Source organism: Monodelphis domestica, chromosome 8 (assembly GCF_027887165.1).
Source record: "Monodelphis domestica isolate mMonDom1 chromosome 8, mMonDom1.pri, whole genome shotgun sequence".
NCBI lineage: Eukaryota > Metazoa > Chordata > Mammalia > Didelphimorphia > Didelphidae > Monodelphis > Monodelphis domestica.
In genome coordinates, this window is record NC_077234.1 from 196,535,593 (window position 1) to 196,657,488 (window position 121,896).

The 121,896-nt window shown below is 35.8% G+C and overlaps 1 protein-coding gene across 1 annotated transcript; it reads right to left on the reverse strand.

Moving 5' to 3' along the window:
• Nucleotides 1–32,510: 32,510 nt before the first annotated feature.
• On the reverse strand, nt 32,511–121,692 carry TMEM182 (transmembrane protein 182). Its single transcript, XM_001371414.4, has 5 exons — nt 121,327–121,692; nt 120,966–121,065; nt 118,115–118,213; nt 85,000–85,137; nt 32,511–34,780 (listed from the first exon to the last, which is right to left on the reverse strand). The coding sequence occupies exons 1-5, from the start codon at nt 121,456–121,458 to the stop codon at nt 34,560–34,562; spliced, it is 690 nt and encodes a 229-aa protein (XP_001371451.1). The 5' UTR covers nt 121,459–121,692; the 3' UTR covers nt 32,511–34,559.
• Nucleotides 121,693–121,896: the final 204 nt, after the last annotated feature.

Sequence of the window (121,896 nt, forward strand, 5' to 3'; positions counted from 1 at the left end):
AGGAAAAGTAACTGCCTGACTACAGCGGTTGAGGGGACATGACAGAGGAGAGACTCTAAACGAACATTCTAATGCAAATATTAACAATATGGGAATGGGTTCGAATCAAGAACACATGTGATACCCAGTGGAATCACGCGCCGGCTACAGTGGGTGGGTGGGGGGGGGAAGAAAATGATCTTTGTCTTTAATGAATAATGCATGGAAATGATCAAATAAAATACTATAAAATTAAAAAAAATAAAATTAAATAAATGAATGAATGAATGAATAAAACAAAAAGGAGGCAGCTAGGTGACTCAATGGACTAAGAGTCAGGCCTAGAGATTCGGGGTTCTGGTTTCAAATTTGACCTCAGATTCTTCCTAGCTGTATGATTCTGGGTAAGTTTATTTATCCCCATTGCTTAGCCCTTACTGTTCTTCTGCCTTGGAACCAAAACACAATATTAATTCTAAGATGGAAATCAATGGTTTAAAATAAAAAATTAATAAATAAAATAGATCAATAACCAGTACTGCTTTGGTATACTCAGTTATTAAAAGAATTAGAAGAAGGTCAACTGGAATTGAGGTATATAGATTCTTTAACATTTATAGAAAGATACATGAAACAACTTCACTGAAGGCTAATCAGGACTAGGTTGGTAGAGTAAAAAGAAAGCAAAGAACCTCACATCCCCCATGAAGATCTAGAAAATGCACAAGATTAAGTCCTAAACTAAAAAACAAAGAAGAAAAAAATCAAAGTATGTCATTTTCCCAGTGTAGGTGAGCCCAACAAAACAAAGAAGTCTGTTGACACTAAGGATAAGATGTAGCAAGGAATGGCCAGACATGACTATATTGGCACAAGGAGAATCCATGTACAAGGGCAACAAGAATTGCCAATTCCAACAAAGAAAGAACTAAATGTATGTACTGCACAAGAATAGCTACCCACTGGCAATTTCTGTTGCTTGTTACTTAGTTCCATGTCACAGATTCACTATGAACTAAGGAACTTATGCCTGGGATAAGGTGTGATCAAGATGTAAAGAATAAGTAACCAAGCAAGAAGCAAGATGAGAACCAAGCAGTAATTGCAGCTTGGACATCAAGAGAAAAAAAAACAGATTAGGAGTCTCTATTACAACTTTCAGCCCTATCTGAAATTTATAGCAGGATAACCAGGGAATAAATCCCAAACCAATGGGGAGCCTGTAGTTGAGTCATCCTATATTGCAGTGCTTTCCACTTGCCTAATGATGGCTGTGGGCTGTAGCAGTCTACTAGAACTCCAATCAGGAAAAGTCCATCGATCTATTGCTCAGAGACAAACTTGGATCAGGAACTTACAGAGTTCAGACAGGAAAGAAAGCAGTCAAATTTTGATCTCTACAGAGGGAAATAGGAGAGAAATGAGAGAGGGTAAATAAAAAAGAAGGTAGATTAAGGAACATATTAGGCCTAAGCACAATAAACTTAAATGATGTACAACAATATTTATAGCAGCCATTTTATCAAATAATTTGAAATTGAGGGAGTGTCTATAAAGTAGGAAATGGCTAAACAAGTTATTATATGTAAAGGTGATGGGAAAATGTTGTGTTATAGGAATTAATAAAAAGGATGGTTTCTGAGAAACCTGAGAAGACTTGTGTGAACTTATACAATGCAGAGTAAAACCAGGGAAACAACCATCACAAAAGCAATCATAATAATAATATAAAGGCAGACACCTTTATTAATTTATTTTTAATTAATTTATTTAGTCAATTTAGAACATTATTCCTTGGTTAAAATAATCACAGTATTTCCTTCCCTCCCCTCCACTCACCCTTCCCGCAGCTGATGCACAATTCCATTGGGTATTACTTGTGACCTTGATCAGAACCTATTTCCATGCTGTTGATTTTTACACTAGGATATTAATTTAGAGTCTATATCCCCAGTCATTTCCCCTCGAACCATATATTCAAGCAGTTGTTTCTCTTCGATGTTTCTATTCCCACAGTGTTTCCTCTGGATGTGGATAGTGGTTTTTCTCATAGATGCCTCAAAGTTGTTCAGGATCACTGCATTGCTACTAATGGAGAAGTCCATTACATTTGATTATATCAGAGTGTATCAGTCTCTGTGTACAATGTTCTACTATTTCTGCTCCTCTCACTCTGTATCAATTCCTGGAGGTTGTTCCAGTCTCCATGGAATTCCTGAAGTTTATTATTCCTTTGAGCATAATAGTATCCCATCACCAACATATACCACAATTTGTTCAGCCATTACCCAATTGAAGGGCATCCCCTCATTTTCCAATTTTTTACCACCACAAAGAGCGCAGCTATGAATATTCTTGTACATGTCTTTTTCCTTATTATCTTCTTGGGGGTACAAACCCAGCAGTGCTATGGCTGGATCAAAGGGCAAACAGACTTTTAGTGCCCTTTAGGCATAGTTCCAAATTGCCCTCCAGAATGGTTGGATCAGTTCACAACTCTACCAGCAATGCATTAATGACCCAACTTTGCCACATCCCCTCCAGCATTCCTTTGCTGTCATGTTAGCCAATCTCCTAGGTGTGAGGTGATACCTCAGAGTTATTTTGATTTGAATTTCTCTGATTATAAGACATTTAGAGCACTTTTCATGTGCTTATTAATAGTTTTGACTTCTTTAACTGAAATTTGCCTATTCATGTCCCTTGCCCATTTATCAATTGGATAATGGCTTGAGTTTTTTGTACAACTGGTTTAGCTTTTTATAAATTTGAGTAATTAGACATTTGTCAGAGGTTTTTGTAATGAAGATTGTTTCCCAACTTGTTGCTTCCCTTCTAATTTTGGATGCATTAGTTTTGTTTGTACAAAAACTCTTTAATTTGATGTAATCAAAATTATTAATTTTATATTTTGTAATTTTTTCTATCTCTTGCTTGGTTTTAAAGTCTTTCTTTTCCAAAGATCTAACAGCTATACTATTCTGTGTTCACCTAATTTGATTATAGTTTCCTTCTTTATATTCAGGTCATTCACCTATTCTGAGTTTATCTTGGTGTAGGCTGTGAGATGTTGATCCAAACTTAATCTCTCCCATATTGTCTTCCAATTTCCCAGCAGTTTTTATTAAATAATAGGTTTTGGTCCCCAAAGCTGGGATCTTTGGGTTTATCATAGACTGTCTTGCTGAGGTCATTTAATCAAAGTCTATTCAACTGATCCTCCTTTCTATTTCTTAGCCAGTGCCAAATTGTTTTGATGACCACTGCTTTATAGTATAATTTGAGATCTGGGACTTCAAGGTGAACTTCCTTTGCATATTTTTTCATGATTGCCCTAGATATCCTTGACCTTTTGTTCTCCCAAATGAACCTTGTTATTTTTTTTTCTGAGTAATTAAGTTTTTGGTAGTTCAATGGGCATGGCACTAAATAAATAAATTAATTTGGGTAGGATTGTCATTTTTATTATGTTAGCTTGTCCTACCCATGAGCAATCAACATTTTTCCAATTCTTTAAATCTAGTCTTAATTGTGTGGAGAATGTTTTGTAGTTGTGTTCATATAGTTCCTGTGTTTGTCTCAGCAGATAGATTCCTAAGTATTTTATATTGTCTAGGGTGATTTTAAATGGAATTTCTCTTTCTAATTCTTGCTGCTGAGATGTGTGGGAGATATATAGAAATGCTTATAACTTATGTGTGTTTATTTTGTATCCTGCAACTTTGCTAAAGTTGTTGATTATTTTGACTAACTTTTTGATTGATTCTTTAGGACTCTAAGTAGACCATCATACCATCTGCAAACAGTGATAGTTTGGTCTCCTAATTGCCTATTTTAATACCTTCAATTTCTTTTTTCTTCTCTAATTACTACAGCTAGTGTTTCTAGCACAATGTTAAATAATAGAGGTAATAATGAGCATTCTTGTTTCACTCCTGATCTTATTGGGAAGGCTTCTAGTTTATCCCCATTGCAGATGATGTTTTCTGATGGTTTTAGATATATATTGTTTATTATTTTTAGGAATGGCCCTTCTATTCCTATACTTTCTAGTGTTTTCAATAGGAATGAGTGTTATATTTTGTCAAAGGCTTTTTCTGCTTCTATTGAGATGATAATGTGATTTTTGTTGGGTTTCTTGTTAATATGGTCAATTATGTGGTTTTCCTAATATTGGGTTTTCCTAATATTGAGCTATCCTTGCATTCCTGGTATGCATCCTACGTGGTCATAGTGAATAACCCGTGTGATGACTTGCTGGAGTCTTTTTGCTAATATCCTATTTAAGATTTTTTCATCTATATTCATTAAGGAGATTGGTCTATAGTTTTCTTTCTGTTTTTGACCTGCCTGTCTTTGGAATCAGTACCATATTTGTGTCATAAAAGGAATTTTGTAGAACTCCCTCTTTGCTTATTCTGTCAAATAGTTTGTATAGTACTGGGATTAACTGTTCTCTGAATGTTTGATAGAATTCATTTGTGAATCCATCTGGACTTGGGGATTTTTTCTTAGGGAATTCTTTGATGGCTTGTTCAATTTCTTTTTCTGATATGGGGTTGTTTAGGTAATCTATTTCTTCCCCTGTTAGTCTAGGCAATTTCTATTTTTGTAAATATTCATCCATATCACCTAGATTGCCATATTTGTTGCTGTATAGCTGGGCATAATATTTTAATGATTGCCTTAATTTCCTCTTCATTAGAGGTGAGGTCTCCCTTTTCATCTTGGATACTGTGAATTTGGTTTTCTTCTTTCCTTTTTTTAGTTAGATTGACCAGTACTTTGTCTATTTTATTTGTTTTTTCAAAGTGCCAGCTTCTAGTCTTATTTATTAAATCAATAGTTCTTTGACTTTCAATTGTATTAATTTCTCATTTGTTTTTTAGGATCTCTAATTTAGTCTTCATCTGAGGATTTTTAATTTGTTCACTTTTTAGTTTTTTAATTTGCATGCCCAATTCATTGACCTCTGCACTCTTTAGTTTGTTAATATATGAACTCAAGGATATAAATTTCTCCCTGACTACTGCTTTGGCTGAATCCCACAGGTTTTGAAAGGATATCTCATCATTGTCATTTACTTCAATGAAATTATTAATTGTTTCTATGATTTGTTCTTTAACCAATTCTGGAGAATGGTATTGTTTAATTTCCAATAAAATTTTTATTTACCTTTCCATGTAAACTTACTAATTATTATTTTCATTGCTTTGTGATCTGAGAAGGTTGCATTTATTATTTCTGATCTCTTGCACTCATTTGTAATGTTTTTATGCCCTAATAAATGATCAATTTTTGTGAATGTACCATGTGCTGATGAAAAGGTATATTCCTTTTTGTCCCTATTTATTTTTCTCCACATATCTATTAACTCTAATTTTTCTAAGATTTCATTCACTTCTCTTACCTCTTTCTTATTTATTTTTTGGTTTGATTTGTCTAGTTCAGATAGAGGACGGTTCAGGTCTCCCAGTAGTATAGTTTTTCAATCTATTTCCTCCTTGTGCTCCACTAGTTTCTCCTTTAGAAATTTGGATGCTATGCCATTTGGTGCATACATGTAGAGTACTGATATTTCCTCATTGTCTATACTGTCTGCTATCAGATGTAATTATCTTCCCTATCTCTTTTAACTAGATTTATTTTTACTTTGGCTTTGTCAGATAGATTGCTACTCCTGCCATCTTTTTACCAGTTGATGTCCAATAGATTTGGCTCCATCCTCTTACTTTCACCCTATGGGTATCTACCTTCCTCATGTGTGTTTCTTGTCGATAGCATATGGTAGGGTTTTGGATTCTAATCCACTCTGCTATTTACCCTCTCCCTCCCTTTTACTTCTTCCCTCCCCACCAGTCCATTTGTTACTCTTCTACTTCTCTATAGAGCACAAATTTATTCTCTTCCCCAATTGATTAGATTGTTTTTCCCTCTTTGGGTCAATTTCAATGCATGTAAGAGTTGAGTATTTCCTATCTCCAAACTCTTTACCCTTCCATTGTATTGATGTTCTCCCCCCCTCCCACCATGAGCTTCCTTGTGACATATAAATTTACCCCCTTTGGTTTCTTTTCCTGTTTCTTTTAGTATTAACTTCTTTTTAGCTCTATTTGTATATATATATATATATTTTATATTTGTTTGTTTGTTTGTTTATTTATTTATTTATTTATACACACATATATATGTATTTATGCATACATATATCTATGTTCATATCTATGTCTTGTCATTTCATCCTATAAAGTTTGTCACTGTTCCCTCTAATTGTAATTCTTCTAGTTGCCCAGGTGATAATAGCAATTTTTAAGAGTTACCAATGATCTCTTTTCTTAGGGATACATATCATTTTAACTTATTGGGTCTCTTAAAAAAAGTTGGTTCTTTTTGTTTATTTTGTTTTGTTTTTCTTTTTTCCCTCTTTTTAAATTGCCTTTTGGTGATTCTCTTGAGTTCTATGCTTGGACATCAAATTTTCTATTCATTTCTGGTCTTTTCTTTATGAATTCTTGGAATTCTTCTATTTTGTTGAATGGCCATACTTTCCCCTGTAAGAATATAGTCAGTTTTGCTGGGTAGTCAATTCTTGGTTGTAGGCCTAGTTCCCTTGCTTTCCAGAATATCATATTCCATGCCTTTTGGTCCTTCAGTGTCCATGCAGCCAGATCCTGTGCTATCCTCACTGTGGTTCCATGGTATCTGAATGACTTCTTCTTGGCAGCTTGTAATATTTTTTCCTTGGTCTTATAGTTCTTGAAGTTGACTATAAAATCCCTGGGTGTTGTCAGTTTTTAAGTGCAGCAGGTGATCTGTGGATTCTTTCAATCTCCACTTTTCCCTCTTGTTCTAAAATATTGGAGCAATTTTCTTGGATAACTTGCTGTACTCTTATGTCCAGGCTTTTTCTTTTGTCATGGTCTTCTGGTAGACCAATGATCATTAAGTAGTCTCCTCCAATGATTTTATAAATCTTCTGTTTTGTGAATAAGATGCTTCATATTTTCCTCCATTCTTTCATTTTTTTGTTTTGTTTTATAGTGTCCTGCTGCCTTGTGAGGTCATTTAATTCTAGTTGTTGTATTCTGGTTCTTAAAGACTGGATTTCATCCCTGGCTTTTTGGTCATCCTTCTCCTTCTGGTCTGATTTTCTTTGGGGGTCATCTTTCATTCTCTTTACCTCATCTCTCATTTCCATTTCCTCATCTTTCATCCTCTTTACTTCATCTTTCATCCCCTTTGCCTCATTTTCAAGCTGGTTGATTTTGCTTTCAAGACACTAATTTCTGTTTCCAGATGACTTATCTTAGTTTCTAAGTTCTTTTCCCAGTTGTCTTCAGCCTATCTTAATTGTGTTTTGAATTGTATTTTGAGTTCTTCCAAAGCCTGTGTCCAATTTGCTGGAGTTTCTTTGTTTTTGCTTGGCGTTCCTTGATCCTTCTCTGTTCCATTTACTCTTTGTTCATTGACTGAATAGAAGCTATTGATTGTAATTTCTTTTTTCTTTTTCTGTTGTTTGCTCACATTTACCCCTTTTTTATTCCCCAAACTTATCTGTGCTCTTGCTCCTCTCATTTTTTTTTTGGTTTTGGGTACTTCTGTCTGTCTCCCATCTTGGAGCTTTGTCAGGAGATCTCTCAGTTCCGTCTGTGGGGGAGGGGTGTTGGAGCTTGAGCTTCACTGACATCTGAAGACTTTTGATGGTATTAAGTTCAACTGGGTTGGACTGGATGTGCTCTGGTGCCAAAACCTTCTGGAAGGCGGGAGCAATATAGAGGGTCTCCACGCTGTGACCAGGCTGCTTCTCTGTGCTCCCTTTCCCACTCCTTTCCCACCACCTGTGTTCAACGCTCTCAGCCTGGCACAGCCCTGCCTGCAAGGTACTCCCTCAAGACCAGCGCCTTCACCCACCCAGAGGTTCCTGCTGCTGCTGGAAGCTTAGTGTTCTAGGTGGGTTTTGTTAGGTTTAATTTTCAGTCCCCTAGGAGAATTCAGTTTGTAATCAGTAAGGAAGGTTTTTCAGAGGTCTGAACTTTTGTTGCCCTACACCGCCATCTTCAAGGCAGACAACTTTAAATGACTTAGGAATTTTGATAAACAAAATGACAAACCGCCATTACAGAGGACCATTTATTAGAAAGAAAAGGAGAATTGGTGCCATGGAATCTCCATTCACATTTAAGGTATGCAATTTGCTAACTCTATAACTTTGGGCAAATAATTTAACTGATAAATTTCAAGTTTCCTATTTGCAAAATGACAAGGTTGAACTGGTGATCACTTAAGACCCTCTTAACTCTAAACCCTATGACCTATAATCAATCCTAATTATGAGTGCTAATAAAGATTGAGATTAAAAGAGAATATTAAAAAAACAAAATATGATAGATCTTTGAAAATTATTGAATGAAAATATTAAAGAATATAACTATTTTCATCTCTGCATAGCAACTTCATAGAAATTAAATATGCCCTAAGGCACAAAGAACTCACAGAACCAGGCTAGAAGAAAAGTGATGCAAAAGAAGATGGAATATTTATAAAAGGATTAAATACAATATAGCTTATCTTTAGCACAATTTTAGATACAAAGCAATAATAAATAAATAACAATCAACAAATGCATGTGAAGTAACTGATTGATTCCATTGATAATCTCTCAATAAGTTGTTTGCAATTCAAACATAATTCATTTGTACCTTCATCTATTAAGTTTAAAGTAAACATAAGGACTTAATCTGTTAAACTGACACTGGAAGTTGTTTTTTTTTTTAATTGGGCTTCCCTTGCCCCTTTTCCATTCTCCTTTAAAGGTCCACTTAATTCAGAAAGCTCAAATACATTGACAGTATTAACCTTGGCAAAATCAGAGTCAAGTAGCAGACAAGAAATTGACTGCTATTCTACCTTAAAATCTCCACAGTTGGAAATATTAGGAAATTTAGTAAGCTCCTGGGAAAAGAAGTCTTGCCTACCTTTAACCCCATTAGTCACATAGCAAGTACCTGTCCCAGGTGCACAAGCAAGCACATATACAAAAAATCATGCTATACTCCCTCTCTAAGCAGGGGTCCCCAAACTTTTTACACAGGGGGCCAGTTCGCTGTCCCTCAGACTATTGGAGGGTTGGACTATAAAAAAAAACTATGAACAAACCCCTTTGCACACTGCACATATCGTATTTTAAAGTAAAAATAAAAATGGGAACAAATACAATATTTAAAATAAAGAACAAGTAAATTTAAACAAACAAAAAAAACTGACCAGTATTTCAATGGGAACTATGGGCCTCCTTTTGCCTAATGAGATTGTCGATGTCCAGTTCCATATTTGTCACTGCTAGCCGTAACAAGTGATGCAAGTGTGCCTCAGTTAGTCTAGATCTGGTTGGAGGTTTCAGATATTTAATTCTGGAAAAAGTCTGTTCACAGACATAAGTGTTGCCAAAGATGGTTGCCATTTTGAGTGCATGGTTCCTGAGATTAGGATATGTCTCAGAGTGGAGAGATGCATAGAAATTAGGCAAACTGCTTGACTTAAATGTGTCTTTCAGAGAGTCACAATTCTGCAGTTCAGCCAATTCCATTTGGTAAATTGTATCCACATTTTCAATGTCAGTAGGAAATTGGTAATGAAAAAGTTGTATGTCCTTCACCATGGAGGTGAAGCTCTTTAAATCTGAATTGGAACTCCTTTTGCAACTTTTCCAGTGAATCCACACGTTTCTTTTGGGAATGCAATCAAGGGTTTTTTCTCCTTCACTCATTTGATAAGGAAGCCTAATTTTACTTTAAATGCTTTCACATGTGATTGCATATCACAGATGAGTTTCCCTTTTCCTTAAAGTTGCACACTGAAACTGTTGCGTAGCTCTGTTACATCTATCAGAAAGGCGAGGTGCCATTTCCATTCTGCATCATTGATCTCTGGTACTTCTTTGTTTTTTGAAAGCATAAAAGCTGTAATTTGTGGAAATAAGTCATAGAAATGTCTCAAAACTCTACCTCAACTCAGCCAATGGACTTCTGTGTGGTATAGAATATCTTCATAGGCAACGTTTAGCTCAGACAGAAATTCCTGAAGTTGTCTGTGGTTTAGTGCATTACCTCTAATGAAGTTAACACAGGATACCACAATTTTCATAACAGAGTTCCACTTCAGTGATTTACTACATAGCAGCGCTTGTTAGTGGATGAGGCAATGTATGGTTATTGGATGAGAATGGTTACGCTTGTCCATCTTTTAGTTAATGTGAGCAATTACTCCTTTCTTAGATCCCACAATGCTATGAGCACCATCAGTTGTCACACTGGCTAGTTTAGCCCAGTCCAGCTCCAAATCCTTCACAATTTGGGAAACCTTTTCATAGATATCATCTCCTGTAATTGTTCCTTTGATGCTTTGCAGTGCAGCAAGCTCTTCTGTGACTTTGAAATTGTTATTAGTCCCACAAATAAAAATTAGAACTTGTGCAGAACATCATTGCTCTCATCATGTGCCAAGGAAAATTTAGGAAATAGGAAAGTTTTCTTGCGGAGTTTTGCAAATGCTGATTCAAATTATCTCCCATTTCTTCAATTCTTCATGTAATTGTAGATCCTGAAAGACTAACTGTACTAAATAAGTCTACTTTTTCTGTACACATCTCTTTGGCAACAGAAAGAGTCACTCTTTAATTCTCCCTTTACGAATGGTCTGCCAGTGCATGCTATTAGCTTGGCAACTTGAAAACTTGCTCACAGTAATGAAATATTTAGTTGCTTCTGCTTCACAAAAGTATTTTGCTGAGTTGTCAATATATTTTTTCAGTTTTAATATTTTATCTTTTCTCATATTTCCAACCAAACAATCATCTTTATCTTTATGGTGAATTTATAGTATCAATGCAAATTGTATTCTTTGAACACAGACACTATATTCTGGCATATCAAATACACAGCTCTTTCCTTGTATTGCATGAAAAAGTAATCATAAATCCACTGTTCTTTGAATATCCTACACTCTGAGTCAATTTTTCTCTTTTTTGATGTCATTGTTTCCTAAGGATTCCAAATTGCTATTAGTAAAATACCAATAGATAGATATATAATATATATAGCCCTACAAAAACAATGATACTAACAATAATTTTTCCCACACAGAGGCATACAGACTGCACTGCCCATCAATACAGTCTGATCTGTGTCCATCAATGCAGCCTTCCCAGTCCACATCATTTCAACTTCACCAATGGCCATATTGGTGGAATTCCACTTTTACCTCAGGCTCACACTGGTTCGGTACGGGAACCAGCATGATTACAGAACTGGTTCCTCCAGCACCTTTCCAGTTCACACTACCCTGTGTGAACCACACTGAAATCTGTGAACTCACACAGGAATCTGGATCATTCTACATCAGGAAAAAAGAAGGCATGACACTAATGTATGTCCTCTTGTGGTCCGTATTTATGGAGCTGTAATTATAGACTGTAATATGAAAAACACATGCCTAACTTCCCCCACATAGTATAACGGCATCCATACTCCCCCAGATGTACAACATAATGGCCCCTATTTATGTTTTGCATCTAGGGGAGTATGGGGGCCATTGTACTACCACATTTTCCCCAAAATAAGGCACTGTCTTATATTAATTTTATTCCCCCAAAACAGGGAGTGTCTTATAAAACACCCCGTGTCAGTGGTGGGTTTCTCACAGTTGAGGTCCACCACTGATGTCACAGGCCAGATCACTGCTATCTGATGCCTATATACAGTACTGGAGGTGGTGCTGTGTACCGTGACAGGTGTACACTGTATATTGCTGTCTGAGATAGTGGAGGCTGCAGCGTTGGCTGTGATGGGCCTGTCACACCTTGCACAGGTCCATCACTGCCACCACTATACCAGGCAGCAGTATACACAGTGCAGAATCCCCTCCCCCAGATCACAGCTCACCATTCTGATGTTTTCCATTGTGCAGCCACATTATCCTTTGCGTGGTGCCTCGTTCTCGTTCAGTTACTCTCAGAACAAGACGCCATGCAAAGGATGATGTAACCAAAAGTAGTACTATGTGTGAGAGCCGCCACACTTTAAGATGCCGCCACACACAGAGCTCCTCTCACTGATCACCAATGAAAGAGGTGCCCCTTCTGGAAGTGCAGTGGGGGCCAGATAAATGGTCTCAGGGGGCCGCATGTGGTCTGAGGGTCATAGTTTGGGGACTCCTGGTCTAATGACTTGATATGCATATGCCTTTTCCTACAAATTATATCCAAATGTATCAGGTCACTAGGCTTTATACAGGTGCCTTGATAACACATCAACATTTTACATAAATTTACACATCCCATAGAAATGTTTCAATCTATTCAATATTAATCTATTCAATATTAATTCTAACATATATCCTGAGAAGGCTTATCCAGGCCATAATTTGAGGAGGCAACATGGCATGGTGAGGGGGTAAAGGGAAGGAATAGAGCCAAAGCAGGAATGGTGGTCAGGAAACTGTTTTTAGAAAGAGTATAGCATAATACTTAATGTTGATGTTGTTTAGTTGTTCAATTAGGTTCAAATCTATGTGTTTCCATTGAGTTTAGCATGCCAAGATCAAGCCCTTCCATCTTCCACTATCTCTCAAAGTCTGTCTCAGTTCATGTCTGCTGTTTCTATAACACTATCTATTCATCTCAACCTCTGACATCCCTTTCCCCTTTTGCCTTCAATCTTTCCCAGCATCAGGTTCTTTTCCATTGAGCCCTGTCTTCCCATTATGTGATCAAGGTCTTTAAGGTTAAGTGTCAGTAGTTGACCTTCCAGTGAATAGTCTGAATTAATCTCTTCAAATGTTATACATATTAACAACCAACACCAAAATCATTTCACTAGAAAATACATTAAAAATATATGAAAAACCACAAGCTCCACATATAAGTTATATATGTAAGTTAATATAGACATCTCCTTTTTGAGTTCCCTTTGGATTTCTTTTTTCTCTTGATTTTGTGGCTACTTTTTCAATGTAATCATGGTATTTATTATTCTTATTCCCTTTTCTTTTTTCATTTCTTCAATTTCCATTATTTTCTTTATATTTCCAATATTTGTTCTTTCTAATAACATAATACAATTCATTATATTCAAACATCATAAGCTATGCAGCCATTTTTCCCTTTCATTGCACTTGTTATTTTCTAATTATTTTGGCAGAACAAAAAAAGCCTCCATGAATATTTTCATACATTAACAGCTTCTTAACTTCTTAATAATGTTCTTAGGGCCTAACCTGAGTAATGGGTTCTCTAGGTCAATGAGCATGAACATGTTTACAGCTTTTAATGTATATTTTATCATGTTTTTAAAAAAATCACAGCTGCTATAGCAATGCATTATTAGATCTATTTGTTCATGGTCCTACTAACATTTAATTTAATTACTTTAGCCCATCCGATTCTCAGTTAACATATGTGATCAGGACCATATTTTGTTAAATTGAACCTTAGCAGACACAACAAGCAGACGTTGCCAGGACCATACTCTTTCTAAAACAAGTCTTTCCAGCTTGGTCATACCCAGTGAAACTTTTGTACCAATGCCCCAACCTCTCAGGAATGAAAGATAACCTCCATAGCATTGGATGAGTATTGAAGTAAGGATTTTGCAGAATATTTATTCTTGCTAAGCCATTTTTGGCCTAACAGAAACTATGTTTGGATTATGTGTATGCTCTGGCTTAAATCTCTAAATATCTATCTTATTTAAGGTTCTATTCATCTCTTTACCTTCTTTCTTATTTATGTTTGCTTACACTTACCTAGTTCAGAGAGGGGAAAATTAAAAGTTCAATTAATACTGTGTGATCTACTCTCATCTGTATCTCATTTAGTTTTTCATTTAAAAGCTGGGTGCTATAATACTTTGTACATACAGGTCTAATGTTGATAATGCTTCGTTATCCAAAATACCCCCCTAACATAATATAGTCACACTGTTCATCCCTTTCAATCATATCCATTTAGCTCCAACTGTGTCAGAGAACATGACTACTATCCCTGCCTTCTCTAGGTCAGTTGAGGCATAGTATATTCTGCTCTAACCTGTATGTTTGTCTCTTATTTTCAGTGTGTTTCTTGAATATTGGCTGTTTGATCTCCTTGCTGTCTAAGGGACTCTCAAAAATGTTATTGTCCCTAATAGTCATCTTACCCCAAATCCTGCAAAATTATTTCCAAATCTTCTTGACTCCAAAAAGAGATGGTCAGTCTTCATCAGTAAACTGTTGCTTATGCTTTTTCAAGATGCCTAAATGATCTTATTTCATGGATTGAGTAAATAAGTGACAGAACAGGGAAATGGCTTTCCCAAGAGTCCTAGAATTGTATAAGTGGAAACTAAGAGTAGAAATCAAAACTCCTTACTCCCCCTCCCCCAATTGTGCTCCTCTCTATATCATGTAAAACATCACCTTTCTTTCCATAAATATTCACGTTTCCAATTAAGTTTGTCCTATTAAGAGTAAAATTGTTTATGCTTCATGGGATACATTTAATGGCTGTAGTACTCATGCCCCTCCCATACAGCCCAAGGGACAAGCACAACCCAGGGTATTGAGAAAAGGTGAAGCAGAGAGATTTTTAAAAGAAATCAATGATAACATGAGGAGAGAGGAGAAAAAAAAATACTGATCAAGCTTTCGAGATCCCATGGAGCTGATAGCCAAGCAGCTTATATCCCATGAAGGAACATATTTAAGCTCAGTTTTAATGGCCTCCTAGTTGGTCTCCTGGCCTCAAGTCTTTCTTTACTTTGAGCTATCTGCTAAATACCTACTAAAGTGGTTTTCCTTAAATTCTGATCTGATCTAACTCATTTAAACTACAAGTGGTTACTGGTTGCTTCAAAATAAAATATAATTTATCTGTTGAGATTTGAAAACAATTTTCCACCTGGCCCCAGCCTAACCTTCCATCTTGTTATGTATCATTCCTCTTCTCATACCTAGAATGCATTTGCTCTTCACCTGGCTCAAAGAATCCACCTCTTCCTTCAATATACAGTTCAATCATTACTTTCTACACTCATTCCTTCTCTCTGTTTCTGTCTCTATCTTCACACAATAAACATACCTTGATTGTTGATTGCTGCCTGTTGCAAGTACCTGATAAAATCCTAGCTGGAAGAAAGGGAGAGCTGAGTTGTCAGGCTTTTGCTCTTCTTGGGAATGATAATAACTTTCTCTTACTTATTTCCACCATTCTCTGCAAAGCTTTTATAGAATAAGCCATTGTAGGGAAATAAGAACTAGACCTATGACTTCATTAGTATTGAAAAATCCCTGGTAAAGAAATCCCCTCTAGCATTCAGGGTGGCACTTTTTTATTTTAGAAAATTTTATTTAGTCAATTTAGAACATTATTCCTGTTACAAAAATCACATTATTTCCCTCCCTCCCCTGCCTCCACCCCTGCCCATAGCCAATGTGCAATTCCACTGGGTATTGCATGTGTCCTTGATCAGAACCTATTTCCATATTGTTGTTCTTTGCACTAGGATGTTCATTTAGAGTCTACATCCCCAGCCATTTCCCCTTGACCCATGTGATCAAGCAGTTGTTTTTCTTCTGTGTTTCTGCTCCCTCAGTTTTTGCTCTGAATGTGAATAGTGTTCTTTCTTGTAGATCCATCCAGGTTGTTCAGGATCACTGCATTTCAAAGTGTCACCTTTTCTTAAATAATTTTTCATCTTCAAAATTTTATTTTGACCACTAAGAGTTTACTTAGCTTGACCAAGTTCTGTTATATGGCTGTTATATGTCAGGAACTGGACTTGAAACTTGAATGTGAACCTTGAACATAGTTTTCCCCTCTCTGAGGTAGCCCTCTAGACACTATGCCATACCACCTGTTGGTCTTCCATAGGACACTGATTAAATGTGGAAGAGAACATGGAAGGCATTTTAATTCAATCTTCTCATTTATAGATAAGGAATGTGACGATCAGGGAATGCATGCCTTTCCCAAGATCACGTATGTTATTTAAGTGTTACAGTATGAATTTGACCCAGGAGATTTTAGAAAAAAACAGACTTTGGTAAGGGATAAATACGAATGGTTAAGTAGTTGGGGAGTGATGCAAATAAGGCAGGAATTTTCACTGGAAGATCCAGAAGATTAAGGATCACCTGACTCTTGGTAAAGAAATGCCATCAGGCACTACTGTAAATTTTACTTTCAGATCCAGATAGCTAAACTTTCTGTAAAGACTTGTTCTTTCAAGAATTTCTGGAGATGCTTAACTGACACAAAAACCAATCACCAGTCATGAAAGGGTAGAGCCAAAAGATGAAAGGCTGCAAGCTACTCTAAGAATCATAGAAATACAGAGAGCAAAGAAGCTACTCCGAAGGTCACTCTAGGGTTGGATAATACCCATTACAAGAGTGGAGAATGTAAGGGTAGAAATCCAAAACTCTATCTTTCACTCAGCTTCACAATGAATTATGTACAACATCACCTTTCCATAAATATGTACATTTTAATTAAGTTTGTTCAATTAGGAGTAAAGGTGTTACATGCTTTGCAACCAATGCTTAATGACTTTTGGCCATTCATAACTCAGCAATTTGATTTATTTTCTATAATTAGCAGTTATAAAAAGCAAGGCTGTCATAATCATGCAGTATCCAGAAAATTTTATTCTATGCTGCTGGGACCACAATTCCACTGTGATTTAAAATACATATGTTAATTTTTGGAAGTTTCTCATTTTAGCTTTATTAAAAATTCTGTGAAATTCAAGCCTGGATCATAGTATAATGACCTTTTCTTTGGCACAGCCCTGTATTTTTACTGGTAGGAGGAATTCCATGTGTGGAAACACCTTCCCTTCATTGATAGAAATCAACAATCTGTCTGTAACTTAGAATTCTTTTAAACCGTTACCTTCTGTCTTAGAATTGATACAAAGTGTTGTTTCCAAAACAGAAGAACAGTAAGGGCTAAGCAATTGGAGTTATGTGACTTGTCTAGGGTCACACAGTTAGGAAGTATCTGATATCAGATTTGATCAGAACTTCCCATATCCAGTCCTGGATTCTCCATCCACTGAGCTACCTAACTGCTGTGTAATTAGAATTTTGAACCCCAGGACCCTCTCCCCTAGCATTCTATTTTCCTTCTCATGTTACATGCTTCCATACTTAGGATATATTTTGATGTGACCTCAAACTTCTTGATCTTTTCATGGGAATGTGGTTTGAGGAAGTTGAGTGAGTGCCAGGCAGGAGAATTTTACTCACATGTTATTTTCTTAGGCTTTCATACTTTTGTTCTTTTATTTCTTCTACTTCAAGTATTTATTAATAAATCTTATAAAATATAATACTTGAAGTTATTGGATATTAATTTTAATCTTACACTGTCCCTATAACTTAAGATCTTAAAGAACATACTAAGGAAATAACAGTTTGAATGACCTAACTATGGGCATATAATTTGCAAAAATAGTTGAAACATATGACTCTGATAGAATACTACAGAGTAGCAAGTAATGACCAAGAGCATAGTTAGGTAGTTCTGTGGATAGAGAAGTCAACCTAAAGATGGCATCAGACACTCCTACCTATGTTACCCAGGGCAAATCACTTAACCCTAATTTTCTAGCTCTTATCACTCTTCTGCTTATTTATTCTAAGAGAGATGATAAGGGTTAAAAAAAGAAAATGAAATAAAAAGCAGATTATTTTCTTAAATATAAAAAACCTACATGAAATTATGAATAATGAAATGAGCAGAACCAAGAGAACATTATATATAGCAACAGAAATATTGTTTAAAGAATAACTTTTACATGTCAAGTTCCAGAGAAAGAAATGATAAATATAAACAAGCAAGACATAGTTTTATATATACATGTATCTTTTTGTCAAATAATGCCTTCTCTAGTACAGGAAGGGGAAGGAAAGGTGTGATAGAAACATGAAGAGAGAGAGGTTTTGCAGGACTTGTAGATCAAGATGCAAGAACCAGGATTCCAACGGAATGTTCCCAGGAGTGGTAGTTGGGGGCTTTTGCTGGCCACACTGAGAAGAGAAACTGGGCTTTTGGACTTGGTCTCTGTTTCTCTGGCTCTGAGCAGTGGAAGCTGATCAGGGGAGAAGCTTTTGAGTTGGTGGTCTATTTGAGAGTTGAGCTGGCCAGGAGAAAAGGAGAGATTTAGAACTCAAAAGTTTCTTTCTGGGGTTAAGCTGAGAGACCTGGCTGAATTGTGAAGAAGAAAGAAGATTTTGAACTGCTGTTGTTCTCCTTCTCCCTAACTGTCTCAGAGTCACAGTTTGTGATGAATACTCCCACAAACCTTCCTAAAATCATCCCCATATTTTAGGGAAATCCTCATCCCTCTTACCTCAGTGTCCCATCTGGTTATCCCAATAAACCCCTTGACTGAGGAAGCAACTGGAGTATATAGTTCACTCAGGAGGGAGGGAAGAAGTAAAGGCTTCAAGAAGATCTGGGAGGTGAGGGAGGCAAAAGGGAAAGGTTGGTTAAGGGAGGGAGTGAGGGAGGAAGGAGGTTAGGAAGTAGATTGATCCATCAGCAATCAGTAGGGATCAGAGTAAATCCCAGAGCAGTCCTCAGTGTACCAGCATTCCTGTGTGGTGGCATCCTTCAACATTTATCATTTCTACCTCCATTACAAATAAGCAGCCTCAGGTTCCTATAGCAGCTCTCTAGTCAGCCAGAGAACAGTTTACTTCTCTATTTCAAGAATAAACAGTTTTCACCCAGCTTACTTTTTTTTTATTTCAAAGAGGAAGACAGTTAAAAATTTTAATGTAACAAACAAATAAATATATATTTTTTTTAAACTAGTTTGCAGGGCACTGTGCCTTTTTTCTACATTAGAGAAGATATTACAGGTGAGATTCTAATCTGTTTTTCAGCTACTGCTCACTCACTTGTGTTTCTAAATCTAGTCCTTGGTTTCACTGACAAAGACAAAATGGTTTTCTTTCAAGGAACATACTTCAAAAACCCTTGCTGCTCAAAGTACATTAGTTGGAAGGGCTGGTCTTAAGGGCAAAAAGTAAAGGGGAAAAGAAACTAGGCTTTAAGACAGAAGAGAAACTCATGCCAAATGAAGATTTTTTAAAGTAATTCACAAGTACTATATCTACCCTTGACAGGTCATTTTATTCTATTTAGTACTTTTTATTCTCTGTGGTTTATAAACTCATAAGCAAATGTAAAAGGACAGAGAAGCTTATATAGCTGATAATGCTCTATACCAGATTGGTGGCCTAGTTAAACTTCCCCTTTGACATTGACAAAGCACTGTTCCAAAAAAAAAAAAATTTAGCACAGGAAGAAGATGAAGAAAGAGGAGGAGGAGGAGGAGGATGTAGAAGAGGAGGAGAAGGAGGAGGAGGAAGAGGAAGAGGAAGAGGAAGAAGGAGGAGAAGAAAGAAGAAGAAGAAGAAGAAGAAGAAGAAGAAGAAGAAGAAGAAGAAGAAGAAGAGAAGAAGAAGAAGAAGAAGAAGAAGAAGAAGAAGAAGAAGAAGAAGAAGAAGAAAGAAGGAGGAGGAGGAGGAGAAGAATGAGAACAAGAGTAGAAGAAAGAAAGAAAGAAAGAAAGAAAGAAAGAAAGAAAGAAAGAAAGAAAGAAAGAAAGAAAGAAAGAAAGAAAGAAAGAAAGAAAGAAAGAAAGAAAGAAAGAAAGAAAGAAAGAAAGAAAGAAAGAAAGAAAGAAAGAAAGAAAGAAAGAAAGAAAGAGGAAGAAGGAAGGAAGGAAGGAAGGAAGGAAGGAAGGAAGGAAGGAAGGAAGGAAGGAAGGAAGGAAGGAAGGAAGGAAGGAAGGAAGGAAGGAAGGAAGGAAGGAAGGAAGGAAGAAGGGAAGGAGGGAGGAAGGGAGGGAGGGAGGGAGGGAAGGAAGGAGGGAGGAAGGGAGGGAGGGAGGGAGGGAAGGAGGGAGGAAGGGAGGAAGGAAGAAAAACTCACAGGGATTGTGCTATCAAATGCAATTTCAGGGAATAAAACCTGAAGCTGATTTCTGTTTAGATCTGTTGTGTACCAGTTGGAATATGAGTGCCTAACAGTGAGACAGAGTAATATGATCCATGCTTTAAATAGCTGCCAAATAACCATGCCGGGCTGGCAGCATCATACGTGTTGCAATGAAAGTGATCTCTTTCAAAATAAAGCCACATTCACAGAGCCTATGTAGTGGGAAAACCGGTTTTCATTATCTCTATGTTTTCCCTTTTTTATATTTAAATCATTTCTCTATTATAAAAGGATGCTAATTTAATTTGGATATTTTTCTTGGCTTGCCTGTATTTCAGAACCCACCCAACATATTTCTGAGGAGACTTGTGTTCCTAGGTGGTCTGTTCTTGTTAAAGTGGGCATAAAGTATATAGCTATGCTCCCCCACTCGTGTATTTTCTTCAAGGTCTTGAAGCATGTAGCAGAAAATGCCTTAACCCTAATCTTTCTAATTACTCTAGACTTTCTAATATGTAGGGAATGCTAGAGTAATAATAGTAACTCAAATGTATCTGGTGCATTATGGCTATATAATGTTTTTACGTATCCTATCTTGTTGTCCCATAAAGTAGGTCATGCAAATCTAATTTTGCAGCTAGAGAAATTGAAGTTTATAGAGGTTAATGATCACTAGAACAAGGTGACAAAGCTCTAGTAATAGAAGTGGAATATGAACTCAATGCTCCTAACTCCTAGAGCACTCTGTTTTTCCCAAATGCCATATTTCTGCTCTTCAAAATCGTATAATTGATAGGAGACAATGTGATGTCTTCCATTTTTGTATGGAAGCGGAAACAATAAGAAAAATGCTACTGCAACGCTTTATCTTCTTGCTTTTAAAAGAATTAACAGGGGGCGGCTGGGAGGCTCAGTGGATTGAGAGCCAGGCCTAGAGATGGGAGTTCTGGGTTCAAATATGACCTCAGACACTTCCCAGCTGTGTGACCCTGGGCAAGTCACTTGACCCCCATTGCCTAACCCTTACCACTCTTCTGCCTTGGAACCAATACACAGTATTAACTCCAAGACTGAAGATGATGGTTTAAAAAAAAAAAGAAGAAGTAACAGTTAAGAAATCCAAAAAAAAGAAAAAAGAAAAAAAGAAATTTATTTGACAGAAAAAAAGATCATAGCTCTTTTAAGCTATAATGATTATCATTGAGATGTGCCCAGCCACCCACCATAAATACTGTGAAGGAGTGATTTCCAAAAAAAAAATGAAAGATTACAAAAAAATGTTTAATTTCTTTAAAAAGGAAATATCCATTTTTCCCCTGAATTGAATTATAGGATAATAGAGTTAGAGCTGGTAGGAACCATGTCATCTAAAGCTCTCATTTTACCAATGAAAAAAAATAGGACCAAGATTTAATGACTTGCTCAAGGTCATGCAGGTATTGTTAGTGGCGGATTTTGAAATCAGTAACTCTGACTTGATCGTTTTAGATGCATTTTGCTACAATATCATAGACAATGACCAAAGAAGAATGAGGAGCCCTTTTGTTTTGAAAAGTTGGGATTTTACCTTGTGAATGCAATGCTAACCAACATATCAGGATTTCTTTATGTTCCAGTCAAGTGTTCAAAATATTTTTTTTTCCTTTACTATTATGCTTTGCTGAGTGTTTAAATGTCATTTGAAATTTTTCCACTAAACCTTCCAAGCACCAAAAATGCTTTGTCCTTATATCAGAGTGTAGGTCAAACCGGATAAAAGGAAATGATATTTCCATTCCTACAAGGCTCGGCTCACTTACCACTTCCTGTAACATGAGGTTTTCCCTAATCCAAGCTGGTAATATCTCCCCTCTAAAAAACTTCTTCCTATTTATTTATAATATGTACTTTCATAAAACTGGGTTGTACATTTCATCTCTTCTAAAAGAATACAAGTCTTTGTATCTTTTGAACATAGCTATAAACACATAGTAGGTACTACACAAATGTATATTAACTGATTGACAGTGCAAAATCGGTTATTATTGACACTCCTTTTAAAAGCTGTAAACAATGATGAATATAATCACTCAGTACATGAAAAACCTGAGAGTAGAGTTTGGCCTTTCTTTTAAAAACCCCTTATCTTCAGTCTTAGGATCAATAATGTATATTGGTCCCAAGGCAGAAGAGTAGTAAAGGCTAGGGAGCAGGAGTTAAGTGACTTATCCAGCTAGGAAACAGACTTTAGTCTATGGTGGCACAGTTATATTACCCTTTGAGCTGTGCTATGATATTTTGACTATCAGCATGAAAAACCAGCTGAGAATGTAGAATTTGAGAAAAAATAAAGAACAGGGAAGCTGGAAGGAGCCTTGAAAACCATGCAGTCTGGTCCTTATCTAAATTACCTCAAATTTCACACCTAAAGAAGCTCATACCAAGGGAGGTTAATGGATTTCCCCAGTGTCAGAAAGCAAGATCCTTCCCTCCCTACTCCACTCCTTTTTTGTTGTTTTTCTGTTGCCTCTTTCTGAGGATGGAAAGAGACAACCTTGAAGCATAAGGTCTAAATTTCTTTTTCTATAAATTTAGAGGGTTGGATTAGATATTCTCCATGGTCTCCTTGACTTGTAGACTTCTCATCCAATGAATCTATCATTCAACTAGGAAACCAGGAGGTTTTGTTAGGTAATGTCATAAAATAATGACAGATTATATTTATGTTAAGTAATTTATGTTTTATGGACTTCTTCCCACAGTCATCCTATGAGGAACAGAGTTCAAATATCATTACTCCCATTTTACAAATGAGTTTCTTATGGTCAAGAAAATTAATATCATAGAATCATAGCATTTCAACTTTAGAAGGAATAATCAACAAACTTATTTGTTGAACCCTGAACATAGAATTTTTCAGCATAACTTCATTCTTATATCCACAAGGAAGAGAAACTTCTCTAAGCACACAAGGGTGAATATTTTCATACTCTTCAAAGGAAAAAAACAACAACAACAAAGGATCATGGACAAAATTAATGGATATAATTACAAGATAGAATCATTGATGTCCAGAAGAAGGTCAGGTTAACTGGAATGTTCTGAAGAAGAGATAAAATATTTGTAGTAATGGATTATAGTAAGTAGCACAAATGGTTCCATTGTTCTTAAGAAACCAAGGTTCTCCATGGAAAAGCCTATTCACAGAGTTCTTCAAGACAGCAATATATAATCTACTCACACCTTCTGCAGCAATGTAAAGCTTCTAGAACCACAATATTAAAATAGTAGACTGAGGATTTATTATTCCTAGAATCCCATTTCCTTATTCCAGAAGAATTTCTTTATTTTACAGATGGGAAAGTTGAAGATTAGAGAGATGAAGTGACTCAACCATAGATACACAGTGAGTTATCATCTTTGTTTCAAATCTATTTGATCCGGAGATGAGAAGTAATTGCCTGGAAGAAGTGTTTGACAGGTAGATTAATTTTAAACTGTGGTTTTTATTACCTTTGAATGTATTTTATTTTATTAAGACATCAAATTAAATTAATAGTAAGGTGATGCTTCCCTTGAAATTTTGAAAGTGTTAGATCTATTTAGGGAAGGAAGATATCTTCTATCAAAAATTATTTACAAGTTAGCTATTATATGCCAAGTACTATAGAAAGAGCAGTACCTAGGCTAGGAAACTGGCATTTTGTCATGAGTTATCAAATCAAAAAGGCTAATAGCAGAGTATTTCCCTCAGAATGTCTACTAGGTTCCTTGTTTGTCCTCCATGAAGCTGGTTCTTGGATTCTCTGTCTCATCAGGATCATGTATTCTATAAGGTCTTAATTTGCCTAAAAAGATGATTTAGCATCACTTTTCAAGTTTTTTGGCCCAGGTTTTCTGGTTATATGCCCCATATTGCTGGTTAGTGCTCTTATTATAAGAATCAATCAAATGATTGATCCGCAAAATATATATATATATGTATATATATATATATATGTGAGTGTGTGTGTGTGTGTGTGTGTGTGTGTGAGGTACTATGCTAAGCACTGCAAATACAAAAAATACAAAAATAGACAAAAGACAGCCCCTACTCTTGAGGAATTTACAGTTAATGAGGTGTTACAATCTAAAGGGAATTATCAAAGTGCCTATCCTTTATGAGCTTATGCACTACCAGCAATTTGCTACTTTACAAAGTTTATGCTATGATTTGGCCAACATTAGATAACCAACTAGTCAAGTAATAGATGTTATTTTGCTTTTTGTCTAAGAAAAAATATTTTCATAATTTTTATTAATATTATAATAATAAACACCTAAAGATCTCTAAGAAGTCCAAGTCCCAGAGTAATCCAGTAAAGATTTTTATCCCTCTTTTTATCAATTATACTTAGCCTTCAACTTAAGTTTCTTCTAATATCAAATCTGGTAAATCAAAATAACAGTCATAGGTCAAGAGATGGAAGCTAACTAGTTTTCCTGAGATATGTTTAATTGAGCATATCAAAGGTGTCAAATATGTGTCTTATAGTTCTAGAAACATCCTTAAGTGCCACAGAATCAGATTAAAATGTGATAGGGAAATATTTAATAAAATAAAAACAAAATTGAATATAGATAATGTTAACATGTATTTTTCCAAGTTAATATATGACCTAAAGGGATTCTTATGTACTTAGTGGATCCATTTCTGTATGTTTGACACCATTTATATCATCTTTATCTTGTGTTCTCAGTGTGACATGGTAACTTGAAATAGAATAAGTATACAACAAGTATTTGTTGAATTAAACTTCCATGTTTCTATCTCCCATTGGCAGAGCTAAACATTCCACTAGATACTATCTGATTTTGTAACAATCCCAATTCCTCTTCCTACTGAGGAAGAGGTACAAAAATTAAAAAAAAAAACACCTAGAAATTAAAAAACACAATGGCACCTCAGTTTTTCATCTGGGAAATAGGAATAATACCTATACGAATTACCCATAATAATATCTGTAAAATTGGTGTGTCGCCTCATTCCATTTTTCTTTGGAAGCTCTTTTTGTTAGGAAGTTCTTCCCTATATTCAACTGAAACCTGCTTTTTTATATTTCCACCTATTAACCTTAATTATTATGAATAATGAAATATGGACTTTCTGAATTAACAGTAACATATTGATCAATTCCTTTACAATGATATTGACATATGTTATCACTGGGGATGAACAGAATATATTGAATCCCTCTTGTGCATGATAAGTAACCTTCCAGATATTTGGAGACAGCAACCTGATTTCTTCTTGGTATATATTCTTCTCCAAATAAGTATCAGTAAATTTTTTCAAACATTTCAACCAAGTTCTCATTTGACATTTCTTTAAGTCTTAACACCACTCTGGCCATATCTTTCTTCTTTGCCCCCTCCCACATTATTATTATTATCATCATTAGAATATTTCTCCATGGCTACATAATTCTTCCCCTCTTTCTTCCCCCTTCCTGGAGCTGACAAGTAATTTCACTGGTACACATGTCTTATTATTCAAAACCAATTTCCATATTATTCATATTTGTAATAGAGTAATCTTTTAAAAACCACAACTCCAAATCATATACCCATATAACCTAGTGATGTCATCTGTTTTTCTTTTGCATTTCTACTCCCATAATTCTTTCTCTAGGTGTGGATAGCAATCTTTTTCATAAGTTCCATGGGATTATTCTTGATCATTGCATTGCTATTAGTAGCAGTCTATTACATTTGATCATTCCACAACGTTTCACTTTCTATATTCAATGTTCTCCTGGTTCTGTTCATTTCACACTACATCGGTTCATGGAGATCTTTTCAGTTCATATAGAAATCAAGCAATTCATCATTTATAGAACAATAGTATTGCATAACCATTGTATATCATAATTTGTTTAGTCATTCCCAATAGAGGGACACCCACTCATTTTCCCATTTTTATCACTACAAAAAGGCCAGGTATAAATATTTTTGTACAAATATTTTTTTATCTCTTTGGGGTACAAACCCAATAGTGGTATTCCTAGATCACAAGACATGCAGTCTTTTAAAACCCTTTGGGCATAATTCCAAATTGCCTTCCAGAAGGCTTGGATCAGTTCACAACTCTACCAGCAATGCATTAGTGTCCCAATTTTCTGGCCATACCTTTCTAAATGCATCTGAACTAATGAATATTCTGCCTAAAATTTGGCACCAAAAATTGAAAACACTCTAGTTATGTTCTGAGGGACAATATAGTGGGACTATCATCTCCATTTGCTCTGTTCAATATATGAAGACTTTATTTCAAAAGATGGTAATGTCCATAGCAACTTAGTGTTCCATAAACCAAAGATCCAAGTGTTGGGAGAAAGAATTTGCTATTTGACAAAAACTGTCGTGAAAACTGGGAAATAGTATGGCAGAAATTAGGCATAGAGTAACATCTCACACCATACACCAGAATAAAGTCAAAATGGATAATTGATCTACAAATAAAAGGGTAGTACCATAGACAAAGTAGGAGAACATGGAAATGGTTACCTTTCAGATTTACAAATAAGGGAATAATTCAAACATGAAATAGAGGACATTATGAAAAATGAAATGGATAATTTTGATTATATTAAATTTAAAAGTTTTTCTACAAAGAAAACCAATGCAACCAAGATTAGCAGGGAAACAATAAATTTTGGGAGAAACTTTATAGCAAGTCATCTCTGATGAAGGCCTCATTTATCAAATATACAAAAAATTGAGATGAATTTATAAGAATACAAAGCATTCCCCAATTGAAAAGTGGTCAAAGGAGATGAATAGGCAATTCTCAAAGGAAGAAATTAAAACTATTTTAGTCGCATGAAAAAATGCTCCAAATCACTATGAATTAGAGAAATGCAAAATAAAACAATTCTGAGATACTACTTCATGCCTATCAGATTGACTATCATGATCACAAAGGAAAATAAGGATATGGGAAAACTGGGATACTAATACACTGCTAGTGGAACTATGAACTGATAAAACCATTGTGGAGAGCAATATGAACCAGGCTCAAAGGGCTGTAACACTATTCATTCCCTTTGATCCAGCAATACAACTACTGGGTCTGTATTCCAACGAGGTTGAAGATAATGTAAAAGGACCTGTGTGTATCCAAATATTTTTAGTGGTTCTTTTTGTAGAGGCAAAGAGTTGGAAACTGAGAGGGTGTCCTTCACTTGGAGAATGGATGAATAAGTTGTGGCATATGGTTGTAATAAAATACTATTGCACCATAAAAAATGAGGAACAGGATGAGTTCAGAAAAACCTGGAAAGATTTATATGAACTGTTGCAAAATAAAGTAAGCAGAACCAGGAGAACAATGTATAGAGTAACTAAAATGACTTAAACTATTATCAGCATAGCAAGTTCCCAAGCTATCCACAGTAGAAGAAAGAACTGTTGGAGTCTCATTGCAGGTCAAAACATATATCTTCCTCTTTATTTTTTTCATGAGTTTTTATTGTATGTGTGATAAATGTCTTCTGTCATTGGCATGAGCAATATTGGAAATATGTATTGCATGAAGGCACTGATATACTTTATATTAGATTATTTGCCACCTTGGGGAGGAATGGAAGGAAGGGAAAGAGATAATCTGAATCTTAAAATATCAGAAAACAATTATCAAAAATTGTTTCAATATGTAACTGAAAAAATAAATATTTTAAAAAGACTTTATTGATCACCCAATTGCTAATACATATCCCATCTTATATTGGACAGCTTTATATATAGTTGCATTAATTGACTTTATGTTTATTCTTTGGATATTTTATATATGAAAATATGTGTGTGCATATATATCTGCATATGCTATGTATTTGTTATTGCCCCCATTAGAATATAAGCTCATTGTAAGTAGTTTTCATACTTGGTATTTTATGACCTAAACCCAGAACCATGTTGTGTGTCCCTGGATAAATCATTTAACCCCAACTGACTAGCTCTTACTACTCTTCTGCCTTAAAATGGATATTTTGGATCCATTGGGACTTGGGAGATGTCCAGGGTCTCTGTCATTGGCTCTAGTTCTCCATCTAACCATTTAACAGTGGGATTATGTTTTACAAAGGTATACTGATCCCCCCTTCTCAATACTTGGGAGTACATCCCCTACCCCTTCCTTCTGAAGAGGAGGTTACATTTACAGCTTAGCTTTATTTCTATATAATGTAGTGTCAAGTTCCAAAATCTAAAGTCTGAATCCTCTCCTTGGGCACAAATCATAAGACTCTAGTAAGTAAATACCAGATAATTTCAAGAGACAGAACACTTATATTTGGGGAATAGCAACAAAGTCTTCACTTAGGAGTTGACACCTGAGTTGAACCTTTAATTCTAAGAAGTATAAGTAAAGAGTGAGTAGAATACTGCCTTGGGAAATGCCTGGCATTGGGTAAAAGTGCAAAGGCAGATAACAACAAATTTTCTGAACCTGAGTCTAGGGAGCTAGCCATTTTGGCAGCATAGTAATGTAGACTAAAAACAAACAAACAAAACTTTCCCTTAGGTAATTATTATTATTAATGATAGTTTCTGCAAATGATGAATGTTCTACATTAGCAGAAGCCCATTTTTAACAGCAATAAAAGAAAAGCTAAGGAAAAATAGAAGAGGAGAAATTGGAACATTAATGGAGAGATGGCTACATCTTCAGTAAATGATATTGCAGTAATTATTGTAAACCTACTTAGTGAGGATATATAGACTGTTCTGTGGCACATGGACTATATTTAGATGATAAGTATTTTGTTCTTTTATATATTACCAGTGTATCATTCACCATTTTTCCAAATATGAGTTATTCCAACTGTTCTATCACCAAACAGCAAATTTAGAGAATTACTGTCACCTACATAAAGTATTCAAATCATCATTAGATGGTTTATAGAATTAATGATTTTAGAATAATGATTATGAATTATAGAATTCATAATCTCTTATAGAAACAGGAAAATGTGAATAATAATTTACATGAAAATGTGTAAAGACATAAAATTAAACTAATATATGGTGATTAAAGATAATATATAGTCTTTGCAAGTGGAGAACCCTCCAAAGACAAGTCTGCTTTTCATGATATAGTCATTGCTGTTCGAATGAAAATAAAGGCATAGCAGATCACCAAGTCCATCTCCATAGCTATTTGGGGTTGTTCCCTCACGTACTTCTCTACCTGATGACACTGTTCAGGCTAATTTTAGATGGTCCAAGGAATGGATCTTCTCTTGCATGCACAAGTTCTCTATTTCAGAAACCATAAACTCTAACAGGATGTTTTTACTGTGATTCAAACTAAATGTTCCTTTCTTAGTTTCATCATCTTGATATACTCTGGACTATGTTAAATATTTCCCCTCCCTCTCTAGTGCTTAACATTTTTCACATTCTGTATTAGAAAATTTTGTCAGGTCTCTCTCCTCCTCTCCTTCTTAGACTTAATCATCACTCAGTCATGCCCCTAATATATTTAGCACCTTCACTCACTCATCAGAAATTAAGTCCCTAATTTCCTCATCTTTGACCTTTTTATTCTTACATAGGGACCTACACTGTAGATAAGATTTAAAGGGTCTAACCAAGGTCAAATAAATGAAGGTATTTCCTGTTCTTCCTGTTCCTTTGAAATGAGATTATTTTAGAAGGAGTTAAGAATTGGGTTTGCATTCAATTAAATGACATTTTTTTTTCATTTCAATCCTGTATCATACTGCAAATTTCATATCTAGATTTGATTTGTGACCATTCATAGATTCTTTAGACATCAGACTGTAGGTCATGCTTAAGCAGCTGGTCAGTTTGGTAAATTCAGCAAAAGTATCAGGTAAATCTTGAACCTAACTGAACAAGACTAATGCCCTCTTTCATATCATAGTCTTTCAAAAACTTAAAATTCAAAATTTTAAAAGCTTTAAACATATTAGGTCCATTTATAGAAGTTCTGTTACTACTACATCTTGGTAGGCAGCCTTGGTGGTACAGTAGATAGAGTACTGGACTTAGAGCCAGGAAGACCTATATTTAAATCCAGTCTCAGACACTGTAAGAAGTTACAGAAGGAAAGAAAAAATCAGGTCCAGCAATGCAAAGGCACAGCTCAAGTGGTGGAAGGGCAAGGAAGACTCAAGATTCCAGGAAGGAACAGAATAGCTGGGAGAATTCAAAAAAAACTGCCAGTTTACTTCTGGTCAACTCTCTCCTAGAGTGGACCATCTGAGAGGAGGACCTCTGAGATGGAGGATCCCTCTGGACACTGACTACCTTCCAATGAACCCCTAAATCTCTCTGGTTCCAGCTGAAGACAAAAGTAGACTGGGACTTTATAGAAATCCGTCTACTGAGAAGATCTTTTTCCCCAAATTGTCCTGAACTTCAACTCATAGACAGATTAGTTTAGCAGGAAGGACAAACCCAACAATTGACCAAAAGGAGGGTCAGGCAGACAACCTGAAACCCTCAGGATTTGGGGGGAAGGTCAGTTGCTAATTAATAGGGATTCCTATCTCCCACCTTCCTCACCCAACACCCTCACTCTCCCTGCCCTGTGTGTTCTCAAAAATAAAGTGTTACCATTTATATAAGGTCTGCCTGCTTGCTGATATCAAAGAAGGAGACTGAAGATTTGGGGAGAATCATACCATTCCCCCAACGGGAGAACTAGTTCAAGACCAGGGCTGAGGAGTGAACTAAGTTTCAAAGGGAAAGGTGCTAATTGGGATATTGCGAGGATACAGAGGCAGGAAATTTACTTGCCCCTCAGCAACAGCTAAGATCAAGAAGGGAGGCAGTGGGTCATTTTTCTAAGACTTTCTCCTCCAGTCCTTAACCTCTATCTTCCAAACCCAGTCTCTGAGGAGACATATTCTGTCCCTCTGGAAGATAAGTTGTACTATCTTCCCCAAGGGGAAGAGAAGGGAGGTTCAATCTCTTCCCTCTCTCCTTTTCTTCAGTTCTCTCATGCTTTCTCTCCAGTTCCCCAGTGTGTGTGTGTGTGTGTGTGTGTGTGTGTGTGTGTGTGTGTGTGTGTGTGTGTGAGACCTCCTTCTGGTCATATATTACAACATGTAGTAGCTGTGTGAGCCTGGACAAGTCATTTCAGCCCTTTTGGCCTTAGTTTCCTCAACTGTAAAATGAGGGAAAATAATAGCATTATATCATAGGACTGCTGTGAGGATTAGATGAGATATTTGTATTGTTCTTTATAAATATTAAAGTATGATATAAATGCCTGTTATTATTATTAATATACCATTATAACTTTGTATTAAATGTTGTCCAATGTTAATAATTTATTTTTATGCTAATAATTTTTGAAAATGCTTAAGAGCAAAGCTAATGCTAGTTTCTACCGTATTTTTTTTCCAAATATATTCCTCCTAATACGGAACGTACAGTAGATAGAGAGTGTGCTTTGGGGCAAGGAAGAACAGAATTCAAATTCATACTCTGAATATAGCTGACTTTGTAACCTCCGGCAAGTTATTTACCCTCTTAATGCTTTAGACAACTCTAAACTATAAATCTTAGAAATTGTTGCTGTTTAGTCATTTTCAATCATTTCTGACTCTTCAAGACCACTTTTGGTGAAGATGCTTGCTAGAGTGGGTTGTCTTTTTCTTCTCCAGCTCATTTTGCAGATGAGGAAACTGAGGCAAGCAAGGTCAAGTAACTTTCCCAGAGTCAACCAGCTAATAAATGTCTGAGACTGGATTTGAACTCAAGAAGATGAGTTTTCCTGATTCCAGGCCCACCAATCTATTCACCATGCCACCTAGCTGCCCCAAATTATAGGGATACCAACTAGCACTTGTGTGGAGTTTCCTCTCCAAAAAATCTCCTACACCAGTGAATCACAGGTATTATCTGCCCCTCAGTCTTTCCCATTCCCTTCGATATTCATACCTGAAGGTGGTGTTGTTGTTTCCCAATAATTTGTAATCTGTATAATTGCTCATGGCCAAATAGAATTAAACCAATTGTTTGTGCAAACATCAGGAGAGATGGAGGAAAAGCTTCACCAAGGACAATGAATGGATTTGCTACACTTTATATACTATTTGGTGTAAGTATTGGAGAAAGGTCTAACTTATTCAACTAAAAGTTCGTAGCCTAAGAATAACCTCCCCTGAATTTACTGGGAATTTCAGCACTCTTCTTGGAGGCCAAACATAGATAATTTCATTTGGTTAGATGAAGGCCATTCTGAAATAGGTATAATGCTCCAGGAACGAGCTGCAGGATGGAGCCAACTGAAGTTGATTGAACTAACTAGGGGAAAATATGGCAGCATTTATTCATTTACTTAGCAAAGGTTACTTACCATTGCTTCTTCTGGGCATTGCCACTAGATTAGGAAATGTGTTTGAAATTAATGTGATTGATGCATTACAACTGTAAAATATTTCCAAAGTGTGGGCCTGTGGGAAAGTGTCATACATATCAAACATTCAGCCAATTGCTTTGAAATGAATGTATGGTACCAGCATAAGTGTTCTAGAAAGTGAGGATAACCATCTGAAAGTTATAAATATTCAAACCTTTACTAAAAGCAGATTGTAGATGAGATTTAAATGACATACACTACATCAGAGCAAGGCTAGATTCCAGAGTTCTACAAAAAGAAATTGTATTTACAGATGACGTATCCTAATCAAATGCATCTAGCAATGTCTGGAAGACTTAATAGCACGGCGTAACTTAATATTGCAGTCAATATGTATAGCAGAACCTATAATTAATTTTCTAATAACCATGTCAAAAGTCAAGAAGGAAATAAAACAGTAAGAAAATTAAAAGAAAAAATCCAGAACTCTCAAAAAAAACCCCCAACATTTATCAACATAATTGAAATGACTTGAGAGACCTTTTAAGCCACTGAGACTTCTTTGATTGTGGGCATGCCCTTTAGCTGTCACTAAAATGCTCTCATGATCTGCTCGCTATCTCAAACTCTTGTTATTCTTCCCTACCCTTTTCACACTGAACTGCAGAAATCGGCCTTAATGGAAAAGTAAATGAGTAGCAGAGAAGGCCCTGGCAGTCTTTCAATTACAAAAGCAGTTGGACGGGAAGCAACCTTCAACCTACCCCACTGCATCTTCTAGGTGGTCACCCTTTCCTTGTCTCTTAGCAATCAATGCCTTTAGTATTTATAACAGCTGTGGAATGAAGCACTTTGAATTGAACAAAGCCAACAGCATGTCTCTGTTTTCCCCTCTCTAATACTCCACTACTCCATGATGGCTTTCCATATGCAAATGGTACCTATGCATCTCAGATGGATTTGATTTTCATCTAAACTGGGGCCAAATGAAACTAATCTCTAGGATATTAGAAATGCCCAGACTGCTAAATCACAGACTGACGTTCCCTGAGGGTCCTTTCCCCCTCGGGGTGTCAAAGGTGATTAAAAACATGAAAATGTGAAAAAGCCCGTTTTCCAGACCGAGAAACTGAAGTACCATAATGAAAGGATTCCCAGTGCTGGGAAGGAGTTCAAGGGCACATAAGGACATGGGAAAGGTAATTTATTACCAGATTTAACAAAGCCACCCTGGTCTGATACTCAGATAGAGTTATTTTGAATGTTTATGGCTTTTGAATATTAAAAGCATACTCCATAAGTAAATCTTTCACACTGAGAAGCATCAGAGCAATATACTTTTAAAATGGAAATTTTAAAATATTAAATAGAATTATACCCCAAGCTAAGGCTTTTGACTTCCGTGAAATTTTAAACTTCTTTACATGGAATATTTTATTGATTTGATTCTGTATTCGTTTTTGTAAATTCATTCAACATTGGATACATTCATTTTGGCATTTGCCTTTACTATCTCTTAGTATGCATTAAGGTTTACATGAACATGCAAAATTTGAATAAAGATAACGAGGTTCATAAAAATTAATACATGTGCCATTCCAAGCTGTATATGTACACATTAGCACCGTCCCTGCTTCCTGTTACATTTACTGGTGAATTTTTATGGCCAGCACACTAGGAACAACTGGTGTCTATTTTTAAACAATAAAGAATTTGTTCATTGGATCCAATGAACATGTATGCAGATATGTATGCCTGTGGTGGGAGAGATGGATTGAGTTACTCTATCAACATTTGTTTGCCATTCTTAAGCATTCTCCAAAGACCTTTTTCTTTTCTAACAGCAAAAAAAAAAAATGCCAAGAGGCAGTTTAAACAACCACAAAAAATCCTTATTTGACCCATGTGATGTTTGGTTGTTATCAGTTCCCCAGAATTGACATGAGACCCAACACTCTCCCAGTGCTATTAAAAAAAGAGACCCACGAGAGAGAACGATCCTAAAAGAACTGAAAATCCGTAATTGTATCTGGATAAGATTGAGAGGTCTTTACTTTCAGGAGGGATCTGGGTGCCTTCTTGTCAGAAGGAAATTACAAATAAAATGATTCATTTAAAACACCTCTAGAGTTACACCAAACAACCCAACACTGGGATAATTGAAACACCATGTAAAGATTACATTCCACTTAAAACATTTCAGCAAAATTGTGATATCCCCCATTGGTGGCCGAAAGACGACTAGGAGTGTATGTGAATATGTCTCCCCACAAGGAGAAACAGTAATCCAGACAACAGAGAGAAAAAGATCCCGGCTGGGGCCAGCAGAAATGACCAGCCATACACCACGTAGGGTGTAAATTCTGAGCAATCTTTCCTCTTCATGTTCGTGTAGCTTTCCATGTCTGCCACAGCCTGGACCCAGATGACATATAACACCACCACCAAGGAGAACAGGATACCTAAAAAAGACACATTAGAGCGGCTTTACACATTTTGGAAGCACAGTAATTCTACAAACATCACACTGATAACCAGAAACTAATATTCAAAAGGTGCAGGTAGAGGGTTTTAGAGGGCCTATCCTAGGTTAAAATCTGCCCTCAGACACTAGTTCAGATACTGGGCAAGTCACCTGACCTCATTTGCCTCAGTTTCCTCACCTGTAAAATGAGCTGGAGAAAAAAAAATGGCAACCCACTCCAGTATCTTTGCAAAGAAAACCCCAAACAGGGTCAAAGGAGTCAGACATGACTGAAAATGACTGAAACATGACAAATTTGTAGGTTGAGACATAATCAACCAATGATGGTATTTAATTTGAAGAAAGAAAAACAAGAAGAAAATACAATCATGGAAGCAAAGACTTGGGGCTAGAAGAAGCTTCAGCAGCCATCTAATCCAAACATCTCCTTTAACATATGAAGAAACTGAGATTAATTGACTTGCCCAAGGTAATACAGGTAAGATGGGCATAAAAAGATAACACTGAGATTTCATGATGCCCTCTAATGCTTCCCCTGCTCCCAAGAAGAATATTAAAGATTTCATTAAGAAAAGACAAAAGGACATAAACATATTTTGAAAACTAATATTCTAAAAATAAATACTTCGAGTATCTATCATTTTTTCCATGAGGGTACTCTCCCCACACATACAGATCACCAGCCCCTGCAGAAGCAGTTTCATGGCATGCTGCAGAATAAAAAATAAAGTGGTATACAAACATATAGTAATATAGTAATGATACTTTGTCCCTAGCTATACTGATCATAGAGAATTTCAGCACAGATTCAATTCCATTCAGTTCAGTAGGAAAGCAGTATGTCTCATGGCAAAGGAGGGTTTGAACAAGGACAGGGGACCTGGTTTTAAATCTCAGCTCTGCAACTTAGATTTTCACTGTTTCAAGAAATATCCCTTTGAAAGTACAAATCCAGGTGCATTTGGACTGATAATCTACTTTTTCACTTTAATCATTGCTTATCAGCTACCTTCCTAGAATTCTTTAATGATAAGATGTAAAATATCTTGAAGGCAAGGACTCATTTTTTTCTTTGTATTCTTTCTACCTAGACCTGGGATGAAGATGTTGTTGTTCACTCCTTGTTTGCAAAGAGGACCAGTGACATTAGGGATGATGTCCTGACTTGCTCATGAACTTGATTTAAACGAAGCAGAATTTCAGTCATCAGTCTCACTCTTTCTTCCAGAGACATCCAGAGACTCTCTTCCAGACTTCCAGAGACAAGACAAAGATGCAGTAAATGACCTTGGTTTCTTAGATGTCTAATCAAGATCTAAGTATGCCACAGTGCCTGCTTCAGCTGCCTTCATGGCACTGGAACAAACTGTTCTATCTGCCCATTCTACCAAGAGAAGTCTACACATGCTTGGGGCAGACAACCCTCTAACTCCCCAATGGGGCTCGAGATCTGTCTGTCCTTCTCCATTTGGTTTATCGCAGTGTGACTGCTACATGCTACAACTTCTTGAAGCCACAAATGAGTTGGGAGGAAGGTAAATACCAAAGGTGGATGAGCCTTATAAAGGGCTCTGCTAGCCCTCACACCAGAGATGCTAATATTTCCGGAACACGCCCCAAAGTAGGCACTTAATAAATCATCAGTGAATGATTGATTGCTATTCCCAATTTCCCAAAATCTAATTCCTGGCTATGAGGGTGATCTGACTGCAACATTTATCACGCCATTGATCATCAGGGTTGATTCAGCTGATCTGGCAGGCTAGGTGGGTGTCCCCTTTCTAACTCACCACTCCATTGTGCATCCCTCCCGAAGCTGCTTGATCGGTCAAAGAAGATGACCTTTCCTGATAGAGGTGTACAGATCTTCTGTCAAGGGTATACGAGTAGCTAAAAGCTAACTCCTCTTCATTACTCACTGTCCTATTTCTCTATTCCTAACCATATAGCACTGGATATTATTGGAGAATAAAATTAAATTGAGCTGATTAAACCTGATGCCAATTTTTAGAGTGCAACCTTAGCCAGGTCCACACCCTTCTTTGGCAAACCATCTTTGCTACTAAATAATCCTCTATCTCATTTTCCAAAGAAAGTATTAAATATTTTTCTTCATTTTCAAATTCAAAATTAGAATACCCCCACCCACATTCAGAAAATGGCTTGGCCTTCTACTTCATCGAATAAACTGAGCTTATACCAAAGGAGTTCCTCAAACTCCACTCTTGATTTCCCAAAACATCTCAGTATAATTATCTATCCTCTTCCTCTTCCCTTTTGTCTTTGTATCCCTATAACTGCTCAAATTAATCCCTTCATCTGTTCTTTCTTCAGTTCCAGATATTCCTCCAGCAACTACCCCCCCTCAAGTATCTGAAATCTCTTCCTTGCCACTTTCTTTCCATTTGCCAAAAAATGTTTCAATCTCTATGTCTAAACACCTTTTACCCACCTTTAGGGTAAATGGGACACTTTTATCAAGCTTAACTAAGTATCATTTAGATAAGCCAGTGTAGGATGACTGTTAACATAGCTTTCACCATCACTTACTTCTCTAGTTCTAGAATAAAACATGGTACCAGACAGAATCAGCACTGAAGTTCCAGAATCCTAGCAAAAGACAATTATTAGTGTTAGTTACCCTCTCTTGGTCCCAGCTGTTTTGTCCATAAATTCAGAGAACCGGATTAGATAGCTTCCAAGGTCCAAAAGCCCTGGGTGGGATATTAGATTCTAGACTTGGAAGTCAGGAAGAGTTGAGTTTGAATCTTATTTCAGCCACTTATTAGCTATGTGACTAGGCAAGTCACTTAACCTGTCTCAATTTCAATTTCCTCATCAAAATGGTACCAATAATAGTTATCAGCCTCAAGAATAGCTGTGAGGATCAAATAAAATGTGGTGATATATGTAAAGTGCTTGAAAATTCTAAAAATCTATATAAATATGGAGCATCTAGGTGGCTCAGGGGATAGAGAGCCAGGTCTAGAGATCAGAGGTCCTGAGTTCAAATCTGACCTCAGACACTTCCTAGCTAGGTGATTTAACTCTGATTACCTAGTCCTTGCCACTCTTCTGCTTTGGAACCAATATTTAGTATTGATCTGAAGGCAGAAGTTAGTTTTTTTTTTTAATTTCTATAAATATGATGATATTCTGTATGGGTTTAGGAACCAGTTAACAATTTGTATTTACCATATGCTAAGTTTTATACTAAATGCTAAAGATACAAAGAAATGAAAAAACACAGACCTTGACCTAAAGAAGCTCACATTTTAATAAGTGACACAACATTGTTGTTGTTTGTCCTTCATTTTCAAAGAGAACCAATGACATCAGAGGGTAATGTCTTGACTTCCTCATGAATGGGATTTAAGTGAAAAAGAGAAGCACAAAGTCACCAATCTCACTCTCTTTCAGGGTCATCCCTGTCTAGTAGCAGGATAAAAATCAAGATGACTGACAATGACCCAGGATTCCGTGGATGACCCTGGCATTTTCAATATCTGCCCAAGCTCTCAGAACTCCACATGGCTGTATTAACTACCTTCATGGCCTTTGGAACAAATTATTCTCATCTACCCATTTAGCAGAGGGGGGAGTCTTCACATGCCTGGTTTGAGGCTTGTTGGTTACCCTCAGACTGGTTCAGTCCATCTGCCATCTACAGTTTCTTGGAATCACAGGTGAAAGCTGGGGGACAAGTAGACCCGAAAAGTAGATGAGCAGTCCTGAAAAGGGCTCTTTAAGTCCTTACATCAGAGGGGCTATTTCTCTCTGAATTTCTCATACTATACCCAAGGACCCAATATAAAAATAATTAAATGCATAAAATAGTTGCACAGTATAAATGGAAAATAGTCTTAAAGGGGGGGTTAGGGGGGGAGAGTCAATGTGAAAAAACTTGAAAGTCTTCTTGTAGGTGGAGGAAGAATTTGAGATTGATCTTGAAGGAAGCTAGGAACACAAGTCAGAGATGAGGAAGGATAGCATTCCAGGCATGAGGGACAGTTTGTAAAAAATCAAGGTCAGGAGCTAGGAAGGGACCATGCTGTGTAGGGCTTTAAATACCAAACAGAGAAGTTTACATTGATTCTAGAGGCAATAGTGAGTCACTGAAATGTATTACTTAGGATCAGACTTGCCTTTTAAGAAAATTACTTTGTCAGGTGAACAAAAGATGGACTAGAGAGGGGAAAGTCCTGAGATTATAGGCAGCAAGATCCATGACTTCAAACCGACACACATCCACATCTACCATGGTGAAGATAACAGGGGAATTTGGGGTAAACAGTTGGAGAACAGTCTGGTTCCTTTCCCATGGCCATGACAAGAAGCATCCTATCAGAATAGTTGCCAGGCAAAACCATCCCTTCCCCTTCTTCTGATGTCTGGCCTTCTCTGAACCTTCTTCCTTGGACTTTTTTCTTTCCTGTCCTTTTCTTTGAGGATTGGGTTAATATAGGGTATAATCTGCTCATTCTCTCTGCCTCTTCCTAACTTCACAGCTTTACCAATAAAGGTCATTAAATAGTTTCTGCACCTCTGCTCCCCAGTTGTGCTGAGCTTCATCTGAGATGAAAGCCTAAAATTAAAGATCCTATTAACCCAAGCTACCCAAATACCTTCTTATCCTCATCACTGCCTGCAACAATCAATTAATCAGTTAACGAGCATTTATTAAGTATCTTTTCTATGCCAGAAACTATACTGTTGAGGATACAAAGGCAAAATAAAACACTTGCCCACAAAGAATTTATAATCTAACTATTTTTTTTGGTAGCCAGGAGTCATGCTTGTATTCTCCTACATTAAGAACCTCTTCTCAGTCCCTACAACTTCTGTTGTTACCATGGAATTATACTCTTGCTACAACAGTAGAATTGTAGGAAAGGTCTCAAACTCACCTTGCTCCCTCTGATTCAGTTTCTCTCTCTGCCTCTCTGTATCTGTGTTTGTCTCTCTGCCTCTATTTCTATTTCTCTATTCCTCTGTTTTTCTCTTATTCTCTCTTCTTTCTCTCTGTCTCAGAAAAGATTAATTGCCTTGTTCTCCCCACCTCACTAGTATAGTATCTGGTTCCATTGGCCTAGGAATCCCAGGCTGCTGCTTTAAAAATATGAGCCTAGCAGGCCCAGTATGGACATCCCAAAGACAAAGGAGAAAGTATGGACTGAGATTTTCAGCTAATTTCTACTGGATTCCTTCCAAGTCTTTCTTGAACTCAGGTCTTCCTGATTTGAAGTCATCAACTGCCTCAAAGAAATTACTTTGTAATACAGTTACAAATAAACAATATAACATTACATGTAATGTAAAAATAATTATAAAAAATTCGATGAAAGGTAATTTCTAAGGGAAAGCATTAATAGCCAGGGGGATTGAGAAAAGCTTATAAAAGAAGATAAGATTTCAGCTGAGTTCCAGGTAAAACAAATGAGCCAGGAGAAACAAGAAGCAAGAGGTTTCCAAACATGGGGGCTAGTCAGAATAGAGCAATGGAGTGATGTGCAAGGAATAGTGAGTAAGTCAGGGAAACTAAATCATTGAGCATGTGGTAGGTAGATAACTGATTGCATGGAACTGAGTTAAGTTTAAAACTAGAAAGGTAGGAATTGACCAGGTTGCTAAGACCTTAAATGGGAACCAGAAGACATCATCTGATTCTGAAGGTATCAGGGGGCCTCTGGAGTTTACTGAATAGGGGATGGGGAAAGGAAAGGGGGGTCGTCCAGGGGAAGAATGAGCAATAAATTCACACCCTGACAGATATGTAGCATCAAAATCACATCATGTGTAAGTAAATCATGCCTGATTTATTATAAAGTAACCAAGCCTAATCCAGAACCCTGCCTCAAAACAATGTTAGACCCTCAGGAAAGGGCTTCACCACCCCCTTTCCATGATTTGCCTCCCATGAGAAGTCTTCCCAGCAGAAGTCAATTAAAATAACCACAACTTACTTTAGCATTTCACTGTAGCCTTTGAGGCAGAAATACCTCAGGAGAATACGCCATCAATAACTTTAGATGTTTTCTGCATCTTTCACTACCAGCCCCATGGTGTTCCATTTTCCCCTCAACTGACAACTAAATGTGCTCGTCTTCTTGAGTGTAAACTGGAAAATTTTCAGCAATCTTTTATCCAATCTAGCTATTTTCCTTCTTCTACCTCTCCTATTTATGGCTAACTTCTCAGAAGGGTGAAAGAGCTATATACACTTTATACTTTTACTCTTTTGTTTAAATTATCTATTGAAAAAGCCCCCTCAAAAGTTACCTTTGCCAATTTAATATTAAAGCAGTAAGATAACACAGTGGATCAAAAAAAAAAAAAAACAGGTCTAGAGTCTGGAGGACCTGGGTTCAAGTTTGACCTCAGACACTTACTATCTGAGTGACCCTAATTAACTCAATTTGCCTAATCTTTGCCCCCTCTTCTGTCTTAGAATTGATACTAAGACAGAAGTTAAGAGTTTCAAAACAAACAAAACAAAAAAAAAAGAAAAAGAAATCGGTAGCCTATTTTTAGTCTTCATTCTCCTTGATCTCTTTGCAGCTTTTGACACTTCTGAACACTCCTCCCTTCTGGTGACTCACTCCTTCCTGTATTTTGAAATACCTAACTCTCCTGTTTCTCATATTGCATGCCTAATTGTTCCTTCTCTGTCTTGTTTTCTGTCTGTTCATCCTCCTCCTGTCAACTGGGGCATTCTCCAAGGTTCCCTCTGGACTTTCTTTTCTTTCTTTGTCTTTTCCCCTGGCAATACCATTCATAACTACAGCCTCAATTTTTCACTTCTACACTACCAGTATTCAATCCTAGTTATTGTCAGAGCTCTAATTTCATATATCTACTCGTTTATAGCACCACTCTACCTAGGATCATGGGAATATAGATTTAAAGCTAGAAGAGACCTCAGAGATCATTCTGGATTTGCAAATTGAGAACCAGAGAGGCATTTGCCTTGTTAAGGTCCATCCACATGGATGTAAGCATCAGAGATAAGATATACTAATCCAAGCTCAACTTGTCTAAAACCATTTTTTACTACTTTTATTCCAAAATATATTTTTCTCTAGTTTCACTGCCACTATTGGCCAAACCACCATTCACTTAGTCATGTCAGCTTCAACACTTCCCTCTTTGTGGATCTCATATATCCAATCAGTGGCCAAATCCTGCTAATTCCAGAATGTGGTTACATGCTCCAATTTCTTAGAATCACAGGTGAAAGCTGGGAAACAGGTGAACACCAAAGGTAGATGAGCAGCCCTGAAGATGGCTCTTCAAGCCCTGTACAGCAGAGGTGCTAGTCTTTCCGGAACTCCTCAATACTGTATACTGGGATGCACCCCCAAAAATAACCAAATGCATTGCACAGTATAATTGGAAAATAAGGGGGAAAGGAGTCATTGTGAATAATCTTCAAATTCCTTTTGTACAAGGAGGTAGAATTTGAGCTTGGTCAAGAAGCCAGAGATGAGGACCTTCATCTCTATTCTGTACCCTCTAATTGCCATCAATCAAGTAGAAATCATGATTTGCACTCAACTGAACTATTGTTATAATCCCTAACATTTTTTCTATCTTTCCTTCCTCTTCCTTCAAACGAGTCCTCCACATTCATATCAAATGAATCTTTGCATTTCATGAGTAAAACATTTTTCTATTACAACTTTGTGTCCCTCCCCACGTGAAGAAGAGATGCCACCTTCTCTGTCTTGGTTCATGAATTTCCTGATGGATAGAAAAGAAAAATAACAAATGAAGCTGATTAAAACTTGCCAATTCATATACCCATGATAGAGATGAAGAAGCAAGATAGAATAAATATAGTCACCTTACTAATAAAAAATATTACCCTCTATCATTTCATGTAAATGCAAATTGTCATTTCAGGAACCAACCACCAGCACTCAGAAGAGAACAATGCAAACCGGCAAGCAATAGTTCTATCACAAAGAAATAGCAAAGCCATAGCTGAAGAACAAACCCTTCACAAAGCCATACCTCAGAGGGTGACAACAATATGGCAACGCCACGTGTTGTACAGCCAGGCTCTGCATTTAAATCTATGTGGCAAATATATGGGCAGTGTTGCTCTGCTAGTATAAAGGCCATACTTAGAAATTTACATAATATCATTTACTTCATACAAACACCTTGCAAAGCCTTTGCTTTGCTGATAATGGTTCTAATCTTTTTTGCTGAAAATAAACATAGAGTCCTTTCAGACTATTTATGACAAAAAAATGCCTTTGTAAATAATCAATAGGCTTCTATTCATCACTTATTTTCCAAAATTTGCAGAAACCCATTACTTTCCTAAAATATATTTGAAATAAGGATCACAGTCCATGATACTAGTGTGACCAGGACCATAAATCATGTTCCCAGTTGTCTTCTTAATACCACAGTGGCATGTAACATTATCCATGATAAAATAATCTCTGATGTAAATATTAGCACTATTTAAGGAGGAATTATTTCCTGAGAGAACTCCATTAGGGATATGTTTGCCATCCCCATGACAACATTTAACTTGTTTATCTACTGGGGATATAATCATTCAGTAGCATTGGCCTTAATGGATTAGAAGTCAGAAGGTCTGGGTTTGAATCCTAGGTATGTCATTTACTAGCTTGTTATACGACTAACAGCAAGTCACTCTTCTGTACCTCAGAAACTTTTCAGGTATAACATCAGACTGTCAGCCTAAGTGATTTTTATTTAAAAAAAAAAAAACCCTTATCTTCTGCCTTAGAATCAATGCTGTGTATTGCTTCCAAGGCAAAACAGCAATAAGGGCTAGGCAATAGAGGTTAAATGACTTACTCAGGGTCACACAACAAGGAAGTGTCTGAGGCCAGACTTGAACCTGGGATCTCCCATTTCCAAGCCTGGCTCTCAATCCACTGAGTCACCTAGCTGCCCTTGACTACTATTTCTTTCTGTTTTCTAGCTCTAAATCTTATGATGCTACAATCACTAGGATTGATTCCAGGTCTAACATTTAGAGGTTCAGTATTGGGGCAGCTAGGTGGCTCAGTGGATGGAGAGTCAGGAATAGACACAGGATTAGTCCTGGGTTCAAACTTGACTTCAGATACTTCTTAGCTGAGTGACCCTGGGCAAGTCACTTAACCCCAACTGCCTAGCTTTACCACTCTTCTGCCTTGGAACTGATTCAGTAGATAAGGGCTTAAAAAAAAAGGTTTCATGTTGAAAGATACTTCAAAAGTCACTCTGTCATACCCATCTGAAGCATAAACCCCTATGACCCTCCTAACACACGGTCCATCTTCTGCTAAGGACTTCTTGGCATAATGGTTTCCCAAGCTGTGGATGTGGCCTGCCCCTAAAGGGTATGTGATGACCTGTTTGAAGATGAGTCACATACTATCCTTCCAAAAATATTTGTTTTTGAACATTGTCACATATGCCCTTATTCTCCAAAATTGTCCCCTTCTTCCACAAATTTCTAATGTCCTCCCTCTTGCGTTAGGCAAGGAAATAACCTAAACAAGAGTTAAGAGCTTTCAAAAGGATATTTTACCTTGAGCTTCCTCTCTCTTACATTTAATACATGAAGTCTACTTTATAGATAATGATGAAACCAAGGAGACTAAAGGGTCATTATCTCACCAAATAGCACCCCTAAAACAGTGCTTTCTATCTCACAGAAACCTTGAGGCCATCTCAGTACTCATCCCTCCATTGCAACATGCTCTCTTAGGTCATGTCTTCATAGTGTGAATATTTATTTATGGCCCTATTTATGGGGTATAGTATCATAGATTATAAGCTGCATGGAGACCTCAGATGTCTCATGATCCAGCTCCCTCATTTTACAAAAGAGAAAACTGACCCCCCCCCCAAAAAAAAAACTGTCCAAAGGCTTGCAGAGAGTAAATGACAGACCTAGGATTCACACCCAGTTCTTTCCTTTTTGCAGCCTTTGGTGAGATGGCAGGCACAGTCACTGAGATATAACACTCCAGCCCAGCTTCCAAGGCAATGTTCTGGTAAGCTGTTCACTGAAATGTTTCCTGAAGACGTTTGTACAGCTGTTAGTAAGGTTCATAAGACCTTGAGACAGAAGGGGCTTTTGAGACTATCCAGGACTTTAGTCAGGCTGTCTCTAAGGGAGTTAGACTATCTTACTTCAGCCTGGTACTATTTAAAGTTTTAATCAGGGACATGGATAATAGCAGAACTGGCATACTTATCAAATTTGCAGATGACACAAAGCTAGGGATAGCTGATACCATTCACTGGCAGGGTCAGGATCCAAAAATGCATTGACAAGTTAGAATATTGGTCCAAATCTAGCGAGATGGAACCTAATAGGATAAAAGTAAAAATTGTATGTATGTATTACAGAAATGAACTTGGGAAGTAGAATATGGGGAGGGGTGGTTAGATCAGGGCGTCCTTAACTTGGAATCCACAAACTTTTTTTTCTAAATGACATTTTGATAGCATATATTTTTGATCATTTTTGATAATTTGTATTTTGGTATAATTGGTTCTTTGTAATTTCTATATAATTTATTTTGGGCATTTAAAAATATTTTTCTGAGAAAATATCCATAGACTTTACCAGATTGCCAAAAGATTCCATGACCCAAAGGGGAAAAAATAAGTAAGAATGCCTCAGTAAGACAGAAGAAGAATAAAATGGGCAGAATCTGGAAAGTAATTTCTAGAATAAAAACTATACAGAATAGCAACTATAAAGACAAACAACTTTGAAAGCTGTGAGTATTATGGTCAATGAAAGGATCATCCATATTACTAGAAAACTGATGATGAAATATGTCATCTATCCCCTGACAGAGATACAATGGATTTTAGTACAGAATAAGAAATATGTATTTTAGTCTTCAGTTATTGAAAAAAAATCGTTTTGCTTTAATATGCTTTCTTATTGTGACACTTGTTTTTGTTTTATTTTTAGTGGGGTAAGGAAAAGGAGGGAGAGAAAAATATATTTGTTACTTTTTAATATATATGGAGTGCTACAGATGCAAAATGTGGTAAGTTCTAGTTGATTTAACAGAACATAAGCTCAATAGGAGTTATTTGTATAACATCACAGCCAAAAAACTACTAGGCCCTTAGCCTGTGCTAAGAAACTTTGTAACCAGGACTACTGAGATGTAAATCCCACTATAGTGTGTCCTGATCAGACCATCCTTGGAATACTCAATTCTAAAGTGTATATTTGAGAAGGAACATTGATAAATAAGTTGATGAAAGTATGGTGGCCAGGATAGTGAAGTGCCACAAGAACATGTCATATAAGAGATGCTTGAAGAAACTAAAGATCATTAGATCCTATAGATTTCAGGTCGTCCTCAAATATTTGAAAAGCTACCATTTGGAGAAAAATTTAAGAGTTGCTCTGCTAGGCCCCAAAATCAAAACTAGGGCTTAGTCAAGGGTTGCAAAAAGACAAATTTGGAAAATGTATTAACTTTTAGAGATATTCTGAGTGCAATGAGCTATTTCAGGAGGTAGCAAGTTTCACTTTTGGGTGGTTTTCTAGTAAAGGCTGAATTATTTCTTGGCCAGGGTGCTAAAAGGGGGATTCTTATTCCACATATGGGTTTAACTAATTCACCTGGCTTAATTTACTTGTTGATTAAAGTTATGAACAGAAGACTTTGAAATTCATCAAAAATAAGCTAAAAGTGGATAACCTAAGAAAGGATCAAAGCAAGACTCAGAATCCTTGAGATTTTGTACAATTTTCATCAGACTGAATTCCCTTCCAACTCTGAGAGTCTATGATCCTACAAGTTGGAATTTAATAATTATTTCTTACCCTAGGATGACTGACATTCCTCTAGAGATGAATTAAAAGACACTTAATTTTGTTACTAGTTATATCTGGAAGCAGGAAGTTTATAACCTCCCTTGTAAAAGCACAATGCATTAATTTTTTTATAAATTATGTATATATAAGTTCATATTGTCTTCCCTGTAAAATATAAGCTCCTTAAAGATGTAAATTATTTCATTTTTTTTTTAATTTTTGTATACCCATCACTTAGCAGAGTACTGGGCCAACACTAGGTATTTAATAAATGCTAGTTAATTAATTTATTGAGTAAAGTTGAGAGCAATAGATTTTGAAACCCATCAAAAAGAAGCTACAAGGGGATAACTCAAGATACAATCAAACAAGGTTCAGAATCCCTGAGATTTTTTTGTGATTTCAATCAGTATGAATAAAAGGCAGCTGAATATCACAATGTGTGACAGGACTCTGTGTTACCTATGGGTGGGAAATTCATCCAGACTCCCAGTCTTACGAGTACTTGGTATTCTCACATAACACCAAACCTTGAACTCCAAATAATGCAGATTCAATTTCAAAAGCATTTTGCCTGAAACAAATGTCACATAAAGTTTTATCTGCATTTAGTCACAAAAATGTCATTAGGTAGCCAATTACTAATAATATTGAAACAATAGCAAATAAAAGGATCATCCCAGGGGCAGATAAACATACTGAGAAATCAAATTGCAAGTTCTCGATAGCCCACTGAAATGCAATTGAAAGATAGTCTTTAAAAAGTTAGATGTAACCTTCTTTAGTGCTCGGAGAAAAACTGGATTGAAATTTTTTTGGAGCAAACATTTGTCTTGGAAATAAAAACCTTTTCTCAAAAACTGATCTGAACTTAAATAGTCTAGCTGAGGAAAATATTTATATGAATTTGAAAATGCACACTAAAATTCTGAAGCATATTTAGAGTAACTTGTTGGCTTCAGTTAACTCAGTAATTTAGGGAAGGCTCTCTTAAATTTTAAGATTATTTGAAGGCATCTTTAGTTCCAAATCATCTTTTGAACCAATTCCTTTGGCCCTCCTTGGAGGGCCTTTGGATGTAGGGAAACTTCACAGCTGTCTATCCTTAAAGAAGTGAATAGATCAAAGTAAAAATGAAATATGAATTGTATATTCCTTAGAAATCTGGTTGTTTTGCCTCCTACAGGAGTTCACACATTCTAGATCAGAAAGATATAGCAGCAGCTGCCAGGGGCACCAGAAATAAGCCTGGAAAAAGAAAATTAATTGCAAATGGACTCCTAGTCCTGGAATTCCACAAGAACTAGCACTATAGAGGCAACTATATAGAATAAAAGGAAACCTGGATTTGTAGGAAAGGTACAAGAAAAAATATGACATAGCTTGGTGATTTTTTTTTGTTTTGTTTTGTTTTGTTTTTCTATATGATTTGATAGATTGGGATGAAATCCAAATATGCCATAGCAATTATCTGTCACTTGGAATCAATTGCTTGAAGAGTTAAGTTATTTACCCTGGTCTCACAATTAGTATATGTCAAAAGCAACATTCAAACTCAGATCTTCCAGGTTTTTGGTACTCTTCTCACCTGGCCACACCAAGCTCAGCTGGTACCAGTTAGAGACAGAATTCTAAGATGGTTTTGAACATAACTTTAATCATCAGTTGACTCTGTATGCTGGAATACACTTTGTGTGGGCTCTGAAGTCCACAGACTCACATACACCACAGTGAAATGTTTCCATATTTATATCATATTTAAAAAATACTTTTCTCACAAAACCCCTTTTTAATGTAAACTCTCATAATTAGAAGGAACCTCAGAGACCTAATCTAGGCCAACCTTTAGCTCAAGAGGAATTCTCTCTAAAGGATTCCAAAGAAGTTATCCAGCCTCTACCTGCAAACCTCCAACTATTTAAGAAGTTCTCCCACAAATAAATCCCATCTCTTTTTAAAAAATTTCCCTGTCTGTAAATTCCACATATTTTTTTTCTAGTTCTGCTCTCTGGTACCAAGCAAAACAAACTAATCTCTCTTTTACGACAGTGCTTATGACAGGCAATATGGATAATATTATCCCCATTTTATAGTTAAAGAAACTAAAGATGAATGAATTCCCTTAGCCCTAGGCACCAATAATGCTTTTCTTTATTTAACCTTATATTCAGTAACTTAGACTTGGAAATTGAATAAAGGAAGGCTAAGAGCACCATAGATATTTTAATTTTAATAATTAACATTCAGACTAGACTTAAAACTAGAAAACTGGTTTACATCTAAAAATTTCATCTAAATTATTTGGTATACTTCAATTCAGCCAGAATTTATTGTGTCTACTATATGCCAGGTAATAGAAATATAAAGTTAAAAGGAAAGAACTCTTGCCCTATAAAGGAGCCCTACATTCTCGAATAAAAACGACATAGAAGATTAATGAATAAATATCAAATATAGATGCATTCTCAGAGTCAATAATGTCCTCCCATAGAGACTATTGATAGTGTTATTGTATTTTTTTAAAAAAACATATTTTTATTTATTCTTTGTTTTTATATCACCTACATTTACAATTTTATCCTTCTTCCTACCCAAAGAGTTATCCCTTGTAATAAAGAAAATTTTAAAGGAAGAAAAACAATTTCCACAAAAGGGGGATATTATATGAATATAGATAAGATAATAAGATTTATATGAAGTCTTCCATATCATGATCCCCTACCTCTACAAAAAAGTAGCAAGAGATGTCTTCTCATTTCTTTTTTTGGGACAAGCTGGCTCATTTTAATTCTATATTTGATTTTGATTGACTTGTTGCTATTGGTTTTCTCATTTACATCTTTGTTGTTATTGTATACCTTACTTTCCAGGTTCTGAATACTTCATTTCTTCATGTCTTTCCATTTTTCTCTGCAATTATCATACTTATTATTTCTTGTAGAACAATAATATTTCATTAATTCCTATACATCATTTTATTTAACCATTCCCCCAGTGGGAATCTACTTTGGTTCTAGTTCTTTGCTTCCACAAAAGTACTGCTATAAATATTTTGATATAGGTGGAGCCTTTCTTTTTATCATCAACCTTTTGGGGGTATAACTCTAGCAGTAGAAACTCTGGGACAAGTCCATTTTAGTAACCTCTTCACATTTTTCCAAATTGCTTTCCAGAGTGGCTAGAGCAGTTGACATCTCTGCCAACAAGGCAAGAGTGCTGATATATTTTTAAGAGGCAATAAGTCTAAGGAGAGATGAAGTTTAATTGCCATTTAGAAAAAGCTATCTGTCATGACAGTAGACAGACTGAGGTGCAGAGAGAAAGGACTAAGTGAACTTCTTTCCTGAGGGACTGAGGGTACTAAATGTCATCTTTGAGAAAGACATAAGAGACATCCTAAGAGAACTTAGTATATAAATCTTATGTTGTAGATAAGGTATTACAAAGATATTTCTTAAGAGACTGCCATCCTGAGAGACTTAGATAGTGGAACTATTCCAGAAATTAAGAGGCCAGCAATTGCACTTGTTGGTAGTGACATTGGCTATGAATTTTCTCACCAAGAACCAGTGGTGAAATATGTAAATATTTCTTTATTACATATAACACTGTTAGTAAATTATGAATTCAAAAACATAGATATTTAAGACTGGGAGACTTGAGGAAAAAGAAATTCAGTAAAAAAAAGATTCTCAGATTTTTTTTAAAAACTAGGATGAGGTCTCAGAGTAAAATGATTACTTGATGGAAAAGAGGATTCATTCCTATTAGTTTATTAGGAAATATCAAGGCATATCTCTCGAATGTCTTAGAATCTGGGATAAAAATTAATAAGGACATGAGGAAGAAGCTATTAAAATGAGACTTAACCGCCTCACTTGGGCTATGTATAGAGTCAGTCAATTTTCATACCTTATTATATATACAAAGTAATTTTGGAGGGAGGGGGCACAGAGCTCAAATAAATGGCAATTTGTTAGTAATAAAGCATGAGTAATAGATTCTAAAAGTCATAGATTTTGAGTTAGAAGTCACCAGAGTCCAACTCAGGCCTGGAGATGGGAGCTCCTAGGTTCAAATCTGACCTCAGACAACTTCCTAGCTGTGTGATCCCAATCGAGTCACATAATCCCAATTGCCTATACCTTACTATTCTTCTGCCTTGTTATACAACCAATTACAACCAATATTCAGTATTGGTTCTGAGATAGATGGTAATGGTTTAAAATAAAAGAAAGAATTAAGTGACTTTTCCAGGTTGTCAGTGTGGGGAGCAGAATTTGAACTCTAGTGTACCTGATTTCAATTCCAGCTCTTTTTCCATTGTGTCACCTATCAGCCCACTCTACCCATTATCCCTCCAAAAGGCACTTTTACAAAGACCAGATAATTTTTTTCCATTCTCTCTATGGAAGAAAACACTGCCAATATTCAGTTTTATGAATTTACGTTTACTTTAAAAATGATAAATGGGAACCCCTTCTAATTTTCTACTAAATAAAGTACTAAACTTTGTATTATGAATTTTAGATTTACTCCACTCTGCTTAGTCTTTAGAATTTTAGCAACCAAGGACTGTCTACACCCCCACTTAAGGATTAACTGTAAGGGAGGATGGCCTACGACTGGCATGTGCTAGCAAGTGACAAATCAGAAACAACTGACTGACCCTCTGGGCTGTCCTAAGCCAAGCTTAAGCCACCATTGATACAAGTGAGACACAGGAAGTGATGTAAAGAACTGCCTTTATATTTTTGCGTCATTTCCTGTGATCACTCAGTGGTGCTGGGAGCTCTTGGCAGCATTTGGTGGGCCTGAGGCTTGGCAGACTTGGCAATGAGTTATACTGGGAGTAATTCTGTAAGCATGGTTTAGGTTTAGGCGTCTTCCCTGAATCAGCCTTGGTGAGCGATAAGGCTGACTCCCCCTTTCCTTGACCTCCTGAAGGCACTATCCTTTGAGGAGGTCTCTCATCTTGGAGAAGGTCTTGTGGCTCGAAGCCAAACTAGATTTAATCTTCTGAGAAGGCCCCTTGGCCTTCTGAACTGCCCTTGGCTGAAGGAAGGCTGGAGAAAATCTTATACCCTTTCCCTTTTCTCCTTCTTAATTTCTTCCTTCTATTGTAATTAAGCCACCATAAAATCCCAAACTGACTTGAGTATTTCATTGGGATTGAATTTTAATCCCTGGCGACCACTAATATAATATATTCAGGCAACAACCCTAAATTTTACCTTAACAATATTCCAAGCCCTCCAAGCCCTGGCTTAAACCTGCCTTTCCAGTCTTATTTTACATGACTTCTCTTCACTATGTTCTGGACTATTCACTCTTCCATGCTCTTATGTTGCCTTCTCTTACTTCTAGGAATTTACATGTCATCCTTTCACCTTCAACCACATTCTGTCATGTCTCTGCCTGTTGTCATCTTTTTCTTCCCTCAAAAACTGGTTCAAGGTCAAGCTCCATGAAATTTGTCTTGGATTCCTTCCTTTATCTCTCCATCTGATCTCCTCAAACTTGAATCTCTAAGGCCCCCTCTTTGACCTCTCATAATCTCAGAATATTTAGAAGTAGAAAGAACCTTAGAAGTTAAATCCAAATAACTCCTTTTATACCCGAGGAACTTGTGGCTCAACAAGATAAGTTTTGTTTAAAGTCAAATTTATTGTCAAAAGTTCCTATATATTCTAAAATATTTTTAGCAGTTCTTTTTGTAGTGACAAAGAACTGGAAATTGAAGGGATGCCTCCATCACTTGGGGCATGGCTGAGTAAGTTGTGGCATATGATTCTGATGGGTTAATAATGTGCCATAAGAAATGAGAAGCAGATTAGGTTTTGTTTTTTTTTAAGAAAAACATGGGAAGGGGAAAAAACATGGAAAGACCTACATGAAATTATGAAGAGTAAAATGAGCAAAACCAAGAGAACATTATATATAGCAATGGAAATATTGTTTGAAGAATGACTTGTGTATATCTACCTCTTGAGAAAGAAGAGATAAATAGAAATAAGCAAGAATAGGTTTTATTATAAGAAATAAGCAAATAAGTTTTACATATACATATATCTTGTTGTCAAATGATGCCTTCTCTAATGTAGGGTGGGCAGCAAAAGAGGGAGTTGCCTGGGAACTTTAATGTAATGAACAAATAAATGAATATATATATATATATTTAAATTTAAATTTAAAAAGAAAGAAAGAACAAAATCTTTCATAGAAGATGTGCCCCGGAATGAATGGAGGAGTGATTATATCATTTCTGGACTTCTCCTTGCCTTCTGTAAAGTGATTTTCACTGGCTAATTCCCTCACCCTAAACTGGAACATTGTTCTTTCTCAAATTTCAGATCCTATAAAATTTCTAGCAATAATAAAATTCACTATAATTTAGTTGCTAGGAGATTTTATCTATATAATAGTCATGTCCATCATTTTAATATTTTTAACCAAAGTGCCAACTAAATCTTATAGATAATTCTTGCTATAAAATATAGCTCTAATTTCTAATCTAAGTTAATGGGAAAGTAATATTTGATATGCAGCCAACTTTTTAAAATACAATTATTTAGCCTAACAAATATTTTATTAATTACCTATTTTAGGAATGGAATTTACTAAGCCATAGAGATACATAAATATGATAAACAACAGTCCCTGCCCTTAACAAGATGATAGTTTAATAGGGAGAAAATGCATGTACACAAATAACACTGACACAAAATTAGAAGGTGATAAATGCATGAAAAAGAGAATGTGATGTGCCTGCATAATCTGGGGCAAGATATTTCCATTTTCTCTCGTTTCTGAGTTTCTTCATCAGAAAAAGGATGGTCTTTCCTGTTCCTCTGAGGTCATTTTGTACTATGTTCATTTAAAGTCTGTTATCCATTTAAAGAGTTTCTGAGCCATGTAGCTTACAAATTTTGCTTCTAATGTGATAAGTTCTCACAGATTTGAGTAGTAATAGTTTCTAATTAGTGCTGGCTAGTAAATATGCAAAATACATTTTATAGTTAATGGTCCAAAGTAGATTTTTAAAATATTTATTTGAACTTCTGTTTGGTGCCTTTTCCATAGATACAGACTCACGGTGTAGAGATAAAAAATCAGGACTTGTTTTCTTTAACTAGACTTTAGTTTTTTCTGAGAAACTTAAAATTTGTAGATTGTGATAGTCTTAAAAGAAGAAAAAGAAGTTACAACAAAAAATAAGTATATATCTCTGGATCTCTCCAGAGAGGAAAGGAGAGGGAGAAAGAGAAACAGAGAACCAGAAAGAGTGAGATAGAGAGAGAATCAGAGACAGAGAGAAGAAAGAGAGAAGACAGAGAGAGACAGAGAAAGAAGAGAGAGGAGAGAGGAGAGAAAGGAAAGGGAGGGGAGGGGAGGAGAGGAGAGAAGAGAATTAATGGAGTTGGTTTTATCTCACAGTCCAAAGGAAGCAAGAAACAACATAACCGGGCAGCTGGTTATCTCATCGTACAGTACAGTACTGAAAAGCATCTACAAAAAAGATTACTAGGTAAAACAATGGAGTTTTTGCATCAACTTCTGTTGGAAAATATGAAGAAATAGAGAAACCCAACAAACAATCCAATAAGACTTTTCAAGTTGAATCAACATATACTTCATTTTATTTTTTAAAACCCTTACCATCTGTCAGAATTGATGCCAAGTATCAGTTCAAAGGCAGGAGAGCAGTAAAGTCTAAGAATTTGCAGATAAGGGACTTGCCCAGAGTCACACAACTAGAAAGTAAATTAGGTCAGATTTGAACTTAGGACCATTTGTCTCCATCCACTGAGCTAATTAGCTGCCCATCAACATATAGTTTAATACTAGATAGCTTCAAAGCAAAGTTGAAGAGAAGTAGATGGGCAAAAAAAGTGTTGGAAAATATAGCTCAAGAGTACAAAACTAGAGAAATCAAAGACACAAAAAATGCCATTCATATGTATCATGAATATTTTCTGGAAAACTTGTGAAGAGTGAGCATCGAATAATAACACAAAAATGCAAACAGAATGGCTGGAAATTTTTAGTTATAAAGTGGAAATCATTTCTAAATTAACTATCTTTGAATAGCAAACTTTGGTCTTATTACAGCAAAGATAAAAATTAATGCCAAATTATGAGAAAGAATAAAAGTTAGGAGAAATGGTATGCAATAAAATTGTTTCAATTTTATTACTTACACAATTATTGATGCCAAAAAAGGAAACAAAAAGAAATCAAATCAAATTATCATCAACTCTAAGTGCTATAAATCTGTCACCAGAATGATCATGAGTCTAGAAAACATCTTATCCAGCAAAAAAAAATTTATTCTGTTGATAAATGGGGAAGGGGGAAATGACATTTAAGGATAACATCAGTTTATAATATAACCTCATTTGTAAAAAACATGAAAAAGAGCAAGGTGGAAGATTAAATACAGTATCATGTCATTAAAAATATCCAGAATCACTGAAAGGGAAATTAAAGTCAGTGAAAGATTGTGAGCACCAGTTTCCGCAGCATTCTGAGTAAATTATAGGATAAATCTGGAAGGAGAATCAATAGACGAAAAATAGAAAGGGAAAAAAAGCGTAAAGATATCTATAACAAACTCTTTCTGTCATCAATTTCAATGAGGTCACTGCATTAAGATTCTAACACTATAGTATCCTTTGTAGGTCATGTGAAAGTGAAAATATAATTCAAGAAAACAAAGATGGAAAGTACTTCTAGACTAGATAAGGTATATAGAGTTTGGTGGTACTATAGAGTGGTGGGCCTGGAGTGAGGAAGACTCATTTTCCTGAGTTCAATTCAAGCTTCAAACACTTACTACTTATGTAAGTTGCCTACTGGTTTGGCTCAATTTCCTCTTCTTGCCTACCCCTGTTTAGCTCAATTTCCTCTTCCATAAAATGAGCTAGAGAACAAAATAGCAAACCACTCTAGTACCTTTGCGAGAAAATGCCAAATGGGGTCTTGAAGACTCAGACAAAACTGAAAGTAACTGAACAATAACAACAAAATACTTGGAAGTGTTCTGTCCCAGAAGCAACATACTTATTTTGAAAATGTCTTTTTTCTTTTTTGTATCTGCAAGACAAGAAGTAATCAAAGTTGACATTGGGGAAAGAAACTCATAATATTTACCAAAAATAGTAGACCAAGGAAATTATATATATATATATATATATATATATATATATATATATATATCCATTAATTCATATGGTAGTTATACATCTATAGAACTGAAAATTTCTATAGAATTTTGATAAGAAAATCTACACACATATTAAAGGTATCTTTGAGGGAGTTATGAATTAGGTACTAGTAAAGTTTTACAAAGTAAGCTAATTAGCAGAGCAAAGAAAACACTAATTTTAAAGACAGGAAGGTCTGAATTTGAATTCTGTTTTAGATAATTACTAGATATGTGACTCTGGGTAAGTCATTTAACCTCATTCATCCTCAACAAACTCTTCTATAAAATAGGAGTAATAATAATATCTACCTTACAGGGTTATTGTGAAGATCAGTTGCGATAATGTGTTAATTGCTTTGTAAAAAATATTACTTAAATCATGTATCATTATTAAATGATATGATTCAGCAGGCTACATTTTTAAAGTCACAGGATTAAAAAAATTTTGAAATACAAAATCCTATTGTTCTCATTGTTTGTTGGCTGTAACAATAATAATATTAGATCTGGGGGGGGGGGGAATTACCTTAAAATTTATCTTCCAAGTAAACATTTGTTAGGTCCTATGTCAAAATAATGCAAAATTCCTTAAAAGATATAACAATGAATTATTTGATGACCCTCTGAATTATTATCGATTGAGACATAAAACAGTCAGTTATGCATCTATCAAACATGTTTGTCATTGTCATAGACAATGTTTAATAAGGAATCCAAATGGAAAAGGGATTGTCTAAAGAAAATCCAAATGGAAAAGGGATTATCTAAAGAAGGCGAGATCCTCCAGATGTTCCTACTTATGAATAACATTGTCCTAATTTGTATCAAGATCTGGAACACTAGAGACTCTCTTAAATGAGAACCATGATCAATCAAAAGGATTCAGCCTGACTATCAACACTTGAAGACCAAGTGGATGAATCAATGCTGATCATCCAGTCTATTCTGTGCAATTGAATGTTCAGTCCATAGAGCTGATCCATCAATCCATATACTTGAACATATATTGATGAAGGTAGTCTCAATTACCTTTAAGAATTTGTATGATGATATTAATGATCCCAAGTATGTTTATTGTCAACTTTCTTATAAGATATTTTATTACTACGAGTCATAGAATACCACAATCTCTGAAGAATTAAAGTTGTGAATCACTCAGAGGTCAATTCAGTATGTGTGGACATAGGAAAAGTAGAAAATATTAGCAGTAAAGAACTTCACAGTAAAAGAACCTCAAGGAATATCATTAGAGAAATATAGCACTAGAAAAGATGAGCGAGTGAGAACAAAGTGAGAATCTATGCACATCCTACATATTCCATTGGTATCCAAGTAGATCTAGCAATCAAGGGGAAGGGCCACAAAATATTGGGTAGATTATCAATAACAAATTTGCAGAAGTACCTGAACAAAGATGGGAAGGGAAGAATGAGTTGCAATCTGCCTTGTTAAGGAAATATATCTGTGAGATAATGGGTCTGTTGAAGGAATAGTTTTAATTTAATGTTAAAGATTGCTTTAGTAACCGTTTTAAATGTTTCTCATTAGAATGAAAAAATAAATACCCTTAATTCTTAAACTTCAATAGCACATAGTACCATTTTTAAAACTAAAAAAAAATGGCTTTTAAAGTAAGTACATTTAAAAACTTAAAATTAATATTTTTTCTGAGTAATCTACACTCTTAAAATGGAATATAAATGTATGATAATTCCATCTTCCTTCTCCATGCCTGGGGTTGCCCCCACGCATGGAATATACTATCATCACTTCTGCCTCTTGGAATTCTTAGCTATTTTCAAAGCCTACTTCAAATGCTACTTCCCATATAATCCTTTTCTTGATCTTCCTAGCTGCTTGTGCCTTTCCCCCACCAAAAGAGAACATATTTATCTTGTATATATTTATTTTATAAATACAAATATGTGTACATATTTTCTCTTCCTTTAAATCAAAGACTCATCCATTTTTGATTTTGTATTCCCTCTGCCTGGCATATTGTTGTTGTTCATTCTTCGTTTTCAAAGAGGACCAATAACGTCACAGGCTGATATCTTCATGTGCTCATAAAATGGATTTAAGTGAGGCAGAGTTACACAAATTCGTTAGTCTTACTCTTTTCCCCAGTTATCAAAGACCAGGGATAGGATAAAACTCAGAACAACTGGCTGTGGTCTGGGATGCAATGGATGAACTTGGCATCTTAGATGTCTAACTAAGCTTTAAGTATTCACCTTCTGCCTTCATGAACACTGGGACAAATTGTTCTCATGCCATGAACTGTCTTCACGTGCAAGTGGCACTTTACCCTCAACCATGATTTAGTCCCCTCACAATGTTATTTAGTCTGTCTGCTAAGATAGTTTTACCAGAGTGTAGCCATTGCATGTTACAGCTTTTTAGAACCCCAGGTAAGAGTTGAGTAAAAGGCAGACACCAAAGGTGGATGAGTGGTTCTGAAAAGGGGTTGGCAAGCCCTCACCCTGGAGGTGCTGGTCCTACTTGAAAGTCTCATACAATCTGCCTGGCACATAGCAAGTGCTTAATAAATATCTGCTTATAGTGTGATTCTGAAAGGCTCCTTTAAGATAACAATTCATTATATTAAAAAAAAAAAACTTACTGTGGCCTCTAGATTGAAAATTTAAAGCTTTAGTCTTGTGGATCATCCATTACTTTAGATTCTTCATGCTTCAAAAGTCCATCATGACCCAGCCTAAATAGCTGGCAATACTTCATTTCTATAGTGAATGTTGGCAATGAGCTAACTTGAAATTGCTAATGCATTAATTCTCATTTGTAACCTTCTGTCAGACTAGATAGATGATAGGATTTAGAGCGAGAAAGGACCTTAACTATAATTTAGCCCAATCCCCTTCGATTATAGATGAATAAAATATCTCTCAGAGATTGTGGGAGGAGTTGGATGTAGAACCAAAAAGACCTTAGTTCAAATCTTTCCTTGGTTGCTTAGTAACTATTTCTCTTAACCTTAATTTTTGCATTTATAAAAAGTGTCAGCAATAGCATCTACCTCCTAGTATTGTGAGAATTAAATGAGATCACATCTCAAACTTTAAGGTGCTAAATAAATGTGAGCCGATATTATCACTGGGGAAGCTAGAACAGTGGACAGAGTAGGAAGCTTGGAGTCAGGAAGACTCCTTCCTGAATTCAAATTTGGCCCCAGACACTGGCTAGCTAGGTGACACTGGGCAAGTCACCTAACCCAATTTGCCATAGTTTCCTCATTTGTAAAATGAAATGGAGAAGGAAATGGCAAACAACTCCAGTATTTTGCCAAGAAAATCCCAAATAAAGTCACAAAGAGTTGGACACAACTGAAACAACTAAACAAAATCATGATTATTGTATTCAAGGTCACAGAGATAGGAAGTATTAGGACTAAAATTTGAACCTGCGCTTTTAGATTCCCCTCCCATTCCCAGTTTCATTTATACAACACTTGGAACTGCAGAGCTATGCCAAAGAGGGATTTTGAGAGGGATACTGGGAAAGTATAATTAAATGATAATAGCAATTGTATTTTATTGCCCTTTTGGTTGAAAACTTAGAAAGCTAGTGATGCACTCTCAACTAGAGAATTAAAGAGATATGATGGATGGAGAGCTGACCCTCAAGCCATGAAGACTTCTGTGCCAGAGGATCCTACACTTATAGAAACAATAATGTCCTTACTTTAAAGCTCCCTATATCAATGGATTCAGGATCACAGGTCTAGTACCTACCCTATACTCTCACGTGTCTGTAGTGACAGCTGCCAATTTGATCTCAAAGACTATACCACTATTGGCTAGACCAACCAGGATGCACACTGGAGAAGAGTGATTTTCCGTTTGATCATGCTCTCATGAAAGAGTTCCATACCTCCCTACTTCTGTCTTAATCACTAAATTTTCTTGAGTGAAGTATATTCTGTCCCTGGTAGCCATTTTTATGCCTGTGGTACTAAAACTTAAAACTCAACGAAAGATCATTCTTCCCCTAAGGCTGAATGGAATTATGAAATTAAATAGGGTGTGAAATTTCTGTACTATAGATGTCTATTGAAATGTTTCAACTTGACCATTTTCTCTATATCTAGTAATGGCCTAGACACTGAACACTATGTTGCTAATGCTTTGTCATTTTCCTAGTGAGGATTGGTTTTGCAAATGGAGAGTTTCCGTTTAAAGAAATATTACTAAACATATAGAAAGGCATGTTCTTCCCTGAGGTAGTCATTCTGAGATAAAATGGTAGGGACTCAGTAAAAAAGGGATTTTTATTAGCTTTTTTTTCCTCACCAAGAAGGCCTGGTCATGGCCTAGATGGAAACTACATACTTGGACCATTTTATGCACCATAAGTTCCTCTGACAAGTTCTCTACCGTGATAAATGTACAAAGGCTGATCAGAAGGCTTCCTCAAGACTATGAAATGATATTACTCTCTAACTTTTCAAATTCTGTGGATGTCATACTGAAAACTGAAGCCACGGACTCATGCAACCAGGCTTATTTTGGCTTCACAAGTCTTTTCTTGGTGTATTATAAAACACCACCACCAATACAACCATCCTTAAATTTTTAGGTAAAAGGAAAAGACTTCCCTATGCGCATATTTTCCAGACAATAATACCCTATAGTTATATATCAACAATTTTATTCTCAAAATGATTTTATATCTCTTACCTCATTTCATTTTTAATATAAAATATTTCCTTCAGATGACAGATGAATTGGGAATTCTTAAGAAAAACATTTTAAATGTCAGTGTTTGTAATAATCTACTCATTTCTCACTACATTACCAAGTCATTATTTTTCCTTTCAACAAAATGCCAAGTTCTGTATATACATATACTTTAGTAACTGTTATCTATAAAAGTATAATCTTCAAGATAATTATTTCTACTTTCACTCCATGTTTTATTTCCAGGTCATTATTCTCCTCTAGACATTTTCTTCATTCTCTGAATTTCTCTTCCACGCTATTAGGGGGGCACCTCCCACTCCACCCCTACCTTTACAGCTCTCTTTTATGTACTGTCTTCATCATTAGACTATAAGCTCCTTAGGAGCATCTAGGTGGCTCAGTGGATAGCCTGAGACCAGAAGCCTTATGTTCAAATTTGATCTCAGATATTTCCTAGCCATTTGACCCTGAACAAATGACTTAGCCCTAATTACCTAATCTTTACCACACTTCTGCCTTGGAACCAATACTTGGTATCACTTTTAAGACAGAAGGTAAAGGTTTTTCAAAAAAAGAACCATAAGCTCCTTGAAAACAGGACTATCTTTTTTTATAATTTCTTAATAAATGCCTGTTGAGTTTTTCTTCCACATTCTTACATTTTTTCTCTTTTTCTTTAATATTCTTAATTCCACAATTGATTAAAAAAACAAATATTTAATTAATTTTCTCTTATTTAAGATATTCAGTCTTTCACATGTATCATATTACTTTAATTCTGCAAATATTCATCCCTTCTCCTTTTCCCCCTTAATTTTAATTACCATAGTTTTTCCTTATACACAATTTCTCTTTATACCAAGAAATCTTAATCTAGGGCCTCCAAATCATTAGGGAGGTCTATGGATTTGGATTGGAGGGAAGTTACATCACTTTTCAAAATAATTCATTTCTTTTGAAATTCTATATATTTTATTCATTCAACAACAACAAACAGTTAATCTGATAAAGGATCTGTAAGATTTACTAGGTTTCTAAAGGAATCCCTGGCACACATGTAAAGGTTAGGAACTTCTGTTCCTTTTGTCTATGTCCTTCATTGGATGAGTATCCAATATTTTTACTTTTTTATATCTCTACTGTATTTCTATTCTCAACACTAAAATTTACATTTTATATAATATGGCCATCAGGCATTAGCCATCTCTACTGAAAGGAAAAGTGATTGTGGTTTCAGAGTAAAGAATAATGATTTAGATTAAACTTTTATTTTCCTGAGAGCAATAACTCCTCCTTTTAATGGGTTCCTGATAGGGGCTGGTCTCTAAAGTTTTCTAAAATCATATAGACTCTCATGTGGCTTCACTTTTGTCACAGAATGTAAGGGGAAGAGAACAGCTGGCTTTTCGATGTCATGTCTAGCCCTAAATTCTAGGAAAGAAATGGGATTTAGGGGTGGAAACTATGCTGGTGGTTTGGCATGTTTAAGTTTATTTATTTCTAGTGAGTCTTTATTGGTGTCATCCACAAGGTGGCATCAGCAATCTTATATTTATATTATTGAACATTTGGGAAGGGATCAAATTAAGAATCCCTTAATCTGTTGAACCATCATGCTGAAGGATATTTTCACATTTTAATGTTTTGTCCAAGCTATACTGATGTGGAAAATGCATGAGAAAGGTAGATTATATATAACATCTATTTAGCATAAGCAATTGAATCATTTTAATACATTTTCTTTGCTTTTCTTTCCATGAATTGAAACACAAAATATCAGAATTATACAGCCTATATTTGAACCTATGGCCTCAGTATCATATTTAACAATCGACAATTTCCCTTTTCTTGAAGATGTCCAATAGAGGTGAACCATTGCTTCTTGAGGTCATATTATGGAAAGTTCTAAATGTAAGAGAAATTTTCCTAACAGCAAGACTAAATGTGCCTCTCTGCAACTTCCAGTCATTTCTCCTAGCTCTGCTCTCTGATGCCAAGCAAAACAAATTGCTTGAAGACAGCTGCCATTCTTACTCTAAACTTTATCTTCTCCAAGCAAAGCATCTCTCCAATTGGTCTTTACCATCCTTGACATCACTCTTCTCTCTATTTTCCATCTGCAGCTTTGCTTGGTTTCCCGTCTAGGAAACATCAGGCTTCCCCCAGGAGAAGTTGATCACCAGAAATCTCATCACCATGCAGATTGACTCAGCTTTGTTGCCATTTCAGCTCCCTCAATTACTCTATCCCTATCATTGGAGGGTGGGAGGGCAGAGCAATACTCCTTCCTAAACCTTCCTTTATAAAGGGCTTAGAATTCTCCAGGTAATTCTCCATTTTCCATCCACAACTCTACTTTTATCTCCCTGAACATCATTTCCCTAGGCCAGGGAACCCCTGGCTTCCCTCCCTCCCTTTTTATTGGCTTTCTTTTGTGCATTAACTTCTCTTAGTAGATTGAATTTTCCTTGAGGGCAGGAAGACCTTTTTCCTTCTTTTTCTTATTTGTATCTCCAGAATTTAGCACAGTGTTTGGAACATAGTAGGCACTTAATAAATAATAATTGAATTCAATTCAATTGGACATCTTTCATCTTATCAATGTCTTTCCTGAATTATGGTGCTGAGAACTGAATACCATCTTCTGCACCTGGATTTCTGACCAGGGCAAAACAAAGTATGACTATCAATTCTCTGTTCCTAGCCACTAGGTTTCATTTATTCTAAACTCATATTAGCTTTTTTTTTTTTGGCTACCCTATCTTTGGACTGATTTGGCAATAAACAAAAATCCCAGATCTTTTTATACGAACTGCTGCTTAGCCATGTTTTCCCCCATCTACATTTTCCAAAAAAAGGAGGGAGGAGGGACACACATCATTTAGTAGAAAATTAATATTTTAGCCCATTGATTTATTTTTTAACAATTGAAAAACTTTATGGTTTAGGGCAGAAGAGTTTTATCTCTCTTACAAAATCACAATATCCCCAGGAGTAGTTTATACTTATTGTAATCTTTATAGTACTATGCATATAGTAGCTCCTCAAGAAGTATTTTTAAATGAATAAATGAATGGAGCCAAAGTAATTGCTAGACAGACATTGTGCTAGTGGTTCTTTTGAAAAGGCCAAGACAAATGTATTTACATAATTGAATATATATTTTCAAGGTAGAGATTTTTTCCTCTCGTGTCCAAATTTATGTGACCCTATGGACCATACTTTCCTTGGGGTTTTCTTAGCAAAGATCCTGGAGTAGTTTGCTATTCCCTTCTACAGTGGATTAAGGGACTTTTAGAGAATTAATAAAAATATTGCCTATCAATAAAAATGATTAAGCTAATTTGTCACCTGGTCCTGTCCCATTTAGAAGTCAACCAAGAAGTATTTATTAATCACCTACAAGAAAAATCAATGTTCACAGTGGATGAGATTATTTAAATGAGAAAGGAAATCCTATCCTTAATAAATAATTATTTCTGTCATAAACTCTTTAAGATGAAGGAAGAAAACACAATCTCTTGGACAGTGCAATGGATTCATATGCAAGAGAAGAATAGTTTCAATAAGGGCTTAACCACTTATTTGCTGTGGTCTCCTATAAATACAACTCGATATTCTGTTTCCTAAGTAATTTACTGCTTTGGGAAGAAAACACTATCTGTTTCAACTAAAAATAATTAGGAGGGGAGACATTCAAATGCTTATTTAATTAAGGCAATAAAAATAGTGCAACAGTATAAAATATATCAGAATATATTTGTAAAATATATTGTAAAATATATCGAAAAAGAGCGATAGAAAGATTTTTGACAGGTCTTCTCATCACTTAAACAATCAGAAGGAATCTCTTCAAGCTATTTAGTAAGTGTTACTACCTCCCTACAGACATGTTTTCTAGCCAGACCTAAAACACAAGAAACAGAGCCTAGGACAATTGACAAAGTCAAGGACTTTAGAAACAAGACTGACTAGATCTTATAATGCCTCTTAGAATGTGGGTCCAAGTGTTATAGACATTTTAAGAGGCATGACAGGGAGAAATAAAAATACTCTCCTATAGAGCACAAAAGGTGAAAAACTAATTTTCCAATATGAAATGTATCTGGTGACCAATAAAAAATACTCTTAGTATTCTTCTTCTTTATTCCCTGCTCCCTGCCCCTCAAGAACCTCAGTCTATTCCAGGGTCTTGTGCAAAATGATAAGACATGTATTTTCCTAAGGTCACTCTCTTCTGCATTGAGCAATTATTCTTTTGAATTCCTCTCAAATGCCTGCCTCTTGAATATTGAAAAAAGAATGTAGGACCTTTAAAAATGCCTCTAAATTCATAAAGCAGGCTACAAGCCTTTCAAGTCATATTCTTCCCAGCCGGCAGTGCCTTTCACTTGTCAATTGTGGATGGCTGTTTATAGTCTGAATCTTTCACCATGCAGACATGAAGACAGCAGGTGCAGAAGAGTGATGTGAGCCTTGTGTGGGTGTGTGGGGGTGCGTGCCTGTAAGTTTAGAATGACTGAGCTCTGCACATAGTAAGTGCTTAATAAATGTTTGTTTCCTTCCATCAAGTCATCAACTCTTCCATAAGTCCTCACTTTGTTTAGATCCCTCTATTTTTTCCATATATTCTTCTTATACTCTTACCACTCTCAGAGGTTACTTTATCTAAAAGAGGATGAGGAGAGTACCAGAAATTGAGAACAGCTACCTCTTTAGAAGTGTGTGCCTCCTTGAACAAAGAAAAGCAATTGCGAGACATGCCCTTTAGTTCTCATGATACTTTTTTCTAGTTTTAATGAAATGAATTTAACCTGTGTGAAAATATCCTTCTACCTAAAACCCCATGGGTAGAAGTCATGTGTTATTAACCAACAACTCCTTATAGGATCAATTCATGACAGAAAATCAATTCTGCCTACTCTTGCTTGCATCTTCAAGAAAAAGGATATGGAAATCACTTCTGAAATCCCTTTTATTTCTAACTCATGTATTTATTATTTGATAATTATGTGGATTTTTGGATCATTTTCCTTTGCTCTTCTAGCTTACACAGAAGTGGATTGGAGTATCTTATCCTTCAAATGCATAGACACTGTCAATGGAGTATTGCCAATAGAGTTTTTTTATTCTAGAAGCAATAATGTATTTATGCTGTTTCAAACCACAACATTCCTCCTGATTCCCAGATTCCTGATTCAAATGCATTATCAATAGCATGCATTTACAAGAATTGTACACAATTAAGAGAATAGTGGAAAAAGCAAAGTTAACTAGCCCTTTCAGTGATGTAATCCCTAACCTTCACCTCATTAGCTCCATGTTCTAACAAGTGGGAAAATGATAAAATTACACTGAAAAACCTAAATAGGTTTGCTAACACCAGCATGTAACAAGGAAAACAAAATGACACACCACATCTACTAAACATTTACATGATACTAGATTTGAACTGTTAACAACAGAAGCCACATCTACTCAGGCTGGATCCACTGAGAAAAAAATGATTATCCAATTAAGATCAATATTTATTTTATTTATACAAATATAATTCTGACTTCATTTTCAAGAAAAAAGCTGATTTCATACACAGTTGGATAATAATGTTGAAAAATATACATTTAAATTGTCTACTTTAAGAAATAATTCAGAATATTGACTTTTTTTTACCATAACCAGAATCATAGAATCTGAATTGGAAGGAACTTCAGAAGCTATATGATCCAATGCCATATAATCTAAAACTATGTAATCTAAAACAGATTAAGAATTAACTCATTGCCAAAAAGAGTTCACTTAGTCTTGGCTTAAAGATCTATAGTGAGAAAGAACCCTTACCTTACTGAGGAAGCCCATCCAAACTTTAAAAAACTCTAAGAATTATAAATTGTTACATTAATATTATTAGTCTAAAGTTGACATTCTGCAACTTTTCCTCAAGATTCCAAGTTCTAATATCAAGAGCCAAATAGAAAAGTGTAATTTTTCTACATGCCATTCCTTGAGAAGACACATTCATATTCTCCCTGTATCTTTTCCAGATTAAATATTTCCAATTCTTTCAACCAGTCTTTATATAGAATCATCTGGAGGTCTCTTCCCAGTTTTCTTGCTTATGGATATCCTCTGGACATCCTCTAGCTTATCAAAATCCTTCCCAAAAAAAGATCCTTCCCTGATCTGAAAGCAATATCTCACATATGACGTTCTAATAAAGGCAGCATAGAGGATTATCACCTCTGTAGTTCTAGACATGATACTTCTCTTTGTGCAGTCTAAAATCAGATTTACTATATAATTGCCACACCATACTGTTAGCTGTTTACATTTGGCTGTGTCCTAGCCTGTTGAGATCTTTTTGGATCCTGATTCTATCCTCTATCCATTTGGCATTTAGTTCCCTCATAAGATGGCACCAACTTCTTTACAGATTTATTTTACATTCTTCTCCTAGCCAAACTGGTCTACTTGTTGTTCCCTATGCATGACAGTCTGTCTCCCACATCTATCCTTTAACACAAGCTGTCTGTCCCCAATGCCTAGAATGTTTTCCTTTCTCACCTTCCTCTTGAAATCCCTAGTTCCATTCAAGGTTTAGCTCAACTGCTACTCTTCTATGATAATATTCCTGATGCCCGTATCCAAAATAATGGTAATAGTTGATGATGATGATGATGAAGATGATGATGGTGATGATGATAAGATGATGTTAATGATGATAATAAAAATAATAATGATGACATAATGATAATGATGAACATTTCTATTGTGCCTACTATGTGCCAGGCACTATGTTAAGTGCTTTACAAATATCATCTCATTTTTTCCCATGTACTTGTTCTTCCCCCAAAAGTAACCACTTCTTAAAAAAATAAATTATACTTATTAGTCTCCCAGTAGTATATATGTCCTTTGGGGGCTCATTTTTGTCTTTGCATTGCTAAAACCTACCATCATATATAGTACATAGTAGGAACTTTTAAATGTTTGGTGAATCAAACTGAATCCAAAGTATAAACCATTCCTTCTAGTTTTCTGTCATCTGCAAATCTGATAAGCATAATATCTGTAGTTTTTTTTTCATTGACAAAAAACACAAAATCAGATTTCTAGAGCACTCCATTAGAAGTCTCTTTCTGCAAAGGTGGAGACCTTTCCTCTGCAGAGGAACTCCTAGCAAATCATGTTGTAGCTATTCTTTGGTTCTAGCCATTCATTTAATTCTGAAACCATCTAACTTACACACATCATAGCATCTTGCTAAAAAAAAGATAGCATACAAGATAATAAATAATATACTTTGCTGAAACCTAGATTAACCACATCTACAGTATTTCCCTGTTCTAGCTGATTAGTTAATAACATAAGCAAAAAGGAAAATAATATTGATCTGGAATGACCTCTTCTTGTTGAAACCCTTTTAGGTCTTTGTGATCCCTGCTTCCTTCTCTAGATATTTACTAATCATACCTTTAATAACAGAGAATTTTATCCAGCTTCAAAGTCAATTTCACTGATATTTAATTTTCAGATCCCTCTTTTTTAAAACTTTTTTGATTCTTCAAAAACTTGTTTTTTCTCCAGTTCTGTTGTACATCCCTATTCTCTATGTTCTGTCATAGATGATTGGCCCTCTGTTAAAAATTACAACTGCCTTTTCTTTATGAAATTGGGAATGTAATTACTTTGGGTCTAAAGAAAGAAATCTAGATCCCTGTTTGTCTTGGGTTTCAGTGTCAGTGTCCCTATTAATATTTTTATTCATCTCCTTCCAATGCAAAGAACATTGTCCTTGATAGAGAAAATAGAAGTAGAACAAAAGTTGAGCAGCTCTGCCATTATTTTCATCCCACTGACCAAGTCCAACAGTCTTACATCTTATTTGCTCCTCCTTTATCCTTTAAATCTAATATTTAAGAAAGTTCATCTCATTTCTCACCAGCATCAGTCTGTTCTCTCTTCCCACTATTCTTGAAGGACTATTTCATTTTTTCTAGTCATCTTTCATTACTTGCCTTTGATTCCATCTTTTGCATAACTGATGTTAAAATTTTGAGTTGCTTGATGAATTTCTGAGGCATCTATCTGTGTCAGTTTCTGGAGACAACTACTCTTTGTTTCTTCAGAATTTCATTTTTGAAAGCTTCCTCCTCTTGAATTAGTTGTCCCTGTAGACCCTCAGGTAATAAGTTACTGTAATTTTTTTTTCTCTGAGCTCTATAAATCTGATGTTGCAAAAATTGATGGTACACCTGTACTAGAGTTGGCTTTCTCCTCTTCTTTTCTATCATGAATTCTAAAATGGAGTGGTTACTTCCTTCCAAGGTGTTCACTATTCTTATATCAGCAGCATTTTCTCCTGGTGGGAAGTGACTCAGAAGATCTATTCCCTTTATGAATATGTTCCCTCTATCTTTTGAATAATAAAATCATCATGAAAGCAAGCCAAGAAGTTCTTAGCTGCTCTGTTTTTGAAATGGAGAGAATTATTGTAGATTTACGGATTATTGAAATCCCTTTCATTACTACATAATGCCTCAATAACAGATCTTCTCTCGAATATTCCCTACCATGCTTCCCCACTTTGGGTTTTGTATTTATTTACATAAATATACATATATATATATATATATAAATATATATATACACACAACACTAATTTCTACCACTCTGTACTCCCACCAACGACCCCCCTTTACCCAAGTTAATTTTCAGGTATTACTCTCCAGAGGTAGGCAGCATGATATTGCAGATAGACAGCTAGCCTCAAAGCCTGGAAGATAAATAATGACTGTGTGACCCTGGACAAAACATTTAATTTCTTAAGACGCAGAGAAGGAGTCAAAGTGCATTGCTTAAGGGAGTTTCCTATAATGAGTAAACCTCAAGTCCAGTACCTATCTCCATTCCCTTCCAGAACCATATTCTAATCATGGATCATGTCCCACCAAGTTATGGTGCTATGAGACAAAATTAGGCTTCCTTGCATTAAGCTCTTTGGATTACCTTGCTTATTATTTACACGTTATACATTTTTATACAGAGAGACGTGGTGTCATAGGTTTATTTTTAAAACTACTTTCATTCGTTTCATTAAATATTTCCCAACTGCATATAAAAAATTTTAACAATCATTTTTCAAACTTTTGACTTCCAAATTCTCTCCCTCCATCTCATCCTAGTCCACTTCTTGAAAAGGCAAGTATTTTTATTTTAATTATAAATATGAGATCATGCAAAATATATTTCTGTATTGGACATTTTACAAAAGAAAATATAAACAATGAAAAAATTAAAATTAAAGAATGGGGAATGGCTCTTATTTGTATAAGTTTGGCTCAGGTTTGTTTTTATTTTCATTCTTCTCTTGAGTCTTATATTTGAAAGTCAAATACTCCACTTTTCTCTGCTCTCTTCATCAGGAATTCTTGAAGGTCCTCTATTTAATTAAATATCCATTTTCCTCATAAAGGATTATACTCAGTTTTGCTGACTAGGTGACTCTTGATTGTGATTGTTAGCTCCTTTGCCCTTTAGAATTTCATGTTCCAAGCCCTCCATTCCTTTAACATGGTAGCTTCTGAACCACATATATCAATAAATTCTTATATCTCTTTTTCCATTTGTACAATTCTATTTTTAAGATGTTATTTTCTTTGTGTTTTTGGTGGCTCTTTTACCAAGTAGCTAATTGTCTTTTCATAATTTTCTTCTGTAGGTTCATTTTATTTACCTAATTTATCTCAACCACTCTTATTTGATTTAGGAAATAACTTTTTAGCTCTTCTGGAATTTTTGTTGGGGTTATGTCCAGTTCCAAATTTTCTCTAAGACTTTGCCTGTAGCTCTTTTGACTTAATTATCTTCTTTTGAGTTTTGTCTTGATTTTCCCTGTCACTATAATAGATTTCTTATGGTCAGGTTCTTTTTTTGTTGTTTACTCATTTTCTTTTCCACCTTTGGAAATTTATTTTAAGGTTGGATTCCATTCCCATGTGGGAGGGGGAGGGACTCTGTCTCAGGCTTCAAGTTTTTTGACACTGACATTTTCAGGGATAGTTCTCGGGTTTTGGAAGTTTTCTGTGTTCACAAGGTGGTGTGATACGGGGAGATGTGGTCACTGTTCTATTGGACTGTACTCTGTCATAGATATAAATTTCAGTTTCTTGGTATCTTGTCTAATGTGACTTTCTTTGTATCACTATTCCTATTCCTATACTTTAGCTACTATATTCCTATATTTATAGTAGCTAAATTCCTATATTTTAGCTGCTAATATCTAGCTTTGTAGATATTGTCTATATCTATAACATAGATGTAATATGTCTACAAATATGTGTTTATATGTATCTTTTAAAGATATATAATGGAAAAAGAAAGGGAGATCAAAAAGGCAGCTTTTTCCAACCCTTTATTATTAAGTTTGAAGCTCTTTTCATTAGATTTTCAAGGCTGTGTAAATATGTGTTTTACTAGTCCTTCATCTCTGACCAAGAGTTCATTATTTTAGTGTTTTAAATTGTGGTTCATGAATCTAAAACCTGTTCTCAGACATTGTCCTCTTCTCATATGTAATATTAAATTCCTATCACTAACTATTAAGACAGTCTCATAAAAGTACATTTTCTTCTATTTATACTTAAATATCTCATTTATGTATATTGATTTTGGCTTTAAAGTCAACATTGCAGAAGAGTTTCAATAAACTTAAGAATTACAGATTTTCAATATCTGGAAAACTTACATTGTCTTCACTCAAATGCATCAATCCTACCTCTCCTCCTTTCCTCAATCTTTCCCACTGTACAGTTCAGGTAAAAGGATGCAAAGCTTGATCTCTACCTGATCATTATCAATTCCTCCACATACCCAGATTCACATAAAGTTCTAACACACAGAGATTGTCCATCATATTTCTTTTAGGTCTACCATGAGAATCTGCCTCAATTTCTTCTCTGAACCTAAAGGATGAGAGATAGGATTATATAGAGACAAGATTTGACAGCAGAAAGTCTGGATTTAATTTCTCCTGACATTTATGTAATTTTTGGACAAATCACCCTGTCTGATCTCATTTTGCTTGCCTACAAATTAGGAATTTTAAAAAAACCTGCTGTACTTCACAGAGTTTAACTGCAAAAAAAAAAAGGAGGAACTTTGATGATTCTAAAATGCCCTCAAAATATGAATTATTATAATATATGTCTAAATACATGTTTCATTTATCTCAATATATGTATATATCATATTATGTAATATGCATATACTCATTCATTTCATCTTTTTTTATATTTAATTTAGACAGAGATATAACTGGGAAGGACCTGCTTTTACTCTTTATATTTAATGTTCATTGTATAATTAAACTTGTACAAGAAGATAAAATGACCACATATTGAAATTGAATAAAAGCATAGGAGTAGAACACATTTAGAAAGTGGTTCAGTGAAAGAATCTTTGGGACAAACTCTTCTAACACACAAGACAAAGGAGATATCCTATCCCCACAAAGTTTTGAGGATTTGTTTACCATTATTTTATGAGGATAGTGAGCTTCTGGTTTATAGTTCTAGTCACTTGACCATGTCTTTCTAGGTATTTCCCAACTACTGAATTTCTTCAAACTATAGAGATTTGTACCTCAATTTTCATTGTTTCCTTGAAAAATTGACATTGACTGAACTGATGCAGAGTAAAATGAGTAGAACCAGAAGAACATTTGTCACAGAAATTAAAACATTGTGGAAAAAGCCAATGTAATGGATTTTGCTACTAGTAGCAATGCAACAGGCCAGGAAACTACTGAAGGACTAAGAATGCTATCTGCATTGAGAGAAAGAACTATGGGAACTATGCAAAAGCAAAACATATGACATCACTTATCACATGTATACGTATACATATGTAACTTGGGGTTTAGGCTTTAAAAATTGCTTTATAGCAAATATGAATATGGAAATAGTTATCAAGTGATAACATTTATACAACCCAGTGGAATTGCTTGTAGGCTCTTGGAGTGGGAAGGGAAGCGGGAAAGGAAAGAAAATGAATCACATAAACAAGGAAAAATATTTTAAATTTTTTTTAATTGTTAATAAAAAAAATCTACATTGACCAAAAGGTCTGGGATTCATAAGGATTATCTTTTTGCAGTTTCTGTTGACAATGACCTGGTCCTAACTCTCCAATCATGGAAATAGAACATCATTACATGATAATTTGTTTGACTTTTCTTAATTGTTACTATAATTAATAGCCAAACTGGCCAGGGTTTCAAGATTCATGCCCAACCTTTTCAACAATTCTATCAAAGTGATATCAGAGTCCATTGGTGATTATTTCTACTTTTCTTGCTCACCAGTCTCTTCTCATCTCTATGCTATGGCTAATGGGTTAGGCTTTGAGGTTTGTGTGGCCCTCAGCCAGTTGCTCTATACCTGTTTCCTCATCTGTAAAATGTGTTAAATAATAGCAACTACCTCATAGGGTTTTTGTGAGGATAAGATGAATTGACATATGTAAAGCTTTGCAAACCTCAAAGAATAATGTTAGTATCAATATATGTATTAGCTTTAGTATTATTAACTTAGTGAGAGCCTCTACTAAAGTTCTACTCTGTCAGGCCCAGAGACAGGAGGTCCTGGGTTCAATTCTCACCTCAGACACTTTCTAGTTTGTGATTGTGGGCAAGTCACTTAATCCCCATTGCCTAGCCCTTACCACTCTTCTGTCTTAGAATCAATACTGATTCTAAGGTAAGAGGTAAGGGTTTATAAAAATAAGTAAATAAAATAATAAATAAATAATAATAAAGTTCTACTCTGATAACTCAACATGGTATGGATATGATCACTGGCCAGTAGGATATAAATTCTAGTGGGTCATAATAAGCTGAAATAATTTTGCATATGAGCAAATGAATATCTATCATTTGAGGACCAGCCTCACTAAGGTAAGAGAGGCTCCTCTCTTGGAAAGTTGGCCACTAGGAGATAAATGTTTGGGGACACAACAAATCATACAGACTATCCACGAAGGTATGGAAAGGGTATTCTGGTCAGCATTTCTTATGAGAATATGTACCCTGATGAAGTTATGGAATCTCATAAACTATTAAAGTATCTTAATGGGCTAACTGACCTTACTGCCAGAGTTGGACTTCTCCAGGGAACACTGAGACACTCTTGCATTATGCTTGACCTATTGTTCTATCCATTTAGGCAGAAAAATTAATGGTAGGTCATGGAAAAAGCTTGTCTAGTAAAGAGAGCCAGAACACTACTGGCTCCGTCCTTTGCTCAGGACAAACAGGTATGACATCAGTATACCTCTGCTGTGGGAGAAATGTCAGGCAACCCTTTCCACTGGCATTACCCAGTTGATGTTCTCATGCAACAACGGAGAGCCAAGTTCTGCCCTTTTATAGTTTAGTATTATCCCATGAAAGAGGGAATTAAACCCTGCATATAGAATTAGTAAAATAGAAATGGACCACATTAAGTCTCAGCAGCACCTGCCCTAAAGAATCATTCTGGGTAGGCATATGACAGAAATGAATCTAGATGAATGTGAAACCATAGATTCATATACAAGACAATCATAATAGGTCCACATAGCATTTGAAAGCTTACGAAACACTTTTCTCACAAACAGCTCTGTGAGGAAGGTAATAAAAGTCTTATTCTAATTTTTTAGATCAGAAAACTCAGATTCTGAGAACTTAGGGTCCCCCTCGAACCCCAGGATCACATAGCCAGTTAACTTTTGAGTCAAGAATTAAGCCAAGGTCATCACAGATTTAGAATTCGAGTAGTCCTCTGGGGTCACCTTCACAATCATGATCTTTCCACCATCATCTACCCTGAAGTCATCAGTGCTCTTTTCCTATTGTCACTTGTCCTTTTCCAAATGCAATAATAATTAGACCTACTACTGGTCTAACCTGTTCATGTGGGAGCAGTCACACAACCATCCTAGGACAATGCATTATAATTTTGTTATATAATCTTAACTGGGACCTTGCCATTGCATAACAATCATTTTTACTCTTTTGATTTAATCCTCTCTATGATGGTGATTCCCAGATCAGACATATTTAGGTAAGATAAAGCTCTATGGATAGAGACCTCTACCTATAGATATAGATACCCCCAGACCCATTCTCTCTCCCACACTTTACTCCAGCTGGATGTCCCAAAGCCAAAGGCAAAACTTCATATTTCTTTCCCCTATACAATTCCTTCCCCCTAACTTCCCTGTTTCTGTCAAACCTGCAATCATCTTTCCACTCTTCAAGGATTCAGTCTCAGAATCATCCTTAACTCTCCCTTCTCCCTTACCCTTTACAGCCAACTGCCATGTCTTTTTCTGTCTCTAAAATATAACTAGCATTTATTGTTTTCCCTCCACTTAGAAAGCCAGGACCTTAGGTTCAGGCCCTCATCCCTACTGAATGAGATTTTTTAAAGAGGCTAATCTAGTCCCTGCCTTCTCCCAGGGATCCTCCACGTCACTGGTAATTTATATTTCTAAAGCATAGGTCTGACCATGCCACTCATTTCCTCAAGAAACAACAGTAACTCCCTCTTGTCTTTAGGATAAAATAGAAGCCATTAAAACAACAACAACAAACCTAACCTTCTGTCTTAGAATAAATGCTGTGTATTGGTTCCAAGGCAGAAGGGTGGAAGGAGTAAGGCAATAAGAATGATGTGGCTTGCCCAGAGTTAGTGTCTGTAGTCAAATCTGAACCCAGGACCTTCCATCTCTAGGTCTGGCTCTCAATTCACTGAGCCATGGTGGACAAGATCCATTTCCTTCCTGCATGAGGTTTTCTTGTAAATCAAGTCCTTGCAGTGTATTCTGTATCTTACTCATCCATACTCCCAACTGCCCCCAATAAGTGATTTTTAGAGGAATTTAAATTCATTTACTGAGTGGCTCCAGCCTACTTCACCAGGCTAATTAGACTCCATCTTTCACATACTCTAACTTCTGGCCAGACTGATTTTATTTAGTATATACCAAGATGATCCTCACCTGTCCTTATAGAATCCCTAATTACCTTCAAAGTTCAGTTTAGTTAGCACACAATACAGGAAACACATTAATGCTCAGTGACTTCTCTCTGAAATGACTCTGTTTCCTCTTTCTTTATATTTGAGTTAAATTTCTGTCATACATGTTTCTTTCCAATAAAATGTAAGCTTCTTAAAATCTAGGACTACTTAATTTTATTTTCCCTTGTACCCTTAGCACCTAGCACAAAGTCTCATTCAGAATAATAATTAATAATAACTTATTAATAAATACTTGTTGAATAAATCTAATAAAAGTATTCAGATGAGGAAACTGTGTCAAGAAAGTTTAAGTGACTTTCCTACAAGTGGAGTAGAAAGACAAACAAACAAATAAAAAAGAGCTAACATTTGACCCTCTTTCAATAACTCTCTACTGCTATGCTCTAAGAAACACCATGATACATCTTTTTGAAAGTGAGAAAGTACATAGACAAACAAATGTTGAAAATAAATCTTAGAATGCAACTCTTTATGTGGCATTCTAAAAAGTGCTTAACTTAGAGTCAGAAACCCTAGGTTACAAATCTAAGACTACACTAATTTCTAGCTTCATGATTGTGGCAAATCATGTTGCTTTTATGGGCTCTAGTTTCTTCTTGGGGACTTCTTGGGAGCAGAGACTGTCTTGGTTTTTCTGTTTGTATCCCTAGAACTTAGCACATTGCTTAGCCCTGATTAAGTGCTTAATAAATGTTTTTTCATTCATTCATTCTTGATTCAAGGCTTCACTAATGTTTCAGGAAGACTTTGAAAATTGTAGGCTCTTGGAAGGGTATAAATTTCATGAGTCATCTAGTCAAACCCACACCCAAAATGGTGATGATTTAGTCAACCAGTCTCAAATGGAACAGTTTTAGTGATAGGAACTTATGATCTATCAAAGCAAATCATTTCATTTGGGATGAGATCATTTACTTCAATACTGTCCTTTCATCCAGCTTAAATGTGAATTTTCATTACTCTCATTCCTTGGTTACAGAACCATAGAATTTCAGACTTTGAAGGAAATTCAGAGACTACATAATTTTTATAAAAATAATTTTTATAAAATTTTTATAAAAATAACTCTAACAAGTATGCATCCAATCTTTTACTTAAGGATCTCTATTGAGATTCATTTCATTTTTAAATAACCAATTGTTGAGTTTTTCTTTATATCATCTAAGTGTGAGTCAATAACTTCAAATATTTCTAGTTCTTCTTGATAAGACAAAGCAGAATAAGTCTAATCTGTTCTTGCTCTCTAAATAACTTAAGACCTACTGTCATGTTTTCCCTAAATCTTCCCTTCTCCAGGCTAAACTCTCCTGGCTCTATCAGCTAGTCTTCTATGACATCATGCTATATATTAAAAAGAATTACTATTGTATCTAAGTACAGGCTTTGCCCAGAGCTAACCCTCAACAAAAACTTGAAACCAGAGGAATTTCTCTGTGTCCTCTGATTTACCATGCTCTCATTTTAGGATCTATCCATCTACTCCACACTCTGGCTGAAATATTTTTCTAGCAAAATATGTGATGCGATGCCAAGTGATTCACTTAGGGACATGAAAATGGATTTTAAAGAAAAGCTGGGTGGATACTTATCTAGAATGTCTTTGTTTGTTTTTGTTTTGTTTTTAACCATTACCTTTTGTCTTGGAATCAATACTGTGTTTATTGGTTTATTGGTTCCAAGGCCAAAGAGTAGTAAGGGCTAGGCAATGGGGGTTAAGTGACTTGCCCTGGGTTACACAGCTGGGAAGTGTTTGAGGTCAAACCTCCAAACCTAGCACCTCCCATCTCTAGGCCTGGTTCTCAATCCACTGAGCTACTCAGCTGCCCCCCACACCCCAGTTTTAATGGGTTGGACTCAATTTTTTTTATGGCATTCTATCTCTTGCTGATGTTGTCAGTCATTTTTTAGTCGTGCCTTATTCTTCATGACCCTATTTGGGGTTTTCTTGGTAGAGATATTGGAGTGGTTTGTCATTTCCTTCTCCAACTCATTTTACTGATAAGGAAACTGAGGCAAATAGAGTTAAGTGATTTACTCAGGGCCACACAACTATATAAGTGTCTGAAGTTGAATTTGAACCCACAAAGGTGAGTCCTTCTGATTACAGACCTACCACTCTAACCACTCTACCACCTAGTTACTCCATTCTATCTTTAGGGTTATATAATTTTACTTTTGGGAAGGGAATGGAGAGCGAGGAAGGATATATCAGCCTGGGAAGGGAAGACAAAGTTATTAGGTTATCCTTGAAGGAATTACTTTATTCCCGTGTGTTCTATATATCTTCAAAATCGGGATAACAATAGTTAACATCTACCTCCTTCACAAGGAAGACCTTTGGTTAAGACTCTGAAAAACTTATATGACAGATATCATACACTGAAAATTTTTCAATGGGACTATTCACCCAAAGGGGGGGAAATTCATTTTTAAGTTGAAAAGAAATTAAGAAAGCATCTATTGTACATCAGGCTAAATCAAGGTGATGGAAACCAATGCCTTCTGAAACTCCTGGCATTGCAAAAGGACAGAGTTCATAAAGCCACCTGTACCATTTCCCAGGTCTTTCTACCTGCCCTTCTGCTGCTTTCCAGACCTTGAGCTTCTTATTCCCAATGTTGTACCCCACATCTATGTCTCCCCAGGCTTTGCCATCTCTCCTGTTGCTTTGCCCCCTATACTCTTAGGATTTGCAATCTGAACTGTCTTAGAACCTCAAAAACCATCTGGTCAAGCTTGCCATTTGCTTTGAATTTACCCTCTTTCAGATAAGTTTTCTTCTTTTATTACAACAGAAGCTTCTTGAAAGCAAGAACAGTCTCACTTTTTTTATTTGTAACCTCAGCAGTTAGCACATAGATGGGCTAGATTAAATGGTATAGACTAAGTGATTACATTTTTTAAATTATTCATAGGGTCATAGATTTAGACTGAAAAAAAAACTTCAAGATAATTAAGTGTAGGATTCTCATTTTATAGATGAAAAAACTGAAACACAGAAGGTACAACTTGCCTATGTCACATTACTAATTAATGCCTACTGTAAGATTTGCACTGAGGTTTTCCTAATTCCATCACAATGCCTGATCCACACGATGGGGTTTTCTTGGCAAGGATACTGCAGTGGCTTGTCATTTCTCCCTCCAGCTCATTTGATCAAGGAGGAACTAAGGCAAATGGGGTAAGTTTTATCATCTGACAACTGAATTCACCAAGACTTCCTCACTTCAGACCTTGCACTCTATCCTCTGTACTACCTATTTGCCCCAAGTAGAGTATATAAATTGGGGGTGGGGGAGTGTAATACAACAGGGTAAGGTCATTGGAATTGTGAATAAAACTATCTGGTCCAGATAATAAATTCAGAATTATTCTCTCTAACTATATTTTCCTACTTCTAGTTTCTTTCTAAGCGCAAACCGTTTCCTCTTGAGCACAGCCCAGAATGGTATCTTCCTCCTGAGGCACGCAGCCAATTAAAAAATTTGCCCCAGCGGAGCTTGCTTTATCTTTTCAGCTATTCTACAATCCCACAGTCACTCTGGGATAATCAGGAAGTCCAAGTATTTGGTGCTACACCCATGTTACTTCATAATCCCTTGCTGTCTAAGTCTTCCACCTCAGGAAGAAGAAAAATGAAAGGAAGTAGAGTAGGGCAGTATTCAGTTTACCACCAAAAAATAAAGTAAAGATACAAAATACTGCCTTGAAGTTACCCCCAAATTGGCCCTAGCCCTTCGGTGATACATGCCTCAGCACATAGTAGAAGGTTATTCTAGAAGAAATTTGAAGAGACAGAGAAATGTATTATTGGCCTGGAGTTAACTGTTGCTGATTCTCTGCGTCCTCACCTACATGTTCCTTGGGGGAAATGGAATTCTCAAAGGACCACCTTTTCATTTAGTGAAGAGGTTCTTAATCTGGAATCTGTGAATGTGTGTTTCATACACACATGTATACATACATACATGTATATGTGTTTGTACATATATGACATGTGAAATATAGGTTATGTGTGTATAAACTATATTTCAATATAAGTTATTTCTTTTGTAAGCCTATGTTTATGCTATGCATTTAACAATATTCTACTGAGATATCCACTGGCTTCATCAGATTGCCAAAAGGGTCATGACTCAAAGAAAAGCTAAAAAAAACCCTGATTTAATAGCTTGTGGGAATCAACAGGGGAAAATTATGAATCATTTGCAATCATCAAATGGTGCTAAATGCACCTCAGGTTTACCTCAGGCAGCTTGTGCTTGAATTCTTCCCAACCTTTGTGGCAGGTCAAGTTTTTTCTTTTCTGATAAAAATGAGATCTAAGAGAGTTATGAGAAGTCTTTAAATACTAGGCACAGGGGTATGTGTTTGATCTAATATGCAATAAAGAACAACTGAAAGTCATTTTGTTAGGGATCATATTAGTCATATCTCTCCATTTAAATTTTAATTTCTTTGAAATTGGGAATCATTACCTAAGCTGTTCGGTGACACAATGGATTGAATCCTGTGTCTGGAGTCAGGAAGGGCTGAGTTCAAATCCAGCCTCTGACCTTTACAATTGTTGTGACCCTGAACAAGTCACTAATCCTCTGTTTGCTTATTTCCTCAACTGTAACATGGGGATAATAATTGCATCTATATCATAGGGTTGTTGTAAGGTTCAGATCAAACAGCATTTCTAAATTGCTTATTTATCAGGGTGCTTTGCATAGGGTGGTGCTATACAAATGCTTCCCTCTACTCTCCTATGCTTCTTTTAGATTCCTCTTATCATCTACTTGTTATCAGATCATTAAGTCTTATTTGGGCAGCTTCTAAAGCAAACAACTCATGGATGCATATTTGAATACCTGAGGCAATCATTAGGGATCTGAGGGGGAAAAGCCATTAAATATTTTTACACCATCAGGAGAGAGATGAGACCTCAGAATTCAGTAGGATAGGGTCCTTCCCCCTCTCCATGCAGATCTATACCTTCTTTGCATCTCAGTCTTAGGGACTTGACTAGGATATAGGCAATAAGAATATGTTAGAGGAAGGATTTGAACTAGTCTCCCTGGCTCTCCTGAGACTTTTTATTTATAAATTCCATATATAATCAATGTCTTATACAAATTACATTTATACATCATATATCACATGAAAGTATTCCTGCATGAGTTGTATATATGCACATACAAATTGTATATGCACATTATATTATACACATGTATTATATAGCACATACATGCATATAGTATTAATTATACATGCATATATAAACTTTACATATGCACAGATGAGTTTATTGCCGAGTCATTTTCAGTCATGTCCAACTCATTATAAATGTAATGCATGTATATAAATAAATAAGCACAAAGTATTAGATTATAATTCTAAGAGATCTGTTGTTATTGTTCAGTTGTGTCTGACTCCTGGTGACTTCATCTGGAGTTTTCTTAGCAAAGATAATGGGAAGATATGGGAATGGTTTGCCATTTCCTTCTCCAGTTCATTTTCCAGATGAGGAAACAGAGTCAAATAGAGTAAAGAGACTTATCTAGGGTCAGGAGGCTAGGAAGTATTCAAGGCCCGATCTGAGCTCAGGAACATGAACCTTCCTGGGTCTGGACCACCTAGCTGCCCCCATGTATGAGTATGTGTATATAAATTGTAATATAGCAATATGCACACACACATACACATGCCAGTCACATACTGCTTCTGTTCATGGGTCACCATTAAGAAAGATGAACAATACCATCTAATCCTTGTCCAAAAAATGACATAAATACTTATGTGAAGTGAGTTGAATTCTCAAGAGAAACTTCCAAGGAAAAATCAGTATAATTTTGACAATTCAAATTGGGAAGGATTCAAAAAATTTTCCAAGGAAACTAGCCTTGAGGCTTAGGATTTCTCCATTGAACCTGTTCTTTAACTAGAAAAATAATACCAACAATGAGGAGAATATATGTCCAGAATGTCACTTCATGTCACATGCCCAGCTACGTAATACTACTCTTGATTCAAATATGGTCAAAGGAAGAATGATAAATGCTGGTAGACAGCTCTGGGTTTGAGTCTATTCTACCTGGAAGAAGGGAAAAGGTAAAAGAAAATGAAATGTGAATCCTGGTTTTAAAGCTAATAAATTCATCTATACTCACTGCTGTCCACTCTTTGTTATGACACTAGCAAATAGAATAACGTGCCTGAGCTCACTCATAGGCAATATATATGTGATATTCTGCTGCTGTCGTTCAGTCCTTTTCAGTCAGGTCCAGTCTAATTGTCTGTGACCCCATTTGGGGTTACATTTTAGATATGTATGAATGAGTTTGGTGCTCAGTCATTTCAGTCATGCCCAACTCATTGCAAATGTAATATATGTATGCAAATAAGTAAGCACAAAGTAATAGATTATAATTCTAAGAGGTTTGTTGTTACTGCTGAGTTGTGTCTGACTCCTGGTGACTCCATTTGGGTGCTTGTTGGCAAGATACTACAGGGGTGGCCATTTCCTTCTCCAGCTCATTTTATGGTGGGGGGGGGGGGGGGGGGGATAAGGGCAAACAGAATGGAGCCCAGGGTCTGAAGGCCAGACTGGGACTCAGGAAAATGAGCTCTATCCACTGTACCATCTAGCTGTCGCCATCATATTCACCCATGATATTTTAACTTGGGTTAATTTTTTTCTGCTCATCAGACGCCATAAGAAAGTCTATAGGTACAAGGAGGTCAGCACATTTCTGGAGTTGTCACTTTCTCCAGACCAAAAGAATAGCTATTATTTGAAAATAAGGTTTTCTTTTTTTCCAGCCTGGTGTTCCCTTAGGTAGGACTGACTACCATAGCCTGATTAAATGAAAAAAAGATTAAAATGAAACACTGAAGGTTGTCATCCTACTAATCACATGTCCCAGAGGCGCTTTGAAGATTTTAGTAGGAGTTAATCACAAATGAGGATTCCATTCCCACTAATATTAAATGCAGGTTAAACAATTAGGAGGACAGCCCTGCTTCTCCAGTTGGGAAAACTCGACAAGAACTTTGCAGAGGAAACTAATAAGGTGTAACATGTCCACAGGAGAGTACCCTGGATGATGAAGGGACTTGAAACCATGCCATGTGCGGATCAACGTTAAGTAAGTGGGGATATTTAGTCTGGAGGAGACAAGATTTAAGAGCGGCATGATAGCTCTCTTCAAGTACTTGAAGACTGTCATGTCAGGTGAAAGACTGAGTAAAAATTGTTTTACTTTGCCTGAAAGAACAGCACTAGAAGCTGAAGGGTAGAAGTTACAGGGAGACACATATATATCAGCTCAATACATGGTAAGACTTTCTAGCAGAATTATCAAAAAATGGAATGGGATCCCTTGGAAAGGAAGGAATTCTCTGTCCTGGGAGGTCAAAGTAGAGGCTACATGACAACCTGTCATGAATACTGTCATTGTTAACATTTATGGAACATTTTAATTTATTAATTGTTGTTTAGTTGTCCAATTTTTTTTCAACCCCATTTGGGGTTTCATTGGCAGAGATATTAAAGTGATTTGCCATTTCTTTCCCCAGCTCATATTATACATGAGGAAACTGAGGCAAAGTTAAGTGGCTTTCCCAGGTTCACATGGCTAGTAAGTGTCTGAGATTGAGTTTGAAGTCAGGAAGATGAGTCTTCATGACTCTACACCTACCACTCTGTCTTCTGAACCAGACAGCTGCCTAATTTAACTTTTACTTATACAAAACCTATATGTGGTATGTAATACATAATTATAAATCATATAATAAATTGCATTAACAGATTTATATGTGCAAAATATAGGAGATAGAGAGATAAATAGGCAAACAGGTAGGCTGGCAGGCAGACAGGCAAACATAGATAGATAGATAGATAGATAGATAGATAGATAGATAGATAGATAGATAGATAGATAGATAGATAGACAGATGGATGGATAGATAGACAGATGGATAGATAGATAGATAGATAGATAGATAGACAGACAGATAGACAGATAGATGGACAGACAGACAGATGGTCAGATAGAGAGAGAGAGACGGATGGATGGATAGATAGAGAGATGGATAGAGAGAGATGGATAGATAGATGATAGATAGATAGATAGATAGATAGATAGATAGATAGATAGATAGATAGATAGATGGACAGACGGACGGACGGACAGACAGACAGACAGACAGACAGACAGATAGATAGATAGATAGATAGATAGATAGATAGATAGATAGATAGACGGATGGATGGATAGACAGACAGACGGATAGATAGATAGATAGATAGATAGATAGATAGATAGATAGATAGATAGATAGATAGACAGATAGATAGATAGATGGACAGACAGACAGATGGTCAGATAGAGAGAGAGACAGATGGATGGATAGATAGAGAGATGGATAGAGAGAGATAGATGGATAGATAATAGATAGATAGATAGATAGATAGATAGATAGATAGATAGATAGATGGATAGAGGGAGGGAGGGAGGGACGGACGGACAGACAGACAGACAGACAGACAGAAGACAGACAGACAGATAGATAGATAGATAGATAGACAGACAGACAAATGGATAGATAGATAACTTAATAATAGAAACAGCTTAGCATAGTGTTTAGAGAGTCAGTCTCAGTACTAGGAAGATATCAGTTCAAGTCTTGTCTCTGACATGTACTTACTGTTTTAAGATTTACATATTACTTGAAATGTGCTACTTTGAATCTTTACACAAACTCTGTGATGTAGGTTCTGAAAGTATTAATGATTTCCTCTTTGCAGAGGAGAAAACTGGCTCTATATAGCACTATAGTGTCACTTACTAGTTAGTTAGTAGTGAAGTTACTAGAGTCACAGACTTCATGTTTCAGACCTTTCTCTTTTCTACTCTGAGCCTAGTCACTATGTCATGATGCCCCTCAAGAAGGTGTTCATGCTGTTAGACCAATGTTTAACTACAAGAATTTTGAGAGTCCTTCTAACTCTTCAATTCTTTGGCTCTGAATTTTTTCCACCGACTCTTAAGATATGTTAAGAATGGAAAATGCCATTTTAGTAAAAGTATTAATTGTCAAACTATCAATATTATAAAAATAGATTAATAAAATATATTTGTTCAAAATGTTGCTATATCTGTGGTTTATGATCTATCCACTTGGAAGCCTGGTGCATTAAGGAAGAGAAGGTATTATTTCCTCTCTTTTACAGATGGAAAAACTCATGCTTGGATAGACTGGACAGATACTTGTCCAAGATCATGTGGAGAGTCAGTGGTCCAGTTAGGAGTCAAGTCTTGGCCTCCCCAAAACAGAAATTTTTTAAAAGAATGAATGACACTGGACCGAAAACCATGCACAAGGTACAATTGTACCTACCAGCAGCGATAAAGGTTCCTCCTGCTGCTTTAAACAGAATATGGCTGGCAAAGGGAGCAGCGCAGATGATGAAGAAGGTGGCAATTATTGCAGCCACTACACCCAAGAGAAGGAACACTGCCCAGAAACCACGATAAACTGGAAACCAAGAAGAGAGGAAATCAGAAAGGAAGAGAAAAAAAAATTAAAAATTTAAACCATCAGACAATGAAGTTTCCTTCTTGTTTTCATTTTTCTAATTGCAAAAACAGCAGCCCTTCTATGATTGATCCTAGGATATAGTGTGTGCCATGTGTATTGAATTAGACTTAACCCTCAGATCTTATCTTACAACCATGGAATAAATGATAGTAGACTACAATCAAACCTGGATCCTTGGTATTTGTACCGCACACATACTTAATATACTTAGGGAGTTAATTTTCCCCAACCAGATTTTACATTTTAGAAGCTGGAGTAGCAAAAGCTGCAGGCAATATTCTTTTGAATGACTGCCCAGCTGGATCAGATATGTGTTCCACCCCAAATGTAGAAAAAAAACATAAAAAGAAATTGAAATTCTTAGCACTAGGCCTCAAAAAAATCACATACACACACAAACCCCAACCCAACCCTGATAGAATAATTTCTTTTCTTTTTCTTTCTTTCCTTTTTTTTTAAACAGCAAATCAACTACTTGAAAGCTGGTAATACCCACCAACTACAGTCCTACTGTATGGATTGCCCATCTTTTTTTAAAAATACATATATTGTAAAGCAACAAAAATGGCAAGAAAAACTCAAAACAATGTTTTCCAAGCATAATTGAGCTTTAAAATCAGATACATTCAGGCAGAAAAATTCTGTCCTAATATTTGTACTTTGTTAAATTCAAAATGTGAAGTTTCAGAAGGCTCTTAGTCAAGGACAAGCAATACTGAATTAATGGATGCAGCTGGTGATAAATGGACTGAGGGTTTGGCGACATATAGTAGCCAAATAAAAAGGGTTTCTAATGATCATTTTTGAGCTGGTTAATTGCACATCTATTAAACAAATTCATCACTTTCCAAAGGCTAAAACACTGAAATAAATTCTTCTTGTAAATTTAAGTAGAGGGCCCTCAATGGAACCTATTAGCCAAATTATGAGTTCTTATGCAATGTGTTGCAGAATAGGAAAACATTAACTGCAGAAAGAAAGGAGGCAAAAATCTTTTTAAAAGGTCCACCTGGCAAAGCTGAAATATGTCAATCAAATGGAATCTTATGAAATGAGAGGGATAGTTGTGGGTGGGGGTTGGGGGGGAATGTAAAGGAGCAGAGAAGTGACATTGCTTATGGTACTGCAGCTAAAGTAATCAGTCAATCAATCATCAAGCAGAGTAGTGTGAATATATGTTCAATGATTAAGACTCAAAAACCTTAGCCCAAATTACCTTGCTTAACTCTCTGCATCACCTGTAACCATAGGACAATGAGTCAGCTTTATACATCATTTAAAATTGTCATAGGAATGATTAAACCTAATGCTTCATAACAAGAATTTCAATAAATTACTTATCTTAATATTACTAAATGACAGTCAGCTTGGCATAGGGGATGGACAGCTAGACTTGTTATCAGGAAGATGTGAGTTCAAGTCTTTCTTTGATACATACTTAAAAAAAAAAAAAACCTTAACATTCTGTCAGCATCAATTCTAAGGCACAAGAGAGGCAAAGGGCTAGTATCTGAGATCAGCTTTGAACCCAGGACTTTGATACATACTTAGTGGGATCCTAGACAAATCAGTTAACTTCAAAGTGACTCAGGCAAATGACTTAAAACTATGTGTTGTAGAAAAGGTGACTATTTGCTTTGGGAAAAGGAGTTGCCATTTCAATCAGGAGTTTCCTGTACCAATGAAATAACAAGTTTGCCATTTATTTATTTGTCATCTGGAGCAAATCAGCAGCACTGCCACCATAAACTATTTTGTGTCATGCTCAAAACTCAGAGAAAGGGAATTATTTCAATCAAGGATCCCTTTTCCACAGTTAAATGATTTATATGTGGGCAGGACTGGGAAATTTGAAGTCTACTTTTGTCCCACTTTATGCTAATCATTTTTCCTCCAGGTAAAAGTTCTAATACTGGCTAGTAATTATTCCATTATTGTTGGTCCTTGGTTTTCAAAGAAGACCACTGACATAAGGATGAGTGAAGTCTTGACTATCCAATGAGTTTGATTTAAATGAGGCGTAGTATTGTCAATCTCAGTCTCTCTTCCAGTCATCAAAGTCCAGGGGTCAGATAAAAGTCAAGATGATTGGTGATGGCCTGGAATGCAGTGGATGACCTTGGCATCCTCTTCAGTGTCTGACCAAGCTCTACACTACACAGTGCCTGCTTCAGCCACCTTCATGGCTATTGGAACAAATTGTTCTCATCTACCCATTCTACTGGAAGAAGTCTTCACCTGCTTGGGGAATTAGCCATTCCCCTAACTCACTGACAGATTTCAGGACAGTTGGCTTCCTTCAGCCTGGCTTAGCCCATCTTCAGAGATGGTTTTACCAGGTTGTAATCAGTGCATGCTGAAGCTTCTTGGAACCACAGACACGAGCTTGGTGAGAAGTAGACATCAAAGGTAAGTAAGCAGTCCTGAAAAGGATTCTGAAAGCCCTCTTCACCAGCAGTGTTAATTGTCCCGAACATCTCATACACTCAATTATCTGATTAATCTGGCTAGCTATACTGACCAGTCTGAATTCTTTAATATCTTCAAACTCAAAAAGGAGTTTTCATTGTATGCACTTGAGAATGTGAGTTAGGTTTAGGAAAATGGTTCCATATGTGGTTCATGTACCCAATGTAATGATCATCCTAAGAGTTTCAGCTAATAATTCCTTAGTGGCACCTATAAATGCAGAATATTTTGAACAGCATATAAAATTAACCTGGAGGTTCATAACAACTTTTTTTGTCATTAAAAAGTAATTATAGGACAAAAATCATTAGAAACCAATAGGTAAAGGTTGCACAATTGTAATGAATATATAAAAATAAGTATAAAGTAATAGATTATAATTCTAAGAAGCTTGTTGTTCAGTCACATTCAACTCTTTATGACACCATTTTGGGGTTTTCTTGGCAAAGGTAGTAGAATAGTTTGTCATTTTCTTCTCTTGCTCATTTTACAGATGAAGAAACTAAAACAAACTCGGTGAAGTGATTTGCCCAGGGTCATGCAGCTAGTAAGTATCTGAGACCAAATTTGAACTCAGGAAGATAAATACTCCTGACTCCAGGCCTGGCATTCATTCACTGTGCCCCCTAGCTGCCCAATTCTAAGAGACAGAGTACTGAAAACTATGGTAATTAGGAACAGAGTCCTGTATTAGGTGGCAACTAAGTTGTTCTTTGAAGAAATTTGATGATTTTAAAAGATAGAGGTTAAAAGAATAAGGAGGGACTTATAACAAATATCATTCAGAATAGATAAAAAGGCATGGATAGTTGGGGGTTTTCATCAGTGAAGGGCTCATATTAATTCAACTATGGATGCATAGAAGTATTGAAATTCTGACCTAGCAAAATAATATATAACATTTAAGACCTTGAGGAGTGACTGTTTCTTGTTTGTTTTTCAAAGTGAGTATAAAAATAATAACTAACATTTACATAGCACATTAAGTTTACAAAGAAATAATATATAATTCATTTTTAAAAGTCAGTGTACCTTTTTCCTCTTTCTTTCCCTATGTGTAATTAGATTTCCAATATTTATCTTCTACTTCTTGGCTTTCAAACTCCTTGAGAAAGCTGGTTGAGAAAGGCAGCTGTTGCTGCCTCTTCTCCCTCTCCTCTCACTTAAATCTTCAGCAAACTGTCTTCCAACATCGTGATTTAACTGGAACTACTCTTTTGAAAAACATCAATAATCTCCTTTAATTATCTAACCACCTTTTCTTAACCCTTATACTTTTTTTTTACTTCTCTATAAAATTTGACACTGTCGGTTACCGACTTCTGTTAGATATTTTCTCTTCATTTTCCTCTTCTCTGGTTGACCATTCCTTCTATTTCCTTTGCTAGATCTTTTGTCAGGTCATGCCCACTAATTTTTAATGTTTCCTAAGGGTTTATTCAGAGTCCTCTTCTCTCCTCTCACTATCTTGTTTAGGGATTTCATCAGTCCCCAGGATTTCAGTTATACTCCTTTTATAGATAACTCCAGATGTATAGATCCTGCTCTAACTTTTCTCCTTATCTCTAGTCTCACATCACCAACTGCCTTTTGGATAAAACAAACAAATTGGATGTCTCATATACATCTCAAACTCAACATGTCCAAAATGATTACCTTTTGCCACCAAATTCAACTTATCTTCTTAATTTCCCAGTTACCCCTTATGTACCCCCATCTTCCCAGTCTCTCAGGGTGGCAATTTCATAAAATCACTCAACATGCCCAATTTATTGACAAGTCTTATTTTAGAAGTCCCCTATTCTCCTTCTACTATCAATGATTCACTCCTGATTTACTGTATAAATACCTTTCTGGTTGGTCTCTGCCTCAAATCTTTCTCTACTAAAACACATCTACTTAATGGTGAAAGAGATATTCTTAAAATATAGGTCTACTCACACATTCATACAAGCACACATGCACACACAAATCACTAATAAGTTCCGTTGTTTCTCCATTATTTCCAGGATGTAACAAAACAAAAAAAAATATTTTTTGGCATTTCAATTCCTTTATGACCTAGTCCCTTCCCACTTTCTAGCCTTCTTATTATCTTTCCTTTCTCCCTTCATTTATTTTATGATTCCGGCAGCAATTGCCTTCTTGTTCTTCCTTACACACAATGCTCTATCTCCAAACTCAACCCCTTTGCATTGGCTGTCCCTCATGCCTAGTCTTCCTCCTCACATTACTCAGTATCCCAGTTTCCTTAGTTCTCCCAGTTCAATTTCTACCATCTTCAGGAGGCTTTTCATGACCCCCCCCCCACTCTGGTACTACCTTCATTCATACTATTAGTGTCTTCCTTCTGAGATCATTTTCATTCTACTCAGTATATAGCTTATATGTACATAATTTGTTGGCATATTACCTCCTCCAATAGAGTTTAAGTTCCTCAAGAGGAGGGAACAGTCTCTTTCCTTTTTTATATTCCCATTTTTATACAGTATCTGGCAAAAGTAAGAGCTAAATAAATGTTTGTTGATTGATTGATCTATGCTCTCTCCTTCCTTCCTCCCTCCACCCCCAGTATAAAAGAATTGTAAAGAACAAGATTTTTGTGAGGAATGAAACAGAGATCCTTTGTACTTTGAAAGAAAAAGTCAAAAACTGGGCATCCTGTGGGAGGAAATGGAATTTTGATTCTTTTTGGTGTTTTTTTTTTCATCTTTAAGAAGTTCTTTCTTCAAAATCAAGCTCCCAAAATCAACTGAATCATTTTTTCTTTAATTTAGCTTTTATTTTTTAACCACTGAAGAAACTTGGTTGTCATGACCACTTCACACAGGCACTCCAAATAGGTTAAATGACTTCTTTATTCACAATTTCTTGGCAAAATTGGATATCCATATAAGCAGCAATTCTGAGTTGGATATACAACAGCTAATTAAGCATACATATGATGTAGATATCCAGGGTCTATTTCCATTTCTATCATTTACTAGCTGTGTGATATGAATCAAGTCCTCTAGCTTTTTGAGGCCTCAGTTCTTCATCTGTAACATAGATGTAATATTTTCTCTGTCATAAGGCTAAAAAATTTTTTTTTGTCTGAGATTCTTTCTATCACTAAAATCCATTATTTAATTTTTTTTTTGTCATTCCATTAAGAAAAATAGCTTAGGAAAATATTTTTACTATGAAACTCAGTCTGTATTTCAGGCTTCACTTCTCTTTATTTGTTGGAATCAATTAAACATAAGCACTTCATCGAATACAAAGCTTCTTAACCTAGGATATATTTCATAGAGAGATTACAGGGGGTCTATGAATTTGGGTGGGAAAACATCTTTATTTTTAACTAGTCTCTAACTGAAATTTACCATTTCCATTGTTTTAAAAACATTATTCTGGTGGGCTGGGTGGGGAGAGATCCATAAGCTTCTCAAGACTATAAAGTAGTCCAGGACAGCAATAATGTTAATAATCCCTGTTTTAATGAATATTGCAGATTCTCATACTCAAAATAGCATTCTTGACAGCTGATTGATTGTACATTCAGTATGTAGAATGACATATATAAATCTTATTATATAGCATCATACTAAATGCAAATATATTGTTTATTTTTATTTTTTCAAATTACATGTAAAAACAACTTTTAATAATCATTTTCTGACATTTTGTGATCCATGTTCTCTCCCTCCTTCCCACCTCTCCTCAAGAAGGCAGGGAAAACGATATAGGTTGTACATGTGTTATTATGAAACACAAATGTCCATGTTCCTTATGTTATAAAAGAAGACATATCTTACTTACATCAGAGTAAAATTCATGAAGGAAATAAAATGCAAATATGTTATTAAAATCAGTTTGTATTATGTGATTTAATTCAATATATTACAATAAAATGAAAGTTGAACTCCTATTAAGCCTTCCAGAATGAAGCAAGATTTACAACATGGCTCATTAGAACTTCATATATAGATTTATAATACAGTTTAAACAAACTTCACAAATTAATATTGGTTGAATGAAAAGGCTATTTGAATTTGTGAAATATTTGGCTTATATAACGTTGTCAGAGAAATGTGTTTTTTAAAATAATTTCAAGAACTAAGAAAATGTTGCCAGATTGGGATTCTTTGAATCTCTTACACTCTTTACTAGAGGGTGACCAGAAGACCAGGGTTCTGTTCCTGACTTTGCATCTAACTAGATGAATGACCTTGGGCAAATCTCTTCACCTTCTTTCTCTGTCCCTTGCAGTCCTAACATTCTGTGATTTGGTGGTTTGAATGAATTTAGATCAACATATTAATAGTTTGTATATAAATAGTTTGGTTCTTCTGAAGTACTTGGGAAAAAGCTGTTAAGCCTCCCAGCAATTTTGTTCATATGACTAATTTGCCTTAACAGGGCCTTTTCTTATGGAAAGAAGATAAGTAAACTTCAGCCCAAGACTTGTTTGTAGTATTACAAATTCTGAATTTGGGAAGGCAGAACTAATAAAATTTTATTGAACTACCTTATGTCACTTTCCTGTTTCATTTTCCAGTCTTCTGCATTTGTTGGTTCTAACAGCACATTGGTAATGAAAAACTTTCTGTGATTCCCTATTTCCTAGTTTTATTCACTGGAAAGTGCCTGATGTCAAGACTATGCAAATAGAATGTTCAGATTCAAACACAAATAAAATGCAAAATCATTCGTATTTTTTAGAAGAGGTCAAATCTCAAAGTATTTTTTTTTAAGTGTGGTTGAGAAGCCATCTGTTATGAATTTTCCAGGTAAGCAAACTGCAAAACTGACAGCTAATGCAATATCAGAGGTTTAAAAACAACAACAACAACAACACTGAGATACAAGGCAAAGGAATGACAGAAGCAATACAGTAAAGAAAAATGAGTAATAGGCCTTGGTGTTAAAATGCTACTCTAGACACATACACCCCCTCACAAAAAATATTCTGTTTTTATCTGGGTATACAGTGTTTCCCAATCCTCCCACAAATAGATTATAATCTCCATTGGAGTAGAGATTTTGTTTTTGTTTTGTTTCGCCCAGCATCTAACAGTATATAGCACTTAGTGACATGCATTTTGAATGATAGAATAAAAATTTATTTGCCAAGCTGTATGACCTTTTTCAAAGACATCATACTGGGCATTAGAGGATCTAAGTTTGCATTGTTAATGTTTGATAATTATCTCCTAAATTCATCTATCTATACTGACCAATCTAGATGCTAAAGTCCCTGTGAAATTATCTCTTCTTATTTCAACTCCCTAAAAAAGGCAGGAGAAAACATTGGGGAGAGGTAGCAGCAGTGTAGCATAAAGACAGAGAGCCATCTTTTGAATCAGCAAGACTTGGGTTCTAGTCCCACTTATGCAACATACTAGTAAAATGTCCATGGATACATTACTTCACCTCTTAATGCCCCTGAGCAAAACTCTCTTCAAAGAAATTGCAAAATTGTTGCAATTTACATTATTAGAGGGAATTTTCTCACCTTGGGTTATTCAGACATATAATCACAGGTCCAGACTCCCTACCTTCCTCCCCATCCAAAAAAATAATAAAACACAGTCCAAGGCAGAATTCCAGAGATTGGGGAAAAGGAAAATAGATCCATCCCTGTCTTCAAGGAGCATTACAGCTTTGTCACATACTATCTAGACTTTTCCTATCTCTATTTCCTCACCTGTTCAAATCAGACTAGTGTAACAACAAAGGATGACTGGCTGTTTTCAGAAGATCTAAATTCAAATCCCCCCCTTTGTCAACTACTATCTGTGTGGCTTGGGCAAATCACTTAAGGCCTCAATTTGGAAGTTAGAGTACTTGGCCTCCAAAGTTCCTTCTAATTTTGGTGCTAATTTCTATGGTCCCCTTTAACTCTAGCTCCCACATGCATTTAAGTCACAATCTCTCCCAACTTCATGTTCCTCATTATAAAATGGGGATAAAAATACTTGCAATGCTATTTCATAGGGTTGTTTAGAGGAAAGTGCTCTATAAACCTTATATTTCTTTTTTAAGGGTGAGTTCTTATTCCAATAGATTGTAAGCTCCTTCAGGACAGGGAGTGAGTTTCTTGTTGTTTTCTTTGGTTTGCCCAGCAAATAGTGCAATGTCTAATACATGGTGGGTGCAAATAAGTGGCTATATTAAATTGAATCTTGATTGATATGGGGTTGAATTAGTAAATTAACCTAATTAAGAGGTACTTTCATTTTCATACTGATTTATCCTAGAAAGGAGCAATTAATATTTTTCCAATTGATTAATTTTGTCTTTATTTAGGAAAAGTTGTTTATAGTTGTATTTATATAGTTCTTATGTACTTGGAAGGTAGTATCCTAAGTATTTTATTCATTTGGTAGTAATTTAAAAAGGAATTTCTCTTTCTACATCTTCCTACTGGATTTTATTGGGATTCTGCAGAAATATGGATGACTTATATGGATTTATTTTATATCTCACAAGACTGCTAGTTAATAACTGTTTCAGTTAGTTTTTTGGTTGACTTTAGCATTCTCCAAATATATGAATCTTCTAAGTCATATCATTTAGGAAAAGTGATAATCTTGTTTCTTCTTTAACTATCGTTATTTCCTCAATTTCTTTGCATATTATAATTGCTATAAACAGTACTTCTAGGACAATGCCAAAAAAAAAAAGGTGACAATAGACATCCTTTTTCATCCTTGAAATTAACAGAAAGGGTTCTATTACATATAATGATAGATTTTTATTTTAGATATATGCTACTTATTTTAGGAAAAGTTTCATTTATCAATGTGTTTTCTAGTGTTAACAGAATGTATTGCATTTTGTCAAAAGTTTTTTCTGCCTCATGTATGATTTTTGTTGATTTTGTTAACAATATAATTAAGTTTTTAAGTTTTGCTAATATTAAATCAACCTTGCATTCTTAATATACCTCTAACCTGGTCACAGTATATAATATTTGTGAGACATTGTTTTATTCTCCTTTAAAAATTTAAATTATTTAAATTATTTTGCATCTAGGTTTAATAGGGAAATTGGTTTTTAATTTTCTCTTCTCTTTTAAATTTACTTTACTTTTTTTCACAATTACATGTAAAAACATTTTTTAACTTTTAGCTCCAATTCCATTTTCCTCTTCTTGTCCCTCAGTGAGAAGACAAATAGTATGATATAGGTTATATATGTGTAGTAATACAAAACATATTCCATAATGGTCCTGTTACACAAAGGAAAAGAAGGAGAAGGAGAAGGAATAAAGAAAGGAAAAAGTAAAGAAGTTAGCAAAGGAAAAAAGAAAGAGAGAAAGAGAAGGAAGGAAGGAAGGAAGGAAGGAAAGAAGGAAGGAAGGAAGGAAGGAAGGAAGGAAGGAAGGAAGGAAGGAAGGAAGGAAGGAAGGAAGGAAGGAAGGAAGGAAGGAAGGAAGGAAGGAAGGAAGGAAGGAAGGAAGGAAGAAGTTTTATAAATATGCTTTGATCTACATTTAGACTATAGCAGCTATTTGTAGATAGTATTTTACCATAAGTTCTTCACAATTATCTTAAATCATTATATTGCTAAGAATAGCTAAGTCATTCATATTTGATCATGCAATATTGTTGTTGTGTACAATGTTGTCCTATTTCTGCTCACTTTACTTTGAATCAGTTCATATAACTCTTTCCAGGTTTTTCTGAAAGCATCCTGCTCACCATTTCTTATAAAACAGTAATATCCCATTACAATCATATACAACTTGTTTAGTCATTCCCCAATTGATGGGTATCCCCATAATTTCCAAACATTAAAAAAAGTTGCTATAAAAATTTTTGTACATATATGTCCTTTTCCTTTTTCTTAAATTTATTTCTCTGTGATATAGACCTAGTAATGATATTGCTAGGTCCAGGGGAATGCGTTCTTTTATAGCCTTTTAAAAATTCCAAACTGTTCTTTAGAATGGTTGGATCAGTTCATAATTCTACCAGCATGGCATTAATGTTCCCATTTTCCCATATTTCCCTGAACATTTGTCTTTTTTCTTTTCTGTCATATTAGCTAATCTGATAGGTATGAAGTGGTATCTCAGAGTTGTTTTACTTGAATTTCTCTAATGGTGAAAGAACATTTTTTTTCTTATGATTATAGATAGCTTTGATCACTTCATCTAAAAACTTCCTGTTCATATTCTTTGGCCATTTATCATTTGGGAAGGACTTGGTTCTTATAAGTTTGACTCAGTTCTCTACATATTTGAGAAATTAGGCCTTTATTAGAGAAACTTGCTATAAATATTTCCCCAGTTTTCTGCTTTTCCTTTAATCTTTGCTTCATTGGTTTTGTCTGTGCAAACCCTTTTTAATTCAATGTAATCAAAATGATCTGTTTTATCTCATAATGCTTTCTATCTCTGGTTTGGCCCTAAATCCTTCCCTTATCCTGTCAGGTCTGATGAGTAAACAATTTGACAATGCTCTAATTTGCTTATAGTATCACCCTTTATTTCTAAATCAAGTACCCATTTTGACTGTATCTTGTTATGCACTGAGATTTTTTTTCTCTTTTGACTCTTATATACCAGATCTCTATCTTTTTCATGAAAAGAATTTGGCAGGATCACTTTTCTTACAATTGTTGTAAGCTATTTCTGTAATATTGGAATTAATTATTCTTTGAATGTTTTATAGAATTCATTGTAAATCCATTTAGTTCTGAATTTTCCTCCCATTAGGAAATTCATTCATGGCTTGTTTAATTTATTTTTCTGAAAATAGGTTTTTTAAATTCTCCATTTCCTGTTCTGTTATTTTGAGTATTTTATGTTTCTATAAAATCCATGTATTTCATTTAAATTTTTGGCTTCTCATCATTTAAAAATGGGCAAAAAGTATCTAATAGAATCCTTTATTTTTTCTTAACTTATTATTAATTCCCCTTTTAAGCTTTGGATTTTTCTATTTTAGGTTTCATCTTTGTTCCTTTTGTTCAAATTAGCTAATGGTTTATCTATTTTATTGTTTTGTTTTCTTTTTGGAGAAAAATAGCTTCTAATTTTAGTCAATGTGGTTTTTTTATTTTGTTAATTTCATCTTTAATTTTTAATATTTGGTTTTTACTTGTAATTTTAAAAATTTGTTGGTTTTCTACAGTTTTTTATTTCATTTTCAATTCATTGATCGTGATTTTTCTGTTTTTTGTCAATAAGTATTTCTCATTCTTTATTAATAAAGTTGAACTATAATCATATTAATGCATATATATATATATATATATATATATAGAAGATGCTTTATAACTACATGAATTCTTTTGTTACTACTATTAGTGCTCACCTGTTGTAGTGTAGAGCAGGATACTAATAAGGGAAACTACATCTCTTCTAAATTCCAGTCTGGGAAACACACACATACACACACTCATACACATACACACACAATATAAATCTCATGCATTGTCATTGTTATCATTTCATTTCTCAGGAACAATACAATTATAATTCAGTAAAACTTCATCGATTTGGGTTAACTTGGGAACATGAAAGTCAACTCAATGAACAATCTGAATTGAAATATTTTTTTAAAAATAAATTCAGATTAAAGACATTTGCAGATACATAGACACTAACTCCAATTCCCTACTAAGTTCTACCATATAGGATTTTATCAGACCGACTTTAATGAATATGCCATTGTAATTAGCACATTAATTGACTTATAGGAAACTGGACCTGAAAAAGGGTTTCAAAAATAGTCTAATCCCTTAGGAAGATCAAATACTTCCCTTCAAGTTCATCTGTACAATTTACGTAGTAAATCATCCTTTCACAAATACTGAAGAGTGAACGTCAATCCCAATAAAAATAGGTTCTAAATTAGTAAGGTTGGAATTTAAGATTTTTTGGTTACATAATTAACTTGGGTAAATATTTTATTTCTAATTGAATGTAAAAACAAATGTAAAGGTTATCTATTTCAATTTTTTTCTCTAAATTGCTTTAGACAACTCTTAAGCTAGTTCAGAAATCTAGGCCCATGTTTCAACACATTCCTAAGCATGTCGAGTGTGAAGTACGCTATAAAACGTTCTAAATTGAGCCAAAACAAAACAACCCCCCCCAACAGTCCCCCAAATCACAGCCATCAGCATATGTTGCAATCGCTTTAAACAGAACATGTCTGTTACGCAGGCCAGCAAGCTTTCCCTTCATCTCAATATACCACTTGTCTTGGCAATGTCATGAGAACCTAAAAATACAGTAATGCCTGGATCAAAACAGAAGGACAGGCTGTACAGTATGTCAGCTTCTGAATTCTACAGTTATTCAAGAAGTAAGCCAAATTCTCCCTGGTGTTAAAGTCACTCACTGATGATCTGTTGGGGCCTTAAGAGATTCAATTTTTTAAAAATCCAGATCAAGAAATGAACATTTAGAGGTCTAAAAAAATTATTATGCTACCTTAAAATAAATAGTGTTTTGAAAAACAGTTTAAGAGATGGTTAAGAACTTTGGGGCCATTGAGTCCAATTCTCTTATTTTATACAGTAGGAAAATAAAGATGAGAAAGATTAAGTGACTTTCCTGTGGTTACACAGCCTGAGGTGGGATTTGAACTCACATCTTTTTTACTCTAAGCCCAATTATGTATATATACATTTTAAATTTCATTAGATTCTGATATGTCTCTTAGTTCTCCCCTTTTCTAGCTAGTTCTCTGAGCCTTAGTTTACTCATCTGTAATATGGAGAAAATACTTGTTCTCAGAACTATTATGAGTAAATAACATCCTATAAACAATAAAATGAAATATAAATCAGGGTTTGGGCTACTACTACTTTTGCTGTCAGTCATTTTTTAGTCACATCCAATTCTTTGTGACTCTATTTGGGGTTCTCTAGAATGGCTTTGCTTTTTTCTTTTCCAGCTCATTTTACAGATGAGGAACTGAGGCAAATTGAGGAACTGTGTATTTGTATATTATTCTTGCTAGATGAGGCTAAATCTTTTCAGTAAATTTATGTTGTTCAGTCATTTCAGTCATGTCTATGTGACTCCATTTAGGATTTTCTTGACAAAGATACAGGAGTGGTTTGTCATTTCCTTCTCCAGCTCATTTTACAGATGATGACACTGAGGCAAATAGGATTAAGTGACTTGCCCAGGTCACATAGATAAAGTATGTGAGGCCAAATTTGAACTCAGGAAGATAAGTCTACCTGATTCCAAACACACTGCTCTATCTACTCTACTTCTTCCCCCTCCTCCTCCTCCTCCTCCTACCCAATAATAATAATAAATGAGATTAATGACAAAATTATTCTGCTTAGCCACTATTAATAGGCCATGACTTTTGACTTGTTTTTCTACGAATGGTCATATGTTGAAAATAAGTCACCTATGTTTTTGCCATTTAGTTTCCTTGAATACATGTGTAAAATAATTTGCAGTGATATTAGTATTCGATCTGGAGCAATAGAACACAGTGAAGCTGTGTGACACCTGAAGTTATCAAACCCACAACTCTGAAATCATTTCCCTGATCACCTCTCAAAGACTCAAATCACTCCCAATGGGCAACTAAACGATGAAGAATAGAGTCTAGGAAGGAAATAAGAGGAATCACAGAATTTTGGCTTTGGAAAGGAACTCAAAGACCTCCCAATCTGGCCCATCTCTAAAATTCAAACTTCTCTAAAACAAAAATAGTAGGTTCTCATCCAGCCTTTGTTTGAACATCTCACCCAACTATATGAGCCCACCCACTTTTGGACTGGTCTAATGCTTAGGAAGTTTTTCTTCTAACATCTACCCTAAACATACTTCTTTTCAGCATTTACCCACTGTTCCTAGTTTTGTCTCTGGGGCCAAAACAAGTCTACTCTGATGTGCTTTGTTGTTGTTCAGTCATTACAGTTGCATCCTACTCTTTGGGATCCCATTTTTGGCAAAGAAACTAGAGTGGTTTGCTATTTCCTTCTCTAGTTCATTTTACATATGAGGAACTGAGGTAAACAAAGTTAAGTGACTTGCTCAAGGTCACCCTTTGAACTTAGGAAGATGGGTCCAATGCTCAGCTGCCCCATCTTCCATATGGCATTGCCTCAAATACTATGAAGAGTATTTAAATAGCGACAGAGTAAATATTCAAATATTCTTTAGAATATTATCTCTTGAGCATTACCATAATTCTTTTTTCTTCTGAGTTTATCATATTATTTGCCATTCTACTTAACTATCCATCCACTACATAAAATAAGACTACAGTTAAGACTAAAGTCCACAGGTTGTATAGACTTTTCACTTATTAGATTCTTATCTGCAGTATTTGAGAGTACTTTTTTCACGCACACTCTTTTACCTACCTTGAATTTTACATGCTTTTTCTATGAAGAGAAGTGGTGAATAGAAAGTACTTTGTAAACCTTAACATGTTACATAAATATCAACTATTCTGATGATTATTTTATTATTGCCATTCTCAATGAAACAGAGTAATATGCTTTTCTATGCATTACTGTTAATACATGAAATCTTTCTTTTTATATTTTTCTCTTGCCCAGAAAATAGAATGCAACTTCAGTAAATGTTTTCCTTAACTGGTTGTGTCTACACCTACACCTTTGGGATTCTATTTACATGTCCCCCCAAGCAACACACAACTATAATTCCCTCTTTTCTAAAAAACATACCTTTCATGATTTGTACATACTTTTTTATGTTCTATTTCCTCCCTACATTCATTGATCTTCCTTTCAGAGAAATGAGGAGTAAAACAGAGTTTCATTCCTATCTGAATCAGAATTCAAAAGGGGACAACAAGAAAGATATACATTCTGACTATAAGAATGAAACAAAGGAAGTGATAGATACTGGAAAATTCCACTTTCTAAAGATATTATGGGAGCTTTGAGGAAAGACTTAACAGATATTTACTAAAGCCAATACACATATGGATTTTTCACTGTAAACATTTAGAAAAATTTAATAAAATATCTGAACAAAACTGGCCTTTTGTCAAAACATAGTCTCATCCTGTCAATAACCACTAATCATTAAAGAGCTGTCCAAAATGAAGTGGCTATGTCTTATGATCCTATAAAATCTACTTTTTATTAAAATAATTTTTAAACACCACAGAAGGCATTCCTTTCTTTGCAACCCTTTGAGTTGCCTACATCTGTTTTTTTTTCCATAAGTTGCATCATACAAAAAAAAGGAAGATACAAAAAGAAATGAAAAGATCATGTAACCTAGGTTTCTAGACAAGCCTGGAGCATTTAAATGAGACCCTAGGAAATATTAGAGAAATTGCTGTCTGGAAAACACTGTCTGCCTGAATGAATGGTAGAGTTGGCAAAAGAGCTTTGAAAAGGGAAGACATTGTTCAGACCTGAGAAAGAGACAGACAGACAGACAGACACAAAGAGACAGACAAAGATAGAGAGAAAGAGAGAGATGTAGCTACAGATTCTTTGGGAACAACTTCAGGAAGGGAAAAGAAAAAGAATGTCTTAAGACATATAGGGGAAGTCATCTTGAGTCCATGATTGCCTCTGTATAGACTTTAAGTGATACTTTGGATGCTATCTGGCCCCTTCTCTTGGTTGACTGGGTATCTCCTCTCACTCACATCTAAAGAACTCATTCTCCCTTATGTATTTACTGATATATTTAATCTATAGAATTTCTCTGATTCTTGTTTGCTGTTTGGTTGGATAGACAGGTTTACTTGCCATTCACTATCTGTTAACAGTCTTTTGTGTAACCAGACTTAGATGGGAAGGAGTAAAGCAGATGCATATAAATTTAAGGGAGAGTAACCAAAAAAACCTTTTTGCTATGAATCAGTCTCATATCCCTAGAGCAGCAATATTTAGGGGACAGACTGATATAAATCTAGCCCATTAACTCTCTTTCAAAGAAAAACACAGCAGCCAATCTCATTGTCCCTTTCCTGCTCCTCTCAATATTCCCTGGAGATAAGTGGCATGATTCCAGAGATATCTTTCACTGCTTCCCCTCAAGTTGCCGATCTATATGTTCATACATCTCCCAAAGACGTAGGTACTTTATAGAGGGAGCACACAACGCTTACATTGGAAGAGAGATATCATAGATCATTGAGAAGCACTTTCAGACTTACAAGACCTGTTTGGATTTGAGTCCCAGTGAATACCCTTTCTAGAAGTGCAACCACATAGAAGTCCTTCTTCACCATAAAGTAAGGAGGATGATATTTGTGATAACTACCTCCCAAAGTGGTTCTTAAGGAGTTGAAAAGATGCTTGGTCAGTTTTATTACAGCAGTCCTTGATAATTCAAAGAATTATTATTCTGTTGTATCCAACTCTTTGAGACACCATGGACAGTACTTAGCCACATGGATTTCAAGGTAGAAGACTTGTAAGGGCTAGACAGGGGGGGTTAAGTGGCTTGCCCCAGGTGTAGGAGTGTCTAAGACCCAATTTGAATCCATGCCTGGCATGCTTTCCACTGTGCTAATTAGCTGCCCCTCTTTGAGGTTTTCTTAGCAAAGATACTAGAGTGGTTTGCCCTGACCTTCTCCAGATCATGTTATAGCTGAGGAAATGGAGGCAAACTGGGTTAAGTGACTTGCCCAGGGACAAAAAGCTAGTAATTATCTGAGGCTAGATTCAAACACAGAACTATCTTTGAGATGGAGAAATAAACTAACAGATCAAATCCCACAAATTTAATTCCAAGGTTTCTGCTGAGTTAGGAGAGACACAGAACTAACAAAGACACAGAACCAAGAGCACCTATTAGAGGGTGGAGAATATTTGTGCATATCTGTATGTGTGTGTGAATGTGTGTGTACATGAGCATGTGTTGTCAGGGGTGAGGGCAAAGGAGTTGATGTTGCAAATGACTTGAGAAATACTTTGCTTGTCAGGAATCTAGGACCTGCGTAATTTAGGATCTGCACCACGTGCAAAAGCAGTACATAGCTCAGATGCTGTAAGATGAGTATCTCTGAGGGCATAGCAGGAAAGTCTGGCGAGGCAAACATTCCTCCTCACGCTGGAGAATACCTCTAGGCACTTTCCTTGACTGTGAAGAGCCATGGCAGACTGAACAGTAACATTTTCTGTACTTTTCAGAAAATATGGCCTTCGATATATTCAAAATTATGTTCTATTAAGTATAGTAGTTAAAGCCATTCTAGTATCTCGTGGGGATGTGAAGCATTAGTATTCATTTTTATGAAAATGAGTAGAGAAGGGCTGCTAGGTAGCAAAGCAGACTGAGAGCCAGGCTTGGTGCAGTAAGCCTTAAGTGATTTGCCCAGGGCCACATAGCTAAGAAAGAAGTGTCTGAGGCCAAATTTGAACCCAGGTTTTCCCAACTCCAGGCCTAAGCTTCTATCCACTAGCTCCCTTTATGTAAAATTTAAATATTCCCTCTGAAACTTCTCTTATGTTTTAATGTTTTCTGCATAAAATCCCAGGAACCCTGAAGGATCATCTTCCATCTTTCCCATGTAGGAGATGGCCTCCTTGGATTTAAAATTGATGACAACTTGGGGCTCAAGGAGCCAGAATGAAGTGCTCAATTTTACCCATTGCTGGGAATTAACATTTCCTAACTCAAAATCTTTGCATGGGAGGAAATACAATATATCCATAGCTGATACATTCCTTCATTTAGTGTATTTTGTGAGGAGAGGGTGAAGAGTTGGAAGACTTCCCTTTACTAGATACATGCAAGCTGTTGAGTGTAAATATGTCTCTATATTATATAACAACAGCTGTTGCTCTGGAAATAAGTTAACTCCATGCTTTCCATAATAAAAGTTTATTTCTCTCATAGCCTAGACTTCATACCACTCATAAATTCCTAACGTCTTTCCTTTTGATTTTTCTAATAAAATGGGACTTCATCAAATAGTCTATATTTCAGTTTTATACCAGGAGAAGGAATTATCTTGTGATTATTAGATGAGTTATGTATCTTTGTGAATGGAATTTATAGAGTGAAAAGATTGAATTCACTCAAATGCCATTTTTTTTAACTCTCACCTTCTGTTTAAGTCAGAAGAGTGGCAAGGGATAGGTAATTGAGGTTATCCAGGGTCACACAACTAGGAAATTCTGAGGTCACATTTGAACCCAAGCTCTCCTGACTCCAAGCCTGGCACTCTATCCACTGTGCCACCTCACAGTCCCTCAAATGCCATTTCACAAATATTTAGCGGATCAGACCTTTTACATTGATTAAGCATAGAAGAAAGCAATTTAAACTTGAGCATTAGATAAATTGTCTAAGAAAAGCAATTATAAGTTTCTAACACTTTTGGTTTAATAATAATAGTATTTATTAGAAATATTACCTTATTTTCTCCTCACATCACCCAGGGAAGTAGATGGTATTATTATCTCCATTTTACAGTTGAGGAAACTGAGGCAGTGAAAAATTAGGGTAACAAAGCTAATAAATATCTGAGGCCAGTTTTTAACTGTCCAGCATTCTATCCACTCCACTACCTGGCTGAAGAGAGTTAAAAGAGTCACTCTTAATACCAGACCTTGATAAAACAAAGGGAAATCAAGAAGTGGGAAATTATTTAAATATGTAGATCAAAGGATTAAAAAAAAAAAACCCTCTTACTTCCTGTCTTAGTAACAACTCTAAAACAGGAAGGCAAGGGCTAGGCAAACATGATTAAGTGATTTGCCCAGGATTTCACAGCTGGGAAGTGTCTGTCAAATTTGAACTCAGGTCCTGCTGACTCCAACTCTGGCACTCTATCTACTGTGCTACCTAACTGCTGGTCAAAGAATTTTTTTTGTCTGTTTCCTATGTGTAAACCAAACCTAATCTGAAAAATAATGTGGTATGAAACGACATATAGTTTATAAAAAGGTGACTTTCTAAAAGCTCATTGATTTAGAGTTAGAATCAACCTTTAAGATCATCCAATGCTATCTTCTCCAGTTACAGATGAGGGAATTAAAAGGCTAAGGAAGGTTAAATGGCCAGCCCTAGGTCAAACAGGCAATAAACTACAGAGATGGGAATCAAATCTAGATCCTATGAGCCCAGCTCCATTATGCTTCCTGCCAGATGATGCTTTTTCCCTTTCACAAATGTTTATTTTGTTTTCAGAATGTCTCCATTATCACAGGTGGTTGGGTTCCCAGGGTAATCCAGAATGCTGCTGAAACTCTGGCTTTTGCATTAAAATAGCAGCAAAAGATGCAGCTGCAATAAATAGGCATTAAAAAGGATTGAAAATAAAATGAAGAAATAATGACTGTGTGAGGATGTGGGTTAGTGGCTGACTCTCTGAGTTTCTCTAGCTTGTTCCGGGAGCCCTCCATCATGAAAGATGCCTCTTTCTTGTGGTCTTCCTTTGTTTGATGAATCTCCTTTTGCTACCTCCATTTCAGAAAATACCTTTATCAGCCTTGTTGACTTCTTAGCTGGTTGAGCTCTTTACTCTGTGGCTTCTTTTCCATCCCTCCACCCTCCCCTTTATCACCCCCCCCAACCCTTTTTCAATTCCTACAGTCTTCATCCATTAAGAAGTAAACTTCCTGTGAGTAGGGACTGACTTTCTTTTAAATGGTATTTGTATTCCCAGAACTTAGCACTAGGCCTGGTAAATAGTAAAGCTTAATAAATGCTTTATCTAGCCTCTGTTCTAATGCCAGTGTTTGGTCAAAGGCTAGTTTAACTAGAATGAAATGAAAAGGAAGATGAAGTCTTACGTAGAGCTTCTTAGGGGTATTATATTTGGGACATTTTCAAGGATTTTAAAAGTAGATGATACCAGTTCCCATTATGTCTATGTTCTTGTCAAAATGTATAGCTTTTCTTTTCCTTCTTCAAAATAACAATAGCACAATATTCTCTCATGCCTTTCAGTTTTGACTGAGGTCACTTTGGGGGCTCACAGATCGAAAAGGTGAGATTTAAACCTCTTCTTTTTTCCCTTAAAACTTCTCATTCCTGGTCAATTATTTCAGGAAAATTCCTCTCCCCCCTCTCTCTCTCTCTCTCTCTCTCTCTCTCTCTCTCTCTCTCTCTCTCTCTCTCTCTCTCTCTTTCTCTCTCTCTCTCTCTCTCTCTGTCTCTCTCTCTCTCTCTTTCTCTCTCTCTCTCTCTCTCTCTCTCTCTCTCTCTTTCTCTCTCTCTCTCTCTCTCTCTCTCTCTCTCTCTCTCTCTCTCTGTCTCTGTCTCTCTGTCTCTGTCTCTCTCTCTCTTTCTCTCTCTCTCTCTCTCTCTCAGATTGCCTGAAGTAAAGGATCAGCACAGAGAAAAAACTGAAAGTGAAGTATATTCATGATTTCCTTGTGATGAGAGGTGGCAAGAGGGATTTGGCAAGGAAAAGGGACTGGACTAGGCAGTTCTCTTAGTCATGTTGCCTTGCCCTTTGATGATGGCAGAGACATTAAAAGAGAGGTTGATAGAGAAGGAAGTACACAAATGTCCATTTGTAAATTACCTGTCTTGGTATTGGTATTGGTATCTTGGTATTGGTACCTACCTAGGGACCCCAATATTATGTATTCATTGAATATTACAATATCATTCCCTATCCTCATCATGTCTCACACATTATTTTGATTCTATTGATCTAAATGGAAAAAGTTAGAGAACATTTTGCCTTTTAATAATTCTCGTTTTGCAGTATTTTAAGGTTTTATAAAGTATCCTCAACAACCTTATGAGACAAGTAATAAAATTATTATTAATTAGTTTTAGAGTTGGAAGACCATTGGGGCAGCTAGACGGCTCAGTAGATAGAGAGCCAGGCCCAGAGATGGAAGTACCTAGATTCAAATGAGGCCTCAGACACTTTCTAGCTGTGTGACCATGGGCAAATCATTTGACTCCAACTGCCTAGCCCTTACTTCTCTTCTGCTCTGGAACTGATACTTACTATCAACTATAAGACAAAAGGTAAGGGTTTAACAATTTTTTTTTTAATTAAAAATTGGATGGCCTGGATTCAAGTCCTACTTCTTATACTTAATGACTCTATGACCGTGGGCAAATGAATTAACTTTTCTCTCAATTAATCCTAGTTACCAATCTTTAAAATAAATGTATGGATAGACTAAATGGCCTCTGAGGCCTTTCCAACTCTCGGTTTGGGATTATATTTTACAGATATTAAAATCAGGCAGCAAGCCCTGACTCAAACTTTGCTGGAAAGAACCTGGGGACAATTTTAGTCCAAATCTTTCATTTTAGAAATGAGGAAATTGAGGTCAAGGAGATTAGGAATTAGATTATTCCATAGTGATAGAATAAACAAATAGTAGTCTGTCAATAAATGGTATAAAATAGTGTATATCTTATAGGTATAATTCAAAAGGAGGACAAGGGGATGGATATGTACCTCTCTGCCAGTAAAGGTGCACATTTCCTGGCTTTACAGTCAATGGTAGGTTTTATCACTCCTACTTCCACTTGGAACTTACCCAAGGTCATACTAGGTATCTTGATTCTAAGAACAGTACTGTGCTCTTTGCAGGACCCCAGAAATCTCCCAAATTCATCTTCAAAGATTTATTCAAAGGAATTAATTCCCTCTATTTAATCAATCAATAAATATGTAGTAACTTTACTACAATAAATACGTATTAAGGTACTGTGTTACACACTGGACATACAAAAGGAGGCAAAAGACTGTCCCAAAGAAGCTTACCACCCAACAAGGGAGACAACATGCAAACAAACATATACAAAGAAAGGGATAAATAGGAAATGATTACAGAGGGGAGGTACTAGAATTAAGAGGTAGGAGAAGGCTTCCCAAAGAAGCTGACATTTTAGCTGGGACTCAAAGGAAGCTAGGGAGGGCCGTGGGTCAACTGGAGAAGGGAGAGCATTTCAAGCATGGGGGACAGCCAGAGAAAATACCCAAAGTCAAGAGATAAAATGTCTTGTTCATGGAAAATCTATAAAGCCAAGTGTCACTGTATCAAAAAATATATGTCAGGGATATTTTATTCCAAAGTGACATGATAGGGGGCAGCTGGGTGGTTCAATGGATTGAGAGTCAGACCTAGAGATGGGAGGTCCTAGGTTCAAATGTGGCCTCAGACACTTCCTAACTTTGTGACCCTGGACAAGTCACTTAACCCCCATTGCCTAGCCCTTACCACTCTTCTACTTTGGAACCAATACATGGTATTGATTCCAAGATAGAAGATAAGGGTTTAAAAAAAAGTGACATGATAAGCAAAAAGTAGCATGTCAAAAATGGTACAAAATAGTGTAAATCATGTAGATAAAATTGGAAAAGAAGGCAAGGGGATGAATACCATAACAATATAGGATGTACCTTTCTGCCAGGGGAGGGTCACATTTCCTAGCTTCAGTCACTGCTAAGTTTTGCTCACCGCCAATACCAACCCCCTCCTCACTTTTTGAACTGCAGCTGCAACATTTACACTACTTTTATACTATTTATTGACACGCTACTATTTGTGTATCATGTCACTCTGGAATGAAATGTCCTAAAAAAATATCCCTGACATATTTTTTTGAGCTAGCAACCCTTGGCTTCCTGGTTCTCTCGGTTATATAGTTTCTTGTTTTCAGTCTTGTCCTACTCTTTGTGACCCCATTTGGGATTTTCTTAGCAAATATACTGGAGTGGTTTGCCATTTCCTTCTCCAGTTCATTTTACAGATGAGGAAACTGAGGCAATCAGTGTTAAGTGACTCGCCCAAAGTCACACAACTAGTCTGTGTCTGAGGCTGGATTTGAACTCAAGAAGAAGAGTCTTCCTGGCTTCGGTCCCAGGGCTCTACACACTGTGCCGTTTAGTTCCCCTGCTAGTTCTCTGAGTCTCCTATACACAGAGAAAATGCTTTTGAAACCAGTAGGAAGAGTCACACCGCACTCTCTTTCACAGGAAGCATTTGCCTACCATTAGCAGGCACTGTTATTGTAAACTGCCAATCAATCCTGAGAGGCACATGGTGCTTTCAAGAATGAACGTGCAGAGAACATAAAATAACAGCAACTGTAAAAAGGATTTTATAAAATTACAGTTTTGAAGCTGCAACCTATAACTGTAAAAAGTTGATCACGCCAGCATGAGTGATGATGTGAGAAAACTTAGAATGCCACTCTGTGAGTGACACACAAAATTGAACACTGAAATTAAGCCCAGGCTAGAAACACATATAACAAGCCAGTGAACAACCAAGGATTGATACTGCCGTTGTATAAGCCTGGAAGTATGACAACATCTATATAATGCCAAACATCTGGATAAACAGCAAGCAGTTCAGTCTATCATCCAGATGTTTCTAACCACCCAGATATTGGATGTTCTGTAAACAAAACATCTGGATGACGGACTGAATTTTTCACTTTCTATCTGAACATTTCTGTGTTGTGTATACACAATTTGTTTCTACAGTCAAAGCATAACAAAAGGTTGCTGAGATGTCTTGTGAATTTAAGGAATGTACACTTTGAATTCAGCATGCATCCACAGATAATCTTCATAAATAAAAAGCAGCTTTTCCCAAAGTGATCTGATTTGCCCATGAAGACAACTTTAAGTTCACCAACACGCTGATGCAATCCTGTGCAATCCTCTGATGTGTCACTTTCTATTTGGATTGGATTTGTGATTGGATTGGTATGGTGAGTTGTCTTCTTGAATACAGTTCAGCAACTTTTAGTGTGAAAGAACCTGAAGCACTGAAAAATTAAGTGACTTGCCCCAAGTCACACATCGAGGTGGATCAGTGGATAGAGGGCTAGGCCTGAAGTCAAGAGGCCTGGGTTCAAATCTGGATTCAAATGCTTCCTAGTTGTGTTACTGGTATCTCATATAAAATAGAATACTTTTAGTAGAGATACTAATTTAATTTTTACATTACCCTGAGCAAGTCACTTAATCCCAATTTCCTATTCCTTACTGTTCTTCTGTGTTGGAACTAATACTTGTATTAATTGAAAACAGAAGGTTAGGGTTTTGAAAAGAAAAGGTAGGTTTCTGAGGTGAGACTTGAACCCATGACTTCCTGATTCATAGGATAGGCTGACTTTCTATCCATTAATCCACAGATACCACTATTAGTCACTTCAATAACTTGAAATGCATTACATTTAGAATCTAATTTAATTTAATTTAAATTATCATATCCTTTGGTGCTTCTCCCAACACATAATATCTTGCTTGAGTTTAATTGGTAGAAAAAAAGTTGTTTTTTTAAATAACTATTTTAGTTATTGAACATAGATTTATAGAGTTAGAAGAGATCTTGAAGATCACCTAATCTATTCCCTATCTAAAGCATAAATCCTTCCTTGAGCATTCCTAAGGAGAGATCAGTTACTTTTTTTTTTTAAACCCTTACCTTCCATCTTAGAATCAATACTGTGGATTGGTTCTAAGGCAGAAGAGAAGTAAGGGCTAGGCAATGGGGGTCAAGAGACTTGCCCAGGGTCATACAGCTAAGAAGTGTCTGAGACAAAGTTTTAACCCAGGACCTCCCATCTCTGGGTCTGAATCAATCCACTGAGTCATCTAGTTGCCCCCCAGTTATTTCTTAAAAGCTAAGGAAATTAGTCTCTCTAAAAGTAACCCATTCAAATTTAAACAGTTCTGATTGTCGAGAAGCTCCTCCTCATTTGTTGAGCAATACTTCTCTATACCTGTAAGCCCAAAATTATAATTCCCACAATAATAATGATAATTGACCATAACAATAATAAGAATATAGTTAGCATTTATGACACCTACTGGGTACCAGGCCCCATGCTAAGCTCTTTATAAATATGTTCCTTTTTAAACCTCACAACAACCCTGAGAGGTTAGTATTATTATTATTATTCCTGTTTTATAGTTGAGGAAACTGAGGCAAACAGAGGTTAAGTGACTTGTTTAAGCTATTAAGTGTCTGAGGCCCAACTTGAACTCAGGTCTTCTGAACTCCAGGCCCAGCACTTTGCTCTCCAACAAAAAAGCAGTTAAATAACTTACCTACAGTCATACAGGGCAGAGTCACATGCTGAAATTATAGCCTGTGAGATGAAGTTTAATTCCCTTTCCACTCTTCCATAAGGAGATACATCATTCCCATCTTGTATTTGTAATCAGTCAACAAGCATTTATTAAATGCTTACTAAGTACAAAGCACTAGAGATAAGGAGGGAAAAAAATCCCTGCCCTCAAGAAGCTTATGTTCTAATGTAAAAGCATGTAAATAAATTACTGGGTTCAGAATTGAGAGAGAGAAAGGACGGGTAGAGAAATACACAGAGAGAACAAGTGGAGGAAAAACAGAGCTATAAACAGAGAGAAAGAGAGAGGGAGGGAGAGAAACAAAGAGTGGGTAAAGAAAAACAGAAAAAAGATAAGGAGAGAGAAAAGTCGGTGAAGAAAAACAGAGAAAGAAGAAAACAGATATAAAGAGAGAGAGGAAGGGAAAAAGGGAGTGGAGAAAACAGTATGTGGTTGAAGAAAAAAGATATAAAAGGAAAGAAGTGAGATAGAGAAAGATGAAGAGAGAGAAAAAGAGGGAGGGTGAGAGAAAATGACAAAAAATTCAAAGAAGAGAAAGAGAATGTAGAGAAAAACATATAAAGAGAAGGAGAGAGAGAGTGACTGTAGGAGGTGGGAGAGGAGAGAGACAGAGAGATAGAGAGAGACAGAGAGATAGACAGAGAGAGACAGAGAGAAAGAGAGAGGGGGGAGGAGGAAAAGAAGGAGGAAGAGGCTGAGAGAGAACAGGCATGATAAAGCAAAAAAAAAAAAAGGAGTTGGTTTCTAGCACTGGCTCTGCCATTTATAAGCTGTCACACTGAGTGTTTTACTTAACTTTTTTTCCAGCCTCAGTCTCCTCCTCTGTAAAAAGAAGAAATTGGACTAGATCTCTAATATACCTTCCAGTTCTAAAATGCTATGATTCATTCCAAAATAATTGTTCCAGAATAGAGTAGGATACTGTTATTTTTAGCCTGTTTCAATACTAGGGAACTGAAGCATATTATTTGCACAAACTAGGGAGGACACAATGGCATTCTGCAAATAATTTGCCATGCTTATGTACTCTCATTTTTGCAAATAATCCCTTTCCCTTTGCCAATAAGTCAGCCCATACATAATGTTCTCAAAAGGGAACATACAACTCACAGAGCGAATATGTACCTAAGTAATACAGCACAAGATTATTCGTGTTGTGACATTATTTAAGAGTAACAAGAATCACAGAACAATATTTAATTCCAATTAGACAGCACAGTTTTAGATGTCCTTTACGAGCTAAAGTGAAAAACAAATCAAACACGACCAAAACATAAGGTCAGATGTCTGGGTACGTGATGGCAAAAAGAATAAAGTCAACCTCTGCAATTATTTTTCAGGTAGGGTTCTGTTGTCACAACAAAACGTTCTTCCCTTCTCAGCACTCCTGAGAGTTCTGAATATGGATTTGATGAAGTTGCTGTAAGTGATGAAGGAGTTACTTACGTGTGTGCCAGAGATGAGTCTGATTATAAAAAATGTGGAATATAGTTTTGTCATTAGATCCAAAAAATGACATAGTAATTATACGTGGAGCTACATAATAATTCTAAGTATAATTGCAGTGCAATTTCTTCTGACATGTATTTACTATCCATCTACACTATAATTATTATGCATGGATTATGTTACCTTGTTTTTCACACTCCCCACTATTTCTTTTAGGTAAAGAGCCCCCCCCCCATATAGAGACTTTTATTCTGACTGTAAACGCCACACAATACCTCTCCTGTACATAGACCTCAACAAATTATTAATTATAATATTAATAATCATAATAAAAAATAATAGCCAACTCTCTTGGAGTTACAACCCTTCATTACTTTAGAGTTCATTTATAAAAAGGAGACTGGCAAGCAAGTGGTATCTTTTTTTAATAATAGAAAAAGCATTTGCCCTATTCTTCCCCAAGACATTTTTCCTCTCATTAGCGAGAGAGTTCACACCATGACTAAGTTCATAGAAGTAGGTTCTAATTGGGGTGTGTGAGGAAATTTCACGTGCTCCCACAATAGGGTGGGGAATCAACCTCCATATATTTGAACAGCAGGTATATATAGCTCCTCATACTAAGGCTATGGAGGAAGGGAAAAAATATAGAATTCTGTGATGAGGCAAAAAATAGAGCTTTATAGATCACTTTCTTTCCCCTTTTAGTCTGTTCTTATGACTACATTGGGCACCTAGGTGGTGTTATGGATAGAATGCCAGACCTAGCGTCAGGAAGACTCAGTTCATATCTGGCCTCAGACACTGGCTGTGTGACGGTCTCAACTGTGGGCAAATCACTTCACCCTATTTGCCTCAGTTTCCTCATCTATCAAATGAACATGAGAAGGAAAGAGGAAACCATTCCAGTATCTTTGCCAAGAAAATCCCAAATGCGCTAATGAAGGGTCAGATGGGTGAGGTTCTGCTAAATTGTGGTACTATGATGGCAGAAAATATCTATCTTTCTGGGAGAGAATTTTTCCCACCCATTAAGGAGAGGAACTAATATAGTACAGAAAAAATATTAGATGGCATTAAGAACATAGACAAACAGATAGATAGATAGATAGATAGATAGATAGATAGATAGATAGATAGATAGATAGATAGATAGATAGATAGATAGATGGATGGATGGATGGATGGATGGATGGATGGATGGATGGATGGATGGATGGATACATAGATTAGATAGACAGATAGGTAAATAGAGAGATAGAGAGATAGATAGATAGATAGATAGATAGATAGATGGATAGAGAGATAGATAGATAGAGAGAGAGAGATAGATAGATAGATAGATAGATAGATAGATAGATAGATAGAAGGATAGATACTGATGGATAGACAGAGACTGATAGACAGACCAGTAGATAGATACTGATGGATAGACAGATAGACAGACAAATAGAGAGATAGATGGATACTAATGGACAGACAGACAGATAAATACATACATACATACATACATACATACTGATGGATAGACAGAGACTGATAGACAGAGAGACAGACAGATCGGTAAATAGATACTGATGGATAGAGAGATAAATAGAGAGATAGATGAATACTAATGGATAAACAGACAGATAGATAGATAGATAGATAGATAGATAGATAGATAGATAGATAGATGGATAGAGAGATAGATAGATAGAGAGAGAGAGAGAGAGAGATAGATAGATAGAAGGATAGATACTGATGGATAGACAGAGACTGATAGACAGACCAGTAGATAGATACTGATGGATAGACAGATAGACAGACAAATAGAGAGATAGATGGATACTAATGGACAGACAGACAGATAAATACATACATACATACATACATACATACATACATACATACTGATGGATAGACAGAGACTGATAGACAGAGAGACAGACAGATCGGTAAATAGATACTGATGGATAGAGAGATAAATAGAGAGATAGATGAATACTAATGGATAAACAGACAGACAGATAGATAGATAGATAGATAGATAGATAGATAGATAGATAGATAGATAGATAAATGGATAGAAGGGTGAACAGATGGAGAGACAGAAATTTAGATAGATGATAGATAGATAGATAGATAGATAGATAGATGGATGGATGGATGGATAGATAGATAGATAGATAGATAGATAGATAGATAGATAGATAGATAGATAGATAGATAGATGGATGGATGGATGGATGGATGGATGGATAGATAGATAGATAGATAGATAGATAGATAGATAGATAGATAGATAGATAGATAGATAGATAGAATGAAAATAGCAGTGAGTATAAGATTCAGTAATTATGCAATATTTTGGCAAATCATTTAATATATGAGCCACAGTATCCTTGACTGTGCACCAAGATCTGACCAGACTATATCTCACAATGATTGTTGTGGTAATCAAATGAAATCTTGTATATGAAACCACAAAGTGGTAGAGAGCTATTTGTTGTTGTTATTTAGTCATTTCAGTCACATCCAGCTCCCCATGACCCCTTTTGGGGTTTTCTTGGCAAAGATATTATAATGGTTTGCCATTTCCTTCTCTAGCTCGTTTGACATTTTCTTGGCAAAGATATTATAATGGTTTGCCATTTCCTCCTCCAGCTCTTTTGACAGATGAGGAAATTAAATCAATCAGGGTCAAATGACTTGCTCAGGGTCATACATCTAGTAAGTGTCTAAGGCCATATTTGAACTCATGAAGATAAGCCATTCTGAGTCCAAATCTAATGCTATATTCACTGTGCCACCTAGTTGCTTTGAGAGCTATGTCATCCTCATTATGCCATAGAACAATTTATAGATATTAGTAGATGTATGACTTTGGGTAAATTATTCTGATGCCTAGAAATGATTTCAGGAGCCTTCTGTGGCTTTCTGGAAAGACAAGGTAGGGATAAAGGAAAGCTGGCATGATCCAGGGGAAAGTGTACTGTAATAGTGGTCAAAGCACTTGGGTTCAAATCTTGGCCAGAACACTATTTTTTTTTACTTGTGTTATTTTTGCTTTCACAACATTTCTTACATATTTTCCTTTCTCTTCACACAGCCATCATCCTCATTCAGGCACCTTTATCCTAGACTAATAAAAATAAATTCAATTTGGTTTCCTTTTCCCAAGTCTCTTCCCCACTCCAATTCATTCTCTACTCACCATTCAACAGCAACACCACCATCCTCCCTCATTCAATAACCTCTAGTAAAAAGTTTACCTTCAGGATCAAATAAAAATGCTGTTTATCATTGAAAACTCTACAAAACCTGATTTCTTTTAACCTCTATTGTCTTTTTCAGCTCCACTTCCCCCCACAAACTCCTAGAATCTAACTCTGCTGACCTCTTTGTCACTTTTCACACACTCCATCTACTGCCTTTGCACTGGCAGGTTCCCCAGCTCTAGCCTGCTCTCCCTCCGTCACCTCTTAGTTTCCCTGACTTCCTTAAAATCTAAGATCAAATTTGACCTTTGCCTTTTAGTTTGAGTGAATTCTGTTCTGATAACACCTTCTATTTACTATGTTTATAAATACATATATGTTACATATACCTAGTTATTTAGTTGTTTCTATGTTTTAGTTATTTCTATATGTTTTTCTCTTCTACAATATAATGTGAACTATTTGAGGGCAGTTATTATTGTTACCTTTCTTTTTATTCACAAAACTTACAGTACAGTGCCAATCACACAGAAAACACTTGATAAAATGATTGCTGACTGATTATAACCTGAGGTAAATCCCATAAGCTCCCAGGTCTCATTAGTAAAATGAAGAGGTTGGACTAAATGACCTCTTGTTCCCTTCCATCTCTCAATCCATTTCCCTGTGGTTCCAGAACTCCATTCCCTACCATAACCTAATTTATAGAGATATACTATTCCGGCAGTCATGGAGCAGGACAGAGATGTCTTTTTGTTTAAGGGTAAAAAATATAATATCGAAAAAGGGCAAAGGAAAGATGAGGGTCTAAGTTATTTTAATTCCTCTGTTTTCCATAACAGGGGACTTGCCAGCTCTATGAGTCCTTATTTTACTAGTAATTGCATTAACTTTATAATTTATGTTTCTCTCCCTGAACTTTTAAACCAAAGATCTCTCAGTTTTCCATCAAGACAAGAGTTATCTGTACGATTATCTACGTTCAATAACTAGGGTGGCAGAGCAAACAAAAAACGTTAATAAATCCATCCACATGCACAACATGACTACTTAATGTAGTGGCCTTGGAGGACTGTACCTTCAACTGTTTTACTTTCTGTTTAGGCCTTTATACAATTACCCAAGTAAGTCAGGTTCCAAAGCTTGCTTAGATGAGTTACTTTTGATATTTTGGCCTACCCAGTGATTAATTTATGCCAGTGGTAAAAGGTTTATATTCTTCAAAACTTTGTGTGCAACTCTTGAAGCAAGTATGAGGGGGAAAAAAGAATTGTCATTAAGTATTGAATCAATGCTGTCATTAAATGCAATATTACCTCCTTTAAAAGGCCTAAAGTGATATTATAGTATGGAAACAAAAATGATTTTACATACAAATGAATAAATGGATACATAATATAAACATCTGTCAAGTCTATTCAGCTTAAAAATGAATTAGGCATTAAAATTTTGAAAATAAAAATATTTTGGCCTTCATTGATGACACTGGTGAATTCTGACTCTTACTCTTGGTCAGACTGACCACCCTTGATTTATGTATTGGTTCAATCAGGTTGACAGTGTAAGAGACCTATGAAGTTTCTAGGCTTTCTCTAAAACTCACCAAATGAGATTAAGTAGACACAAAGTAAGTTACATAAGTATGTCTTCTAGTTAATTATTCTGAGAATCTATTTGGATAAATTATTCTGCTTATACCAATCTTGCAGACAAGACAGAAAAACATCATTTTCATGAGTAGTCAAATAACCAATTTTAAAATAAATTTTAAAACTTGATATTTTTATTAAATGAGTCATCTTAATTTTGAGAAGATTTGTAGGTTGTCCTTAAAACTGTATTTTTTAGAGAAATCATTTTTCCTACTGTTAAAGCCTTTTTAAAGAATTTTGATATCAGAAAATTATACTAAATATAAGAAAGAGAGAGGGAAGTAGGGAGGGAGGGAGGAAGAAAGAAAGGAAGGAAGGAGGGAAGGAGGTAGGAGGAAGAGAGGGAAGGAAGGAAGGAAGGAAGGAAGGAAGGAAGGAAGGAAGGAAGGAAGGAAGGAAGGAAGGAAGGAAGGAAGGAAGGAAGGAAGGAAGGAAGGAAGGAAGGAAGGAAGGAAGGAAGGAAGGAAGGAAGGAAGGAAGGATACTATTAGCTTTAAAGTCATAGGATCACAGCTTTAGAGCTAGAAGAGGCCTCAGAGATCATTCTAATGTCCTTATTTTACAGATGAGGAAATGAGGTTCATCAAGGGGATGTATTTTGTCCAAGGTCACTCAGGGATTAAGTGGCAGAGAATATTTGAGCCAAGGTCTTCTTTTTCTGTAACCTAGTTCTTTCCACAGAATATCAGAAGACCAAGGAATCTGTTAAATATCATTCCATAGTTATACAAGAGGACCCTTATCTGTGGTATTGCTTTCTAGGTTTAGTTTTCTGATTTCAGTTATCTAAAGTCAATATGAAACTCTGGAAGTCTGCCATCACTTCTACTTCTCCTTTTATTTTTTGTAGATTTTGGGAGGGGGGTTGTGCAGTTAGGAGGTCATGGAGCACCAGGCTGGGGGGCAGGAGCAAGGAGAGAGAGCACACATACATGGGAGTTATTAGGTGTTCACAATAGATCTTGGGATGTATGTCACATGGAAATGGGGGTTTCTTGTATTTCTAAGTTTGTGATTTCTCTCCAAAGGAAGAAAATGCTTAACTTCAAATCATTTAGTGATTTTAAAAAATTAATCACAATCTTTGCCATCCAGGTCTAGGTAATTATTCTTTAAAACAAGCATTTTGAGAAAGTGAAGTACTTACTGACAGCAGAGTCGTAGGAGGTCGAATTGTGTTCATCTCTCAAGAAGGGATATGGGGAGAGGTAAGCATGTGTACAGTTCTTAGATGGTGACTGATTGGCTAGAAATGAATAGAAATGTTTTAAAAACTTTGTTATTAAGAAGATGAGATGTTCTTGTCTATAAAAAAAAAGAGTGCTTTTAGGGTACATAAGAATTGGGATTAAACAAAGGAGACAATTAAAGCAATTATCCAGGAAATCCTAGATGCAAACAAACTCACAGCTACTACTATTTGGAGGGGAAAGAGAGATGGAAGAATGTTTCATCTAGATTTCAGCATTATTTGCTCAATGTTATTTTAAATCTTTAATTCTTAAGATTTATTTTAACTCTTAAATTCTTTAAAAAATCTTAAATTCACAATGTCCAAATCTGAACATCTTTCCCCTCAACTCCTCACTTGTTTTTAGCTTTCCTTTTACTGTCAAGGGTTCCACCATCTTCTTAGTCACCTAGAATGAACCTGGGCCTTATCTTTAGCTCCTTTCCCTCTCCAGTCCCACAACACCCCCCCCCAAATCCAGTGACTTGTCAAGACCCTTTGGTTTCACCTTGATAACATCTCTTATACCTCAGACTTCTTCCTTCTGACCCTGCCTTCCCCCTGGAGCTAGCCCTCCTCACTGTATGCCTCCTGTAATACCCTGCTGGTAGACTTCCCTACCTAAACTTCCTCTCCAGTTCAATTTATCCTTCACTAAACTGTCAGATTGATTTTCCTAAAATGCAGGTATATCCAGGTCACACACACACACACACACACACACACACACACACACACACACACACACACACACACACACACACAAACCACCATCACCTCTTCAATAAACTACAATTCATTGAAGGTAAATTTGGAGAACCTGTAATTCTCCCTCTTTTTTTTCTGGGGCAAATCTAAAATCCTCTAAGCGTTTTCAATACCCTTCATAACCCATGGCTCATTCCTACCTTTCCAGTTTTCTTTTTGCTTATTCCCTTCTAGTGGCACTCGCTTTCTTGCTATTCCTCCCATATGACACTCAATCTCCTGACTCTGAGAATTTCCAGTTATTGTCAGTCATATCTAGAATGATGTCCCTCCTTTTATTGTTGCTGTTTCTTGGGCTCCCTTCAAGTCACAACTACAATCCCATTTTTTCCAAGAAACCTTTCCCAATCTTCTTTAATCTTAATATTTTATTTGAACATAGCTGTTTACCTGTTGCCATTCCTATTAGACTGAGCCTCCTGAGATGAGGGATTGTTTGGGGTAATTTTTCTTCATATGCTGAGTGCTTAGCAAAGAACCATTTACATAGTAGGCATACTAGATAAATTACTATTTCCTTAAATCTTAGATGAATTAGTATTGCAATCAGCTAGGCAATTGTTCCACTGGACATATTCTTCAAAATGGAGACAAATCTTTCTATTATCATCAACAATATAGAAAATCTTAACTATCCAGAACTGGACTAATGAAACTTTCACTTTATATAATTTTTTTGGTCTCCATTTGTAGAGAAATGATGATGTTGAAAAGAAAAATATCTCCTATTGCATGTTTGTTATTTGCTTGTCTATAAAAGACAACTTACAAGGATGAATTTATGATCTGAAAACCTAAAGATTTCACTAAACATTTCCTCTAAAAATATGATAGGACCAACATTTACTACTAAGGGAAATACCATCATCAAATATAAAATATAATTCTATTTTCATCTCTTAAGTACAAAACAGATAGCTCTCTCCAAATTCAACTTGTCTTTGTCAAAGGCAAAAAAAAAAATTGGACTTCGTAGAAGTCCAAATATAGCATACTAACCAATTTACCTTTATCCATATTACTTTTTCAAAATACTCAAATTTTCATAAAGTCTCTTAAAGTCAGCTTCACTCTTTTTATTCAAACTTATTTGTTTGTACTCTTATGGAAACCATCTTGCCTTTCCCCCTAATAAATTAAGATGCTAAAATGTTCAGTGATTCTAGCCTTAATTACAAATTCCACAAGTTTGCTTGGTATGGACATAACTTCCCTTGCTGTACATCAAAAGGTTTATTATTATAGATATAGCAAGAGAAGCTCTCAATCATAATCAGGAAAAATAACATTTTAAGTGACTATTTTTACTTTGATGCCAGCTATCTTTAATGTAAATTTATTTCTGAGTTCATATAAATTACATGAAATACATGAGGGGAAAAGTCTTATTAATGGTAGTCTGTCTAACTGTAGGGCCAAGAAAATATCCTATGTACATTTCAAAACTATGCTTAAATTAAAGGAAATGTGTCCATCTGCATATGCAACATAAGTTCAAAGAAAGTTTCATGTTTCTATTAATATTCTATATATAAGGTTTACCACATATACATAACCAAAATTTCAGAGATCTGGATGAAAAAAATTAGAAGCTCCCTTCTAGAATTTCCAAAGTTAAAAGGTTTTAAAGGGCTATAATTAAAAGTTGGGTGATTTTCAAGATAACGTTAATAACAGTTCAGATGGTGGTAGGGAGAAGAAAGCTAAATTGCCTGTGGTTGGATGGTAACTCTAAGATATTAAGTATCACATTAAGTACTTACTAACAGCCCACTTTGACACATACACCACCATCACCAAACACACACATACATCCCCCCCCAAGTAATCATTTTCCAAATAATCATACTTCCCAAAGAAAAGAAATTATCCCCCAAAGTACTGGAAATGCAACTACTTGAGAAGCTATGATAACTCAGTGAAATGTTTACATAGCTCAGCATTAAAGTTGTTCAATTTTTTAAATAACAGAAAAAAGATAAAATTAAATCTCACTTACTGTACCAGAATTTCCAAATGTTGGCTGTGTTTTCCTCAGCAACACCACTAAACCAACATCTCCAAAAGAAACCTTCATGGTGGAAAGTGACATTCTCTATCTGCCCAGAACACAAGAAAACATATTATTGGTTAAAGGGTAACCAACACAGTCACATTCAGCCCTTTAGAAAAAAGAAGAAAATATTTCTAATGCTGACTGATAAACATATATTTATATCATCACATCATCTCTTGACTGTAGGAATTCAAGCATTAGATCCACTATTCTCTGATTTCCATGGATTGTTCACCCACAAAAGGAGGGGAAAGATATACTAGAGACTACAGGATAAATCATTATTCTGAAGAAGAAAACGCACATTATGTTCACCTGAACATTTCCCAACTTCAGTCACAAGCAGCCAATAATCTGAACCAAAAGCCACCAAAAAAAGCAAAACTCCTAGAGCACCAAAAAGAGCTCCAAAAAAGATTGCAATATTCCGTTTCATTGTTAAGCCACTGGTTTTAATTTTTTTTAATGTTTTTAAAAGTCCTTTACAATAAGAACTATATGCTGATGCCCAATAAGACAGGAGCAATACACTAAAGGAGAAGAAAGAGGTATTTCCACCCCCAAGGAAGCACAATCTACTTGAAGAGTGTCTCTTTTCTTGTCTTTGGTCACTTTTCTCCTATACTCTCGGTTGACTTTTTCCTCTCCTCTGGGCAGACTCCAGTCTGGCAGCTGAGAATGACCAGCTATTTTAAGACATTAATTGAGGAGCATCTCGGGGGAAGGGGGGGTGGGTGGGATAGTGAGGATCGTAAGTGATCAAAAATAGTTGACCTTGCCCTGACTATCTAGTGTCAGGCACTATCTCAGATTATCATTATTGAAACTGATTCATCCATAAAGCATAGACAGAAGAAGAATTGGATGCAAAGCA

What these genes read in the sequence shown, in the direction of transcription:
- TMEM182 (XM_001371414.4), bottom strand. Translation starts at nt 121,458, where the DNA reads ATGAAACGGAATATTGCAATCTTTTTTGGAGCTCTTTTTGGTGCTCTA. An exon ending in CATTTGGAAATTCTGGTACA is followed by an intron (nt 118,214 to 120,965) that starts GTAAGTGAGATT and finishes ATTCATTTCTAG; the next exon opens with CCAATCAGTCACCATCTAAG. An exon ending in CTCCTACGACTCTGCTGTCA is followed by an intron (nt 85,138 to 118,114) that starts GTAAGTACTTCA and finishes CTTGGTTTCCAG; the next exon opens with TTTATCGTGGTTTCTGGGCA.